Source organism: Elephas maximus, chromosome 3, assembly GCF_024166365.1.
Source record: "Elephas maximus indicus isolate mEleMax1 chromosome 3, mEleMax1 primary haplotype, whole genome shotgun sequence".
In the NCBI taxonomy this organism is placed as follows: domain Eukaryota; kingdom Metazoa; phylum Chordata; class Mammalia; order Proboscidea; family Elephantidae; genus Elephas; species Elephas maximus.
The window spans coordinates 28,103,737-28,234,924 of NC_064821.1; the positions used below are offsets into that span (position 1 = coordinate 28,103,737).

The 131,188-nt window shown below is 48.9% G+C and overlaps 3 protein-coding genes across 4 annotated transcripts; 2 read left to right on the forward strand and 1 right to left on the reverse strand.

Annotated features, from left to right (window-relative positions):
• Positions 1–11,514: 11,514 nt before the first annotated feature.
• COL5A3 (collagen type V alpha 3 chain) lies at positions 11,515–56,056 on the reverse strand. Of its 2 annotated transcripts, none has more exons than XM_049876813.1 (69): positions 55,949–56,056; positions 54,526–54,594; positions 54,088–54,345; positions 49,614–49,775; positions 49,341–49,530; positions 49,110–49,266; positions 47,993–48,097; positions 47,500–47,646; positions 45,460–45,576; positions 45,197–45,343; positions 43,290–43,337; positions 43,173–43,214; positions 42,804–42,866; positions 42,197–42,271; positions 42,029–42,112; positions 41,782–41,838; positions 41,636–41,689; positions 41,398–41,451; positions 40,711–40,764; positions 40,574–40,627; positions 40,330–40,383; positions 39,958–40,002; positions 39,804–39,857; positions 39,580–39,624; positions 39,345–39,398; positions 39,148–39,192; positions 38,147–38,200; positions 38,006–38,050; positions 37,807–37,860; positions 36,098–36,142; positions 35,927–35,980; positions 35,689–35,796; positions 35,211–35,264; positions 31,204–31,257; positions 30,096–30,140; positions 29,773–29,826; positions 29,607–29,651; positions 29,159–29,212; positions 29,005–29,058; positions 28,863–28,916; positions 28,631–28,738; positions 28,393–28,482; positions 28,059–28,112; positions 26,651–26,758; positions 26,425–26,532; positions 26,284–26,337; positions 25,649–25,702; positions 24,903–25,010; positions 24,774–24,827; positions 24,524–24,577; positions 24,359–24,412; positions 24,159–24,212; positions 23,387–23,494; positions 22,674–22,727; positions 22,440–22,493; positions 22,153–22,206; positions 21,759–21,812; positions 21,456–21,563; positions 21,235–21,288; positions 20,545–20,598; positions 20,255–20,362; positions 19,882–19,935; positions 19,765–19,800; positions 19,302–19,355; positions 18,442–18,661; positions 18,249–18,361; positions 17,508–17,576; positions 12,957–13,196; positions 11,515–12,862 (listed from the first exon to the last, which is right to left on the reverse strand). In XM_049876813.1, exons 3-69 carry the CDS (start codon positions 54,173–54,175, stop codon positions 12,716–12,718), a joined length of 5,250 nt encoding a protein of 1,749 aa, XP_049732770.1. In that variant the 5' UTR covers positions 54,176–54,345; positions 54,526–54,594; positions 55,949–56,056; the 3' UTR covers positions 11,515–12,715. The 2 variants fall into 2 exon arrangements, with proteins under 2 accessions (XP_049732770.1, XP_049732771.1); XM_049876814.1 differs by having other exon boundaries at positions 54,088–54,371.
• Positions 56,030–62,987, forward strand: RDH8 (retinol dehydrogenase 8). Its single transcript, XM_049876815.1, has 6 exons — positions 56,030–56,132; positions 59,479–59,640; positions 60,171–60,350; positions 61,332–61,425; positions 61,988–62,171; positions 62,260–62,987. Exons 1-6 carry the CDS (start codon positions 56,030–56,032, stop codon positions 62,473–62,475), a joined length of 939 nt encoding a protein of 312 aa, XP_049732772.1. The 3' UTR covers positions 62,476–62,987.
• Positions 62,988–73,221: 10,234 nt separating this feature from the next.
• Positions 73,222–102,028, forward strand: LOC126071203 (complement C3-like). Its single transcript, XM_049875448.1, has 39 exons — positions 73,222–73,292; positions 73,431–73,638; positions 74,391–74,565; positions 74,766–74,806; positions 74,968–75,056; positions 75,170–75,252; positions 75,463–75,550; positions 76,328–76,430; positions 76,530–76,650; positions 76,922–77,037; positions 77,652–77,804; positions 77,891–78,100; positions 78,328–78,537; positions 78,820–78,981; positions 79,248–79,377; positions 80,269–80,346; positions 81,754–81,951; positions 82,162–82,276; positions 82,576–82,661; positions 82,743–82,882; positions 83,527–83,736; positions 84,769–84,895; positions 85,075–85,278; positions 86,687–86,762; positions 87,066–87,234; positions 88,287–88,440; positions 89,581–89,753; positions 89,924–90,082; positions 92,820–92,879; positions 94,030–94,120; positions 95,810–95,881; positions 97,073–97,299; positions 97,624–97,710; positions 97,999–98,145; positions 98,620–98,794; positions 99,149–99,229; positions 99,317–99,406; positions 99,524–99,659; positions 100,280–102,028. Exons 1-39 carry the CDS (start codon positions 73,222–73,224, stop codon positions 100,410–100,412), a joined length of 5,148 nt encoding a protein of 1,715 aa, XP_049731405.1. The 3' UTR covers positions 100,413–102,028.
• Positions 102,029–131,188: the final 29,160 nt, after the last annotated feature.

The window sequence follows — 131,188 nt, forward strand, 5'->3', positions numbered from 1 at the left end:
TTAATTTTTATTGTGCTTTAAGTGAAAGTTTACAAATCAAGAGTCTCCCATACAAAAATTTACATACATCTTGCTATATACTCCTATTTGCTCTCCTCCTAATGAGATAGTGGTGGCGTAGTGGTTAAGTGCTACAGCTGCTAACCAAAGGGTCGGCAGTTTGAATCTGCCAGGTGCTCCTTGGAAACTCTATGGTGCGGTTCTACTCTGTGCTGTACGGTCTCTATGAGTAGGAATCGACTTGACGGCACTGGGTTTTAATGAGACAGCACACTCCTTCCCTCCACTCTCTCTTTTTGTGTCCATTCCACCAACTTGTGACCCTTTCTGCCCTCTCATCTCCCCTCCAGGTAGAAGATACCAACATAGTCTCCTGTGTCTACTTGATCCAAGAAGCTCATTCTTTACCAGTATCATTTTCTATCCCATTGTCCAGTCCAACCCCTGTCTGAAGAGTTGGCTTTGGGAATGGTTCCTGTCTTGGGCTAACAGAAGGTCTGGGGACCATGAACACCGGGGTCATTCTAGTCTCAGTCAGACTATTAAGTCTGGTCTTTTTACGAGAGTTTGGGACATTTGCCTTTTCTTGTCTTTTTATATAAGCCAGGTCATACAGTATTTGTCGTTTTGTGAGTGGCTTATTTCACTCAGCATAGTGCTTTCAAGCTCTATCCTTACTGTAGCATGTATCAAGACTTCATTTCTCCTCTGGCTGAGTAGTATTCTATGTATGTACCACATTTTGTTTAACCATTCATCTGTAGATGGGCATTTAGGTCGTTTCCACCTTTTGGCTATTGTGAATAGTGTTGCAGTGAACATTGGTGTACACATCTCTTTTGAGTATATACCTAGGAGTGGAATTGCCTGGTTATTTTTAGTTTTTTTAGGAACCGCCACACTGTTTTCCACAATGGCTGTACCATCATTTTGCATTCCCACTAGCAAGGGATAAGGGTTCCAATTTCCCCACATCCTCACCAACATTTGTTGTTTTTTGTTTGTTTGTTTAATCTTAGTCATCCTGACCCATCGCCCAAAGTGGGAGTGAAATGGTATCTGATTGTGCTTCAGCTCTTTTATTATGAGGGACCTCAGGATCTTTTCATTTGTTAATAGTCATTTGTATTTCCTTTTCCACAAAATGCCTGTTCATATCATTTGTCTGCTTTTGAGAAGATTTTTAAAAATGCCCTTTTATTGATTTGTAGTAGCTCTTTATATATTAGAGAAATTAGCCCTTTGTCTGTGATATGAATTGAAAATCACCCCCAAATTTGTTGCCTTTTTCCCCTTCTTAAACTGATTTCAGCCATGTAGAAATTTTTTTTAGTCAAATTTATCATTCTTCTAAAGCATCTAAGTTTTGTGTCACACATAAAAAGTAGAATGCCATCCTTTAACAGGTGATTCTAATAAGCAACCACCATTGAGAACCATTGGTCTAGATACAAAAATGACCAAGGGCGCATTTTTAGGGTGCAACCATTCTTAGCTTACAGCCAGAGAGGAGCAGAAGGCTTTGCTTTCCTTCTCAATCCAATCCAGTCCACCAGCTGATGTCCACTCTTGTCAGAGCAAGAAGTGACAGTAGGACCAGGCATTGAACATTTACCACATACAAGCAGATCACTGTGACCTTTGCTCACATCACCTCATTTAATCTCTCAACCTCCCTGGTAGGAGACACAACCTGCCATAGGCTGGGGTCCTCCAGAAGCACAGCTCAAGTGCAAGTGGCTTATTTGGAAGATGATTCCAGGAAACATCAGAAAGGGAGAAAAGTGAACCTGGGAAAAGAAGGAACCAGGACAGGGTCCAGAAGTAAGCAGGTGACTGTGTGGGCAACCAAGGCTCTGTCCTGCCAGGGAGCTGTCCCACCCGAGGATGAGGGAGGTGGGTGTTTATTTTCCAGTTTTTTTTATAAGTCATAGAGGAAGCCTTGTTGGCATAGTGGTTAAGTGCTACAGCTGCTAACCAAAGGGTCGGCAGTTCAAAGCTGCCAGGCGCTCCTTGGAAACTCTATGGGGCAGTTCTACTCTGTCCTATAGGGTTGCTATGAGTCGGAATCAGCTCGACGGCACTGGATTTGTTTTTTGTTTTTGCATATGTCATAGGAAACCCTGGTGGCGTAGTGGTTAAGTGCTACAGCTCTTACCCAAGAGGTCGGCAGTTCAAATCCGCCAGGCGCTCCTTGGAAACTCTATGGGGAAGTTCTACTCTGTCCTGTAGGGTCGACTATGAGTCGGAATCGACTGGACGGCAGTGGGTGGGTTATATGTCGTAAGTGAGGGCTGCTCCCAGGGGGCGTCTGCTCCTCAGCAGCTCTGGCTTGTCCTGCATGTGAGCTGAGATGCCCTCGGGCAGTTAAGAAGTGAGCACAGGAACAGGGGAGTGCTGAGAGAATGCAGGCAGCACACCAACAGCGTCTGCTTTGGCCTCATTTTTCTGACGGAGAAAGTGAGGCTCAAAAAGATTAAAACTCTTGACCAAGGCCACATACACAATGTGTAACAGAGCTAGGACTGTAACCTGATTTGTGTCTGACTCCAGAGCCTGGAGGGCAGAAGGGGAGCATGAGGCTGTATGTTGCGGTTCCATGGGAATGCCTGGACCAGGCTCTCTGGTATCCGTGTGTGTCATGAAAGCTTGGCCCCGCATAGGTGAGCATCAACTCCAGCTCTCCCTGGCCCCCATGGGGTGCAGGTCCCCTAATCCTACCCCTCCAAGTACTCACACAGAAAGAAGCACAGTCCATCTTCCAAGTCCTAGAAGAGACCTCCAGTGGAGGTCTGAGTTCAAACTTCAATCCTCAGGGTTCCCCATTCTGGTTCTACCATTCAGCCCCACCCTGTCAAGTTGCTCCACCACTGGGACTCCCTCCGTCCAGACATCACACACACACACACACTCACTCACACACACACACACTGAATGACCCAGCTATGGGTGTGGGAACTTGCTGCCTAGTCACCCAGGAATGCTCTCAAGTGAAGTGACACACAACACCAGCACACAGCCTCCCTGGGACCACACACCAAATACACAGACCCAGGCAGAACAATCACACAGAACCAGCACACATAATAACACACAATACACAGCCAAATATAGAGTCCAGGCACACCGGCCCACAGACACGTACCCCCACAGTCAGATGGTAGACAGCCAGAAACCAACTCACCACAGTTAACCGAGAACATTCATGGATATAGTTAACCAAACACACACAGATCTACAATCTAGGGCACTGTTTACACACATATGCATACACACAAACACAAACCCACAATTCAGGCACACAGTTCACACACAAAGATCACACCCATAAACCCATAATATAGTCACACACACACACACACCAAATAGAAGCACATAGCTCACACACACAGATTCATAATACAGACACATAGTTTATATATTAACACATCCCGAAACCCATAATACAGTCACGAAAAACAGGCAGATGGCTCACGCACAAACACACACTCACAGAAACACAAAATAGAGGCACACGGTTTGTGTAAACACATGCACAGATCCACAATTCAGACACAGAGTCACACGCACAGTACAGGGAGAGAGTTCACACACAAACACCCACAAAGACCCATGACACAGACACCTTCTGACAACCAACCCCAGGCCTGGACAGCGTGGGAATGAGGCTGTGAGAGGGTGGACAATGACTCAGGAGGCCTCTCTGGGGGAGGAAGAGGAGGGAAGGAGGGCGGGCGAGAGTCCAGTGCATGTGGTTCCCATTATGGGTCTGGGAATTGAGGGATGAGCTGGCGGGACAAGGAGACCCAACATTACTTCCTAGCCCTGCCAAGACAGGAAGGAGCAAGGCCTTTATTTGAGGTCACAGGGCTGGAACTTGACTCAGATCCACGGCAGTTCCTACCATAGAGTGATCTGCCCTGAGCCAGGTCTGGCCCAGGCTCATTTCAACCCCCACAACAGCCCTGTGAGGGTGTCACAGAGGAGGCAAGTGAGGCTCAGAGAAGTTAAGCCACTTGCCTGAGGTCACACAGCTAATAAGTGGAGGAGCTGGGATTTGAACTCAGGTCTTTGTGGTGCCCCTATCCCTGGTCCCAGGTAGATGCAAGGACTCCTCCAACACACAAGTGGAGATGGAGTGCTGGCACTGGATTCATGGTTACCAACAAGGCAGCCCTGGTCCTCAAATACCTCAGAGTTAGGGGTGTGGTGTAGGCATAGATGGGAAGTTGAGGGGGAGGGTGCTGATCTAGAGTGGGACATAGGGTTCGGGAGCGACAAGGCAAGGAACTCAGGGCACAGTAGACAGAGAGAAGAGGAGACACAACAACCTGGAGGCCACAAGGTTTGGGGGCTGTGTCACCTGGTGAGTTGGTGAGTGATGGTGAGAGGCCAGGGCCACCAGGACTCGAACTTTATCTTGGGGCCAACGAAGAGTTGTAAAGGAAAGAGACACAGTGAGATTTAATAAGCAACCAGCATGAAGATTATACCCAGGACAGCTGAAGACACGTCTTCGTATGATCCAGAATTTCCATTCTTAGGTGTATAGACACCCAGAGACACTTACCCGTGTGCCCAAGGAGACAGGTGCAGGATGTTTACACAGGAGCAAAGTGAGAAACTCCTAAGAGTTCATGAGTAAGAGAATGGATAACTACATGTAGGCAAGGTCACCGCTCCAATTAAAAATGCTGGATTAAGATACTTGTATCTACATGGTTGTTATATTGTTGTTGTTAGGTGCTTGTCGAGTTGGTTCCAACTCATAGTGACCTGCCTGGTCCTGTGCCATCCTCACAATTGTTGCTGTTTGAGCCCATTGTTGCAGCCACTCTGTCAACCCATCTCCTTGAGGGTCTTCCTCCTTTTCACCGACCCTCTACTTTACCAAGCATGGTGTCCTTCTCCAGGAACTGATCCCTCCTGATAACATGTCCAAAGTACGTGAGACCAAGTCTCACCATCCTCGCTTCTAAGGAGCATTTTACATGGAGAAGCGAGTGATCTACATGCAGAAGACACAAAAACCTCCAGTTAAGCTAAAAAAAAAAAAAAAGGACATGCTCCATATGGTACCAGCTAAAGACAACGTGAAAACCTGCCACACCATGTTGTGTGGGATCATCCCCAAATACAACTAAAGTGGAGAAACATTTGAGAACAATAACCCCCACATCTACCCCTGGTGGGGAAAGGAAGAGGACGTAATGGCAGGAATGTATCTGAGGGCATCAACTGTGTGTGTGCAAGGCTTTATTTCTTAGGCTTGGTGGTGGACACATGAGCATTCATTAAAGAGTTCTCTCTAATACGTAACTGTCAATTACAACTGTCAGTTCTAACTCATGGTGACCCCATGTGTGTCAGAGTAAAATTGGTCACTATAGGGTCACTATGAATTGGAATCAACTTGACGGCAATGGGTATAGGGTTTTCAGTGACTGATTTTTCTGAAGTAGATTGTCAGGCCTTTCTTCCAAGGTGCCTCTGGGTGGGTTCAAACCTTTCGGTTAGTAAGTGAGCGCTTAACCATCTGTGCCACCCAGGGACTCCATGGTTTTATCATAGCAATGCTTCTATGGTACTTATTACATGGCAGACATTTTTCTAAGTGCTTTATCCATCTTAACTAATTTAACCGTCACCCAACTTGATGCTATAGGTGCTATTATTCATCCTTCTTTATAGCCGTAGAAGTCAAGGCTCAGGGGGTGAGGGTCACACCTGTCTAATAGAGGAGCTGGCATTTGGACCAGGTGGTTTGGCTCTAACCACTACAACGTGCTGCCTCCATCCGCTTTCCATATTTCATTCATCAGTTTCGTAAGACTAAGAATGTATCTGAGAAGGGGCTGTGACTCGAAGAGGTCATGGGAGAGGCACAAGGAACTTTCTAGGGTGTTGGAAACAGTCTCTGCAATACGTGGGGTTGCCATGAATCAGAAAATACTCAACAGCAATAGGTTTGGTTTGGTTTTTAAAAACAGACCACATCTTGTTTGAGGTGGTAGGTATATGTGTGTAGACAAGGGTCAAAACTCATCCAGTGGAACATTTAAGATCAGTTCTTTTTATTATACATAATGTGTGCCTAGGAGCCTTGGTGGTAAAAAAAAAAAAAAAGGTTAAATGCTCGCCTGCTAACCAAAAGGTCGGCAGACCCCTGCTGAGAATTTGCATTTCTACCCCAGAAATACTGAATCAGAATCTACATTTTAACAAGGTCCCCAGATGATTCTTATGTATCATAAATTTTGAGAACCACTGCTGTACTAGTGGGTCTCAGAATTGGTTCCTAACCAGCAGCATTAGCATCACCTGGGAACTTGTCAAAACCAAAACCAAAAACCAAACCCAATGCCATGGAGTCAATTTAGCGGCAGAGTAGAGCTGCCCCATAGAGTTTCCAAGAAGTGCCTGGTGGATTTGAACTGCCGACTTTTTGGCTAGCAGCCACAGCTCTTAACGACTACACCAGCAGGGGTTCCAACAGGAACAAAGTCGTTCAAAGCCATAGTTCAAACCCACCAGCAACTCCTCAGGAGAAAGATGTGGCAGTCTGCTTCCATAAGGATTTACAGCCTTGGAAACCCTGTGTGGGCAGCTCTATTGTGTCCTATATGGTTGCTATGAGTCAGGATCAACCTGATGGCAATGGTTTTTTTTCGGGTATCCCCAGAGCCTAGAACAGTGCCTGGCACACAGTAGGTGCTCAATGAATATTAGTTGAATGAACGAGTGAATGAGTGGATGTGGGAGGAGAGGGGTCTCTCTCATACCTTCATGAAGGAGTTTAACTGGGCCTGTATCTGTAGCTCTATGTGTTGGTGGGGTCCTTCTCTGTGTGGGGCTGTGTGCCTGCAGCGTTGGCATGTGCCAGGCCCCAGGATGCCATAGTTCTGTGTGTGACAACGGGATCTGTCTCCAGGTGTGGTTTGTGAACACGATCGTGTGTTTGTGTATGTGTGTGTGTGCACAAGCGCGCGCACCTCTGTGTATGTGCCCTGCTGTTACGCTTGTCTGCGTGTCTGAATCTGGCTGAGGCTCTAAGGGTGTGTCTAAGGCGGGCCCAGACGTGACTTGGCAGCTGTGTGTGTGTGTGTGTGTGTGTGTGTGTGTTAGAGGGGGAGGGGTTGGCACGAAGAGGGTCTGATTCCGTGAGTCTGAATTCCGTGGTCTGTGAGTGTCTCCGTCGCTGTGGTATGTGTACAATTCCCCACTACACCCACCGCCTACAACCGTCTCTGGACCCGGCCTCCACACTCGCAGCCTCGCTCCGCCCCCCTGCCCGGAACAGTGGGGGTGGGTGATTGCTCTGCGAGCTCTGGCAGTGTGATTAATTATGGCCGCTGAATATGCAAATCAGCTGAGGGGTTTCCCAGCAGCCGCCAGGGCTCTGGCAGAGACTCCGGTACTCACAGGGAGCCTAGCAAGGGAGGCCCAGAATTCCCTCCTCACACCTTTGTCAATTACCCTTTAATTTAGCACTGCCCAGTTTCTAATTCTTCAACGAGCTTCTGCCTAATTAAAGAGTCCTTATTAAATAACTCATTAATTGTTCCTCACCCTCCCAACAAAAGCCAGCACCAGGGTGGGGTAGAAGTTGCAAAAACTACTGGCACAGGTAGGTGCGGGCCACCTTCCCTGTCTCAGCCTCAGTTTCCTGCCCTCTCTGTAAAATGGGGATGAGAGATGCTACCACGAAGTGGGCTGTGATAATGAAGAAAAAGAATATATGTAAAGTGCTTATATGTAAATTACCCAGGGAGGTAATGTAAAAAAAAGTCACTGAGCAACTCGTGTAGAAATTGTTGAATGGGAACCTAAACTGCTGTGTAAACCTTCACCAAAAACACAATAAAATATTAAAAAAAAAAAAAAAGTCAAAAATTCCCCTAAGGGAGAAGATAGCATTTCATTTAGCAAAATTTGTTCATGGGCTCCATCATTTCCAGCTCTAGGCTCTGGAAAAGTTATGCCACCTCTCTGTTCCTCAGTCCCCTTATCTGCAAAATGGGGACAATAGATAGAAATTTTCTCTATGATTGTTATGAAGATTAAATAAATTAATCCAGGTAAAACACCTGATGGACAGCGCCTGACATGTAGGTGCTCAATAAATGGTAACTATTATCATTATCCACCACATGTCTGTCAGTTTGTTGTACTGTGGTGGCGTCTGTCTTGCTATGATGCTGGGAGCTATGCCACTGGTATTTCAAATACCATCAGGGTCACCAATGGTGGTCAGGTTTCAGCAGAGCTTCCAGACTAAAACAGACTAGGAAGAAGGGCTTAGTGATCTACTTCTGAAAATTAGCCAATGAAAACCTTATAGATCACAACAGAACATCGTTCAACTCACTTGCTTTGGACACGTCATCAGGAAGAACCAATCGCTAGAGGACATCATGTTTGGTGAAGTAGAGGGCCAATAAGGGTGAGGGAGACCCTTGATGAGATGGATTTGCACAATAGCTTCAATGATGGACTCAAACATACCAATGATAAGGAAGACGGTGCAGGACTAGGCAACAGTTCAATCTGTTATACACAAGGTCACCATGAGTCAAGAGTTCTCTTGGTGGCAGCTATCCAGCTATCTATCTGTTATCATCATCATTATTAATTGTGTTAGTTGAACTAATCATGGATCATGTGGGCATAAAGATGATGCCCAGGAACTGGTCTCTAAGGAGAGAGCAAAATGAAAGGTTGAGTGACTGGTCCTTCATAAGAAAGTGAGATAAACTTGATTTTAGCATAGATAGCCTTAGAGGAAGCAGGTGAAGAGGGAGGGCAAGGAGATATTTCAGGGAGGGGGAGGAGAGAGGAGGTAGCAGATGATGGGAGATCAGGACTTAGGAAGAGCACACCTCCAGTGAGAAATTCACAGTGGGGGACTTTTGAGGAGAATATTCAATGTTAAATTTTAATTTGTGGATTTTCCTGCAATGAGACCTGGTTCACATGCCTACTTACTTGCCAACCTTTGGTAAAAGTTGGGTTCACTCACTGTATTAGAATAATTAATGATAGCTGCTGTAACAAGCAACCCTAAAAATCTGAGGCTTAAAAGAATCAAATTATTTCTTGGTCATAACATAATCTCATGGGGGTCTCCTTGGCAGCATTCCTTTAAACAGTGACTCAGGGAGCCAGGCCCTTTTCTTGTTCCATTTATGACATTCCCATCTTACATATGTGACCTCCAAGATCACCATGGAAAGGAAAGAAAGAGCATGGAGAATCATGGGAGGGTTTTATAATCGCCCACATCCGATTGGCCAAGACTCAGTCACATGGTCTAAACCTAATTGCAAAGGAAGCCGGGTAATGTGTTCTCAAGTATGTGCACCTAAGAAGGGGAAAATAATGCATTGCATTGTTGTTATCACATGCATTCTTGCGTTAAGGATCTTTGAGGAAGGAACCGAAAGGAAAGAAGGCTCAGGTCTACATTTGGGTTGACAGAAGAGAACACAGAGTGAAGAAATCAGCAGAAGCAACAAAGTAGGCAAAGAAGTGACCAAGAGAAAGCCTAATTCTCAGGAGCCCTCATTGGTATTTGAGAGTTTCTTCCCCGTACGTGAGATGTTTCCTCAAGATTCCACATAATTTTTTCATGTCCTCCAGGTCTCTGCTCAAATGTCACTTCCTCAGTGAAACCTTCCCTGACTACCGTATTTAAAATAGTCCCTTAGTCCATCACTCTGTACCACACAATCTGCTTGATTTTCTTTCACAATTGCTACTACCTGAAATCACAGTATAGAGGTAGTCTCTGACTGATGATGTATTCAAGTTACGATGAACCACGCTTACGATCGTCCATTCTCTTTTGTACATCTTATCATTAGTAATATGTACTACACACAATGTTGCAGCACGTGATTTGCTGATGTTATCATTCTCATGCCAACCCCCAAAGACAAATAAAAATCGGATTTATAAAGATATTGATAATAAAAGACTCATTAACAACCTGCAATAGGCAGGTGATACAACCTCGTTCAAGCACTTACTGATGAAGATCAAAGACTACAGCCTTCAGTATGGACTACACCTCAACACAGAGGAAATAAAAATCCTCACAACTGGACCAACGAACAACATTATGATAAACAGAGAAAATACTGTGTTGACAAGGATTTCATTTTAGATGCATCCACAACCAACACCCATGGAAGCAGCAGGCAAGAAATCAAACAATGTATTGCATTGGGCAAATCTGGTACAAAAGACCTTTTTAAAGTGTTAAAAAGCAAAGATGTCACCTTGAGGAATAAGGTGCACCCAACCCAAGCCATGGTGTTTTCAATCACCTCATACACATGTGAAAGCTGGACAATGAATAAGGAAGACTGTAGAAGAATTGATGCCTTTGAATTATGGTGTTGGCAAAGAATATTGAATATACCATGGATTGTCAGAAGAATGAACAAATCTGCCTTGGAAGAAGTACAGCCGGAATGCTCCTTAGAAGCAAGGATGGTAAGACCTTGTCTCACGTACTTTGGACATGTTATCAGGAGGGACCAGTCCCTGGAGAAGGACATCATGCTTTGTAAAGTAGAGGGTCAGCAAAAAAGAGGAAGGCCCTCAGCAAGATGGATTAGCACAGTAGCTACTACAATGGGCTTGAACGTGGCAAACAATTGTGAGGATGGTGCATTACCGGGCAGTGTTTTGTTCTGTTGTACGTAGGGTTGCTATGAGTGGGAACTAACTGACGGCATCTAACAACAACAACAACAACAACAACAACAACAACAACATGGCTGGGGTAAGGTCCCTGGGTGGTGCACACAGTTTGCACTCAACTACTAACCTAAATGCTGGCAGTTCGAAACCACTCAGATGCACCATGAAAGAAAGGCCTAGCAATCTGCTTCTGTAAAGATCACAGCCAAGAAAATCCTATGGAGCAACTCTACTCTGTAACACCTGGGGTTGCCATGAGCAGAACCAACTCAAAGGCAACGGGTTTATTGTTGTTGTTGTTGTGTTATGGCTAGAGTGGAGTGGGAGAGGGGGTAGTGGAATGGAAAGTGACTGCTAATGGGTATAGGGCTTATTTTTGGGATGATGAAAATGTTCTAAAATTTATTTACATTAGATAATGGTTACACAAGTCTGTGAATATACTAAAAAAGTTGACTTGTATACTATAAATGGGTGGGTTGTATGGTATATAAATTATATCTCAATAAAGCTGTCGAAAAAATCTCAACCCAACATTCAATCTCCAATTCAAGTCACTCCAAACTCAGTTCTCATCACAACTGATCCCATCTTGACTAACCAAGCTGCCAACACCCTACTTACCTCTATTCAGTTCATTCCACTTCTCAAATCAACCCGAAAGCAATTCAATCCAACATCTAAGTCCAAACCCTTAACCCACCCATCATCCAGCCTCCAATTCAACTCATCGTATGATTAATCCACAATCCCAAACTCAACTTCCCCAAACCCATTTCTAACCAACTCATCTACAACTTAACTCATCAACCTCCAGCTCACCCCAAAACTCAACTCCTAATTCAATTTACTCTGTTCTCAACTCACCCTCTGACTTGTCACCCAGACCCTTGACCCCCTAGTCATTCACCTAAAACCAAAACCATGTCCCATATCACCTCTTGATCCATCCCCTCAGCCTAGTCAGAGACCCTGGGACCAATCAAAGTCAGCATAAAAGGCTGGCTAGTTTCAAGGCCCACCACCTCCAATGAGTCCCATTATACTTGATCCCCCAAAGCCACCTCCACCAAAGGACACACCAAATCAATTGAGACAGGTGGTTGTAGGTAGCTCAGATGAGACAAGATTCAGACCCTAGGAGACATATGGCCACCACCAGATGAAAGACAGGAGTAGGCAGGGACAGGGACACAGTTCACTGGTTTATTCTCAGACTTGAGATGCCAATTATGCCCTATGGCCTGGGGTGAAGGGGTGCTGGAATTCTCTCATCATATCCCAGCCCTCCCTAAGGAGGAAGCAGATTAAATACACAACATAGGGGATTTTCCCTTTGTGTTAAACCCAGGTATAAATAGGGCAGCACCATTAGGATCCTGATTTATCTCCACCATCTTGGTCCCCAAACCACCTGGCATGGCAAGGTGAGCTTGGGCAGATAGAGGAGTATCCAGAGCTGGGCTAAGGCAGTAGAAGGAGACCTCAGCTCAGCCAGGGGAAGTCCCACTTCCCTCTATAGTCTGACTTTGGTCCCTTCACTGTGGACCCAACCTGGGAACAGGAATGAGCGAAGGGATCGCAGCCTTGGGGGATGGGATCAGGAGACATCCAGTGCTTAACTATGGGGAAGGGTAGCACCACCAGGCATCGAGGGCACTGACTGAGGAGAGGGGAGGCAGGCATGGGGGGCATTCATCAGCTCTGAGTTTGAAGTTCATTGCATGGAGTCACAGGTGTGGGGAGTCAAGGGCTATGTTGGGATAGAGGGGGAAAAGAGCCAGGTTACACTTATGCCACCTGTGAGGTGGGGAGGGTGGATCCTTGGGCCAGAAGAGTGCAGTCCCCATCCCCCTGGAAGGGAGAAGAAATACTTTTTGACCATACCGAGCAGACCTTCTCCTGGTTCCACAGTCACAGGAGACGATAAATATGGTGGCTTCAAAGCCTCAGCACCAAATGTGCCCCTTCTGGGGCTCCATCACTGTCTGTCCCACCCCCAAAACTCTCAGCTGCTAAAACAGACAGGGCCCAGCTCAAATCCAAACTTCTGGTTTGTCTGGCCAAAGTCAGTAGCCGCCACATCCCACAGGGGCAGAAATCCCACTCGAGAAGAGCTGAACTCCAAGAGGGTCTTCGCCTGTCCTTTCCGGAGCTGCCCATGGGAAGACATGGATGGTGAGTTGGGGAGGGGGAGGCAGCTGAGGCCTCCCCTCCCCACTCTGGCCAGCCCTGTCCCTCCCTCTTACCCGGCAGCCATCATGAGGGATGCTGATGATGGCCGCTGCCGTTTGGTTGAAGGACAGCTCCTCCCCATTGGCCCCGAGGAAGCGGAGGGAACGGCCATGGTCACCCGCAGCTTCATCTAGCCAGGCGGCTGAGTTTTGGCAGGAGTAGGTGAAGCTCTGGTGTGCAGTGGCGCTTAGCAATTTCAGGAAAGTCAGCTGTACCACACTCACCGGGGACCCATCAGCATCCACATAGGAGAACTGGGGGTGGGACAAAGCAGATGGTTGGGGTACTCCATTAGCCCCTACTCTTTCTGAGGAAACCACCTCCCAGAATCTCCATCCACCTGGCAGACCTGCCACTTCTCCTATGTCCCCATCTCGGGGGCAGCCCCACCACCCACCCAGTCACACAAGGCAGAATTCTAATAGTAACCTTTCACATCTCCTCTGCCCCCATCCTCATCAAGAAGACCCCTATGCCTAGCCCATTTGACCACCCAAATCTCGGTCTCTTGGTCCACCATCTCTAGATGGTTTTTAACTTCCACATCTATACACAGAACTCACAACTTCACCTCTAGCCCAAAATACTCTCTTGTAAGACCCAGACTTATAAAGCCAACCATCTTCTGAATACTCTATATCCACTGTGTCCTGAATTTAGAGATCATCTCAAAAATAGATTCGATGCACTGAACACTAATGACAAAGACCAGACAAGTTGTGGGATGACATCAAGGACATCATACATGAAGAAAGCAAAAGTCATTGAAAATCAGGAAAGAAAAAGAAGACCTAAATGGATGTCAGAAGAGACTCTGGAACATAGAGTAGCTAAAGCCAATGGAAGAAATGATGAAGTAAAACAGAAGATTTCAAGGGGCGGCTTGAGAAGGCAAAGTATTATAATGAAATGTGTTAAGACCTGGAGTTAGAAAACCAAAGGGAAGAACACACTCAGCATTTCTCAAGCTGAAAGAACTGAAGAAAAAATTCAAACCTCAAGTTGTAATATTGAAGGATTCATGGGTGAAATATTGAACAAAACAGGAAGCATCAAAAGAAGATGGAAAGAATACACAGAGTCACTATACCAAAAAGAACTGGTTGACGTTCAACCATTTCAGGAGGCAGCATATGATTAAGAACCGATGATACTGAAAGAGGAAGTTCAAGCTGCACTGAAGGCATTGGCAAAAAAAAACAAGGCTCCAGGAATTGATGAAATACCAACTGAGGTGTTTCAACAAACAGATGTAATGCTGGAAGCACTCACTTATCTACGCCAAGAAATTTGGAAGGCAGCTACCTGGCCATGCAACTGGAAGAGATCCCTATCGGCGCCCGTTCCAAAGAAAGGAGACCCAACAGAATTTGGAAACTATCTAACAATATCATTAATATCACATGCAAGTAAAATTTTGCTGAAGATCATTCGAAAGTGGTCGTAGCAGTAGATTGACAGGGAACTGCCAGAAATTCAAGCCAGATTCAGAAGAGAACGTGGAATGAGGGATATCATTGCTGATGTCAGACGGATCCTGGCTGGAAGCAGAGAATACCAGAAAGATGTTTACCTGTGTTTTATTGACTATGCAAAACCATTCAACTGTGTGGATCATAACAAATTATGGATAAAATTATGAAGAATGGGAATTCCCGAACACTTAATTGTGTTCATGAGAAATGTGTACATAGACCAAGAAGCAGTCATTCAGACAGAACGAGAGGATACTGAGTGGCTTAAAATCAGGAAAGGTGTGCGTCATCATTGTATCCTTTCACCATACTTATTCAATCTGTTTGCTGAGCAAATATTCCCAGAAGCTGGACTATATGAAGAAGAACATGGCACGAGGATTGGAGGAAGGCTCATTAACAACCTGCGATATGCAGATGACACAACCTTCCTTTCTGAAAGTGAAGAGGACTTTAAGCACTTACTGATGAAGATAAAAGATTACGCCCCAACATAAAGAAAACATGCCCAGCTACCACCAATGACCGCCCTGACATGGAACACAACAGACAGTCCCTGACAGAAAAAAGTGGGATACAGAACTCAAATTCACATAAAAAGATCAGACTTAATGGTCTGACTGGGACTAGAGGAACCCCAGAAGACACGGCCCCTAGACTCTCTGTTAACCCAGAACTAAAACGATGCCCAAAGCCAACTCTTCAGACAAAGATTAGACTGGACAATAAGACATAAGATGGTATTCGAGAAGCGTGTGCTTCTTATTTGAAGTAGATACACAAGACTAAATGGGCAGCTCCTGTCCAGAGGCGAGATGAAAAGGCACAAAGGGATAGGAGCTGGTTGAATGGACACGGGAAAGCCAGGATGGAAAGGGGGAGTGTGCTGTCACATTATAGGAATAGCAACTAGGATCACATAACAATGCGTGCATAAATTTTTGTATGAGAAACTAACGAGCTATAAACTTTCACCTAAAGCACAATAATAATAATAATAAATCCTCACAAGTGGTCCGATGAGCAACATCATGATAAACAGAGAAAATAGTGAAGTTGTCAAGGATTTCATTTTACTTGGATCCACAATCAACACTCATGGAAGCAGCGGTTGAGAAATCAAACAACATACTGATGAGACAAATCTGCTGCCAAAGACCTCTTTAAAGTGTTAAAAAGCAAAGAGGTCACTTAAGGTGCACTTGACCCAAGCCATGATATTTTCAATCGCCTCATGTGCATCTGAAAGCTGGACAATGAATAAGGAAGACCGAAGAAGAGTTGATGCCTTTGAATTATGGTGTTTGTGAACAATATTGAAAATACCACGGACTGCCAGAAGAACAAACAAACCTGTCTTGGAAGAAGTATAGCCAGAATGCTCTTTAGATGGGAGGATGGCGAGACTTCGTCTCATGTATTTTGGACTTGTTATCAGGAGGGATCAGTCCCTGGTGAAAAACATCAGGCTTGGTAAAGTAGAAGGCAGGGAAAAAGAGGGAGACCCTAAACAAGATAAACTCACACAGCAGCTGCAAGAATGGACTCCAGCACAGCAGCGGTTGTAAAGATGGCACAGGGCCAGGCATTGTTTCATCCTTTTGTACGCAGAGCTGCTATGAGTTGGAACCGACTGGAGAACACCTAACAACTGAGCCTCAAGCCAGTTATCAACTTGGAACAACTCGGATATGTGAATCTACTTTTCCATCTGTAGGTTTTATGAAATCTAAAAGTAGATCAAGTATTTCCAATGAAATTTAGCATCTGAGTTGAGATGCGCTGTAAACGTAAAATATGCACCAGATTTTGAAGACCTGGTATGAAAAAAAAGTAAAATATCTCAATAAGCCTTAATATTGATTACGTATCAAAAAAAAAAAAAAGACACCAATATTTTGGTTATATTGGGTTAATTAAACTATACCATTAAAATATAACAGACCTAAGATAATTGGCTTAATAACACATCTTTTTTGGCTTCCTTCTCTTCCATCATTTCCACATTCCCCAACTGAGATTTTCTGGAATCACCTCCCAGATAAACTACTTGCAATTGAATTCTTGTCTCAGGGCCTGCTTTGGAGGAACTCAAACCAAGACACCTCCTCACATAATAGTATGGCTTTAATTGTTTTCTGGGTTATTGTCGGTCTCTTCCACTAGAATATCAGCTTCATGAAGTCAGGAGCTGCGTTGTATTTGCTGCTACATCCCCATTGTTATACATGTTAAAATGTCCCCGTATAAATACATGCTAAATAAATGAATTTCCAAATGATCCCAATATTCCCAGGCTCTCAAATTTGCTCTTCCTCTCATTTTCACATCTCAGAGAGCATCTTCAGACACCAGTCACCCAAGCCAGAAACCTGAGCATCATCCCCAACTCCTCCCTTGCCCTTTATCTAAACAATTACCAAGTCCTGTTGACTTGTCCTCTTAGATGTTACTCCAAGCCTTGCCTTCTTCTCCATCCCAGCAGCACCAACCTCAGCCTAGACCCCCTCCTTGCTCTCCTGGACCAACACACCAGCCTGCCTCTGGGTCTCAAGGCCCCCAGTTCATTCCTCACATCAACCCAGAGGTATTTTTCTAACAAAGATATTTGACCTAGGTCCCCCGCCCCCATTGAAACATGTTCCACGACACACAAGTCTTTCATGGCTTGGCCCTCATTCACCTCGCCAGGCTCTTCTCCTGCCACAGCTCCCTCATATTCTCTTTGGCAGAACGAGGGGCTTCTTCAAATTCATCAAACCTCTCTTGACTCTAAGCCTTTGCATATGCTGTTCCCTCTACCTGGAACACTCTTCCTTGTCCTCCCTAACTTGCTAACCCAAATCTTCCAACAGGAGGCCTTCAGTACTTCCAAAGCTGCCTCTGGATTTCCACCACGCCCTGTGCTTCCTGCATTATGGCACCAGCACTCTGAATGGTAACTGTCTATTACTCATCTGATGCTCCCCCCTCGCCCCCAGCCTTCAGTCTTCATAAAGGCAGAGACCTGTCTGTCCTGTTCATGTCGACCCTCAGAATCCCTCCCCAAACTCCCCACTAGTTTTCATACTATCCCCCACCTTGACTCACCTTCTTCCCTCGACGAAATGTGCTATACCAGTTTCCTGGCTTTTCCTTGGACCAGGAGGCTAGTTTCACCTGGGGTAGAAGGCGAGGGTCACTAGAGCAGATGCTCTTGGTGCCCAGCCAGATTAAGGCTCCCTGATGGAGAACCCCAGGATTTCTGAGGGACTACGTGGTTTCACCTCCCAGCCTGCAGCCTGAGGACAGGTGGGACTCAAAAGATAGCAAGTCAGAGGCAGTGTATCCGCATGGTTAAGGGCTGGGACTCAGAGCCAGACTGCCATGGAGAATTTCTGTGCCTCAGTATTCCCATCTGGGGGATGATAATAAAGCCACCATCATCAGGTTGGGGCTTAATTAGTTAATGCAACAAAGTGCTTAGAACAGGCCTGCCTGGACATAAAAGCACTGTTGGAGTACTTTTGCCCAGCATTGTTGAATTCTTTACTAGTTTTTCTTGTCTGTCTCCCCCATAGAAGGTGAGTTTCATGAGATCAGAGATTTTGTCTTTTTGATTCTCTGCTTGTACCCAGCGCTTCAGACAGGTCCTGGCATACAGTAGGCACTAAATAAATGTTGGCTGAAGGAAGGATAAGATTCCAGACAAAGCCTGGTGTGGGCGGGGGTGGGTAGGGGAGAGCCCTTCTTGGGGAACGGGAGGAGGTGGTTCCAAGAGCCCTGTTCCCCCCCACACCCCCGCCCCTGGGGCCTCCAGGTCCTTGCTCCGCCCACCCCCGAGGCACTCACGGTCTCAAACTTCTTGTCCGGGTAGAGGCAGGTCTCTCCTCCCGCCGTGAAGTTGCAGAAAACCCTGAGTGCGTCCCTCGAGCAGCCCTGGTTGGGGTCAATCCAGTATTCCCCTGCCGCAGAGCCAGGAGGGGCAGGTGAGCTGGGTCGGGCCCGACGGCCCCGTGCCCACCCGGGAAGGGGCAGACCTCACCGTCCGGCAGGTGCGGGTGGTTGCGGTGCAGCTCGCCACACACGAGGCCCGGGCGCTCGACCGTGCCCGGCGGGCGCCGCAGCTGCTCCAGCTCGAAGCTCAGAGACGTGAGCGAGGCCAGCACCTCCTCCATGCCGCCCGCCAAGGCCTCCTCCGGTGTCCCCAGGACCGGGACGGAGCGCCGGCGCCGACGCAGCCCGTGCAGCTCCGCTGGGGAACCCTGGGGGTGGGGAGAGCAGGAGAGCAGAGGTGGGAAAGGCGTAACAGGGAGAGAGACAGGCAGAGACCGAGAGATGGAGACATGGGAAGCAGAAGACAGACAGAGAGAAACAAGAGGGATAAGAGAGACAGAAAAGAGGGACAGAGACAGGAAAAGGAAAGAGATAGAGAGGCAGAGATACCCAGGAAGGAAAGACAGAAAGACCCACAGATAGGAGAGGCCAAAGTAGTAAGACAATGAAAGAGAGATGGGGGCGGTGAGGGGAGGGGAAGGGAGGGGAGGGGAGAGAGATGGCAGAAAAGAGAAACAAAGATAGTGAGGAAAAAGTATTGAGACAGACAAATAAACAAGAAAAGGCCAGGAGTGATGGAGAGAGGGAGAGAGACAGAGAGAGGTGGGGTAGGGGAAACAACCAAGTAAGATAAGACCCAGGTCACTGTTCCTGTAGGAGGATTGTCCACCCACCTGCCCCACCCTTCTTAGAGCTCAGACCCACCCTGGGCTTTCAAGGAACCGCCCTCCCTGCCTACATCCTCTGAGCACTAGGGACTGCCCCACCCATGCTGGGCACTGAGGACCCAGTGGAGACACTCCAGACATAATCCCTGTCCTTCCCCCGCCCCAGTCCTGGGCAACTCACCGGGGGCCCAGGAGGCCCTGGGGGGCCAGTGTCTCCTCGGGGACCAAGGGATCCCTGTAGAGAGAGGTGACTTGAGGGGTGGCTCTGCGGAGACCTGGCCCCTACCCACCACCACCAACATACACACACAGAGCTTTGGGGGAAGGATACACAATGTTCAGCACCAAGATACACACCTTCTTTTCCTATTTAAACATCTCTGAAATCAGTATGCATCTTAATGTCTTTGGCAAATGATTGTTTACTTGACAGAATTGTTTTCTTGGCCATTTATAAAACAATGATGCATCTTACAGCTGATGGCATCTCAGATTTGATGAAATACAATAGTAAGTGTTTGCTAAATATGTGTTAAACACATGATTGAATGAATAAATTAATGAATGCAGAGGTATCAAGGGTCCCGTGAAGTGAAGGGGAAGGAGCTGGGATGTGGCAGCCCAAGGGAGCATCATGTACTCACCGGGGACCCCTTTGATCCCTTCTGTCCCAGAGGGCCCTGTGGGGTGGACACAAGGAGAGCTGGAGTCCTGGACTGGCCCTCTGGGGGGACACCACCCTACCAATTCCCCATACTCACTGCCACACCAGGGGCCCCAGGGTGACCCAAGGAGCCGATGGGGCCAGGGAGACCCTGGAGAAGGGACATTAGAATCAGCATTGATGAGGTTTATCCCTGCTGCCCAGACACCCCCAGACTAGCCTCCAATTCCCCGAGAGAAACTCCCAGCCACTAGACACAGCCTCCAACCCACAAGTCCTTAGATACAACCCCCCATTTTCACCAGATATAACCTCCATCATTCCAGACCCCTATCTCTCCACTCTGTCAGAACCCAGGGGGCTTCCCAAGCCCCCACATCCCCAGTTTCTACACAAGCCCATTCTCTGTCTCCCCACCTGCCCCCTCCTTTGAACAGACTCTTCCCATTCAGGACAGGACACACACTCACAGGATCTCCCATGGGGCCAGGGTGGCCCTGCACGCCTGGAAATCCACGATCCCCTTTCTCACCAGCTTCCCCAGGAGGACCAATGAGGCCAACTAATCCAATATGGCCCTAGAGGACAAAAGGGGCACGCGGAAGGGAGAAGTGGGGGTGCTAGGGGGTTTTTTCCTAGATCCCTGGGGTAATGAGTTTGGGAGCAGAGGAGACTCTGATCTCCCAACCTCTCCGCCAGGAAGGGAGGTAAATGTGGGAGTTGATCGGGGAGATGAAAAATGGGAATAAGGTACACTTACCTTTTCCCCCTTAAGGCCAGCATCTCCCTTCAGTCCTGGAAGGCCAGAGGGGCCCTGGAAGGCGAGTGAGGGTCAGTCAGTGATTTTCAAATGCAAAATCTTGAGGTCTATGTGGGTGATGGAATTACTAGGGATGTGGTCATGGGGATGGTCAGGAGAAAGGAGGGGTTGATGAGCCACTTGGCTAGAGGATGGTCAGTGGTCAAGATCAGTATGGATGATCAGTGTAGACCATCAAAATGGAAGGTCCCTGTGGGTGGTCAGTGTAGACCATCAAGATGGAAGGTCAGACTGGGTGGTCAATGTAGATCATCAAGACGGATGGTAGGTGTAGTCAGTGCAAACCATCAAGATGCAGGGTCAGTGTGGTCATCAGTGTAGACCACCAAAATGGAAGGTCAATGTGGGTGGCCAGTGTAGATCATCAAGACGGAGAGTCAGAGTGAGTGGTCAGTGAAGGTCATCAAGATGGAGGGTTAGTGTGGGTGGTTAGCATAGACCATTGAGACAGATGGTCAGTCTGGTGGTCAGTGTAGACCATCAGGATGGGTAATCAGAGTATAGATTGTCAGGGTGGACAGTCAGATAGATGGTCAATGAGGGATCAGCCTGCATCATCAGCACTGACAATCACTGGATGCCAAGTGTGGTCCTCAGCGCTGGGACCTCAGGGGCAAGGAAGTCTCTTACCAGGGGGCCAGGAGGGCCCATCTGTCCAGGAGGTCCTAGGAGGCCTGGTTCACCCTGAAGATGAAACAGAACATGGGGGAGGTTCCACCCTGCCAGAACCCAGTGTGGACACCCCACCCACCACCAAGGTCAGCTCCTCCCAATTATGATGAAAAATTAGGTAATGGTAGCACACATCTGCTGCACCGGCCTCTGTCCACCACTGTTCCCACTCCACTCACCACAGGGCCAGGGATTCCTCGTAGACCTTCAGGCCCGACACGCCCAGGAGGCCCTCGAGCCCCAGCTGGGCCTATCCCCCCTGGGGGGCCATCAGGGCCTGGCTCCCCCTGAAACAGACAGGGTCAAGGGAGGGGGGAAATAGAGTCAGGGGATATCTACCTCCTAACCCCAGGGAAGAACCATCAGGAATGGAGAGGGGATTGGACCACCTGTGGTGGTCACAGGCCCCCCTCCATCCTGATGGTACCACTGTTGGCCAAAAGATCAGCACAGGGACCCTTGCCAGGGATGGGGGTACTCACTTTGGCACCTTTCTCCCCTTCTCTGCCTTCTTGACCCATGCGGCCTGAAGGACCCTGAGGAGGGAAAGACAGTGTGAGCAGGGATCTGCATGGGTGAGTTGAGGGGGGGCCTGTGGAAGTGAGTGGGGGCCTGTGTGGGTGACTAGGGGCTGTGCTTGTGAGTGGGGGTCTGTACGGGTGAGTGTGGGGAGCTGTGTGGGTGAGTGGGGGCCTATGTGGGTGAGTGGGGGCCCATGCGAAGATGAGGGGGGACCTGTGTGAGTGAATGGGGCCCTTGTGTGGGTGAGTGGGGGCCTGTGGGGGTGAGTGTGGGCCTGTGCAGGTGAGTGGGGGCCTGTGTGGGTGAGTGGGAAAAGGTGGGACCCAAGGCAGCCAGGAAGTGGGTGTCACTCACCCTCTTGCCAGGGGGCCCAGGGGGGCCCGGTTCCCCAGAAGCACCAGGTGGGCCCTACAGAGATTATAACAGCAACAGTGTTCACCTTAGCTAACACTGATTGTGCATGACTATGTTTCAGGATGCCTTTAGTTAGCTTTCCCCAAACATCAACTCCAACACCAGCCATCTCCCACCTTCCCTGGTTGCTCACATTCAGGGTGAGGCTCCAGAAAGGCCCTCCAGCTCACCCACTCAACTTCCCCCAACCCTGCTCTCCCAGCACCAAGCCTCTATTCCCCACTCACCGGACCGCCAACATCACCAGGGTCTCCCTTCTCCCCTGGGGGGCCATCTATACCCTGGGTGGGGGGAGAATAGAGTTGGGACTGGTCATGAGGGTACATAAGAATTTGGAGGAGAATGAGGGTGATTCCCTCTACTAACACTGCCCCAGTCTGTGGGCTATGGAGATGGGGACAGAGTTAGGGAAGATGCTGGGCTTAGGGTGGGGCAGGGTAGGGGATCGGGGTCATACCCACCGAAGTGCCAGGGTCTCCTGGGGGTCCTAGGTCTCCTGGGAGTCCTGTGGGGCCCTGGACCACAGAGTAATTAACAATCACTTCTCTGAATTATTGAACATTCATTCATTCATTTAATTTATGTGCTGGGGACAAAACACAAAATCCCCGCCCTGGCAGAGCGCACGTTGCAGGGGTTAATGGGTGCAAGCACTGAGCTGAGATGGTGACACACATCTCCTCACTTCGTCCTTCCAGCAGTCCCCAGTTCAGGACTCACAGAGGGAGCCATCACTCAGAGAGGGGGACACAGAAAGTGAGGGGTGGGGGTGAGATTCAAATTGAGGTCCCACAGACTGTGAGGCTCCTCACTGCCTCCATCTGGAGGTTCAGTGCTCCCCGACCCCTATGGCGGAAGGGCCTCAAACCTCCACCCCATGCCAAATCTCCCCCTCAACCCCAACTCTGACCTAACATTGACCTCAACTTTCCAACACAGTAAGGATGATTCAAAGGGAAAGCAAATTATACTCCATACAATAAGGTATAGCCACTGTATTTTTATGTTGATTGATTGATTCATGCATTCATTTATTCAGCCACATTCTGGGTTGCTCATGGGGTCCATTAATTCAAACCTGAGACCCCTGGCTAAAGGCTTGGGAGCAGGTTGGAGTGTGCAGGCATGTCCACCCCCTCTCTGTCTCCACCTTCCCTTTGCCCCCAGAGCTCACCACACTCCCTTTGGCTCCATCCTCTCCAGGGGGTCCTTTCTTGCCTGGGGGTCCAGCAGCCCCAGATGGGCCTGAGTCCCCTTTTTCGCCAACTTCTCCCTTGGGACCCTTTGCAGAAACAGAGGTCAGAGGTCAGAGTGGCCTGGACCCTCCAGGGGTCAAGGGTTAGCAAACTTGGATTCAGGAATAAGGGTGGTCTAGGACTTCCCTGGGGTCATGGGTCACAGTAGCCTAGGTTGCCCAAGGATTAGAGGTCATAGAGACTTAGGATTTCTAGGGGCCAGGGATCAGATTGGTCCAGTTGCCCAGAGGTCATGGGCAAGGGTGGTATATGCCACATTTGAGTGAATTAGAAAAACGGCCCCCTCTGAGTGACTGGAAACACTGGAGACGTAGTGATTAAGAGCCACAGCTGCTAGCCAAAAGGTTGACAGTTCGAATGGAAACCCTATGGGGAAGTTCTACACTGTCTTGTGGTGTCACTGTGAGTCGGAATCAACTTGGCAGCAATGGGTTCTGAGTGACTCATCCCCAAGCCAGAGTTCATGGTTTGGATTTGAGCCCCACTTCCCCCCTTGGCCTTGAACCTTTGTGCAGTGTACAGCCTACAAAACTAGGTAGAAGGCCTATCTGAGACTTCTCAGGGGTCTTTCATCAAGAAAGCCAGGGATGATCATACGTCAGGGGTCAGTGAGTGACCTAGGACTGCACAGAGGTTAAGATGGCTCTGAGTGCCCGGGATGGGTGCAGGTGCCAGAGAACAGTCACTCACCGGGATGCCTGGTTTTCCTGGGGGTCCTGGGTCTCCAGGCTCCCCTGGCTCACCCTGCAGGAAACAGAATGGGAGCAGGGAAGAGTCCTACCCTGGCAGACAGGGAGAGGCTCCCCAGAAGAGCCACCACCAATCAGAACTTGTCTCCCACCACCACCCTGTACAGCCTCCAATCCATCCTCTCTCTCTCTCCCTCTCACCTTCTCGCCCACAGCGCCCGGCTGACCAACTCCTCCAGGCAGCCCTGGAGGGCCCTGGAGAGACAGCAAGTAGAGGTGAGACTGTGGAATCCAGACATCCTGTTCTTGGGAAATGGGTGTTCCCCATGTTTGAGGCATCCTACCCCCCCTCCCCAGAGTTCTCACCTCTGATCCACTGGGTCCATGGGGGCCCCGTGGGCCTGGAGGTCCATGGGGACCCTGTGAGAAGGTCAGAATAGCATCCAGTGATCCCATGGTCCCCTGAAAGCCTCCAGTGACCAAAGACGCTACCCTTGATGCTAGTGATTCACATGACACTTGAAATGGCCATGGTGCCCTGTAATCCCCCCAAATGAATCCTATCCCCATCCTGTAACCCTGACTCCCCTTCCCACCTTTCCCTGGAGGTCCATACCATGGGCCCTACGTCGCCAACCTCCCCCTTCTCTCCAGAAGGGCCTGGCATCCCCTGCGGGACAAAGAAGCAAGATTACAGCACAAGATAGGGGAACCAGAGGCACCACCCTGTAATTCAGATGCTCACCTGCAGGCCAGGGGGGCCAATAACCCCCACAAAGCCTCTGACTCCATCATCGCCTTTCTGTCCAAAGAGACCTGGGGGTCCCCGGCGTCCCTGAGCTCCGTCTGCTCCCTGGGAGAAGGACAGAGGCAGGGGCACAGCTAGGATTGAGATCAAGGGCTGGAGATGGGGTTAGGCTCAAGGGTCAGGATTGAGGTTAAGCACTGGAGTCAGGGTTTGGTGAGGGTCAGAACTGGGTTTGGAGTTGGGGTCTGGGTTAAGGATCAGGTTTTCGGAATGAGGTCAAGGGTTGAGTCAAAGTTTGAGATTGGCATTGGATGGTGAGTCAGGTTTAGAGTTGAGGTTAAGATCATGAACAGGGTTCTGATGAGGTTGATATGGATTTAGGGTTGGGTTTGAAGTTGGGGCCAGGATCAGATTCAAAGTTGGAGTCCAGGTTTGTAGTCAGCTTTGGAAGGTGGGTCAGGGCTAGGGGGTGAGGTTAGGACTGAGTCAGGGTTTGATTAATATGAGGTTTGGAGTTGGGACTGAAGTTAAGGTCATGAGCAGGGTTGAGGTTGGGGCTGAGATGGGGTTCAAGGTTGGGGTTCAGGTTGGGACTGGGTTAAGTTCAAGAGTTGAGTTTATACTGGGTGTTGGCACTGAGTGGTAGATCAGGGATGGGGTTGAAGTTGGACCTGAGTCAGGTCGACAACACTCTTACTTCCCGTCAGGGATCCAGAAAGGGTCACAAAGCTTGGAGCACTCACCGGGGAGCCTGGGTGTCCTGCAGGACCTCGTACCCCTATTGGTCCAGGTGGGCCCTGAAAAAATCCAAAACCCCTCAGGTTCAAGACTAAGGAGGGGCACTAGAAATGTCAGTCCCTGCCTCCTCGTAGACACCTTTTTATTAGAAAAACTATCCCCACCAAGAAGAGGTAGCTATATCCTCCCAACCGTATATCTTCCTAGAAACCAACGTGGGATCAGAAATGGACATCTGCTCCCAACTTGGCTCATCCAGGCCTTTCCCCAGAAATCCCACCAAGACCCAAAGACTGAGCTGGCTCACTGCTGCTGGGCACTGGACCTGAAGTTCCTGGAGGAGAGCTGGGGCAAGATGCCTCATAGCCAGAGACACATGCAGAGAGAAGTATGTGCCACCAAGGAAAGGGAGAGGAGAGAGTAACCTTCCAGTTCTCTTGGGTCCCCAGCTACTCTGTCTGCAGTTGGGTTCTGTGACCCCCTTTACTCAAGGTAGCTTGAGGGGCTTCTGTTCTTTGCAGGTGTCAAGATGGGGCTCAGGAAGGCAGGAAGCTCTGTGGCCACCCCCTCCCGTCTTTCGCATCCCAGACCCCCCCTCCCCTTCCCTGAGGAGCAAGCCCCAACCAGGGCCCCCACTTACCTCATCCCCCTTATCACCTTTGCTCCCTTTGTGACCAGGGGCGCCTACTTCACCCTGAAGAGGAAACGGGATGAGGGAAGACTCAGCCCTTCCATACCCTCCCCTCTTCCCCTGGACCCTCCCTCTCCATGAGCCCCTCACCTTGTCCCCTTCCTCGCCAGAAGGCCCAACAGCTCCAGTGGGTCCAGGAAGCCCCAGAGGCCCTGGGATCCCATCTTTGCCAGTGGGGCCTGGGGAACCACGTTGACCCTGATGGGGAGATGGAAGGAATGGAAAAGGGCATGTCAGGGGCCAGGGCTAGAACACCCTGTGGGTCCTGATATGTGGTACGGTGGGTCCTGAGGAATGGGGCAGACAGGTCACTTACTGGGGACCCCTTCTCGCCTGCAGGGCCAACAGGGCCTTGGGCTCCACTTTGGCCAGGAAGTCCAATGCCTCCTGCTGGGCCCACAGGACCTCGCTCACCAGGGGGGCCCTGAAAATGGATGAAGTCAGGAATAATAACCATAGTAGTAGCTCTCATTTATGGAGTGTTTTCTAGTGAACGCTGGTGGTTCAGTGGTTAAGAGCTACAGTGAGCAACTGCTGCTAACCAAAATGTTGGCAGTTCGAATCCACCAGCTGCTCCTTGGAAATCCTATGGGGCAGTTCTACTCTGTCCTATAGGGTCGCTATGAGTTGGAATCAACTCGATGGCAATGGTTTTTTTATAGGCACAGCAATTAAAAACAAAAATCCATTGCCATTGAGTTGATTCCGGCTCATAGCGACCCTATAGGACAGAGTAGAACTGCCCCATAGAGTTTCCAAAGAGCGCCTGGCAGATTCCAACTGCCAAGCTTTGTGGTTAGCAGCCTTAGCACTTAACCACTACACCACCGGGGTTTCTTAGGCACAGTGACATGATAAAAAAAAAAAAAAAACCAGTGCCGTCGAGTCGATTGCGACTCATGGAGACCCTATAGGACAGAGTATAACTGCCCCATTGAGCTTCCGAGGAGCGTCTGGCGGATTTGAACTGCCGACCTTCTGGTTAGCAGCCGTAGCACTTAACCACTACGCGCATCATATTCAACTGTTTTCCTCCCTCCAGCAGCCAGAGGGCGCTGCGAACACCTGAGTCAAATCAGTCCCTCCTCTGCCTACAGCCCTACACTGGATCTTACCACTCAGAAGAAAAGTCAGCCTCCTTCCTGTGGTCCACAAAGCCCTGCACATCTTGCCCCAATCACTGCCCTGCACTGTTTCTCTCCCACAGTACCCCTGTCTTGCTTGCTCTGCTTCAGCCCCACTGGGCTCCTCCACGTCCCTGAAACACACCAAGCGCACTCCTGCCTCAGGGCCTTTGCATCTGCTGTTCCCTCTGCCTGGAATGCTCTTCTCCCAGATACCCACTGGGCTCCTCCCTCACCCCCTTCAGGTCTCAGCTCAAATGTCACCTCCTCCAGAGGTCTTCCCTGCTTGGTCAGCCTATTTAAATTGCTGTCCCCCATGCCCCCCTCCTCTTCTTTGCTCTATGTTGTTTTGTGCCTGATCGATCAATCGACCGATCTATCATCAGTTGCTGGCTGACTCTAGTGTCTCCTCCATTAGAATGTAAGCTCTGGGAGGGAAGATGGATCATTTCACTGAGGTTTACGATCATCTTTTTTTTTTTTTATGAGTTGGAGCTTGTCATTGCTCCTGTTCTACAGATGAGGAAACTGAAGACAATGTTTCCCAGATACCCCAAGGCCCCTCCACCCCACCCCCACCTAGCAAATGGTTACACTTACGTTGGCCCCTGTGGGGCCCGGGGGGCCTTTGTCACCCTTCAAACCGGTTGGTCCCTAAGGGAGAAGAGGATGCAGTTAAGAGGTCCCAGGTTGCCCCCAGGTCTTTTCTGTTCTATGGGAGGCTCACAGTCCCCATCCCCTTCCTGGGATTGGGCACTGAGGTGGGGGAAGCGGGGTTGTCTGCCTTCTCCAGGCCTCTCCAGCTGCCATTCCTTTACTCTCACTGTTGCCCCCACCCAGCCTGCCATCACCATTGCCCCTCTGAGCCCCCTTTCCTTCTATGCCTCCCAGGCCAGCCAGGCGCCTGATAGGAGGGGTTCCAAGGGCTACTCACCGGGTCCCCAGGGGCTCCTTTGGGCCCAGGGAAGCCCCTGGGTCCAGGTGGCCCTTCCTTCCCGAGGGGTCCCAGTGGTCCCAGTTCCCCCTGCAGGAATGCAGAGGAGGGAAGTCAGGGTGTCTCCCCAGGTCTGTGAGTTTGGGCCCTTCCCCCATGAGGTTGATTCAAGCCCTGAGCTCGTATGGAGCCCATTGAGGGAGCCCTCAATCAAGATCTTCCTGAAGCAGGGTCTCACCTTGTGCCCCTCTCTGCCTTCCAGGCCCGGAAGACCTTGTTCACCAGGAGGTCCAGGTGGACCTGGGGGCCCCCTCTCACCCAGAGGCCCCGCTTCTCCCGTCTTTCCCTGGAGAGAAAGAAGGCTCCTCTTGAATTGGAGTGGCCTGTGGGGGTCTGTCTGAGATCCCAGGTGTTCCCCAAAATCTTCCCCAAGTGGGGCAAAACTGGGGAGGCCGGCAGGTGACTCTGACCTGAGGCCCCACAACACCAGCTGGTCCAGGCAGGCCTGTCTGACCTTGGAAGCCCTGGGGAGACAAAGTGGTGGTGTCACATGGAGGGAGGAAAGGGAGGACATCGTGGGGTCAGGAAATCAGAGGTCAGGGGGTCACTCACCAATTCACCTCTCTGTCCAGGGTGCCCAGGTCTCCCATCTTTTCCCTGGGGGCCCTGGAGGATGAGGTAGAGGAGAGTTAGGGCACAGATACGGGGTCGCTCCCCCTTCCATGTGTCCCTCTACCCAGCCCTCCATCATGGTGAGCTCACTCACAGGGGGGCCCTTTGGCCCAGGGAATCCGGGAGGTCCTTGCAGACCGGGGAGGCCCTGAAATGGAACCAGAAGTCGTAATCTAATCCCTCCTGCCTGGGCCCCTTAAGCCTCACCCAGTGACAACAAGCTTGCTCATCTTGAGCACTTACTGTATGCCAGGCATAGGGCCAAGCACTCTACACATAGTAAGTTGTTTCATTCACTGCTGCGGCCCTTTAGGGTTAGGACTGTGGTTATTCCCATTTTACAGAGGAGGAAACTGAGGCACAGAGAGGTTAAGTGATTTGCCCAGGTCACACAGCCGATGAGTGGCAGAGCTAGGACTTGAACTTATGGCTCTCTGGCTTCAGAGACTGTGCTCTTTCCACTGCATTAAAATGTTTCCCCATCCCCTGAGCTCATCTCCACCCAGAATCTCTCTCTCTCTCTCATCCACACACACACTAACCTTTTCTCCAGGGATTCCTGGGGCCCCATCCTGGCCCACATCTCCCTAGGACAGAATGAATGAGACTCAGGCCCAGAACAAACCCAGCTGGGAGGGGTTGGGAGGGACTAGGTGAGTCTGGGGCAGAGGGGTCACATGGGGCCCTGACCACCCACCAACCCCATACCTTGGGGCCTGGATGCCCTGTGGTACCTGGTTGCCCCCTCTCTCCACGGGAACCCTGAGCAGACCAAAAAAAAAAAAAGGCAAAGATTAGAAGTGAGAAGTGGAGGGAGCCTAGGAGATGAGCCCAAGTCCTCCGGGTTGGATGAATCATTTCCAGGAGGCCCCCTCCTGCCCCACCAGGGATGCTGACATAACCCAACCTCTCTTCATGACCTCCCCACCACTCCTTCTCTCCAGTCCCTCCTTTGCAGCCCTGCTACCCCCTCCAGGCCCAGCAGGCAGGGGGTGGGGAGGAATAGCTCTCTCCACAGGGCATTCTCTTACTGGTGGTCCTCGCTCTCCTTCCAGCCCTGACTGTCCCGCCTTCCCCTGAAAAGGAAATTGGGTGGGCGGGGGGAAGCAGAAGGGAGTTATGGTACAAGGGCATGATGCAAACACACAAATGCACACAGTCACAGACTCAAAAAGATGTTTGCACACATTTATTCACATGCGCAAACGCACCACTTACACACAAAACTACACAATGATCACAGACACCTAGTGACACATACAATCACACCTACAAGGTCCAAACATTCAAACTTAGATGTCCACAAAGACCCCAACTAATCACAGCCACACAGTGTACACACACATCATTGCATGCTGCCACAGCCTCGAGTTGACACATGGGTCTTGCCATGCCTTGTCCCTTGCACACATGTGTACACAGTGTGAACACATAGATGCTTGGGTTCATATGAGGGTATAGTCCTGATAAACACACCAACCAGCTGCCATCGAGTCGATTCTAACTCATGGTAACCCCATCTGTGCAGAGTAGAACTGCATTCTATAGTGTTTTCAATGGCTGAAAATTTTTGGAGGTAGATCTCCAGGACTTTCTTCCAAGGCACCTCGGGGTAGACTTCAATCTCCAATCTTTTGGTTAGCAGTTGAGTGCATTAACCATTTGCACTACCCAGGGATTCCAATATGCATATACCCATGAGCATATACCCAGTGTCCATTTACACACAGTCACAATATACACATAGCAACACACGCATGTATGTGTACACACCCACTCACTGTACACAGAAGTACATGTACATATGTGTATGTTCATATCCTTTCACACATGTGTACTTGCCCCTCACATGCCTATGTGACACACATACATGCAGGTCCGTGGCCTTGTTCGCACAGACACAGGCCTGCAGGCAGCAGCACCCAGGCCCCATCTGATCTGATAGACATTTGCTGTACACTTGCACACCTGGTCTCACAGACATATCCATGGCAATACCCTACATGTAGTGTGTGATACCCTACATGTATGCTACATTAACACATGAATATGCATGTGTGCAGGTGCTTCCAAGCATAGACACACACGCTGCCCTCAGGCAGGACCTTCCCTCTCCCCTGGCCCTGGATCACAACTTACCCGCTTTCCTTTCTCTCCTACGGGTCCCAGAGGCCCGGGAAACCCAATAGATCCCTGAGTAGAGAATATCAGAAGAGGAGAGATGAGGGTAAGGCAGTGGCAACAGGTAGAGCAGCCCCTCACCCAGTCCAGCCACATTATCCTTTGAGGCCTTTTCCAGGCCACTGACTCCAGAAGCTTCCTTGGTCCCTCCAGCCCCAGCCTCCTCCAAGGCAGCCTTCTGCCCTCATCTCTTCCCACTCTGCCCCCTCACTCACTCCACTACAGCCGCACTGGCCTCCTCACACCAGTACACTCCTGCCTCAGGGCCTTTGTACTGGCTGCTGCCTTTGCCTAAAATGCTCTTCTCCCAGGATTCTACAAGACCAGCCTCCTCACCATTTAGAGCTCACTCAGATGTCACCTCCTTAGAGAGGCCTTCTGCCACCATCCTAACCACATGTCCTCCAAGTCACCCTCTGTTGATCACATTGTCCTCTTTTGTTTTCCCCATGATACTTGTACTAAAATGACCTTGGTCACTTGCTTACTTAGTGAATGTTGGTCTTTCCCACTAGGACATAGTCCGCTGGTCCTATTTCCCACTGCCTATTGTTTGTTGTTAGCTGCCATCAAGTCAGCCCCCAACTCATGGCAACCCCATGCATGATGGAATGAAATGCTGCCCAGCTCTGAGTCAGCCCCATCATTCGTTGAAGATTGGACCATTGGGATCTGTAGGGTTTTTGCTGGCTGCTTTCAAAGTATATCACCAGGCCTTTCTTCCTAGTCCACCTGAGTCTGGAAGTTCCCCTGAAATATGTTCAGCATCTTAGCAACACACACGCTTCCACTGACGACAGGTGATGGCTGTGCATGAGGTGCATTGGCCAGGAATCGAACCCAGATCTCCCACATGCAAGGCAAGAATTCTACCACTGAGCCATCACTGCCTAGCTGATGCTTACTCAATATACATTACCTAAATAACTCCAGCCTATATTGTCCTGTCCACCTAGACGGGACCGTCCTCACACAAGGCAGAAGACATCAAAGGGATCTGATAGCCTATCACCCACCTCACCATACAGAATGAGTCCAGTTCAGGAGAGACACTGCCCAAGTTACCCAACAAGTCTGTGGTGGTGTCCAGCCTGAGTGCCCATTCCAGGTCCTCTCCCCTTCCTTCCCATCTGGGGGCCCCACGGCCCCTGTGCTCTTCAAGGGTCCTGCACACACTCACACACATACACACACACACACACACGGCCTTGCTAATACTAATATCTTATTATTGATGACTCAATTTTTACCAGCCATGCCTGGTAATATGACTACTTCTGCAATAGATCAAAATCTCCCTTCCCTGGACACCTACCTACTTTTGGTCAACACCATGCCAAGGACTTTGCCTGTATCATGGGAGTCTGAATTCCAGACCCACCGCCAGACTAGCTGTGTGGTTCTGTACAAGTAGCTTCACTTCTCTGAGCATCAGTTTCCTTATTCCTAACCTGAGGTTAGGAATATTTAACCCTCCCAAGGTTTTGGCGAGGGTTAAATAGAATGATACATAGAAAGCACTTTGCATGGTGTTTAACATGTGGTATGGGCTCAAGAGATGTTAGCTGCCATTGTTGTTATTTATTGTTTTAATTGCTGACCTCCACTTAATTGACACACTATGCCTCCTGTAAAACACATTGCTCGATGCCTAAGATTCTCCGATTGGTCTTGGCTAGGAGGTTTCTTTCTTAAACTCCCATAAACTTTTAGCTCCCATAGTTTGGGCTTATATACTTAGCTATGGTACCTTGAGTTTATTCCCAAACTTGTTTATGCCAGTTGCACTTGCTATTGGAGTCACATGATTTAATGAAATTTTGCAAAAACTGGTGCAATATAAAAAAGAAAAGAAAGATATCTATCATAGCTACATTAAATAGAAACCACAGCCTCATCCACCCTGAGACCAGAAGAACTAGATGGTGCCCAGCTACAACTATCAACCATTCTAATCAGGGCCACAATAGATGGGCCCTGATAGAATGGGAGAAAAATGTAGAACAGAACCCCAAATTCCAAAAAAAAAAAAAAAAAAAGACCTACTAGACTGGACTAGTTGAGAATGGAGGACTCCCCAAGACTACTGCTCTGAGATACTCTTCAAACCTTGAACTGAAACTAACCCCTGGGGTCACCTTGTAGCTAAATAACAAATTGGCTCAAAAAATGATGAATATCACCTGTAAATACTGTGATGCTTTAAAAAAAAAAAAAAATCACATATGTGGGACCAAACAGTCAACAATTACTTTAAAACAAAGATGAGAGTGTAAGGGGTCAAGGAAACTAGATTAATAGAAATGGAATAACTAGAACAAAAATAATGAGAATGTTCACGCATTGTGAAGAATGTAACCAATGTCACTGAACAACTTGTGTAGAAATTGTTGAATGGGAGCATAAACAGCTTTGTAAACCTTCACCAAAAACACAATAAAATATCTAAAAAAAAAAAAAAAAAATTCAGCTATATAGGAAAAAAAAAGTTGCCATTGAATTGACTCTGATTCATAGTGACTCCACATGTTTCAGAGTAGAACCGTGCTCTAGAGGGTTTTTGATGGCTGATTTTTTGGAAGTAGATTGTCAGGCCTTTGTTACGAGGTGCCTCTGGGTAGACTCAAAAACTGCCAACCTTTCGGTTAGCAGCCAAGTGTGTTAACCATTTGCACCACCCAGGGGCTCCCTTAAATAGAAAAGATCAGATATAAGAGGAAGTCACTTAAAAATTTGCTGTCACCAAATGGGCAAGTATTGATGCCTTTGAATTATGGTGTTGGTGAAGAATATTGAATATGCCATGGACTGCCGAAAGAAAGAAAAAAACTATCTTGGGAGAACTACACCCAAAATGCTCCTTAGGATGATGAGACGTCGTCTCACATACTTTGGGCATGTTATTAGGAGGGATCAGTCCCTGGAGGAGGACATCATGCTTGGTAAAGTAGAGGGTCAGCAAAAAAGACAAAGACCCTCAACGAGATGAATTGATAACAGTGGCTGCAACAATGGGCTCAAGCATAATGATCATAAGGATGGCACAGGACCGGGCAGTGTTCCATTCTGTTGTACACAGGGTTGCTATGTGTGGGAAATGACTCAACAGCACTTAACAACAACAACAACAATGGGCAACACCTGCCCAAAAGCAAAGACAAGAAAGCAGAAAGAGACAGGAAAACTGGACCAATGGACACGAGGAACCTGGGGTGTAAAGGGAAATGGGGAGAGTGCTGACACATTGCAGGGATTGATTGCAACCAATGTCATAAAACAATCTGTGTATAAATTTTTGAGTGAGAGAGTAATTTGCAAGTAAGCTTTCTCCTAAAGCACAAAAAAAAAAAAAAAAAAAAAAAAGCCATCAAATTAGGTGTGGGCAAGAGAACTGCACCGGATCAAAAGGGTTGAAGTATGGATCTCCGGGAGGATTCTGCACTCAGATTTCTTCCCAAGTGCCTTAGTTCTGTCCCACTTTTTACAAACAGAAACTATAAATCATCAATGATGTAATATGGGTGTGGTTAAGCAAGAAAGCTGAATCTAATCAGTAGCCCTATTCATCAAAATATTGGCAAACAGATGTACATTTTTATGTAAGTATACTTTGCATAAATAATTTATGTCAGAGATATACTTTTTTATGATTCTCCTCCTTAACTGATGAACCAACCTTAATCACACCAAATAAGAAGGATCGTATAGTTTCATTATCAGCATCATCGGCATTATTATAATAGGTGAGGTAGATACTACTGGTATCCCCATTTTGCAGCTGAGGACCTGGTATCAGAGACTTGCCAAGGTCACATGGCAAGTAAAGGGGAGGGTATTTGAGCCCAGGTCGGACTTATGCCTCAGCCCACACATTATACCATCTCTCAATGACCAGCCTGGGTCTCTGGATGCTAAGCAGCCTCTGAACCCTGCCTTTGTCCAGCCCAAATCCCTCCACCTCTTACCTTAGGGCCTGGGCGTCCTGGGTAACCTGGGAGACCCGGCAGCCCAAGTTTGCCCTGCAGAGAGATAATGGAGCAAAGGTCAGAAATTGTAGTCTGGACATCAGAGGGAAAAGGTCGGGGATGGCTGTGGCATGGGGGTGGGGGTCAGAGGGATGTGAGTTCAAGTCCTGACTCCTGCCTGCTGGGGACCTGTCCTTGGGCAGGTAATTCAACCACTTCAATTCTCAGTTTCCTTGTCTGTACAATGAGGGTAGAAACTCCTACTACATGTGGCTGTGGGGATAAAAATAAGATAATGTGCGTGGAATTGCTCTATAACCTGAGCCGAGGAGTTAAAGATGACAAGGGTGTTAGCAGCCTCCTGAGGTCAGACGCGAAAGGGCAGAGGTCAGAAGGCAAAGGGCTGGGAACATGATAGCTGCCAGATGGAAAGCTAACTGGAGGGTGGAGAGTGGAGAGGGTGACCAAGGTCCTCTACCTTCTCCCCAGCTGAGCCGGGGGGCCCCTCCTCGCCAGCCAGCCCCACCTGCCCTTTCAACCCTTCAGGGCCATCCTCTCCCCGAGGACCTGGGGGTCCGGGGTGCCCCTGGAATAAAAGGAGAGGCCCTGATGTCAGTCACATTGTCACTCCTGCTCCCTTAGCCCCAGTTCACCCCCTCCCTGCCTTCCCCAAGCCCCCTAGACACACAAGACCTCTCATCAGAAGCTCATCTTACCCTATCACCTTTAAGCCCCCCATCACCCTTGAAGCCTGGGAAGCCATCCTCTCCCTGGATGGAAGAGAACACAGAGGTTAGAGGCCAGGGCCTCAGGGAAGGGGTACAACCAGGGTCCCATTACTAAGGTTCCCCTCTGCTCCTCCCACATGGAAGCCCCTTCCTTCTCACCTTCTCTCCTTTCTCCCCCTGGAGGCCTCGGTTGCCAGAGGTGCCCTGAGAAATAAAAAAGCACTCAAGCTCCTTCCCTGCTTAAGAAAGGCCCCAAACTTAGCCTCCCTGCCCCAAATCAGCCAGAATAGTCCCAAGAGGACACTGGACTATGATGGGGTTGGGGCAGCCTCAGAGGAAATAACTTTTCCCCAAAGCCTGCTGGTGTGGTATGCAAGAGTCTGCCTCCCCCCTCCCTTCCAACAGGCAGCCTTCCAAGGTCATTTGTGTGGGGGTGTGCAGGGAAGGCCAAATTTCCAAGTAACTAATTCCCGTCTCCCAGGGACACTGTGTCCACAGCTCCTTCTGGCAGGAGAAAGAAGATGAACATTCCGGGCTCCAGTCTCATTCTAAAAGCAAAGGAATGTTTCCCATTGTGCTGGCTACAATGAGACTCTGTGCTTGGCAACCCCGCAACTCTATGCTTGGCTACAGTGTGACTGCTCAGCGCAAGTCTGGGCTCCACTCACACCAAACGTTGGACTTAGGCCACAGGGAAAACTGCACTTGGATACAACATAACTGAGCTCAGAGACTCCAATGAAATTGTACTTGGATACCATATAACTATGTGTTTGGACAATAGCACAACTGTGTCCAGACACAGTGCAATTCACTGAACCACAATGTAACTAAGCTTGTTATCTGACCTTGGCTGCTATATAACTGGATTCAACTATAACACAGGCTTAAGTGATATGTAACTATGCTTGGCTAGAATATAACTCTAAGTTTGGACAACAGCAGGCCCGTGGCCAGCTGCAATTTAGCCGCTTCCTTGATTAGAGTGAGCCCTGGTGGCGCAGTGGTTAAGAGTTCAGCTACTAACCAAAAGACTGGCGGTTTGAATGCACCAGCCGCTCCTTGGAAACCCTATGGGGCAGTTCTATTCTGTCCTCTAGGGTCTCTGTGAGTCAGAATCGACTTGAGGGCAACAGGGTTGGTTTTGTTATTGTTGTTTGATTAGAGTGTAATTAAGCTTGCCTACAAAGTGAAAATGTGAGGAGTCAGTTCCTGGCTACCACAAAACTGTTGTTAGACCACAGGTAACCTGTATCCGTAGTTGGCTACATGTTACTGGACTTAGCCCTAACGTCCCTGCCCTTGATCAACAGTGTAGATCTATTGAGCCACAGTGCAGCTCTTGATTTGTCTCAGCATCACTGTGCTTATAAAACAATGTGGCTCTGGGCTAGGGTGAGAGCACAGGCCTTCACTTGGCTACAATGCGCTGACCTGACTATGATGTGGCTTGTGTAAAACCAAAATCAAACCCACTGCTGTCAAGTTGATTCTGACTCATAGTGGCCCTATAGGACAGAGTAGAACTGCCCCAAAGGGTTTCCAAGGCTGTAAATCTTTATGGAAGCAGACTGCCACATCCTTCTCCCACGCGGCTTGTGTGCTTACGGTAAAATTGTGTTCAGCCTTTAAGGGGCCAAGCTGTTATCAAATACAAGGCAACTGATTGTAACTACACTGTAATGCTGTCCTTTGGCTGTTTAGCTCCAAAGTAACATACATTTCTGTATATTGTAGCTCAGACACAAGACACACTTCTTGTGTGGCAGGCTAATTCCTCTCTCCACATACTCAGAAATTCTGATGAAGCCGTTTTCCTAAAACCACTGATGAATCATCCCCACCTGTAGGCCCCAAGTACCACCTACCTTCACACCCCGAGGTCCAGGATAGCCCGAAGGGCCTGCTGACCCTGGTGGACCCTGAGATGGAGATAAGGTCAGTGCCATCCTGTCCTCCCCCCTCCAAGTTCTCAATGCTCTCCCCTCTCTCCCCTTATGACCTCCTGACTCCTGGCTCTGCCTACCGACCCTCATCCCCAATCCAACCTCTCCCTAGGTTACTCACCTGGGCCCCTTTTTCTCCCATGGGGCCCTCATGGCCTGGGTGACCCTAGAGAATAAACATTTTAAATTATTCAGGGACCTAGATTTATTATCCAGATTCACAAGCCAATCCTTTCTCTTTCTCCCAGCTCCCAGTTCTCACCGGAGGGCCATCAGCTCCTGGGAGACCTAGAATTCCTGGGTTCCCAGGGGGACCCTGAAAGAAGATGAACAATGAGGGGGGAGATGGAGGGTCTCAGAGCCCCACACTCCATTAGAAACAGCTCTACTTAGACATGCAGCTACTTCAAGGTTAGAGAGCAAGCAGATCCCAGCACTCAGGAAATCTATCCCCAGTTCTGCCCAGACCTGTTATGTGACCCTGGATAAGCCCCCCTTCCATTTCTGAGCTTCAGAAATCTCTGCCTCTAGGAGGGTTGAGAGAAGGGCTGTAACAGCAGTGTGACAGACATGTTGGGGTGTGGGATTCTCAGCCACACCCCTTTCTTTAGAAATGCCTCCTACCCACAGCTCCCACTGAAAAGGGATAGACCTAAACAGCATGAGGGGACCCCTGTGTCCTGCAAACAGTTGACAGGCCCAGAAGTGGGCAGTTTGGCCCAGCTAAGCCAATCAGATTCTTTCCTGAGATTTTGAGCTAAGAGACACAAAAACTATTATCATATGGATTTGAAACTACAAGGTCATGCAGAGCTGGGGCCTGAAATGGTGAAGAGGCAGTATAGACTCATATAGAAATAGAAGGTGCAGGTGAGGACAAACTAAAGTGTGTGCAGAAAGAAGCATATCTTCCTGGAGAGATGGAAACAGATGGGCAGCGGGACAAAGAGGACACCATAGGGCCCCAGACAAAGGGCTGTTCTGTCACCTGAGCCATGGTAATGCTTTCTATGACAGGCTCCTGTGGCTTTCCCTTTAATCTGACAGTATCTGTTTATGTGAGCTGGCCTTGGTGAGTTTCTGATTCTTGCAATCTATCCTTCCCCAACAATGACACTTTGTAATTCTGGGCTTGTTTAGGGAATGCTGCGATTTATTATTAGCCTCAGAGCTAATGGAAAGGTCCTGGAGGGGAGCTTTTCCTGGAGACAGAGCTAAAGGGAGCATTGACATGAGGGAGTCATAGGTAAAGCTGTCACTCACCTTCTCCCCAAGAATGCCAATGGGTCCCTGGGGTCCAGGAATTCCCTAGAGACATAAAAAAAGAGAGAGAGAGAGAGTAAGGGAAGGCACGAGAAAGGGGCAGTAACCTCCGAGGCTGGGAAGACTGTGGCTCACCTAAGGCCTTGGCTGACCACCTTCCCCCTCTCCCTCCCATTATTGGGAAAGATAGCTCAAACCTGGGACCCAGGGTTTCCCTGTTGTCCTGGAGGGCCTGGTTCTCCTGGAGGGCCCTAGGGAGAAAGTAATTGTTCAGTGGAAGGGTTCAAGGTATTGAGATGTTAGTGAAGTTGAAATGGGGGTCATGAGAGTGGACAAGGATATGGATATTCACAGGGGGAAAAAAAGGATCAGTAAAGTGTCATGGGGCCAGGGTGTCCAAAAGGGTCAGAGGTCGGAGGGTAGGACACATACCACATTTCCTTTGGCACCTGGAGCACCATCAATTCCAACTACACCCTGTGGGAAGACAAGGTGTGAGGCCAGGACTGGGAGAAAAACAGGACCCAAGTCTGAGACACAAAGAAGCGCAAGTGGAAAGGTGAGTGGGCAGAGAAACCAGGGAACAGAAATGGACATGCAGAGGAGAGAGAGGCAAGAAAAACACAGGCAAGTGTGCAGAGAGAGCGACATCTCACCGGGCGTCCTGGGGGGCCAGGGGAGCCCCTGGGGCCAATCAGTCCTCGAGGACCCTGCAAGGAAGTAGAAGCATTATCTCAGCATCACCACCAGTCCCTGTCCTGACTCTCTCCCCTAGACCAGACAAGCAGTACAGGGGTCCCTGATACTCACCGGCTCCCCAGCCTGGCCAGTGGGCCCTGGAGGTCCCTGTGCTCCCTGTGGAAAAGCGTCATCACTTGAAGAGGAGGGAGACACAACCCTCAGAAAACCACCTTCCCTCATCTGGACAGCCCCTCCCAGAGGATCTGAGTCAGAGCTTGAGGCAGGATCCAGCAGACGGAGCACATGTGATGCCATTCTGGTCCCTGACCCTAATCCCGCAGTCCCCAGTCTCACCTCCTACCTCCAAAAATATCCCTCAAGCCTCCTGACCCTCCATGTGGCCCCTCACCCTGCATCCAACCCCTTGACTGATCTACTCCTCTCTGACTCTTTCTGGCTTCCTAGCCTCCAATGTCTCCCCAAACTCTCCTCCAAACTTACTTTATCACCATCGTCTCCTGGGGGACCAGGCTGCCCAACATGGCCAAAGTCACCCTAGAGTGGGGAACAGAGGGGAATTCAGAGTAGAAAGGTGGGTGTGAATTCCAGCCACCCAAGAAAGTAGCTCAGGCATGAGGGGTGAGAACCTGGACACAGGGATCAAGGTTCTGACACTGGGGGTGGGAAGTAGGGCATGGAAGTTAAGAGGGGAACTTGGGTATGCAGGATGGACTCACACACTCACCCTTTGGCCCTTCTCACCAGGTAGCCCTGGCAAGCCATCAAACCCTCGGTCACCCTGTCCAAGGAGACAGCAGATGAACCTCAAACCTTTGATCCTGACAGTTTCCCCCAAGTCCCAATCCTGGCCCCATCACTTACTTTGGGTCCTGTGTCCCCTGGGAGGCCCCGAGGCCCATCTGCTCCAGAGCGGCCCTATGGAAGAGGTGTGCCCAAGGATCAAGGATCAACTTTACCTCTAATCCTACCCAAGATTAGGGACTCAATGACATTATCAATAACATCATCAAGATACCTAATACTATTCACTGAGCACCTTCTTCATGCAGAATCCTGGGTTGGGGGCTCCTTTGTCTACCAATTTAATCTCCCAAATATAACTCAAACTCATCCAATATTCTTTATCCCCAGTGTCCTTGCTCTAATCCAAACCACCACCATCACCAAAATTAAGAACCCCCAACTTCATTGTACTTATAACTATTGCACGTATAATTATTTGGAAGCATCTTGTTCATTATTTCCTCCAATGTGCCAGGTCCTTCCCTTGTAGATGTTGTGCCTTCTGCTTGGAATGTTCTTACCTCTCTTGTTCACCTGGTTATATTCAGATGTCAATCCAAGCATCACTCCCTCTGGCAAGTCCTTCCTGACTCTCTGACCCAGCCAAATTCCTTTGTCTTAAACTCAAAGAGCTGGAGCCATTCCCTTCCCTCAGTGCTCTTATCCCACCAATGACAGCAACAGACCCTGGGGCATAGTGCCAAGGCTCATGTTGGGAGTTAAGAGATGTATAAGGGGCGACCTGGAGACCTAGAAGTCACTCACCATCTTGCCTTCTCGGCCAGTGGGACCAGGGGGGCCCTGAAGGCCTCGAGGACCCTAGGAAAGAAAGGAAAGGAGAATAAGTAAGAGGAAAGACTTATTTTAAGTCATTCCCTAGGAAGGCAGTAATCATGAGGGTATCCTCAGTCCCTTTGGCACTTTCCCTACCAAGCACCTTATCATTTGGCCCTGGAGGAAGACCCTTTCCATCCAATCCTGTCCCTAGCCCCTCCAATCTCACCTGTAGTCCCATTTCTCCCATCTCTCCTTTCAGACCTGGATACCCAGGGAGACCCTTGGAAGAGGAAAGAGCAGGGAGTTCAGTTAGAAGGAGATGATCCCTCCCCACTGACACACCCCTCTCCTCCATGCAGCCTCCTTACTCACCATGGGGCCTGGGCGCCCAGTGAGCCCCACTGGACCAGGGGGACCTTTCATGGAGAGCTGTAGATACAAAAGGAAAAAGAGCCTCAGGTCTCCTACGAGACCCCCCAACACTCCCCACAAAGGCATGTTCAGGAGACAAATACACCCCTGTATTCTGACGGCCCTTTCTTAACCCCCATCCCTGCCATTCTCCTAGTTGTCCTCCCACGACCTCTCCCATCAGTCCGCTGAATATCTCCCCAATCACCTGAGCATGTTGCAGTACTGCCTGAGCCTGGGCCTGCTGGAAGGAGACTGAAGGTCCTTTGAAGGAGCTGCTTACAAACTGGAACTGGGGAGCAACTAATGGTGAGGGAATCCCTAAGGAGAAGCCTACTCCACCCCCTAGGTCTATGCCACCCTATCTCCTTCTTACCGGCATCATGATCACAGTGCCTGGTAGACCCCGGATCCCATCAACGCCAGGGGTCCCTGGGAGGCCAGCAGGGCCCTGAGAGACAGAGATAAGGAGGAAAGAATGGAGGTAGGAATAAACAGAGATGAGAGATAGATATGGAGGGGGAGAGGAAGACAGAAAAGGAGAGAGGCAGAGAAAGATGGAAGCAGAGAGATGGAGAGAGGGAGGCAGGAAGAGACAGAGAGAAAGATGGCAACAGAGAAACAGAGGGAGGGAGAAAGAGTCATAGACAGTGGCAGAGACCAAGGCAGACAAAGAGATGGAGGCAGAGGACAGATGACAGAGGTACCGAGACATAGGAGGAAGACAGAAATGAAAGATACTCAGAGACAGAGATGGACAGAGGGAGAAAAGCAGGGGATAAATGCTCAGAGACAAAAAAGGAACCAGAGAGATAATTCATGGATTGGGAGAGAGGTCAGCAGGAGGGGTCACTTGGAGCCCCAGGACAGTGTCCCCACTCCCAGCCCTCAGACCAATGTTCAGACCTCCTTGCTCCCAACCTCAGTTCTACAATCTAAAACCTCACCTCCTCAAACAGACACACCCAGGGAGAGTTTCTTACCGGTAGGCCAGGGTCCCCAGGAAATCCTGGAGGGCCAGGAGGGCCCAAGGGGCCATCCGCCCCCTGTTAGGGACAAAGAAGCAGAGGTCATAGGAAGTCCAAGGTTTGAGCCAGGTTGACATCTGACCCGCTACTGCCCCTGAACCTACACTGGCCCCTCAATTCCACCATTAGTCATCCCTGAGCCTTCAGTGCTATACTGACACACACTAAACCCCCAATTTTACACTCCAGTGCCTGTTTTGACTCATCCATTGAGCCTCAGATGTTAAACAATCAGGCAACATTACACTCCAACTCCCACCCCAAGGACACAGCACTTCAACTGGAAGGGAAAGACGAGACAAGGGAAACACCACCATGACTTACTTGGGGTCCTGGGGCTCCTGGAGGCCCCTCAAACTGCTGCCCCTGAATGGAGAGATGAGTGTGATCCCCATCCTAGTCCAGGCTTCTCAACCTCCTCCCAACCCCAAGCCTCTTCACCTGTTCGATCACTGCTGGCTCTCCTTTTGCTCCCTTCTCTCCAGCTACCTAGAGAAGGGGAGTGAAAAGAAGAGATGTGAACCTTGGAACTCCATCATGGAACCCATAGCAACGTAACCTCACACTCATCTTCTACACCTTCTCCCCACACATGAAGGGACCACCCTCAGAGCTGCTTCTGCCATCCTTTCTTCAACCAGCATCAACCTGGCAAAGCTACATTGAGGTGAAGAGTGTGAACTCTAGAGCCTGGCTCCCCAGTCCTAATCCTGGATCTGCCACTTACTAGCTGAGTGATGATATTGGGCAACTTACTCGATTCCACTGGCCTCATCTGTAAAGCTGGTGAATGAATAATGATTATATAAACCCCATATGAAGACGAATGAGTTAAAACAACATTTGGCATATAGAAAACACTGAGGGTAAGCTAGTCGTGATTTTTCACCTCCTCTGTCTAATACCGAAGCTGGGTCCCCTTCTTTATCTGCATTATTTATTTTTTATAATTTGTTTTATTTCTGTTGCTGTTGTTGAGAATATACACAGCAGAACATACACCAATTCAACAACTTCTACATGTACAATTCAGCAACATCGATTACATTCTTCAAGTTATGCAACCGTTCGCACTCTCCTTTTCCAAGTTGTTCCTCCTCCATTCACATAAACTCGCTTGCTTCTAAGTTCCAGTCTAATCTTTGGAGTTGCTGTTGTCAATCTGATCCCATATAGATAGAACTTAAAGGAGTACATGCTCAAGGCACACCTTCTTTACTAGTTAGACTAAATTAGTGTTCAGTTTTAAGAAGACTTCAAGGAGTATTTCTGGTTTAAGGTTTAAAGATTACCTCAGGGCAATATTTTCAGGGGTTCATCCAACCTCCATAGCTCCGTAAAGTTTGGATTCCATGAGAATTTGAAATTCTGTTCTCCATTTCCCCCTTTGTCTGTGTTATTTTCTTGGGCAATTTCATCCAGTCCTTAGGCTAAAGATGACATTTCTTGACTAATGAGTCCCAAGTCTTTATCTCCAGCCTGGAGCAGAATCCTGAACTCCAGAATCTTCTAACCAACTACTCACTTGACATCTCTATGAGGATGCTAAACAGGTGTCTCCAATTTAACATGTGCAAAAAGGGATCCCGGACACTATCCATCTCTCTCTCCTTCTGGGTTCCCCATCTTAATCAATATTCCCACCGGGCATCTACCCAGCCATCCTTGCATCTTGCTCTTCAACCAGCGGCAAGGCCAAAATGGAGCGTGTCATAAATCCACCGATTTCTTTCCATTCCCGTCACCACCACACTCTTCCAGGTCACCGCTGTCTCTCACCTAACTGATTGCTGTTGAGTTGATTTTAACTCATGGCCACTCCATGTGTGTCAGAGCAGAACTGTGCTCCACTGGAGTTTCAATAACTGATTTTTCAGAAGCAGATTGCCAGGCCTTTCTTCTGAGGCACGTGTGAGTGGACTCAAACCGCCAACCTTTAGGTTAGCAACCAAGCCTGTTAACTGTTCACACCACCCAGGCAGGGACTTTTCTCTCACCTTTTTTTAGTCTATAGGTTTCTCGGCTGCCGCTCTGGCTCCCCCTACAGTTCACTTGCCACTCAGCCGCCAGATGGAGCTTTTAAAAGTGCAAATCACATCAAATTCCATCATAAGTGGCTTCCTACCGTGCTTAGACTAAAAGCCAAACTCATCACCCTTCCCACAGAGCCAGCCATGAGCGCAGTGCTTATCACACTGTTGGTGCTCAATAAATATTTATCAAATGTACTGGGATGGTAGGAAGGCATTCTAGACAAGATAAACAGAAGCCAAGAGAAAGAATGTGATCCTGTGTGAATCCAGGTAGGAGTCCCTTCCCCTGCACATAACACAGCTACCCAGACTCACCGGAAAGATCTCGAACTGGGTCCTTGATGGCTGCTCCACTGCCCGGAAGATGGGACCCATGGTGAGGCTACCTGATTCCTCATCCTCCATGGGTGCCTCAGTCTTTAGGCTTTCTGGCTCTGTTCCGTTGTCAGGGTCCAGACCCCCCTGAAGGCATTGGGACATATAAAAATTTGACCTTAACCTCCTCATTTTCTGCTACTAACCCCTTGCCCCACTCCATCCCAAGCATTCCATTCCAGCCCTGTTCGCTTCCCACCAACCTCTAGAATGGTGACATTGTGGCCAGTAGACACAGTGGTGGTGATGACCAAAGGAGACATGGGGGTTAGAGGCAGAGTTTGGGACGGCATTGCTGTCGTGGGGATGTCAGCAGAGGTCTGGAGCAGGGAAAGAGGTTGTGTCAGGTCTGGGATGCAGGGGTCAGGTAATCAAGACAAAGGAGGGGACAGGCCCTGCCCCTGGGAGCTCCCAGTCTAGGAAGGGGGACAGAGGATTCCCAAGGAACATCAAAAGGGTGTAGGGGTAGGGGTCTGGCCAGTGGAGGCAAAGGCAAAGTTGTGCTGGCTGGACCAGAGAAACTAGCAGGGGCAGCCATTATGGGTGGAGGAGAGGCAAGGCTGGGTCTGGTCCCAGAGCCTGGGAGACAGAGGGGAACTGGCTCCAGAGTCCAGTGGTCAAGGTCAAGGTCCAGCACTCAGGGCCAGACTCCCGGAAGCCTATCCCACATGTCCTGTCCCAAGGCGAGCTCAGCGGTCAGCCAGCCAGGCCGAAGTCAGAGAGGGAGTGGCAGCTCCCTGGTCTGGACAGCTGCAGAGGAACTGGGTCAAGGCAGTAGGGGCCCAGGTGAGGGGCCGAGGCAGTGGAGGAGGATGGGGCGGAGCCAGTTGCTCCTGGCATCTGTGCCCTGGGCCTGAAGTCATAATCTCTTTGCCCCACAAGTGCTGAGAGCAGAGCTAGTGCAACCAGTGAAACCCCTCCAACCTAGGATCCCCTAAACAGTGACCTCTCCTGGTACGTCTACCCAGTTAACCCCAACTAATGACCCACATCAATGGCACCTAAACAATTATTTCTATAACTAGTGACCCCTCATTAATGATCCCCATCAGTGACTCACAACCAGTGACCCCCCCCAACAAATAATCCCCAGTGACTCCATTAAAGACCTCAAACCAGTGACCCATGCAAAGGACCCCTAATCATTGACTCCCAAATAATAACCCACTTGAATGGCCCCCACCAAATTATTTCTACAACCATTGACTCATCAGTGGTTCCCCAATTAATGACCTCTATCATTGGCCCCAACCAATTAGTCCTCAACCAATGAGCCCTACCAGTGATCCCCTGCAACAGCCTGTAACAAGTGACCCTCCAACTAATAAGCTTCATCAGTGACTCCTAATCAATTATTCCCCCAATCAGTGATCCCCTAACCAGTGAATACCCTAAGTCACCCAAATAGTGTCCCTAATCAATGACCCCCAATCAGTAATTCTTGCATCTAATTACCATCAATCACCTCCTAACTAATAACCCTCTACCAATGACCCTTAACTAAGAAGTCCCACAATTAATGATTCCCTTGAATGACCCCTAACCTAGTGACACTGGTAACACCAACAGCACCCCCCATCAATGACCTCCAACAGTGAACCCCAACTGGTAAAGCCCCAAAGATTGATCTCATCTTATATCCCCCAACAGTGACCCTCAGCTAGAAATTCCTAACAGTGAGGTGAAGTAGTGCCTCTAATTAGTGACTCTCCCAGTTAATAACTCTCATCAGTGACCCCCAAGCGGTGAACTCCAAACAATGACACTAATGAGCCCATTGTCCATCCCCCCAGTTAATGACATCTAAACAGTGATCCCCACCAAGAACTCCCTAATAACCAGGTGACTTATCTTAGTATGGAAACCCTGGTGGTGTAGTAGTTAAGTGCTATGACTTTTTACCAAAAGGTCAGCAGTACACATCCACCAGGTGTTCCTTGGAAGCTCTATGTGGCAGTTCTACTCTGTCCTATAGGGTCGCTATGAGTCAGAATTGGCTCAAGAGCAACGGGTTTGGGTTTGGTTTATCTTAGTATGTCCCCCAGAACTGGGAGTGGGGTGAGCAGAGTTGGGGGAGCTCCTGAGATAGGACCAATCTCCACATAGTCATCAATTGGCTAAGAGAAGGCAGAGATCAGGGACCGGAGACCAGAAGTGGGGATCATGTATGAAGAGCCAAAGGTGATCAAAGGCCAGACATCAGGCAGTCAAAGAGCAGAGATGAGAGGTCGCTGATTCCTTACCTGGTTCTCCAGGGAGGCAGAAGTTGGACTCGAAGTCATAGTTTCCTTGTTCTTCTTCTTCCTACCCTTCCCCTTGCGACCACGCCCTTTCTTCTTCCCCTTCCCTTTCCGTCTAGGGGGAGGGGTTTCTGGCTCACCCTGGGGGGCCTGGGAAGCAAGCCTCAATCAGGTCCAGAGCCCTCTTCAACTTCCCACTCTCTTAGTGGAAACCCCATCACTCAGGTCACCTGGGGTCATGCTGGCAGGGGGTTCACAGGAGTCCACAGTTCCTGCGTTTTGAGGCCAGGGCTCATTCAGCCCTGTGACCTGGGGTCAAGGTTAATCATACATTCCACCCAGAGTCAAGGGTCACTTAGGGAGGCCTCTGACTATTTGAGGTCAGAGGTCACTTAGCCCTGTGCTTGGGGTTCAGAAGTCACTCATTTCTGAGACCTGGAAGCCAACTGACTCAGCCTGTGGCCTCAGGTCAGCAGTAACGCAGCCTCTCACTCACTGCTGTGGCTGAGGGGTCCAGGTTGTCACAGCCAGGAAGGTATTGCTCACAGGCCTGGAAGGCGGCCTGAGGATCTGAGAATATCAGCAGCTCCTGAATATCTCCCTGGAGTAGGGGGTAGGAGAAGGGAGACACAGGCTGACTCTGACTCCCATTCCCTGGGATAACCTGCCCACCTCCCAGCACCAAGGCTTGATATTTCTCCACCCAGAGCACCCTAAGTATAGGGAGAGGTTGGCCCCATTACAGCAACACCTCTACCCCCTGAAACTGAGAGAAGGAAAAATTCTATCAGGGTCACACAACCACAAACCACACCCCACAACATCTGTCACATTAAGGCCACATTTGTTCCTTTACTCTAAGGCAAATAGTGAGCTCCTACTATGTGCCAAGTGCCCTTCTGGGTCCTAGGGATAAAGAAGGGAAGAAGATAAACGAGGTCCCCAGACTCCTGGAGGTGGTACATATCACAACCACACACAGCACAGTCACTGGCAACAGTCACCACCACACTAAAATCAGAGCTGTCCCACACCCACAGCTACACAACACCACACCTTGCTGGTACCCAATGTCACAACCACACTCCATACAATCACCAGGGGCAGATTAACCAGTAAGCACTAGTTTACGTTAAGCAAGGTACACGCGGACTTACCTGTGTTTACTTACTAAGCTGTAGTGCACAATTTCACATGAGTTTTGTGAACCACAGATTAATAAGCACAAGGAAGCCCGTACATACCTTGCTTATTGGGTAATTCACCTCTGTCAATCACACACCATCACAATAACCACAGCACCCATTACAGAGAGGCAAATCACAGCCATGCTTGCTGTGACAGGCAAAGGCGTCCACCTCACAGTCAGACATCACAACCTTATCCTCCCGAAACAGGCCAAGTGTGCACCATCACAACTTACAGTTCTGTGGCCCTACAACTTCACACCCTCACCGTGACAATGCATTCAAGCATGGTTCTCCCTTTCCTAGCTTCCTGGGACTACGCTGAACCTAGATCTCCCCATTCCCCAACCCCTTCTCCAGATTCAGGTTGTGGACAAAATTCCGTCCTGTCCTCTGCCTCAGTTTCCCCTGTTGCTGAACCTTTACCTCAAAAGCCTCCTCCCCCTGGTCCTGGGTCCCCAGCACAGTGAGTCCAGCTGTGCTGATGGATCGAGGTCCTTGGTGCAACATGGAGGGCTGAGGTTCACAGTCAACAACCAGGGTCACCATTCTGCCATCCACACTGACTGCCACACGGTGCCACCTACAGAGGGACAGCCTCAGTGGAAGTGCTTCTCACCTCACCCCTTCTTGGACCCCCACCCTTTCTACACTCACCTGCCATCTGTGAGGTTGACCTGCTGGGGAAGGGGACTAACAGGGTCACCTAGGAGGCCCAGCACCGGCCCCAGCACCAGTCCCAGCTGCCGGGCACCTGTCTCATCATAAATGGACAGAAGAATGGACTGGCTGGCTGGCTGGCCCCGCAGAGTGACCAACACGGAGAAGTTCTCAGGGAATTGTCCATCTGGTGGGCAGAGGGAAAGGGGCAGCTCAGGTGGCACAACCCATGCTCCCAGGATGGCCCCAGTCCCTCCCACCCTGACTCACCTGGAAAGAGCTCCCACGTGGGGACACTCAGTGTGCTGGCCTTACCCACCCTGAATGCCCGGTCTCCCTCTGGGGCCCTATGAGGGCAGAAGCCAGGCCCCTCGGAGACCCCAGCCTGGCCTCTGTGCACGCCCAGAGCCTTCAGTACATCCACCAGGTCTGCTGCAGAGAGAAGCCGGGATGGGGGTGGAGGACAGTTAGAGGAAGCCCAGACTCCATGTGAGTGGCTCAGGTTGCGGGGTGGGAAGTCAGTTCCTCTTCATGTTTGTGGCTCAGAAAAAAGGAACAGGCCTGGAACCAGCATCCCCCTCTCCCCACCCCGCAGCTGTTCCGGCCTCATCAGACTGTTGACTTCTGTTTCTTTTTTTTTTCCCCCTTAGTGTTTGGTAAGAAAAAAAGCTGACCTAGTTCTGGGATGAATCAAAGCTTCCTGGCCAGAGCCCCAGTGCCTGACTGTCCCCATCTCCCCACTCCTCCGCACGGGCTCTCTGGGGCTGCTTTCTGAGCCTGGTGCCCCCTTGGCAGGCAGGGGTGGACTATCCAATACGCAAGGTAAGCACAGTGTTTACCATGCTTACCAGATCATCTGCAGTGAACAATTTCACATTTTTCATCACATCAAAGATTCTGCTTCTAGCTATGGCTGACATCTGTCTCTCTGCCACCGCCACAGCACCCTCCTACAGAGTCAAAGCCTCTTTTCAAATTTACTATCCCTGACAGGAACAGATTACCCAGTAAGCAAGGTGAGCACAGGTTTACTTGTGCTTCTGTACAAATCTTACTTACTTATTAGTAAGTAAGCACATTTAAGTCATTGCTTACCTTGTTTACTGGGTAATCTGAACCTGTTGCCAGGGGAAACTGGCATGGAGAGGAAGGGCTCCTAAGTATGTTCTTCCTCCCTCAGGTCTCCTCCCTCTGACTATCAACCCCTCTGACCTCTTCCCTCTGAACTTCTACCTATGACTTCCTCCCTCTAGCTTCCTCCTTCGAGCACCTTCACCCATGACCTCTGATCACCACCTCCCCTGACTTTTTTCCTTTGACCACCTTCTTGGCCATTATCTTCTATGACTTCCTCTCTCTCACCACCACAACCTCCAATATCCTCCCTTTGACTACTACCACTTTGAATCACCTCTCTGACTTCCCCCTCTGACCACTCTTTCTCTGACCTTTCCTACTGACTTCTACAATCCTCCCCCTCTGATCATCTTCTATGACCTCCTTCCTCTACCTGACCCCAACCTCCTCCCTCTGACATTCCCCTTAGACCTCCTTTATCTGCCTTCTCTCTGATTTACTCTTCTGGCCTTCTCCCTCTGACTACCTGTTGACTTCCTCCCTTTGCTTATCTCAGTCTCCTCTGTCTGACTATCCTGTGACCTCCCCATCTAATCACACTTCTGACCTCCTCCTTCTGACCACCTCTCTCTGATAACCCTTTGACCTCCTTCCTCTGACCCTCTCCCTCTCTCATCCCAGCAAAGGAAGGAACTTGTCTGGCCCAACCAGATCCAAATCCAGGCCAGCCCACCAGCCCAGCCCAGGCAGACAAGCCAGCACTAAGTGGAACCACATGGCTTGGGCAGGGGTGGGTGGGGGCTTCCCCTGGGACCAAAGCCCCTGCCTTATTCCCTCCCCCACCCCCACCAGCCTCCTGTCCCACTGACCCCCTGACCCAGCCTGTTGGCAGGAGCCAGATTCTGCAAAATCTGCCATGACCTCACCCCTGGAGGTGGCTCTGCTGACCTCACCATTGGGAGCTGGGGTGGGGGGCCAGACTTGGGAGAGATAGGGGCTCAGATGACAGACCCCCTTGCCAGTCCTTCATTAACCACACTCTACAGAGCCTGACTCTAACCTCTACTCCCTCTTGCTCCAAACTCCACCCAGCTCTTTCTCTCTCATCTTCCCCCTCCTCACCCCCTCTCTGTCCCACTTTTTCTGTCAGTCTTTCCAGATCTCTCTCTGTGTCCAACTCAGAGCCTCTCAGTCTCACTCTCTCTCTCTTGCTCTCACTCTCACTGTCTCTCTCACTGACTCTGTCTCTTGGTATCTCTTTGGTTCTTCCATCTCTCTCTCTCTGCACCTTTCTATCTCTGGACCTCTCACTCTCTCTGGGGCTCTCTATCTCCATCTCTTTGTGTGGATTACTGCCCTCCCCAACTCTTTCTCCACTCCCCGCCCACCAGACCCAGTCTCTAATTGCTTGTTCTGTGGCTGGGCTATCATTAAGAGGTATTTGGGTTAGAGCCCCCTGGGGCTGAGATCTGGGCTCCCAGGCTCCGCTGACCACAAGGGTCACTCCCCCATGGAACCATTATCCCAGGAGAGAGCTGTGATCCCTGACCTGACCCAGAGTGGCTCTCTCAGGCTGTCTCTACCCAGACCCCATCCTCTATGCAGTGAGAAGGGGTCTCCCCTCTACCACCGCTCACTCATACATAAAAAGTCCTTTCCAGCATCTAACCCAAATGCCTCCTGCTTCAATCTTGTGTCCCTTCTGTAATGACCTTTCAGAAACTGACTGCCCTTTCTTTTCATGGCTGGCTTCGTGACAAGGAGACACACAAGAGGCATTGAGTCCTGCCTGCAGGGCCAGGGGGTGGGGGTCTATCAGGGACCAAGCTGCCCTTCCCTCACAGACTTTCTCCTGTCCTGGTCAGGGCCTCAGGGACACACAGGGTGGGGTCTGAGATGTGGACGGAGGCAGGCAGGGATTAGGCTACAACATGGCTGGGATCCCCCAGGTATGTGGGAGCACATGGGTGTGAGTGTGCATGCAGATGTGTGTGTGTGCTATTGTTTAAGTGTGTAAGGTCGTGCAAGGATGTGTGACTCTGAATGAAACAGGGAATGGCTGGGCATATAATTTGTTAATGTGTCAATGTATGGAAGTATTTATTTGATTTGTGATGGTGAGATTAGGGACCGTTGCTTCTAAGTGTAGCAGTGTGACTGGGAGCCAAGGTCTTGGCTGTGAGCTGGTGGTCGTATGGGGCAGTCTGGTGAATCTGTGCCTGTGATGGCCCGTGGCTTGTGATGGGGGCGTGTGGTTATGTGTTAGAGTGTGACCAAGGCAGGGAATAGGGTATTGGCTGTGAATCTTGACCATTTGCATGTGTGCCTGTGGGAACATGTGTGAGAGCCTGAAAGTGTAGGAAGATGACAAAAGCTGTGACCATGTGCTGGGTCACCGATGGGGTTGTGTGGGCGCAGACATCGGTGTTTAACATTCCTGGCATCCCAGGGGACTTATATTCTGAGTGGATGCCTGAGACTGCACACCATGTGCATGTGTGAGCGTGGGAATGGGCACAAGCTAATTTGGGATTACCCACATGGGCAGGCACCTCCCCGGACTCAAGAGAAATTGAGAAAAGATGGCGATGGTGGTGGAGGCGATGGTGGTGGGTGCTCCTGTTGGGTTTTCAGGCAGGACCTGGCCTGGGGTCTTACAGATCAGGGAAGTCCGCTCAACCACCTCCTGAAGAATCACAACCACCCCCACCCGGGGCACCCCCCACCTCAAACCTTGCAGGGCGGGGTGTGGCTTCTAGCCAGATGCTAACAGCTGGGCATGCGTCAGCGCTGACTCACCCGCCTGGAGGCCCCCGGGACCCCTAGGGGGCCCCTGAGAAATTCCTCAGGAAAAACACGCAAGGCTCGCGCAGCTGCGGGGAGCAACTTCCACTCCCGCCCCCGCCCCGCCCCGCCCCGCCTCGCCCCTCACTGCTGGCCTCCTGAGGCCCTGTCCATGGTGCTGATCCTGGCTCTGGGGAGCTCGGGGCGGGGGTGGGGGGGTTAGATGGAGGGAAGGATGGATGGGGGGTAAAGAGGGAGAATGGTGGTGAAGCCGCTAGGGAAGATGCAAAGGGAGCTCTGGACCCCCGAATAGCCCCTCTCACACTTTCTCCCACTCACTATCACCCTCAGAATCAGCCACTTACATCCTCACAGGCAACTAGTTCCAGCCCAGAATCACAACCGCACCCCTTATAGGGTCACCCCGAGCCACACAATCACACCCTTAACACACACACAGTTATTCTCAAAATCAACCACACACAGAGACACACTTGCACACCCAACATTGCACAACCACACACCCTCCTAGGGAATCGACAATCACCCACGTTCATACAACCAACAACTCCCACACCCTAGCACAGAAACACAGTTTCACCCCAAATGGCCACACACAGAACTCTGTACACATACGCACACCCCTATAAATTGCAACCATTCCCACATACCTGCTGCGTAAAACACCGCCGCGCTTATCCCTAACCCCCGCAACTGTCACACCCACAAGTGGCCCAGAGTTAGACACTCGGTTCCCACATCACACCGCAGCCACACACACTCGCCCTTAGCGAAGCGCACGCCGCCATTCCCGATTCCACCCCGTCTTTGGGGCCTCGCTGGATCCCGCACTTGGGGCCCTGTCGCCTCCCTCCCGACTCACCAGCCTGCGTCCGGAACAGAAGCTGCAGCGCAGCCAAGAGCAGGCAGAGGCCGGCCCGCGGCTGGCCCAGGCCCCAGCCGCTCCCCATCCGCGCGGGGCCCACACGCAAGGCAAGCGACCGGAACGGGCCGCAGCGGAGCGCGGCGACTCCACCGGCTCAGCGCGCTCCGTCGGCCGGCTGCACTCGGGAACTGGAGGAGACTGCTCGAGACCCCGCCACAGCCTCGCCCTGCTCTCCAGCGCCGGCGGGAGGAACAGCTGGCAGGGTGGGGGGGAATTGACAGCTGGTGAGGGAGTTGGGAAAGTTTGTGCTGAGCTCTGATTGGCCAGCTGGAGCGGCGCCCCGGGCCGGGAGCTGGGCGGTTCTTGCCCCACCCCACAGTGAAGGAGGAGGAGGATCTCTTCCACCCACCCCTAGATTTTGGGTCCCAGACTTACCCCGAGCCCTTTCAGGCCCCCTCAAAGGAGGTTTTAGCCTCAGTCAGACCTTCAGCCTCCATCCAGGCTCTGGAAATAGAGGGTACATCTTTATACGAAATCATTTTTGTCTCACCCAGGTCCCCAAATGAGGTCCCAGCCTTGCCCCCAACTTTTACCCAACTGTCTTACCTCAGTCCCCTAACACCACAATAGAAGTTAGCAGTCTCACTCCAAGCCCTTCCCCCAGGCTTCCAAGTAAGGGGTCCCCATCTCACTTCAAACCTCACCCCAGATCTCACAATGGGGTTTCCAGCCTTATCCCAAACCCTCATCTCTCCACCCAAATTCCAGAATTGGGTCTCCTGACCGCATCCCCAAACCTTCGCCACAGATTCCAAAACACAGCTCCCACTGTCACCCCAAACTCTCAATCCTCAAAACACCCCTAACCCTCATTTCCCCCATTCAGGCCTCAGATGGACAGCCCAGCCCTGATTCCAAATCCTAACATGTCCCCCCCAACAAATGGGGGACTCCGGCCTTTTCCCAAAGCAGGTCACTGCCCCCACAGAGGGGCAGGGTGGATTCCTGACATCTTTGAGGTGAGGCAGAGCCCCCTACTCTCCTGGGACACCCCTCCCCCCAGTGCGAAGAGGCCCCAGGGTGTCAGGTAGCGCTGTCTGTGCGATTGAACAGGCGCAGACATGCATATGAGGGAGCTTTCCCAGAGGGTAAGGAACCAAAGGGGCGTATCCTGGGCCCTTAACTGCACCCGCCCCATGGGGAAGAGGGGAGAAGCGGGCAGTACCTCCCTCCCAGCTTCTGGCTCCTCAGACAAAGAGTCTCTGTATCCCTGGAGAGGAGGGGAGGAGCCCTATCTGGCCTGAGGGGGGCGATGGGAGCCCCCAGCGGAGAAAAGAGGGAACCCCCCCCAACAACCCCTTCTCCCTCCCGGAGAACTTCAGAGGTTGAGGCCTCTACTAAAAGGCTCTCACAAAGTCCCTGCCCTGCCCTGCCCTGCCCTGCCCTGCCCTGCCCTGCCCTGCCCTGCCCTGCCCTGCCCTGTTGGGAAGTTCTTCCAACAGTCTAATCTGGTCTTCTGACAGTGCTATTCTCATTCCCTCTTTGAAAGGACCCTTCTGGGACCACATTCTCCCTCATCTCATCTCCTCCCCTCCCTCCAGTCAGATACTCCTCGCCCAGACTAGACACAGCAGGGGAATACCCCCTTCCCCCACCCCTCCCTGAAACTAGCCCTAGCCCTGAATAACTTATAATAAAAAGCTCCCAGACAGTATTGCAGGTGGGGAGAAGAAGTTGACAGATAAAGGAAATGGGCTACAGAAAGATTAAGGGACTCCCCTAGCTGCTTGCCCAGAGTCAGCCCAGAATCAGGGTCTCTGGGGCCCCTTCCCCCTGCAGGCGATCAGTGGGAACGCACTTAGGATGACCGACTGAACCGACGACGGAAGGGGGAGTCAGGCGCTGCCCAGCAGGTCACGCGTCCAGGGAGGCGATCAACATGGCCGGCGCGCCCCGGACTGTGCTGATCTCCGGCTGCTCCTCCGGAATTGGCCTGGAGCTCGCAGTGCGGCTGGCCCTTGACCCCCGGCAGCGTTACCAGGGTAAGGGGCCCTGGGCGGGGCCTGGAGGGACAGGGGTGGGCGTGGCTCCGGAGCACCCTCCGCCCCTAGCTGTGCTTCCTCTAGCCCATCCTCTCCAGCTTCAAGTGTGGGGCTGGAAAGATCTGCGGACACATGGAGGTCCCCCTCCACTTCCCCCCATGAATCATCCTTTCATCCAACACATATTTCTTGAGCACCTACTGGGTGCCAGGCACTGTTCTAGGTGCTGGAAACAGAGCTGTGAACAAAACAGACAAAAATCCCTGCCCTCGGTAGTGGTGGAGTGCGGGGGAGGGACAGATAATAAACAGATAAACAAAAAGAAATAGTAATGCGTCTGGCAGTAATAAGTGCTGGAAGCAAAATAAAGCCTGATGGGGGAGTGGGGGGTGATATTTTTAGAAGGGCTGGCCTGCTGGAAAGGCTTCCCTGAGAAGGTTTCCTTTGCGTATTCCCCAGGATGCAAGAACTACTTCCCTGACTCTAGCTCCCCCAGCCGGCCCCAGATTACTGGCCACCATAAGCCTCTTATGTGCCCCTGACCTTGGGGGCTTAGTGAGGGCCTCTAGGCCTAGGAACTTGCCCTCCCGCTGCTCTGGAGCAAACTGCCCTGACCTGCACCCCAAACCATGAACACCCCTGACCCAGAGCAGCCTGGAGTCTGAAGTGGGCAAAGGGCTGTTGCTTAAGAGAAGGCTGCTGGGAGTGAGCCATCACCCCAGTTGGCAGAACCGTTTCTCCCAGCCCTCTGTCTTAGAGACATACACAGCTTGGAGTGAGAGTTTGAGTGCCAAGTCCTTGTGTTGGGTGTGTCCCTGGGGGAGAGCAGATAAGTGTAGAAAACTGCTAAAGGGTAACGTTTGTTGAGTGCTTCCGATGTGCCAGGTTCCCCTCTAAGTGTTTTGCATCTAGCAAGTCATTCAATCCTCACATCACCCAGTTGAGGTGGGCACTATCATTTGCCCCATTTTAGAAATGAGGAAACTGAGGCACAGAGTTCCAAAGGTACTTGCCCAAGATTACCCGGCTGAAAATGGCAGAGCTGGGGTTTGAAGCCAGGCAGCCCAGCTGCTGGGCCCATGCTCTTCACCACCAAGCTACACTGCATGTGGATGGATGTGTGTGGCCCACTGATCCACAAAGGGTCCCCGAGTCAGACAGACCTGCTCACAATATGCACGTACTGCTGTGGGTGCATGCACGGGGTGTGCGTAAATGTGTACGCAGGTGTGTGCAAACACAGTACACGTGGTGAGGCTGTGCTTGAGAGCATGGGCTCAGCACTCTGACAAACCCATGTTCAAATCTCAGTTATAACACTTGCTAGGGGTGAGCAGGCAAGGAACTTCACCTTGCCAAGCCTCAGTTGGTTCATCTGTATAATCGGGATAATAACTTTACCTAGCTGTCTTAGTTACTATTGCTGGATAACAAAATTCATGGCTTAAAACAACTACAATGAATGGTCTTTGCAGCATTATTCACAACAGTCAAAAGGTGGAAACAGCCCAAGTATCCATCAAGAGATGAATGGATAAACAAAATGTGGTATGTCCATACAATGGGAAGTTATTCAGCCACAAAGAGAAATAAAGCTCTGATGTTTGCTATGACATGGATGAACCTTGAAAACATTATGCTGAGTGAAATAAGTCAGAGACAAAAGGACTTTTTTTTTTTTTTTTTTTTGATCCCACTTATGGGAACTATCTAGAACAGGCAAATGCAGAGAGACAAATTTATTAATGCTTCCCAAGGGCTAGGGGGAGAAAGAAATGGGCAATTATTGCTGAAGGAGTACCAAGTTTTTGTTTGGGGTTATGAAAAACGTTTGGAAATGGATAATGGTGATGGTTGTACAATATGGTGTCATTAATGTCACTGAATTGTACACTTAAAAATGGTTAAAATGGCAAATATTTTGCTATATATATTTTGCTGTTAGTTGCCGTCAAGTCGATTACAACTCATGGCAACCCAGTGTGTGACAGAGTAGAACTGCTCCACAGGACTTTGTCGGCTGTAATCTTAACAGAAGCAGATCACCAGGCCTTTTCTTCTGCGGTACCATTGGGTGGGTTCAAGCCACCAACCTTTCAGCTAAGCAGTCAAGCGCAAACCATTTGCACCACCTGGGATCTTACGTATATCTTACCACAATAATTTTTTTAAACTATAGTGGTTTGTGTATCTCTCAGTTTCTATGAGTTCAGGAAGGGCTCAGCTGTGCGCTTCTGGCTCAGGGTCAATAGCTGCAGCTAGAACAAAGGGCCTTTAGACAGGGATCTCTCTCCCTTCCTGCAATCTCAGGGCTTCTCCATGTGGTCTTTCTGCCTGGGCCAGCTTGGGCTTCCTTACAACGTGGTGGCCTCTGAACAGTCAAGCTGCCGCATGATGGCTGAAGGTTTCAAGAATGAGTGTTCTACTGAGCAAGGCAGAAACTGCAGCACCTTTTCTGGCTTAATCTCAGAAGCCACACAGTGTCAATTCCACCATGTCCTATTGGTTCCCAGCTAGTCCCAAGATTCAGGGAGAAGGAGAGGACAATTAGATTTCATGTCTTAACGGGAATGTGGAAACATTCTAGGAGAGCATGTGGGAAGGGAGATATGATGTGGCCATCTTTGGAAAATAAATCAGTGACCTGTCTCATAGGGTTTTTGTGAGGACTAAATGCTGTATTGCTGAGAAAAACTGCTTAGCACAGTGCCTGGCACATAATAGATGTTCAGTAAATGGGAACTGATTATGCTCATGAAATAAATGTGGCTATTGATACCTTTGTGTGCATATATGTTGGCTCCGGGTGTGTATGCATATTTTTTCTCATGACAATATGATCTATATTTATTTATTTTATTGTCTTACTAGGAAACCCTGGTGGCATAGCGGTTAAGAGCCACAGCTGCTAACTAAAAGGTGGACAGTTCAAACCCACCAGGTGCTGCTTGGAAACCCAATGGGGCAGTTCTGCTCTGTCCTATAGGGTTGCTATGAGTCGGAATTGACTCGATAGCAATGGTTTTTTTGGTTTTACTTACTAGGCTATGAATTCCATGAGGGTGGGAACTTTGTCTATTTTATTTCATGCAATAGTCTCAGCACCTAGAACATGGCGTGGTGTGTAGTAGACGCTCAATAGATGTTTGTTGAATGGATGGATATGAGGGCTTTTGAATGTGTGTATGTAAGTGTGCATTTGTGCGTATGTGATGAATGTGGGTGTGTAAACTTGTGGGCCTCCTCTCCATCCCTCTGTGACTGCACAGATAAAATCAGAGAAATGCTCAAGCCCACACCTGGGGGGGGAGCCCAATCCCTGCCCACCTCTGCTCTCTGCCCCCAGTGGTGGCCACCATGAGGGACCTGGGAAAGAAGGGGGCACTGGAGGCAGCTGCCGGGGAGGCCCTGGGGAAGACCCTCACCGTGGCCCAGCTGGACGTGTGCAGTGATGAGTCAGTGGTCCAGTGTCTCAGCTGCATCCAGGGAGAGGAAGTGGATGTGTTGGGTGAGACCGATCAGCCCCCACGGTCACCCGCCCTTTCTCCCCTCCCAATGGAAGCACAGCTCATCACAGCAAAGTCCCTCCTGTGTCTAAGACCAGTTGGCCAAGAGCCCAGGAAACCAATTATCTTGGGACATTAGAAATAAACTGAGACCTGGGAGTGGGATGGATTTTACCGAATAGAATTTCTCTTATATGGAGAGAGCCACGTATGGTTGGGAAAATTACTTTAATGAGTCACTTGGGGAATAAAGCATGATGAAGAAACAACTCCCGGTCCCTAAAGTGTCTTCTGAGGAGGGTGGGTGTGGCTGTGTTGATGCCATTTGGGATCAGAGCTGAATTGCTCATGCATCAAAGGGGACACTGTTCCCAGTGGCCCCTTCTCCCCCCAAGGCTCAGGGTGCCCTCTGACAAATGCTAAACTATGATTAAGATCATCAAGGTTTCACATTTGCCCACCCCAGAATGGTCCTGGGCTTGGAGTGGGGCTGGGATGACTTCAACGTGACCCTCAGCTCCCCTCACTATAGTGAATAACGCTGGAGTGGGCCTGGTGGGGCCTCTGGAAGGGCTCAGCATAGCCACCATGCAGAACGTGTTTGACACCAACTTTTTTGGGGCTGTCCGTCTGGTCAAAGCCGTGCTTCCCAGCATGAAGAGGAGGCGACAGGGACACATCGTGGTGGTCAGCAGTGTCATGGGACTGCAGGGTGAGCCCTAGGACCCAGCCCTGGAAATCCCCGCCCCCCCCCCCCCCCCATATTTCACCCTCCGTAGTGTGGAAGGATGGCAAATAAGTTTTAGTTAATTCATATTCCAAAAGAGCCTGGAGAGCTGTTTCAAGGATTCTGAAACTCATAAGGAAGAAGTTCTGGGGCAGATTAACTATGTCTGTCATGATGCAGATATAGGCAGTGGTGGTATGAATGCCCAGAATCTCTCCTAATCATTCCCAAAAATCCAAAGGAATTACCAGAACTCCTTCTCTTGAGACTCCTTCCTGCCGAATGGCACCCACCAGATCCCAGAGATGGCTAGAATTAGAAGGCCTTTGAGAGCAGCAGAGAGCAGTAATTGATTAATGATGTCTGCCATGGCTTACTACGGAAACCCCCTACTTGCCATCCATGCTTCTGGGTCTTTCCTCCTTGAACCCCTCTAGATTCTTAGTCCTCCCCCTGGAAATTCCCTGGGATCTGTTCCCTCTTCAGCAGTTCCCTAAGGAACCCCCCCCCCAGTTGTCACCCTGCCATGTAGATGCTGCATCTACTCAGCCCCATCTCTGGCCCCTCTTCCTGCTGCACTTCATGATCTTAGGGCCACATTCACTGCTTAACAAGGACTGACAAGGGCCCTGCTGAGTGAGGTCTGCCCTCAGGGGCCCTGGGAGCCCCATACCCAGGTGGCCCCAGGGATTTAGAAGAAGGAAGGAAATGGGGGAGTTTCCTGAGCTGAGGGTAGGTGGGGCACTGCTGGGAAGAGGTGGCACCTGGCACCTCAAGACAACCTCATCCTGACCCCATGTGCTCCCATCCCACCATGCGATATACCCCATCATGTTGGCCCCAAACATCCCTCCATTCTGATCTTCAAAACCACTTTGCACTGTCTCCCAAAGACCCTATCACTCTGGGCCCACAAAACCTATCACCCAGACCCCCAAAACACCTTCCTGCCACCAATCCTCTCAGGTGTCATGTTCAACGAAGTCTATGCCGCCTCCAAGTTTGCCCTGGAGGGATTCTTCGAGAGTCTCGCTATCCAGCTGCTGCAGTTCAACATTTTGTGAGGCGGGGACCTGGGCAGTGACTAGTGGGAGGCAGTGAGGGGAGAGCGAAGGCGGTGAGGGGGAATTGGAAATAACAAGAGGAAGAGAGGAGATAAGGACAATGATGGGGTAAATTGAGTGAAGGAAAATGGAAGAAGTAGGGGGAGGTGAGGGCAATGATGGCGGAAATGGAAGCAGTGATGGGAAAATGGAGTCAATAATGAGGGAACTGGAGACAGTAGAGGAGGATGGAGCAGTGATGGGGAAGTGGAGGCAGTTATGGAGAAAATGGAGGCAGTGGAAGGGTGGGGAAACCCTGGGGGAATAGAGGCAGCGGAGGGGTGGGGCAGTGTTGGAGAATACAGGCAGTGGAGAGGTGAGGAAATGTTGGGGAACAGAGGCAGTGGAGAGGTGGGGCAACGCTGGGGGATAGAGGCAGTGGGAGGGGTGGGGCAGAAAGAAGGAATAGAATAATGATGGGAGAAATGAGGTGTGAGTAGGAAAGTGGGACAGTGATGGGCACAGTGGGGCAGTGAGTGGGGTGGATTGGAACTCCAGACCTCTTATCCCTGTCCCCAGCATCACCCTGGTTGAGCCAGGCCCGGTGGCCACCGACTTTGAGGGGAAGCTCCTGGAGCAGGTTTCCAGGGCCGAGTTCCCAGGCACTGATGCTGACACCTTGTGCTACTTCCGGGACATCTACCTCCCAGCCTCCAGGGAGATCTTTAGATCAGTAGGACAGAGACCTCAGGATGTGGCTCAGGTGAGTGGGAGGTGGCTCGGAAGTGTGGGACCCCGCCCCGCAGAGCCCCCCGTTTCTGGGTCCCATGGCTCAGGGCTCCGCCTCACAGGCCATCGTCAAGGTCATCGGCTCCACCCGACCACCCTTGCGCCGACAGACCAACGCCCGCTACACCCTGCTGACCGCGCTCAAAGCCGCTGACCCCTCGGGTCGTCTGTATGTGCGAATCGCTCATGGCCTTCTCTTCCGCTGGCCACGCCTCCTCGACCTCTGCCTTAGATTCCTGGCTTGCGGCTGCCCAGGAACCCGGGTGTGGCCCCGGTGAGCAGCCGCAAGGCTGACCCTCCGGGCTCCTGAACAGTCAGGCCTCTTCAGTACACACCCGTCTCTGAGGTCCTGCAGACTCTTCATTCGTTTCATTCGTTCATTCATTCATTTAGGAAACCCTGCCTGACCCGCTCTCTACCTGGGCAATGTTGAGATCCCCCAGAGCGGCCTCAGCCCCCAGCCGATTCCTCCCCAGGACACTGGTCTTCCCCAGGCGGTGGTCAGAGAGACCCCCCAGGACCTGTGGACTGAGGACTCTGGAGCAGGGAGCCAGAGCTGTGTCTGGGAAGGCGAGAGAGGCTTCCTGGAGGAGGGGGCATTGTCGTTGGTCCTTGAAGGGGGAGACAGACTGCTTCAACCTCCTAACCTCATTACACTGGGCCTGGGAATACAGGGAGGATGCAGACACCCCACCCCTCAACACACACCCAGAGCTGGTCTGACCAAGGGGTCTCCAAACTCCTCAGCACACATCTCCATCTGCAAAATATGCTTGCACACACACCAGCAATGTACATTTTTTTCATAAAATATATATCTGTAACTACTAGCAATCATTCTCAATCTCTTATATTAAAAAAATAAATAAATAAAAACCAATGGTGTTCCACCTGGGCCCCCATGGATGGTATCCCTGTGTTTCTTGGCTCTCTTCGGAAGACTCTGGAAGCAAATGGACTCTGGGTTCCAATGCTGGCTCTGCTTCTGCTCATAGGGTGACCCTGGAAATGACAGTGTGGCAACCGCAGGAAAAGACCTCATTCACTATTCCATTTCACTTGAGGATTTTGTAGTAGTTGGTGCTCAGCTACCACTTGAATGCCAAGCTCCAGGAGAAGGATTTCTATTTGTGTTATTTCTTCCTTATGAGATGGAGGCAAGCACAACCTCCCCAGTTCATAGATGAAGAAACCAGACGAAGAGTGAGGCTGTGGAGAGTGGAGTGGGAGGGCCAGGAATTGAGCCCAGGTCTGTCCAACTGCCAAGCCCACATCACACATGGTCTATGCAGGTCTGTAACGGTCTCGTGGGTGGTGCAAACAGTTAACGCTCTAGGCTGCTAACCTAAAGGCTGCAGGTTCAAGTCCCCCAAAGACACCACAGAAGAAAGACTTAGCGATCTACCTCCCGAAAAATTAGCCATTGAAAACCATATGGAGCACAGTTCTACTCTAACACACATGGGGTAACCAATGAGTCGGAGTTGACTAAATACCAACTGGGTGGATTAGTGGCCTCCTCTAGGAAAAGGGAAACTGAGTCTGGAACCCTAGAAAGCAACATCTTTGAGTCTATGCAGAGATAATGGGTGCAATTATTTGCTTGATATTTTTTGTCTAATCAACTCCTCCCCCTGCAACCCAACTGGATTTTTTTTTTTTTTTTTTTTTTTTTTTTGGCCAGTAGGAAATTTGAAGCAATCTTGGAATACCTGCAAAACAATATATGAAGTTAGATAGTGGGGGTGGTTGCACAACCTTAGGAATATATTAAACACTTTTAAATGGTGAATTTTATGATACATGAAGTGTATCTACATTTTTTAAATTGATTTTTTTAAAAAGAATATATGAAGCACAATTGTGTGGGAGGTCTTTGGGTTTGGCTTACCCCATGGATTACACCAACTGGCTTCTGGTTGTGTTGGGTTCTGCCAATGGGAGACACCAGCAGGAGATCAGAGGGTGGAAAGAGTAAGACCAGGTTATTTATCTCCTAAGCTCCCCTCATGCAGAGCCACTGTAGGTTAGCAGAATCTCTCTATCTAAGGCCCCAGCTCCAGTTTCTAGGAACCTCTCCTTCATCAGTTGCCATAAGTAGAAGCCATACAATATTTATTTGTAGGCGGAACGTTCAGCATTCGAAACTCCCTGTTCATGGACTCTTGGTGGGAAAAAACACCGGCACTTCTCCCCACCTCCCTTGCAGCTAGAGGGTGAGCATGTGACCCAGGCTCCACACATCAGGATTTAGAATTGCAAGCTTGCCACCCAAGTTAGGAAGGAGTGAAGAAGCAGGTGGCGGCAGCAGGGATCAGGGACAGCTGGTTTAGGCTGTGGTCTTAACTGCTGCCCTGAATGCCCACCTTGCTCCTGTGCAGTTTCCAAAGCTGATGATTCCATGAGCTCCCAGTATCCATCTGACAAATTCCTTTGTGGCTTAAATCATCCTGAGTCAGTTTCTGTTGCAAGGAAGAACCATCACCAATCCAGATGGCAACTGTAAAAACAAGCACAGTGGGGGAAAAAAAGCTGTTATTAAATTCTAGCTGGAAGCTATCACTGACCAACGCTGGCCAACATTCAAAAGGTGTTAAAGACACGCTATCCCTTAACTCAGATACCCTTCCTCTAGTCTTCCCCGTCTCAGCAAAGACAAATCCGTCTTTCTAGTTGCCCAGGCCAACAATCTCATAATCATCTCTAATCCCTTTCTCTTATATCTCACAGATAACCTGTCAGGAGATCCTATTCACTTGACCTGCAAGTTCTATTCAGAACCAACCATTTCTCAACACTTTCCCAGTCCTCCCTTTGGTCCAGCCACCTCATTTCTCACATGTGTTATTGTACCAACCTCCTCCCCATTTCCCACCTTCTGCCTCTGCCCCACTGCAATCCTTTCTCCGCACATCAGCCAAGAGGACCCTTCAAAAACTTCTTTTGAGTAGGTAATACATTCATCATGTTTAAAAAGCCAAAAATATTAAAAGATATTTTTAAAACCATTCTCTCACCTACCCCTGTCCTTCAACTGCCTAATTCCTATGCCCTCGCCCACTGCCTGTTATAAATTGATTGAGCTGTCTTTCTAGGTGTTCTTTCTGATTATACAAGGAAAAAAAAAACTGTGTGTATATAAACATAAAAATTCATCTCCTTTGGCACTGACCAATCTCCACATGTGAGCATGTTTTCTTCACTGCAGACTCACCAATAGCATGTTATCAGTGTTCTGGCTTTTGCCAATCCTGAGTGGCAAAAGTGCTTTGTGATTGGCTACTAACCTAAAGGTTGACAGCTCAAACCCACCCAGTGGCTCTGGAAAAGAAAAGCCTGATGCTTCCATAAAGATTATAGCCAAGAAAACTCTATGGAGCAGTTCTACTCTCTATATGCGTTGTTTTTAGTTGTCGCTGAATCGGCTCCAATTCATGGCTGCCTTGTGTATAATGGAACAAAATGTTGCCTGGTCCTGCGTCATCTTCATGATTGTTGGTATGTTTAAGTCCATTGTTGCCAACACAAGGAGCTCATCTTGCAGCACTACATCAGATAATATTCTGTTGTGATTGATAAGGTTTTCATTGGCTAAATCTTGGAAGCAGATTGCCAAGTCTTTCTTCCTCGTCTGTCTTAGTCCGGAAGTTCCTATGAAATCTGTGCACCACGGGTGATCCTGCTGGTATCTGAAATACCGGTGGCATAGCAACATGCAAGCCACCACAGTATGACAAACTGACAGAGGAGTGGAGGATATACATTTTTTTTCCTTTTCCACAAAAAAGCAGCATATTATACACATAAGTGTGAACTTTGGTTCTTTCTCTGAATAATGTATACTCAAGCCCGTTGCCAACGAGTCAGTTCCGACTCATAGCTACCCTAGAGGGCGGAGTAGAACTGCCCCACATGGTTTCCAAGGAGCAGCTGGTGGATTCGAACTGCTGACCTTTTAGTTAGCAGCCGTAGCTCTCAACCACCGTGCCGCCAGGTCTCCGAATAATATATATTGGAGGTTTTTCCTTATCAGCCCAAGCAAACGTTCTCACTGTTTTGGAGAACTGCAGTGTAGTCCTTCCGGTAGATGGATGATAATTTATGCAATCAGTCCCCCTACTGATGGGTACTTGAGCTCTTCCCAATCTTTTGCTATTTTTTAAACGTCTGCAATGAATAGCCTTATGTTCATATGTCATTTCACACGTGTGCAAGTATGTCTGTAGGGGGATTGCTTGGCCAAAGAATCTATGCATTTGTAATTTTTATGAAAATGAAAATTCATCTCCTTTGGGGTTGACCAATGTCCATATGTGAGCACACTGGCTTCTCTGCCACCCCACCGACAGTGTGTTAACAGTGTTTTGAGTTTTTTTTGCCAATCTAATGGGTAAAAATTGGTATCTCAGTGTGGTTTAAACTTGCATGTCTCTTATTATGAGTGAGGCCAAATTTTTTTTGTATGTGAAAGAACATTTTGTGTCACATTTTTTGTGGACTTTCTGCTCACATCTTTGGCTCACTTTTTCCAGTTGGATTGTTGATATTTTTCTTATCAATTCCTAGAAGCTCTTTATATATATATATATATATATATATATATATATATATATATTTTGGAGTCTGCTATGAAGTTCAAACACTTTTTCCCAATTTGCTTATTTTTATATTGTGGAATTATTAATATTTTTTAACCATTTGGATGTAAAGTCATAGTAAGAAAGGACATACCCAGATTGATCCTACTAAAACAGAAGTCAGATAATGTCGCTGCTCTGCTCATAACCCCCCACTGGCTTCCCATCTTACTTAGATTCAAATCCATAACTATGAGGCCACCTAGATGATCTAACCCATGAATATTTGTCTCAAATTATCTCTCCTCATCGCCCACTTCATTCCAGCAACACTGACCTCCTCACTATTTCTTAAACACTTCATGTATGTTCTCACCTCAGGGCCTTTGCAATTGCTATTCCCTCTACCTAGAATGCCCTTCCCCAGATGTCCACGTGACTTGCTCCCTCACCCCCTTCAGGTCTCTGCTCAAATGTCACCTCCTCAGAGAGGCCCTCTGTGATCACCACAAAATAGCACCCTGCCACTCTTTCCCCTTCACCTGCTTTATTTCTAATCACCCAATATTTGCTACACTTATTTGTCTCTTACCTGTCTCCACCCACCAGAATGTCAGCTCTATGGGGAAGGGATTGTTGTTACAGTTGTATACCCAGCACCTACAACAGTTTGTGGCAAAATAAGTTTCTGTTAAATGAATGAATGAGTGGGTGAATGAGTGCACCAAATACTATCTCCTTGACCTAATCAGGATTAAGAGATTTTGAAAGCAGCAGCACAAAGAGACACATACACACCAATGTTCATTGCAGCCCTATTCACAATAGCCAAAGAGTAGAAATAACCTAAGAGTCCATCAACGAATAGACAGATAAACTAAATATGATGCACATGTACAATGGAATACTACACAGCCAGTAAGAGAAACGAAATCCTACAACATGGATGAACCTCCAAAACCTGACACTCGATGAAATAAGTCAATAACAAAAGAACAAATACTGTTAACCTCACGTACATGAAAAGATAAGAATAGGCAAATGCAGAGACTAAAGCTTATTAGTGGTAACCAGGGGTGGGAGGGAGAAAGAAAGAGGGAGCCATTGTTTAGGAAGCAGTGAGTGTTTATGGTGATGGGAAATATGGCAATGATTATGAGTGGCGGTTGCACAACGTGATTAATGTAATTGATATCACTAAATTGTTCACCTGAAAAAAGTTCGATTGACAAATGCTGTGTTATATATATTTTTACAACAATTAAAATTTTATTTCTTTCAGTTTCCCAAAGTACCATGCTCCATATCCCTTCCAGGTCTTTCCACAGGCTGTTCCCTCCACCTGAAACAGAATCATCTTTGCTCTCCCACCCAACTCTTCGCCTGATTGACATTATCTTTCAGGTCTCAGCTTAAATGCCACTTCCTCTTGGAAGTCTTCCCTGACTCCTCGAGCTGAGTGGGCTGTGGGCTCTCTGAGGGTGGACATCACTCTCAATTCATGGTGCTTTCAGACTCATGGTATTAACACCGTGTACTCAACTCCAAGGAGTCTCCCTGGGTGGCGCAAACAGTTAATGCACTCAACTGCTAACCAAAAGGTTGGAGGTTCAAGTCCACCCAGAGGCACCTCAGAAGAAAGACCTGCTGATCTGCTTCTGAAAAATCAGCCATTGAAGACCTTGTGGGTTGCAACTAATGTCACAAAACAATTTGCGTATAAAAATTTTTTAATGAAAAAGAAATTTATACTGTAAAACTTCACCTAAAACACAATAAAGTTTAAAAAAAGAAAACCCTATGGAGCACAGTTCTAATCTGCCACACGTGGGGTCACCGTAGGTCCAAATCGTTTCCTCTAAAGGATGCTGATAAATTATTCTGATCCTTCCTTCCCTTTAGCAACAGGCTTCTCCTTAAAATTCTCACCAGCAGAGGCCTCCTTGGTCCAGGAGGGGAGGCGCGTGATATCCTCAGAGGTCAGGGAGAAGGCCAGCTCCTGAGCCTTGGAGAAAGCGGTTGAGGTGATCACAGAAGACCTCAGGGACTGGGAAGAGACTGGAGGAGCTTGGGCTGGGACTGGGAGTGGCCAAGCTTGCACGTCCTGGAGGCCCAGTCCAAGCTGAGAAGCTTCCGACACCTCCTACCGGGGCAAGAAATGTCACCTCTCGGAGCCTCAGTTTTCTCGTCTGTAAAACGGAATTGTTGCTGGGGAGAAAGTCCAAAGTGTCTGCGCTTTGGAGGTGCTTAGTAAATAACGGCCTTTAATTGTTAGTTTGATACTGGTATTTTCCCTTGGCCGCCTGGGTCCTGTCCGGCCTTTCCCTGAAGTTTTGGGCTCAAAGCCCTTGGAAAGGGGGCGAAACCAGGGGCCACACATCCCGGCAAGTTCGTCCCTTCCACCCCAGCCTCCTCGGCGCACACGAGGGTGGGGCCAGCCGGGTCCCAGGAAAGGGAAGGCAGGCGGAATCTGAGCAGCGCAGCAGCTGCTCTGGTCTTGCTGCCAAGGTCCCCTCCCTCCACCATCGGCATTCCTGAGGTGGGAGGCTGAGCGCCTCTCCCTGGCTGGAGGAAGGCTCGCTGGCGCCCTCTCGTGGCCAAGTGCGAGAGGCTGGCCTTGTCCACTAATCCCCGGTCCGGCCAGGCCACAGTCCCAGGGAACCTGGGTGGATGGGGTCCGACAGCTACTCCCAATCCCTACCCTCGTTGGGCTCCCACTCAAACCCCAGTTTGTGAGCCCAGCTCCATCACTTAACTTTCTGTGTGACTCTGGGCAAGTCACTTATCCTCCTTGTGCCTCAGTTTCCTAGCTGCACGATTTTCATCTGCAGAGTGGGGTCGGTGGCAGCCCCTAATTCACTGAGTTGCTGAGAGTATTAAAAGAGACTTTTTTTTTTTTTTTTATCCAGGCGAGCCCAAATAGGGTAAGAGCTCAACAAATATCTGCTCCGTCCAGCAGGGACCCCTGTGCTGCTCACTGCTGTGTTCCCAGCGCCTACAGCCAGGCCAGGTACACAGTAGCTGCTCAGTAAATCAAAGATGTGCTGAAACCGTGCGGAACTGTGCACTACAGATTAATAAGCAAACACAAGTAAGCCCATACCTACCTTGCTTACTGTAAATCCATGTGCACTTTGCTAACTGGTTAACCTGCCCCTGCTGGGTGACACAAGCAGCTTGTGATCAGCTGCTAACCTAAAGCTTAGCAGTTCAAACCCATCCAGCAGTGCCACAGAAGAAAGTCTCTGCAAACTGCCTCTGTAAAGATTACAGCCAAGAAAACCCCATGGAGCACAGTTCTACTCTGTAACACGTGGGGTCACCATGAGTAGGAATCGACTCTAGGGCAAGGGGTTTGGTTTGGTTTGGTGTAGGGCTGGGGTGGGGGAGGAGATAGATGTGTGAGATGTGAGCTCCTGATATCACTCATTCATTCTGCACCCACTCACACCTTCACCTACTCACTCATCGAGTGGCAAGCCTGTCCTCGTTTGTCCTCAGTGTGTTTCCTGCCTCCTCTGCTGCTCTTGGGCACCCAAGGGCAGTTTTCCCCTTCCTGAGCAGAGGCCAAAGTCACAACAAAACCTCGAAGGTGCCACAGGCCTCATCATCCTTCAGAAAGGCTTAGATGTGCTTGCTTACCTGGCAAGGATCCCTGCTCCCTGAGACAGAGATGCTGAGACTGGGAGGAGGAGGTGAGAGTGGAAGGGATTGAGGGGAGAGCCCTTGATACTCCTTTGGACAGACACTTTGGATAACCTCCAGTCCTAGAGGGGGATGGGGACACCTGGTGGGGAGGTACAGACATGAAGGGAAAAGCTCACCCCCAGCCAAGGGAGAGTGGAACAAAATCATTGGTGGGGATGGCAGTAGATGTGCGGCCACAAATGGACACCAATGTTCTCAAACAAAAAACCAAACCCGTTGCCATTGAGTCGAGTCAATTCCAACTCATAGTGACCCTATAGGACAGAGTAGAACTACCCATGGGGTTTGCAAGGAGAGGCTGGTGGATTCAAACTGCTGACCTCTTGGTTAGCAGCCAAGCTCTTAACGACTTCTCCATCAGTGCTCCACCAGTGTTCTAGAACCTTCCAAACTGAGTCTCCCCTGCTTCCCTGAGCCAGGCCTTAATTTGATTCTGTGGATTCTTTGCTTCATAAGAGATTGTTTATCGTCAGAACCTCTCAGCCTGGATTCAAATTTTCCGCTCCCTGGCTGCCTGACATGGGAATGTTTCCCATCCTCTTGGGGCCTTAGTTTTCTCACCTGTACTATGGGGTGGCAATTCTTACTCCAGAGTTGCTGAGAGGCTTACACAAGTGCACATAAAGCATGTAGAACAGAGTCTGGCACGTAGTAGGTGCTCAACAAATGCCTGAGGAATGAATGACTAGATTCCTTCCACCCTCTTGGTTTCCAAGTCATAGTCCATTCTAACAAGCTTGGTTTTCCAGTCCTCCACCAAGATGCAGTCTGGAAAGTAAGTGGGGGCTCACTCACTTATGGAAAGCTGTGGCATTTGAGGAGAAAGTACGCTTAGGCCCTTTACAAGTTCTCAGCCAATGTCCATCACATGGGCAGTGGTTTTGTCTGGTTGCTCTGTGCTCTGCCCTTAGCGCTTTATAGGACTACAGGCTCCTAATAGATGCTTAGTAAACTTTACCGGATAAATGCATACTGCACTAGATCCCTAGGGCTGCCGTAACAAACCACAAAATAAGTGGCTTTAAGGAACAGAAATATGTTGTCTCACAGTTCTAGAGGATGTTGCTTTTGTGCGCCATTGAGTCAATTCTGACTCTGTCCTATAGGACAGAGTAGAATTGCCTCATAGCATTTCCAAGGCTGTATGTAAATCTCTACGGAAGAAGGCTATCGCATCTTTCTCCTGTGGAGCAGCTGAGTGCTTAACCTCTGTGCCACCAGGGCTCCTATTTCTAGAGAATCCATCACCACCACCCATTGCAGTTGAGTCGATTCTGACTCATAGTGACCCTATAGGACAGAGTAGAACTGCCCCATGGGGTTTCCAAGGAGCGGCTGGTGGATTCGAACTGCCAACCTTTTGATTAGTAGCTGAGCTCTTAACAACTACTGCACCAAGGCTCCATTTTTACAGAATAGGAGTCTAAATTTAGGGTCATGCTCTAGAGGAAGAATCTTCTTTGTCTCTTCCAGCTTCTGGTAGCCCCAGGCATTTCTTGGCATTCCTTGGCTTAGCATCTTCTCCTGGCATCTTCTTCTGTGTGTGTCTGTCTATTCTCTTCTTTTATGAGGATGGCACTCAGATTGGATTAGGACCCACCTTACTCCAGTATGACCTCATGTTAACTGGTAACACCTTCAAGGGCCCCATTTCCAAACAAAGTCACACTCACAGGTCCTGGGGGGTTAGGACTTCAACATATCTTTTGTGGGGACATCACTCAATTGATAACATATATTATTGTTTTGGGGGCTCTGGAGCCCTCCAATAGGCAAAATTCCCCAAGCTAGTGTGATAGACTTCACAGTATAGAGCAGACCCAGACAGGCTTCTCTGCAATCCTGACGGAGTTCTTGTGGCCACGATCACAGGGGGATGGCTTCCCAGAGGGCAGACGTTACAGAGCCAGTACAACACTCTCTTGAATGGGCACGTTAAACAGCCAGCGAGAATCACGTGGAGACAGAGAAAGCCTTCTTCCAGGAATGCTTCAAGCATGATGTGTTTTCTTCCCTTGTTTAATATGTATAATTCGTCTTCTGGAAAAGGAGCCCAGAGAGCTTGGCGTGACTTACTTAGGGGCAATGGACAATGGTCACAATTCACCAAGTGTAATTGTCTCCTGCGAGAAGGGAGAGAACCATGTGTTACATGCTGGGTGCAGAAAGCCTTGAGGCCCAGCAAGGGGACTTTCTCAGAGGTTTCTTTATGGTGGGTGCTGGGGCCAGACAGCTAAATGTCACATGGCTACTGTCACCAGGGAATCTGTTTGGGAAATTGAAACACCATTTGAGCAGCCACCTCAGAAACTCTTCGGTTTCAAAAGGACAGAGGTAGGGACAAGCTCTTGGGGGTAGGAGAGGCGGAAGTGTCTTCCTGTCCCTCCCGGCCAATCCCAACTGAGCTCGAAGTTCAGTGTCCTGGGTCCACATGGCCTAGGAGCCTTGCTGGGGGAGTGGAGGGTTTCAGGATCAGGCCCCTGTGGATCATGGGAGGAGTAATCCTTCTGCCATTCCGGTCCCTGATGGCAGGAGCTGGGGCACTTGTCAATGCAACCGTCCTCCAGGCCCCCTTGGAAGTTTGGCAGCAGAGGGAGGAGCAGCCCCTTCCACTCCCCTGGGATTTACAGGAAATCTTTCCCCACACCCGTTTAGATATTAACTTATCCAGGACAGGCCAAAGCAAATACGCTAGGGCTGGTGAGGCAAGAGGACAGACACATTGCTCTCCCACCAGCCATGGACATACCCTGGCCCCTGGGGCTGATTCTACTCCTCTTGGGGACCCCCCTCACCCATGCGGAGCCCCTGTGAGTCTGGGGAGCTGAGGGAGCTCACCTGGCTTCCTGAACCTCTGGCACCCGTGTGATCCCCTGCCTGTGACGCCGGGTGTCACTGCTGCTTCCCCACGTGAGTCCCTGCATGCATCTGTGTTTGTCTACCGGCAGGTATATCCTGGTGACCCCCCGAGTCTTGCGGGTCGGCAGCCCCGAGAACATCCATGTCCAGGCCCACAGTGACTCCAAGCAGCCTCTCACTGGGCCCCTGAAGGTGAACATCACCATATGGGACTTCCCCAGGAGGAGTACTATTGTGGCTCATCACCAGCTGACTCTCTCGACCGGAAACCACTTTATGGACCAGGCCCCCATATCGGTGGGTGACAGACCAGGGTGGGTGGTCATAAAGGGAGGCTCTGAGTCAGCAATGAGGGTAGAAGGGGCAGACTCTAGGGAACCTTCCATGGAGGGACACTGGAGAGTAGATGCAAGGCCTGGATGCACTTACTGCTCCTTTCATGTCCTCTCCATTTAGAAATCAAAAGTTCCCTAAGACTGGGCCCTAAGAAGGGCTGCCATTTGCCCATATGAGGGTCTCTGTATGAGTTATAAGGAGTCCCTGGGTGGTACAAATGGTTAACATGCTCATCTGCTAACTGAAAGACTGGAGATTCCAGTTCACCCGGAGCCTCCTTGGAAGAAAGGTCTGGCGATCTACTTCTAAACAGTCAGCCATTGAAAACCCTGTGGAGCATAGTTCTGCTCTTACACACTTGTGATCGCCATGAGTCGGAATCGCCATGAGTGGATTCTGACTCAGTAGCTACTGGTATTGGTGCAAGTTGTGAAAAGTGCCCCCTACTGGTGGGCGCATGGCAAGCAGATGGTGCTTTGGTGAGAAGGAAAAGCGCCCCTTCCTCTGGGTGGCTTGGGGAGCTGAGTGTGAGCTGGATCTCAGCACTCCTTTGTGCAGTGAGCTACCTGTACAGCTGTAAATGGCAACCCTCCTCCCAAAGGATGAGCGAGAGCTCCCTCACTTGATTGCTTCCCCCAAGATCTGGCCCACAGCCCTGCCTCCAGGGAGGGAGACCCCTTCATGGCCTGAGGAGTGTGGGGATCTCTCTCCAGATTCCTGAGAGCCTGGTATACCCCCCCAAACTGGGACAGCAGTATGTCATCATCCGGGCAAACTGGGTGCCCACTTCGGTCTCCTCGTTCATGGAGAAGATTGTGCTGGTGGTTCCCCAAGCTGGCTACATCTTCATCCAGACAGACAAGACCATCTACACCCCTGAACACTTGGGTACAGCGCCCAGCACTCGGCCTGGGGCAAGCCCTGACTCCTCCCCCCAACTCCCTCCAATGCCCCTAAAGTCTTCTCCACCTCTCAAGGCCTCCTTCTGCCCAGGATTCCCCCACAGCCCAATGTCCTTGGGTCTCCCACCCCTCTCCAAACTCTCCCTCCCTCCCTCTGCCCCATGCTCAGAGTCTTCACTTCTCCAGTTCAGTACAGAGTGTTCACTGTGGACCACAAGATGGATCCTGTGAGCAGAACATTCACTCTGGACATCAAGGTGGTCTCTCCTGATGGGTGGTGGATCCCAGACACTGGGATTATGTCCCAAGATTTGCTGAATTGCTAGGAGTGTGAGCCACAAGGGCCCTCCCAGAGGGCAGTAGACAGTCCCACCCCCTGTCCCCACAGAACCCAGAGGGGATCACGGTGATCAGCCAGAGTCTGATGGCCAAGGATGGCTTCTACGCAAGCACCTTCCACCTCCCAGAGCTTGTCAGGTGCCCTGTCCCTGCCTTTCCAGCCCCACTGGAGCACCTGGGAGCTGAGCTGGGAGCCCTAGCCATGGGGTATGGGCTGCCTTCTCAGACATTTCTTGTAACGTGTGCCTCAGTTTTGGGACCTGGAGCATTGAAGCCAGTTACCAGAGTGCGGCCCAGCAGACGTTCAAGACAGCTTTTGACGTGAAGGAGTATGGTGAGAATGGTGTGACCAGGAGGCAAAGATGGGGCAAGCAAGGAACAGAGCTAGGAACAGGAAGGAGGGCTCAAGAGGAGACAGCCTGAGCTGGACCACATTTTCCAGCCCCTGGGGTTCATCAGAGTCACTGAGGAAGGAGCAGAGCAAGGAGGGGATGAGGGGTGGAGTAGAAATGCTGATGGTTCCCACTGCCTTTATCCCACCCAGTCCTCCCATTTTTCGAGGTCCAGCTGACCCCAAACAAGACTTTCTTCTACCTCAGTGATGAGGCTTTGGGTGTCAACATCCAGGCCTGGTGAGTTGCCCTTTTACCCCCAGCCCTGCCAGAGGACCAGACACATCAAGAAACTGAACGGGCAAGAGAGGAGGGCCACCTCTGTAGCACTTAGTCTGGTACAGTCACTCCTTGCCACCCTGAGACACTCTAAACCACCTATGTTTCCCCTTGAGGTTATACAGACCATCTCTTCAGGCCTATGAGGTGGTAGAGGTCTCCTTGTCTACCCAATAGGGCTGTACAGGTCACATCTGCCACCTCACGAGGTTGTTCAGATTATTTCTGAAGGTCCACCTTTGCCATTGTATGAGGTTGCCCGGACCATCTCTGCAGCCCTGTGCAATTGGAAATGTCACATATTCTGCCTTACGAAATTTACAGACCATCTCCATGGGTCTAAGAGGTTGTGCAGGCCATGTCTGCCACTCTTTGAAGTTGTACAGACAACTCCTGCAGCTCTAAGATGCTGTACAGGCCACTTAGTCTGCCTGATGAAGTTGCAGAGGCCACCTCTGCCATGGGTTATCAGACTGTGTGTGGCTCCATATGGTTACACAGCCCATCTCTGCCATCTTGTGAAGTTGCACAGGCCACATCTATAACCAATGAGACTGAATGGAACATATTGGCCACCTCCCAGGATTTTGTCGGTCAGCAATGAAACCTAAGTTTTCAGGGATCATCTCTGACTCTTGCAAAGTTGCACGGTCCCGTGATGTCATATAGGCTATCTCTGCAGCCCCGTGAAGTTGTGTGGGTGCTTCAGAGCCAGTGAGATGGCCCTCTCTCCCCCAGGTATATATTCAACAAACCGGTGGATGGACGTGCTCTGGCCATCTTCGGGGTGAAGCTGGATTCCCGCCGGATCCCCATCCAAAGCTCCCTGCAGAGGGTGGAGGTGACTGAATCCCACTCCCTCCCCCACTTTCCGCCAGGAGACCCTCTTCCTTTCCCCCAAGAAACCATCTTCTCTTCCACTTTTCTGCGCTAAGAATAGGTCCTCGAAGGCCTGGGCCACGCCTCACTACAGAAAGACACTCTGATGGCCGCTTTCCAGGGCCTGGAAGAAGACTTCATTGGGGCCTCAATCTATGTCAACGTCACAGTGTTCTCCACAGGTGACGCCCTCACCCAGGTCCCTGGCTGAGGTCCCAGGACATCTGCATTCCTTCCCAGCCCAGGCATCTGCCCACATGACCTTAGCCTATCTCATAGCCTTAGTTTTCTCATCAGAGAAATGGGAAGTTACTAGAAAAGCTGGTAGGAGCTGAAATTGTGTTATTGTCTTTTCCTACCTTCACCAAAATGGAACCCCATACCACATCTCTGCCACTTCCCCAGGAAATTAAGCTTCTTCTATAGGCCTCCATGATCCTCCTGTCTCCACAGGGGGAGAGATGGTCCAGACAGAGACCTCGGGAGTGAAGATTGTCCAGAGCCCATACAACATCAAGTTCGTCAAGACGCCCCAGTATTTCAAGCCAGGGATGCCGTTTCACTTTAAGGTCAGGGTCTGGGCTCACTCCACCCAGGGACTCAGGGCCCTCGCCCTAAAACAGACACCCAGAAAACAAAAACCCACACTGGAATCGTCTGTCCCCAAAACTAATCTGCCTGAAATTTGAGTCTGTCATTCTTCCCAGGCCAATTCCAAGGTCCCCTCAAGTCTTAATCTGGGTCCCCCTGGGTTGGCTGATGGCTCCAGAGTTTCTCTATAGAGGGCTCAGGGGCCACAATCAGGCTGGAGGGTGTTGTTTGAAAGTTTATCTTGCACAGCAAGTTTGCTGTTTTTACACGTACATTAATTTGGGGGTGGCTTTGAGAGGTCTGAGGGACATTAGGAAGGCTAGAGCCATCCCTGGGTGACAATCCTATTCCATTTTTCTTCAGTCCTCCATGTCTCCTCCTACCCCACCACCCTCAGTTCTCTCCCCAGGGCACACCAAGATCCAGGGCCCCATATATACTTGTGCACTGAAAAACTTCAGGGGGTGCCATTCATAGAGACTCTCATAGGAATGGTACTCCTGGTGTACAAGGCAGTCCTATTCAGGTTGCATTCCTAGTTCTCACCTCTCATGCCAGGCCACCACCAGGCCTGTCCTTCATCTCACCCCAGATTTCATCCCAGGTCTTTGTCTCAAGCCCTGATGGGTCCCCAGCCTCCAGAGTCCTCATCCACTGCCAAGACCAGAAAGTGCGCACCTCAGCCAATGGGGTGGCTGCTCTGACCATCAACACAGAGGCAGCTCTGGACAAACTCCACATCCAGGTACCAACCTTATAGGGCAGGGATGGTGGGACTGGAGCTGTGTGAGCTGGAAAGGTGGGGGTTTACTTGTCCATCACTCTTCCTAGGTAAAAACTGATGAGCCTCTCCGGCCAGAGGAGCAGGCATCAGCCAGCATGACGGCTCAGCCTTATTCAACTCAGGATGGGTCAGGGAACTTCCTGCATATCGAGGTAAAGACATTGGGCACAGAAATTGGCAGCAGCATTCAGCTGAGTCTCAACACAAGGCATCGGAACCCTGAAACCAAGGACGAGATCACCCACTTCACCCTGCTGGTGAGGGACTAGGACCAGGGCCTGAGCCAAGAAATTTGTTCTCTGGAACAACTCTAACTAGCTAGGTTGGAGGAATTATGAGCCAAGGTCTGAAGGTGGGAATACTCTGGGGTGGGTTCAGACAAAGGAGCTGAAGCAAAGGGACTGTGGACCCTCCTGGTGGGCTGAGACAGCCTCAGGGAAGGAATGGCCCTACTATTCTCATCTTGGCCTCCCTTGTCTCCAAGGTCCTGAGTAAGGGTCAGATTGTGCACACCAAACATCAGCTAAAAATCCCGGGAGGAGTTTACACGTCAACTATTATTGATGTGACTCCAGAGATGCTGCCCTCCTTCCGCATCCTGGCCTTTTATTTACTGCCCAGGGGAGCAAGCCAGGATCCTGAGCTGGTGGCTGATTCCATATGGATTGATGTGAATGACAAATGCATGGGAACGGTGAGACAAGTGCCTCGAAGTTGTACTTCACCATCATAAAGCTCCAGATATGTTCGGTACAAGTTCAGGGGTTCCCAGTCTGTGGGACAGAGGAGAGGAAGAAAGGGGGATGTGGCCTTAAGAGCTCATCCTAGGGGGTGACTAAGATGCAAATAAATGTGTGGACTTGCAATTTGCCTGATGGAGCTCCCAGTAGGGGGGATGACCTGAAAGTGGAGTTGGGGCAGCCCCTAGGAAACCTATGGGCCCCTCTCCCTGACACCTCTCTTTCTCCTGGCTCAGCTGAAGGTTGGCTTGAAGAATGAAGGAATCTTCCATCATTTTGAGCCCAATAATCAGGTGGAACTGAAGGTGACAGGTGATGCAGAGGCCACAGTGGGGCTAGTGGCTGTGGACAAGGCTGTGTATGTTTTGAACAGCAAACACAAGCTCACTCAGAAGAAGGTGAGAGGATATGGGTTTTGCGCCAAGAGGCTGCCTGGGGATTCTAGATGTAGCCTTGGCTTCTTCAGCTTTAAAATGGGCAACATCAATGGTTGTAAGGATTCAAGGAGATGGTGCACAGCATAGCAACTGCCAGGTGGTAAGAGCTCAGTAAATGGGAGATGCTGTGAGAATTATTATTTGAGCAAGCAATTACTATGCACTGTTGCTCCTTCCCTAGAGGGGTAAAACAGGTTCCAAATCCATATTCCCCTCTTGACCCCCAGGTCTGGGATGTGGTGGAGAAGCATGACATTGGCTGTACAGCAGGCAGTGGGAAAAACAGACTTGCTGTGTTCAAGGATGCTGGATTGGACCTAAAGATCAGCACAGGAATGGGCACCTTGACAGACTCAGGTACACACTGGGAGGGAGGGACAGGAGGAGGGCAGGGATGGGGAAGTGCTGCTAAGTGGTTAGGAAAATGGTCTTTGGAGTCAGATAGACATGTGTTAAAATCCAGACCCTTCACCTTACCACAGACCAGCCACATTCCCTTTCTGGGTTTCATTGTCTTTATCCGTAAAATGAGGATAATAGAAATAACTTACTGTGTGTTCATTAAGATACAGGTTTGGTCATGTGAATCAGAGATACAAATTTACAGTGGTTTAAACAAGGTGGAAGTCTATTTCTCAGTTAGTAACAGTCCAGGGACTCAGGCTCCTTCTAGCTTGTTGTTCTGCCATATTCCAAGATGGTACACCATGACCTAACGCCAGGCAGCAGGATGGATGGAAGGAAAAAAGGGAAGGTACTCTCTCACTTCTCATCGGCTAGAACTCAGTCACACAGCCCTCCCTAGGAAGGCTGAGAAATGTAGTCCTTATTCTGGGTAATATATAAAAGATGATGGTTTAATTGCCACAGAAGAGTGAGTAGAATGGATATTGGGGACAACTAGGAGTGTCTTCTTTTAGCTCTAAATAACGACACTAATAACAATTCTATTTACTACATTTTTGACCCTGTGCTAAGTACTTTTATATGCACAACTTTATTAATAAAGCTATAAAACCATTTTACACAGCTAGGGAAACTACGGCCCAGAAAGGTTAAGTGGCTTACTCAAGGGCACACAGCTTTTACGTGGTGAATCCTGAATGTGAAGAGAATGTGGGATGAAGTGAGGTGATGGCATATAAAGCACTGAGCATATAGTAAGAATTCAATTTAATATCATCAAGGATGTTGAAAATGATCTTAACAATTGCCCTCTCAGTTCTTGTTCTCCCCCCTGACCCCCAGACTGGCACTGCCCCCAAAACCTCCCTCCTAGCCGCCGCCACCGCTCTCTGAAGAGACTGGAGAGGAAGAGGAATGCAGGTCAGAGATGAAGCTGGACATGTCCCTCCTGGCTTCCCAACGTACTGTATCTATCAGGGCTTAGAACAGGAAACTGAAACCTCTCTTGGTACTTCAAGCAGGAAGAGACTTAATAAAGGGACTTTAATGCTTATAAAATCATTAGAAGAGCTATAGGAGTGGAAATTGGGAGGCTGTTTGCTGGGCCTCAAGATCAACCAGCTGCAGTTTTTACTATCCAGGAAATCTCAAGAAACTGCAGCCAATGTCTCTCAGGAGGTTAGTGGGTAAACAGTGGAACATGGAATTATGCCCATACAAAAGCACATATGGACTAAGGCCCACCCATCAGCTACCACCACCGCAGGGAAAGTGGTCTTGCTTCTCTTCCACCTTCCAAGTATTACACAAAAGTATCTCAGTGGCACAGTCTAAATCTTAGCCAGAAGCCTAACAGCAAGGGCCTCTAGAAAGTGTAGTTTTTAGATGCTTAGCCTCTATGATGAGGGCAATGGTGGTTCAGTGGTAGAATTCTCACCTTCCATGCAAGAGATCCAGGTTCGATTTCTGGCCAATGCACCTCAACCACAGCTACCACCTGCCTGTCAGGGGAGGTTTGCATGTTGCTGTGCTGCTAAACAGGTTTCAGCAGAGCTTCCAGACTAAGACAGACTAGGAAGAAAGGCTTAGTCATCTACTTCAAAAAAATCAGCCTGTGAAAACTTTGGATCACAACAGTCCGCTCCTGTTGTGCATGGGTTCACTATGAGTCAAGAGCTTACTCGATAGCAGCTAGCACAACAACAGCCTCGGCGACACAGGAGGGACGGTAGACAAGAGGAGAAATGAGTGCTGCATGCCAACTGACAACATCTAGCACACCCACCATCCCCAACGCCAGAGTATGGACAAAAGGAAGTATCTGGGGTCAGGAAGATGGGAGGCAGCCCTGGGTGCTGGGTGGATTCTAATCCCAGCTCTGCCACTTGCAATCTGTGTGGCCCTGCGCAAGTGAGTTCACCTCTTTGTAGGTCAGTATCCTCATCAGAATTCACCACCTGGGTTCAGTGTGAGGATTCACGGAGAAGATCCATGCAAGGCACTAGGCACAGTGCCTACAATCAGTTGTCAGTTGCTATCGAGTTGATTCTAACTCATGGCAACACCACATGTGTCAGGGTAGAACTGTGGTACATAGGGTTTTCAGTGGCTGATTTTTCTGAAGTAGATCACCAGGCCTTTCTTCTAGGTCCCTCTGAGCTAACTTAAACTTCCAAGCTTTTGTTAGCAGCCAAGCCTGTTAACCGTTTGTACCACCCAAGGACAGTCATGACTGAATAGAGGGAAGGTATGGATTAAAGGTGGCTGGGTCCCAGCTTCCTAGAGTCCTGCCCAGCCCCTCCTCTCTTGCTCTAACTCTGCTCACAGTGAATGAGTTCAAGACAGAGCTGGAGAGAAGGTGCTGTGAGGCCGGGCTCCGGGAGAGCCCAGTGGGGCTGTCCTGCCAGGAGAGGACCCGGCACGTCCGCCACGGCTCAGCCTGTGTGGCTGCATTCCTGATCTGCTGCCATCTGTCAGAGACCCTGACTCAGGAGGCCCGGGAGGAGCAGCTGCTTCTAGGGACAAGTGAGGCGACCACAGCAAGAGACACAGGGTGATGGACTCTACGTAGAAGCTATGGAGCACCATGGGACCAGCTCAGGGGTGATATGAACCATAGAGAGGGGATGGGGTGGAAGGCTCCCACTGAGGAGTCTGAAGGACCATGGGAGAGACATGACGGAGAACACACAGGGCGCCATGGGGGGCCCACATCTCCATTCATTCCCCCTGCAGTGGATGAAGAAGAGGACTTTGACGACATATTCCTAGAGGATAACATGCCCATCCGGACCTTGTTCCCAGAGAGCTGGCTCTGGAGGAAGTTTTCTCTGCCAAAAAGTGACTCAGGGTAGGACCATGGCCCCATGCCAGGTGCCAGCACCTGGTCCCTGGACCTTATGCATCAGTGAACCCTGATAATGGACAATGACCCCAGGGGTGACATTGAACCTCCCAGGGTAATACCAAGAGAGGAAGCCCCCCTGGATGGGAATAAAGATTCCAGTGGGCCCCCCAAAATGATGATCCTTTAGTGATGATGTCTCTAGTGGCGTCAATGGGGGGACAATGAGCCCCAGTAGCGATTCGCAAGCCAGTGGCTCTGTCCAGGCAGCACAAACTCAGTGATGCTCTCCCCCTTTCCTGCAGCCTTTCCCACTACACCATCCTTACGAACCTGCCGGATACCATCACCACGTGGCAGTTTGTGGCCGTCAGCCTCAAGGCTGGACGAGGTGATCCCACAAGCCCAGTGGTCCTGCCCAGCCCGGGGCCAGGTGGCCTCTGGTTAACCCCAAGTATTCTCCTGGCTTTAGGAATCTGTGTCTCAGACCCCTTTGAGCTGACAGTTATGAAATCGTTCTTTGTGGACCTTAAGTTGCCCCTCTCCGTGGTCAGGAACGAGCAGGTCCAGATCCAAGCTGTGCTGTACAATTTCAAGGACAGCCAGGTCAGGGTGAGCCTAAGCCCTTCTCTCCTGGCATGTTTTATCAATCAGAGCGCCAGTGTGTTTTATAAAGGGGAGGACTCTATCAATTATTCCAACAGGTTAGTGATGCAGTGGTCCTTCTGAAAAGCTTCTAAGGTCTTTTCTCATTTAAACCTCGCAATAGTACCACCAGTCGGTACTAGTATTGTCCTTGGCTTCCCAAACCAAACCCATTGCCGTTGAGTTGATTCCGACTCATAGCAACCCTGTCAGACAGAGTAGAACTGCCCCACAGGGTTTCCAAGGCTGTAAATCTTTAAGGAAGCAGACTGCCACATGTTCCTCCTGCGGAGTGGCTGGTGGGTTGGAGCTGCTGACCCTTCAGTTAGCTGCTGAGTGCTTAACTGCTGTACCACCAGGGCTCCTTGTCCTTGGTTTAGAGATGAGAAAACTGAGGCACAGAGAGGTTAAGGGGCTTGCCCGAGGCCACACAGCATGTAAGTGGCAGAGGAGTTGAACCCAGGTGGTCTGACACCGGGGTCTGTGCTCTCAACCCTATGCTATATATATATATACTGTCACCTACTCAGGCTCCTTGGGGCAGGGGCTGTGACCCATGGCCCCGGGCCACCCCATGCAGCAGGACCCACTAACTGCCCACTCTGCCCCAGGCCCGCGTGGAGCTCCCCTACAAAGAGCCCCTATGCAGCGCGTCGAAGCCAGGAGCCCCATCTCGCCAAGTGGTGGTCGTGCCCCCTGCCTCCACCAAGATGGTGCACTTTGTGCTTCTCCCTCTTGAGATGGGCAAAGTGGATGTGGAGGTCAAGGTTGTGGGCACCGGCGGGATTCAGGACCACGTGAAGAGGACACTCTCGGTCCAGGTAATGGGTAACCCAGACCCCTTGGTCCTCTGGGCCTTGGACTGTGCGGGTGTGGGAGGGGCAGGATCAATAAACAGGCTCCTAGATGGGAGTGAGGCTTTAGAGAGAGTGGATTTGAAAGTTCAGTGGGTAGACTGGCTTAAGGGGTCACAGAGTCCCCACCTCGGGGCTTTGAAGTCAGATCTGGGTTCAAATCTTATCCCTGCCGTGTGACCTGGGACAGCTTACTTAACTTCTCTGAGCCCCCACTTCCTCATTTGAAGGATGTGGATAATAATCATACTCACAAATAATCAGAGAGCTCTGACAATTACACACAACCAGTGTCTGACCCATCAGTAATAAGTTTACTTAACAGACACACGGGTTTAGCACTTAACGATATGTCAGGCACAGTTCTAAGCACTTTAAGAATATTAACTCCTTGAATTTTCAAACCAAACCCTATAAGGTAGGGACAATTATTATCCCCCATTTAACAGATGAGGAAGCAGAAGCACAGAAACCCAAACCCATTGCCTACAAGTTGATTCTGACTCATAGAGACCCTGTAGGACAGAGTAGAACTTTTCCCATAGGGTTTCCAAGGCTATAATATTTATGGAAGCAGACTGCCACATCTTTCTCCCATGGAGCAGCTGATGGATTCTAATCACTTACGTTTTGGATAGCAGTCAAGTACTTAACCACCAAAGCACCTTCAGAGGCACAGAGAGGTTAAGTAATTTGACCAAGGTCACACAGCTAGGAAGCAGAAAGGTTGGGATTTGAACTCAGTCAGGCTCTAGATTCTGTGTTCTTAATAGCTGAGATGCCTTTTCCTGTATCATTATCATTGTGGTTGCCTTCTCATCTCATCCCACAGGCAGGTGGTCAGATACAGCAAATGTTCCATAGCATCCTCCTGAACCCCCAAGGTTTGTGGGGTCTGCATGGAGCATGTGGTTTCCTGGGGCCATTCTTGGGAGGAGAGGGTCTGGCCAGGTGGGCAGCCCAGGCTCCTCCATGCCCCATGCACCCTCACATCCCCAGCCCCAGAGCCTCCTTGTCACAGAAGGTTGTGCCTACTCAGGTCAGACGCAGACAGAGTTGGTGTCAAGACAGGACATTTTGAACAAGGTGCCGGACACAGAGGTGGAAGTGTTTGTCAGCGTCCAAGGTGCCCAGGACAGACCTGGTCTTGGGGGAATGGGGCGGCAGAATGGGCGATGTGGAGCTGGCTACTCTAGGATCTGCCTGGCACAGGGCAGAAGGGGCTGGAGGTGGGTCTGTGGAGTGATTGGGGAGCCAAGGTAGTTTAGGCCATTCCCTAGGTGACCCCATCTGCCTGCCTAACAGGTGACATTCTTGGCGAGACAATCATGGGTAGCCTGAAGCCCACAGAGATGTGGCAGCTGCTGAGGGTCCCGACTGGCTGCCCCGAGCAGACGCTCAGCTCTCTGGCACCTCTGATCATCCTGACCCACTACTTGGACACCACAGGCCAGTGGGGGAAAGTCGGGGTGGAGCTCAGGGACCAGGTGATGAAGAACATTGTCAGTGGTGAGAGCGAGAGTGTTGGGGCGTGGCCTTCAGTCCTCTCCTGGGGTCTCTAGAAGGGTGCTTGGGGCTCTCTGGGGACTCAGGGTGGGTGGCAGAGTACACGCAGGGTTGAGGGAGGCCCTCATGGGACCCCAAGACAATAAAACCCCTGGGTTACACCAAACTCTGACTCCTCTCCCAGATTACAAACATGATGCCAACCCCAGGTGACCCCCAACAGTGATACATCCCCAGGTTACACCCAGGCAATGACCCCCAGGGTACTCCTGAACCCCACTCCTCTCCCAGACTGCAACATGATACCAGCCCCCAGGTGACCCCAACAGTGACCCCAGGTTACTTTTGAACCCTGACCCCTCTCCCAGACCACTGACAACAGACTCCCTGGATTACCCCAAACAGCAACCACCCAGATTGTGTTACATCCAGACACTGTCCCAGTCAGTGACACCCCTAGGGGTACACCCAGATAGTATTACCCCCAAGTGATCCCAGAGAACATGCAAGCAGAGATCCTTAGAATAATCCCAGGTGGTCGCCTGAATAATCCCTGTTACACCTGAACACTGACATTTCCCCAAATTACAACCAAACCCCCCAGGTAACAACCAGAAACACACACCCCTGATTGTCCCCCAAATAGAGACTCCCAATATCATTTGGACACTGACCTTTCTTCTAAATTTCACTCCATCCAGGTTCTTCCAATCAGTAACCTCCCAGGTGACACCCAGACACTGTAAGCCCCAATGTTATACACAAACAATAAATCCCTAAGGTAATCTTCAGGTAATATTCAACCAATAATCCTCAGGATATGCTCAACAGGTATCCCCCAGATTACACCCAGCAGTAACCTCCTATAGTCTACACACAGCACCACCAGGGCCTCAAGCAAGCCCCTTAACCTCTCTGTGCCTCCATTTTCTCATCTCTAAACCAAGTTTACATCCAAAAACAACCCCCAGGTTGTGACCCCTCAGCTAACACTATCTCCCAAGCTACACCTGGGCAACACCTTCCAGGATTACTCCAGCCAGCAACTGCCCAGGTCACACCCAAAGAGTGGTCCTCCCCAAAGCACCCCAGCTTGGCGGTTTGCCAGGTTACACCCAGACAGCAACACTTGGAGAATTGCACTCCTCCCCAAAGATACACCTGCATGTTATCGCCCCCATGGATCACACCTAAACCATAACCCCTCATTTACACCTCGGTTCAGAAGCCCCCTTCTTAATATACCTGGACAATGAATCTCTTCTCCCATGTTATATCTAAATGTGATACACCCCCAAATCTCACCTAGATCGTGCCTTCAGAGTATTCCTGATAACTGGACCCCCCCCCAACACAGGCCACACCTGAACACCAACTGTTCTTGCAAGTCTTCCTCCACCTCTTTCCCCAGGTTACACCCAGATGCTGACTCACCAGAATGCAGATGGCACCTACCACATCCACAAGGGAAACCCAGGAAGCACCTGGTGAGATGGCCACTACTACTGCTTCCACCACCTCCCTAGATGCCAAGGGGCTAGCCTGGGGCTTGATTCCCCCAGGATGGACCACACTGCAGGGTCTTGGGACTAGCAGCCCAAGGATCAGCCCACCAGGGCCAGTGGTATTCCACACTGGCCAACTTTGGACGTGGCAGGGCAGGGGGAAGCTTGGTCAGGAGCAGTACGGTCCATGGTGTAGAGTTCCCTGTGGGTTGGAGATGGTGTAAACACCCCTGTCCCCGGACCCCCTTGGCTGCCATTCCCAGTCATCACCCTTCTTCCCACCAGGCTCACAAGCTACGTGTTCCGGATCTTTGCCCTGGCCTACCCCACGGTGACGACCAGCATGCTCCAGCTGGACTCTCTCTGTGCCATTGCCCACTGGATCATCACCCAGAGGCAGGCGGAGGATGGGCACTTCCTGGAAAAGGGCCCTGTGATCATGAAATCCATGCAGGTGCTTACTGCCCCCTTGCCTGGGCCAGTCAAGGGAAACCCTGGGGGAATCCCAGACCATTGACGGCTCAGGTAGAATGAGAACAAGAATGCCCAGGATGGCATTCCCTGCTCCGGACCACCCTGTGCTCTGTTACCTTGTGAGGAGGGGCAGGAACACCTAGAACCCATCTCTCCCTCACCCCTACGTCAAGCATTCACCAGTCCTGGCCCTCCTACCTCTGGGACTGAGTCCTCCCAACCAACACATCCATCCTCACCAAGCACTCCTCAACGCCAGCCTCCAGACAGGGAGAGAATGGGGACATAGTGTGTAGGGCCTTGTGGGCTTTAGTTTTTCCTTTGAGCGACATGGAAACCCTGAAAGGGCTGTAGCGGAGGAGGGACATGACTCAGGTGTGCACAGGTTCCATTGGCCATTGTGGGAGGAAGAAACTGCAAAGGGTGAGGGTGGAAACTGGGAGACCAAAGAGGAGTTTGAACCCTGCAGGGGTCATTTACTAACAATAAGGAGACTTCACCTCTCTGATCTTCAATTTTCTCATCAGTAAAGTTGGGCTGTCATGAGGATGCTCTGAGATAATGTAGGGAGCTTATCACAGCATCCTCCAGGCTGTTAGCTTTTGTCAGTAGGGCAGAACTGGCACAGGCAAACTCCAAGATGGCACCTCTTCTCTCTCTCTCCCATCCACCTTCAGCATCAACCAGCTCCAAGCTGGGCACCCGAGGGCTTTTCAAGGTCAGGCAGGAGAGGTTGGAGAAGACGTCCCCAAGATGCTGAGGGGGAAATGGGTGTCGTTCTGTATCCACAGGGTGGCTACCAAGGCTCTGAGGCAGACATATCCCTCACGGCGCTTGTCCTGATCTCCCTGAATCAGGGGAAGAATTTGTGCAGCCAGGAAGTACTGTGCAACCAGAGAGGGGGGCAGAATCTTCAGGGTGCCGACCCCCTGGGAGAGGGAGCTCCCCCACCTAACTCCCTTCCTCTGAGTAGACTTCTCTCCTCTAGCTCCCAGACCCCTTTCCTCTAATCACTTCCCTCTGACTCCCTAGAGCTTGACTGGCAGCATCAAGAGAGCCCGTGGCTTCCTGGAGAAACAGCTTCCTGACATTCAGACAACTTTTGCCATAGCCATAGTCTCCTATGCACTGGCCCTCACCAACAGCCCCCGAGCCAATGACCGCCTGGACACCTTTGCCAGCCTTGGTGGGTAGAGAACACTTCTTAACCAACTGTGTGTTAATCACAGTCAGGGGGGTGGGGTGGGCTTGTGTGAGCTCAAATTGAGCAATGTGCAACTCATCACTTAGTGTTAATTGAGCATCTACTCTGTGCCAGAGGGTAGTGGTGATTCAGTGTTAGAATTCTTGCCTTCCATGTGGGTGACCAGGTTCAATTTCCAACCAATGCGCTTCAAGCAGAGCTACCACCCATCTGTCCATGGAGGTTTGCACGTTGCTACAATGCTGAACAGGTTTCAGTGGAGCTTCCAGACTAAGACAGGCTAGGAAGAAAGGCCTGGTGATCTACTTCTGAAAAAATCAGCCAGTGAAAACTCTATGGATGACAGCAGTTTGATTTCATTGCCCATGGGGTTGCAATGAGTCAGAGGCTAACTGGATGGCAGCTAACAACACTGCATGCAAACCCTTGAGCTCAGACCCAGAGACACTAAGTTGAACAAGACAAATATGGTCCCTGCCCTCAGGGGTCCACAGTCCCTGGAGGAAGCAGGCAGAAAACAAACAGATCAGTTTATAATTACAAATTGAGATAAGCGCTCACAGGATGGCAAACAAGGTCCGTGGTAGAAGGGAGGGGGATAAGGATTGGGAGGACTGGGAAGGCCTCATGAAAAGGTGACCCATCAGCTGGAATGAACGATGGGAAGACCTAACTATCCCAAACAAAGAGAACAGCATGTACAAACGCCCTGAAGTGAGGATGTGATTGGCATAGTCAAGGATGGACAGAGGCGGGTAACTGAGAGGGCTCTGCCTCCCATGGCCTGCCCTTTCTCAACCCACAAGGGGCCTTATCTGGTCCTCTCCATTCCCCAAGTCAAGAGGAGTGGGATAAGGAAATCTGGCTTACGGTGGGACTGGAGGGACCTGGAGGAGCATCTCTGAACCTCAGTTTCCACATCTCTAAGTAGTTCAAGACACTGTTTCCTAGAGTTGTTCTGAAAATGCAATGCCAATATGCCTCCTTGGCACAGGGCTTCACGTAAAGTAGGTGCTCAATAAAATGACAGATAAGAACAATTGGGCCAGATGGCACAAGTAGCCGGCAGATTGAAGTGATTGGGCCCAGCTCTGAGTGACAAGATGGGCATCCCTTTTCTAGACAAAACCCACTGGCCAGTAGAACAGAAGGACCGGTACTCTCTGTATACCATTGAGGCTACAGCCTATGCGCTGCTGCAGAAGCTGGAGCTGGGTCGGATCAATGAGACACACGGCATCGCCAAGTGGCTACTGGAGAAGCGGGAGCTGGGAGGGGGCTTCAAGTCCACCCAGGTGACGCGGGCCTCGGGAGGTGGGGGAGCCTTGTCCCAGGGGAGGCGCTAGCCGGGGTGCTGAGCGGACGGCCAACCGGGGATGAACTCTCCGTGGTGCTGACGCTACTGCCCGCGGGCGCCCGCGGCGCTGTCTGTGGTGCTGACCCGCGGCCCTTCTCTCAAACCCAGACCACGGTAGTGGCTCTCGAGGCCCTGACCCGCTTCCGCGAAGCTGTTCACTTTGATGGTGCCCAGGATCTCCGCGTCCAGATCAGCTCCCCAAAGAGAGCCAGGAACGTGGAGTGGCTTATCGACCAGAACAACGCCTACCTGCAGCGATCAGCAAAGGTACCCCGCTGAGGGGCAGAGGGAACTCCACACAGGTGTCACTGGGGGTGAGGCCAAGCTTCATGTTTCTGCCATCTCCCTCCGCAAGATTCTCTCAAAACTATTGGAAATTTGGCTATACTTCAATGCATTGATTCCCCATATTTCCTGAGTACCTACTGTGTGCCAAGCACTCCCCTAGGCAGTGGTGACACATTGTGAGAGATCTGTGGCCCCTGCCCTCATGGAGCTTAAAGTCTAGAAAGAAAGAAAGAGATTAAAAATAATACCATTTTAAGCATTCTGAACAAAGGGAAAGAGAAATGGGTGTGTACAGAAGAAAATGGAGTCTCTGTGTGGTGCAAAGAGTTAACGTGCTCAACTGCTCACCAGAGGTCCCTGGGGAGAAAGGCCTGGCAATCTATTTCCAAAAACTCAGCCACTGAAAACTCTACGGAGCAGAGTTCTACTCTGACACAGATTGGGTCACCATGAGTTGTAGTCAACTCAATGACAACCAGTTTGCTTGTTTTTTTTAAAGGGGAAAATAATCTGAGTGGGTGGGTAAGGAAATATCCATGGAGGGTGTGGCATCTAAGCTTCAACCATTCAACACATGTTTAGTGAGCACTTATTGTACTCCAGGCACTATTCTAGGTTCTGAGAATACAGCCCTGGAACAAGACAAAAAAATTCCCTCCCCTATAGAATTTTATATTTTAGTGCAGGAGACAGACAATAAAGAAATGAATAAGTAGAATATAAAAAAAAAGAAAAAATAGAATGTGTAAAATGGCAGTAAATTCTATGGGGAAAAAAATTAAGCAGGAAGGGGGTGGGGCATCAAGGGGCTGCAATTTCAGATACAGTGGGCAGGGAAGGTCTCACCAAGAAGATAATATTTGAACAAAGACATTAGGAAGAGGAGGGAGCAAACCTTGTATATATGTAGGCAGCATAAACAGCAAGTGCAAAGGTCCTGAGGCAGGAATGTTCCAAGAAAAGCAAGGACGGTGGTGTGGCTCGAGGGAAAGGAGTGAGGGGGGAGTGAATAGAGGTGAGAGCGGGAAGGTGATGCCCCAAGTAATGCAGGGCTTTGTGGGCCTTAGGGAAGACTTTGGTTTTCACTCAGAGGGGTGAGAGCCATAGAGGGTCCTGAGCAGAAGCAAGATACTGTTTCAGTTACACCATATTAATATCCATAATCACAATAAAATTATGATGCATACAACATGGAAGCAACTGATGTTTGTTAGCTTGGCACCAGTCACTGTTTTCGCGTGCCCTCTATTCCTTACAACAATGCTATAAAGTTGGTACTATTATAGACCTCATTTTACAGATGAGGAAATGGAGGAATTGATGAGTAAAATAGCTTGTCCAAGGTCACATACACTTTCGGTGGAGGTGCCTGGATAAATAGGAAGTTTTTGAGATGAAGGGCGCAGGGACAGGGGAAGAGCATTCCTGGCACAGGGAACAGCATAGAGACCAAGGCAGGCACAGGAATGGCTGGGGGAAGGATGCACAGAGGACAGTGGCCTGACAGGAGGCTGGGGAAGTCAGCAGGGCTCAGAGCAAGAGGGCTGGGGGCCATGGCAAGGATTCAGGAGTTTATCCTATAGGAAATGGGCTTAAGCAGGGGTGTGACTGGATGTGAATTTTTCTTAATTTTTATTGTGATTTAAGTGAAAGTTTACAAATCAAGTCAGTCTCTCATACAAAAAGTTATATACACCTTGCTATATATAAAAAAAAAAAGTGTTTTTTTTTATATACTCCTAGTTGCTCTCGCCCTAATGACACAGCACACTCCCTCTCTCCACTCTCTATTTTCATGTCCATTCAGCCAGCTTCTGACCACCTCTGCCCTCTCACCTCCCCTCCAGACAGGGGCTGCCCACATAGTTTCATGTGTCTACTTGAGCCAAGAAGCTCACTCCTCACCAGCATCATTTTCTATCCTATAAGATCCAGTCCAATTCCTGTCTGAACAGTTGGCTTTGGGGATGGCTCCTGTCTTGGGCTAACGGAAGGTCTGGGGACCATAACCTCTGGGGTCCTTCTAGTCTCAGTCAGACCATTAAGTCTGGTCTTTTTAGGAGAATTTGAGGTCTGCATCTGGGTGGATGTGAATTTGAAAGATTCATTCTAGCTGATGTGAGAATAATGAAACAAGGGAAATAAGAGTAGATACTGGTGAGAAAAGTCTCTCGAGGGGTCCACACATGAGGCATTTTGGAGATGCTGCAAAGCAGACACACTCAAGCGATAACCATTAGGACATGGAGTCCCTAGGTGGTGCAAATGGTTAACATGCTCAGCTGCTAACCGAAAGGCTGGTGGTTCAGATCCACCCAGTGGTGGCTCGGAAGAAAGGCCTGGCGATATACTTCTGGAAAGTCAGTCATTGAAAATCTTATGGAGTATAGTTCTACTCTGACACACGTGAGGTCGCCATGAGTCAGAGTCAACTCGACAGCAATTGGTTACTGGTTACATTAGGACACAGCTGAATCCACAGTTCTAGTTGATCTGTGACAATGTAGGCACCATACATGCTCTATCAAGAAGGAAAAGAGAAACCATTCGCATGGGGAGAGGTGGGCAGTCACCAGAGTACAAAGTCAGGGAAATCACTGAGGCCCCGGCACCGGTGCCTGCTTGCCTCCCACCCCAGTGCACCTGAACCGTGCTGAGCCACACTTTGCTTCTTCCTCTGCCCTCAAGCCTCCCTCCCCTTGCCCGTCTCCCACAGTTCTCAGCCCAGGATGACCTAGTGATCAAAGCCAGTGGAACCGGAAGAGGCACCATCTCGGTAGGTCTAGATTCCACCCTTGGGGTCCTTAACTGGAGGGCAGGGCCCCCTAGTTAGTAGGAGTAGGGGCAAGTCTCAGACTCTAAGACAATATCAAAATCAGCAGTAATTGTAGCTACGATTTAGGGCACTACTGTTTGCTAGGAACTAAGCTAAGGAGACCTCAAAACCACCCTGGAAATTGCTTTGGGTATAGGCTCCATTCAACAGGTGGGGAAATGGAGATTCAGAAAGGTCTTCACTTGTTCTAAGTCACAGTCAGGGCAGGTAGAGGCCAGATACCTTGGGATTTGTCTGCCCCTCCTATGGAGCCCTGGGTGGTGCAAACAGTGCCCTCAGCTGCTAACCAAAAGGTTGGCAGTTTGAGTCCACTCAAAGGTGCCTCGGAAGAAAGGCCTGGTGATCTACTTTTGAAAAATCATCCATCGAGAACCCTATGTATCACAGTTCTACCATGACACACATAGGGTGGCCATAAGTCAGAGTCAACTTGCTAGGAACTGGTTTGGTTCTTTGGCTTGCCCCTCCTATGCTGAGTCCCTGAGGGGGTGTCTCCTTTGCCTCCCCAGGAGAAGACTCTCCCTGCAAGATGCCTCCCAAGGTCCAGATGATAGCTCTTCCCTTCCCCCAAAATTTGAGCCAGTAGCCCCGCTACATCTTCCAGCCCCAGACCCTCTAGCCCAGGAGGATAGCCCATTTGTTAACCAAACTGAGGGCAGCCTTTTGGCAATGTTCAGGATATGGAGTCATGGCTGAAACTCTGACTTTATTATGCGACCTTGGGCAAGTCACACCCTCCCTTGTGCCTCAGTGAAATTTAAATTTAAATTAGTTAAAATGAAATAAAACAAAACATCCAGTTCCTCAGTCACACTAGCCACATTTCGAGTGCTCAGTAACCACACATGGCTCGTGGCTACCATACTAGACAGCACGTATAGAGACCATGTCCATCATCACGGAAAGTTCCACTAGACAGAGCTGGTCTAGACTTTAGAGAATATTCTGGCCACTGCACGCCGGGATTGAGGGGCAGACTGCGCTGAGAATTCCTCACATGGGCAGAGACCTGGGTACACAAGGACTGGAGCGAGGAGGAAGGGGAGAAGGTGGGGATGGGCTCTGACACCCCCCTTCCCTGCCCGGGAAGATCCTGACCATGTACCACAGGATCCTGGAGTCTGAGGATCGTACCTGCAACCAATACAACCTGAATGTGACCCTCCACAGTGCCCCAGAAGGTAAGCCTAGACCTTGTTGCTGTCGAGTCAATTCCAACTTATAACGACCCTATAAAACAGAGTAGAACTGCCCCATAGGTTTTAATCCTTACAGAAGCAGACTACCGCATCTTTCTCCCATGGAGCAGCTGCCAAACATTCAGGTAGCAGCCAAGCTCTTAACCACTGTGCCACTAGAGCTGGAACACCCAATTCCTTTTTATAGCTTTCATTTAGCTATCGATCACTAGTTTAGCTATGCATTATGCACACTTATTGCTTTATTCGGAGTCTCTGGCTGGTGTAAATGGCACACACGTTCGGTTGCTAACAGCAAGATTGAAAGTTTGAGTCCATCCACAGGTGCCTCAGAAGAAGGGCCTGGCGATCTACTTCCCCAATTTCAGCCATTGAAACTCCTACGGAGCACAGCTCTACACTGACACACGTGGAATTGCCATGAGTCAGAGTCGATTCAATAAAACAACTATGTTTTTTATTATTATTATTGCTTTATTCAGCCATTCAACAAATATTTATTGAGCATTTATCAGGCACTGTTTCTTGGCACTGGGAACACAGGCACGAACAAGAAAAATACCCTCCTTCTCCTGGAGCTCACATTCTAGAGGGAGAGACAGTAATATACACAGCTAACAATATATTATATTCATGCTTTTATTTATTTATAACATAAATATATCTTTATTATAAACAAATAAATATATAGTGTAATACAGGTGATGATAGGTAGCATACAAAATAAAATAGGGGGAAAAAATTGCCATCGATTCTGAAACTTGAGGAGAGGCAGGGAAAGGTAGCGGAAGCTCTCCGAAGAGCTGCCATTTCAGCTGAGACATGAAGAAGGTGAGGGAGTGAGCCATGAAGGGTTTGAGAGAAGAGCATTCCAGGCAGGTGGAACAGCAGGTGCAAAAGCCCTGTGGCAGGGATGAGCTCATAAGGACCAGCAAGGCCAGCGTGGCTACAGAAGAGCAAGGAGAGTTGTAGGAGAAACAGTTAGAGGGGAGACATGTGGGCTTCAGTGAGGACTTGGGCTTTTGCTCTGAGTGAGGTGCGAGCCAGGGAGTATTCTGAGCAGATGAGAAATGTGACATAGCTCAGATATTCACAGGCGCCCTCTCGCTGCTGTGGAGGAGACAAACTATGAGGGGGTGAGGGTGGAGCTGGGAAACCAGGGAGGAGTTGATTGCACAGGATCAGGCGGGAAATGATGAGGGCTTGACCAGGCCGGGGCTGTGGAGATGGTCAGAGATGGTGGCATTCTAGAGTTCCCAGTCTGGGGTACCAAGAAGGAGAAAGAACCCTGCCATTGGAAGCTCCCTGTGGGGGTCAAGATAGGCCTTATCAGGAATTTTAAAGACTAAAAGTGACCAAGGCTTTGGCTTAGGACGCAGTCCTTCATAATAGTAATAACAACAACAACTAACACTTATATAGCACTGACCAAGCACTGTGCTAAGTGCTTTACTTATATTAACTCATTTAATCCTTGCAACAACCCTGTTGGGTTGGTACTGCTGTAATCTCCATTTTACAGATGAAGAAACCAAAAGAACAGAGAGGTTAAAGCCTCTTGCCCATAATCACACAGCAGAGGTAGGATTTCAACCCAGGAAGCTGCCTCCAGGGGCTGTGCACTTAACCACTGTGCTATCCAGCCTCTAAACTCTTGCTTTCTCTCTGCAGAGAATAAAAAAGGGGAGGAGACCTTCCGGCTCCGGATGCAAACTAGGTGGGGACACTGGGATCTTGAACTGGGTGAGAGGAGGGCCCAATGCTGTTATCCATACTCCATAGCAGCCCGCCCTGTGTGCTGAATGGAGGTTACTGACCAGCCAATCCTGGGGTGTGGGGCTCCCCAGGCCGCCACCCTGTCCCACCCCCTCTCCCCATCTCGTGCCCAATTCTGCCCTCCCATGTTTGTCTTCCATCCTGCCCCCATCTTGCCTCCCCAGAGTACCCCCCCGCCCCCCATCCTGCCTCCCATCCTGCCTTCCCAGAGTATCCCCCATCCTGCCCTCTATCCAGTCCCCCGTGCTGCCATGCACATGTGTCCCAGAATGGCAGCCTCCAATGCACCAACATGCTCCGTGACCCAAAGGCCCAGAGCTGGCTCCAAGGCCCAAAGCTCTCCCCAGACCTGATCTTCTGCAGACACTCCCTCCGTAGTCCAGCTCTGTCCCTCAAGCATCCCTGCCCAGGTCTGCCCCAGATACAAACATATATAGAGCACCTGGAGTCCCGGGGCGGGGGGGTGGGGTGGGGTGGGGTACGAACGGTTAATGTGCTCTGCTGCTAACTGAAAGGTTGGAAATTTGAGTTCATCCAGCAGTGCCTCAGAAGAAAGGCCTGGTGACCCACTTCCCAAAAATCAGTCATCGGAAACCTTATGGCGCACAGTTCTACTCTGACACACGAGGTTGCTGTGAATCACAGTTGACTCAAGGGCAACTGGAAAGAAAGATGATGAATAGATTGAGCATCTATTGTGTGCCAGGCTCTGCTCTAGAAGCTGGGACGTAGCTGTGAGCATGGCAGCCCCTCCCTTCTCTGGCTGGGCTCACAGCCTAGCAGAGGAGTCAGACAATAACCAAGTAATCATCTGACTGTGGTTAAATGTGGCAAAGAGAGGGCATGGAAGGGCAAATCAGAGGAACTGGCCTGGTGGACAGGTGGTGAAGGCTTCCCAGAGGGAGTGATGTGACAGCTGGGATGGCAAAGATAAAGAGGTGTTTCAGGGCAAAGAAGGAGTGAAAAGGGTTCCAAGCTGATGGAGAGCATGTGCAAAGGGCCTGTGGCAGAACAGAGAGAGACACTTAAGAGAAATCAAATAGAGGCTGGGGTGAGAGGCGGTGAGGTGGAGTGGAATACAGCCTGAGACAAGGAGTTTGGTAAAGGAGGTGACACACCAGATCTGTGATTGCTAAAGCTCCCTGCTGTTGGGGGTAGAGTGGAGACAGGGACACCTGGAAGGAGGCTACTACACTAGCTCAGGTGAAGGACGGTGGCAGCTGGGAGCAGAGTGGGGGCACTGGGGAGAGAGGCAGAAGGACAGTCGGAAGAGAGACTGGGACTGTGAAATCCCTAGGTTCCTGGGTGATCGAGCAGCCACAATGACCATGATGGAGGTCTCCCTGCTTACTGGCTTCTACCCCAACAAAGATGACCTCAAGCAGGTAACACTCGCTCCACATGCCCAGTGGTGATCCAGGGCGGGGGTGCCCTGACATCATCCCTCTCTCCTGTGCGGGTGCAGGGCAGTGTCTACCCCATGTCAGGGCCTCCGGGTTCATGCCTCGTGGTCCATGGGCACTTCTGCTGACTCCCTGCATGATCTTAGCCAAGCCCTTGCCCTGATTGGGCCTCAATTTCCCCAACACTGGAGCTCATTGGATGAGAGCTGGTGTCTGTCCTGGGAGTTGCTTCATGCTGATTGGAGCTCCTAGGGCTGCGGACCTCAGAGGGTCTCTCCCCACCCCCAACCACCTCCTCTGCCCCAGCTCACCAGCGATGTGGAGATGTACGCCTTCCAGTATGAGACCAAGACAAGCTCCAGCGACAGCACCGTGGTCCTCTACCTGGACAAGGTGAGGAGGGCCTTGTGCCCTCTGCAGAGGCCTAGGGGCAGCCCAGGGGGCGGGGAATCGGAGGGCAGTCCCTTGGGTAGTGTCATCTGGGGTCAATCCCACAAGAGGCACATCCTCTGAGATCAGCTGTTCTCCATAACTAAAGTCATTGCCCCATGGTAAGAGGCCTTGTTAACATCCCAATGCCTGTAGTCAAGTGGTCGTGGCCAATACCCATGGTCATGCCCTGCGGTCAGTGCCACGAGTCAGCGTCCCATGGTCAACTCAGGCAGGACTCCCCTCCCCCAGCTCTCCCACGAAGAAGACACGGTGCTGGGCTTCCGGGTTCACAGGATGCTGCAGGCTGAGCTCCTTCAGGCCGCCCTGGTCACTGTCTATGATTACTATGAGCCTTGTGAGCAGGGGCCTGGGGCTGGAGAGGCATCTCTCGAGGGAGTGAGACCTGCCAGGGACAGGGCTGGACTTGGGGGGAGGGAGCGAGGGAAAGGACTAAGAAGAGGGGTCAAGGCGTTGCTGAGGGCTGCCAGAACTGGGGAAGAAGGGCACCGGGGCGGGACCGTGGGGGCGGGGCCTGAAGGGGTGGGGCATTTCGGAGGGGAGAGGGTCAAGGTGTGCAGGGCTAAGAAGGAAGAGTTTGGGGCGGGGCTGAGAGGCGTGGCCTGCTGGGGATGAGGCGGGGTAGGGGCGGGGCCTTGGAAGGGGCAGTGCCCATCGAGGAGAGGTCTCGGCAAGGCCAGGCATGACGTGGACTGCAGAAGCCGGGACCAGACGGTGGGAAAGGTCTGGAAGGGCCTGGAGGGGCCAGGCCAGGGACGGGGCGGGGCTAAGAGGGAGCTTGGACCTAGGTCTTGGGCGGGAGGGGGGAGGGGGATAAGTGGGCGGGGCCAGGAGGGGCGGAGTCAGCGGTAGGGGAGACTGCCGGGGCGGGGCCAGGCAGGCCCCCAGTCCCCAGGAACGCGGGCTCTCAAGCCCACCCAGCGCACCCCCACCGCAGCCCTGAGGTGCAGCGCCTTCTACAACCTCCCCGCGGAGGACTCGTCTCTGCGAAAGATCTGCCACAAAGACGTCTGCAGATGTGCCGAGGGTGAGGCTGGCGGGGACACGGGCGCCAGGGCCACTTCCTGTCTGCCCTCAGGGCTCAGCTGACAGAGAGGAAGACAGAGACGAAGAGGGACAGAGAAAAGGAGACACCGAGAGACAGAGACCAACACACGCACTTAGTGAGGGCCAAGATCAAGTAGACGGAGACTCGGAGAGAGACACAAAGAGCCTAGGATGGGAGAAACTGCCATGAAAAAGACCTAAGGGAAGGGGGGTGGATTAGAGTCCCCCAGACCAGATAGACCAGTCCCCGAGACCGGCGAGTCGCGGACCTGGGGCCGGGTGGGGAAAACCCCCGCCCCCAGTGCAGCCAGGCAGCGGCCTCCTGATCCCCCAGAACAGTGCATGTCACCAAGGAAGGGCCAGCTGAGGCAGAAGGAGCTCCAAGTAGCGGCCTGTGAGCCGGGCGTGGACTTCGGTGAGTGTGGGGAGCGCCGGGAGGTAAGCAGGCCCAGGCTCGGCCGCAGACGGGACGCCAACCACGCCCCTCCTGCCCCTCCCCCAGTATACAAGGCCAGGCTGGAGTCTGTGGAGGTTTCCGACTCCAACCCCTATGTCTACTACAACATGCAGCTCCAAGCCATCATCAAGAGTGGTATGTCCCCGTGGCAGCGTGGGGGGTGGTGGTGGGGGTTGGGGGGGCGTTGCCCTCTGGGGTCCCAATGTAGGAGTGGCCAGGCCTCTGCAGGCTCAGACGCTGGGTCTCCTCCAGGCACAGACCTTGTCCAGCCCCTTACCATGAAGAAATTTGTCTCCCACGCCACCTGCCAAGAGTCCCTGGGGCTGCAAGAACAGGAGGCGTACCTCATCATGGGCCAGGCGTCAGACCTGTGGCGAGTCAGATCTGAGTGCGTGGGGGCTCCTGCTGCCCTGGGACCACAGGCCTGGGCCTCTTTCCACACCTGGGCCTGGCTCTTGGCTCCTCAGTTCCTGCTGGGTCCCTGGTTGTCAGGGCCACCCTGAATGGAGATGCAGGGTGTGCACTGTTCAACTCCAAGGATCACCATTCACATGGAGATGTTTTAGATGTGGGTATTCACTGTCTAAGGTCTCTCCCTGGGTGGCACAAAAAGTTTGCGCTCAGCTGCTAACCTAAAGGTTGGCAGCTCCAACCCACCTAGAGGCATTGTGTAAGAAAGGCCTGGCGATCTGCTTCTGTAGATTACAGCCAAGAAAACCCTATGGAGCTCAGTTCGACTGTAACACATGGAGTCCTCATGAGTCGGAATTGACTCCAGGCGATGGGTTTTTTGGTTTTTCTTTTTTTTATTCACTGTCTCAGTTTTCCAAGAGGGCAGTAAAGAGTAGGAGGAAGGGGTGCCATTTCTAATGCCCAAGTAGGAGCTGTATGGCTAGGCTGAGGCTCTGGGAGGCTGCCAAGCAGGGCAGAGGGGCGAGGCAGGGTGGGTGCCCAAGCCCCCCAGGGCACCAGGTTCTTTTCACCCTCTTTGCTGTCTCCCTCCCACAGTTACACCCATGTCCTGGGCAAGAAGACGTTCCTTATGCATTGGCCAGCCGACCAGGATGTGGGCAAGAAGGAATTTCTGGCTCAGCTAGAGGGATTTTCGGAATATATGAGCACCCATGGCTGTCAGACCTGAGACCCTGAGGCCTCTGCTGCTTTCAGGGTAGTGTCTCCAAGCTGGCCTGGGCCACTGAGTTTGACCCCAAATAAAGAGCATGGAATATCATACCCAAACTCTGACATGGTTTCTGCTCCAGCATTCAGCAGGGCCCCTGCATGACCTGCCCCGATGCTGCTGGGGCCTGACTCCTCCCTCTCTCCCCTTCGCTCACTCCATTCCAGCCACACAGGCCTTTTTTGTATCCTTCCAACACCCAAGTCTGTTCCCACCTTAGGGCCTTTGCACTCACTGTCCCCTCTACTGGGTACACGCTTCCCTCAGATATCTCCCTGGCTTTTATACCAGTACCGTCAAGTCAATTTTGATTCATGGTGACCCCACGTGTGTCAGAGTAGAATTGCACTCCACATGGTTTTCAGCGGCTGATTTTTTGGAAGTAGACTGCCAGGTCTTTCTTCTGAGGTACCTCTGGGTGGACTCAAAGCTCCAACCTTTCAGTTAGCAGCTGAGCACGCAAACTTTTCCCTTATTTGGGCTCTGTTTAAATGTCACCTCCTCAAAGAGACCTTTAATAACATACCTGTCTTAGGCTGAGTTCTCTAGAGGAGCAAAACCAGTGAAGCATCTATGTATATATATAGAGAGAGAGAGAGAGAGATTTATATCAAGGAAATGGCTCACATGGTTGTAGAGGCTGGAAAGTCCCAAGTCCATGGGTCAAGCTGGAGGCTTCTGACTCATGTAGCTGCAGAGGCTGTCGAATCCAAGATCGGAAGGTCAGGTTCACAGGCTGTGGAAGCTGATGAATCACAGCCGACGAATGGCAAGATCAGCAGGTAAACTGCTAGCTCAAGTCCCAAGAACCAGTGGTCAGATGAACAAGGGCCAGCTGCAGCATCCAGAGTGAGCAAAAGCCCGTAAGCTTTGCCAGAAAGTCCATCTATATTGGATGCAGCACACTCCCAAGGAAACCCGCCCTCAGCTGATTGGCTTCTCACAACAAATCCCATCATGGCCATCATGGAGGTGATCATATTATATCAAATCTCATCGTGGAGGTGACTACGTCACTACAGGATTACCAAACTGTATCATAGCTGCTGAGCCACTAAGAATCATGGCCCAGCCAAGCTGACAAGCAACCTTAACAGTACCTAAAATAGATCCCCCTCCCATCACTCTTTCCCCTTGCCCTGCTTTATCCTCTCCATAGTATGTATAAGTACATCGTACACCATACTTAATGATTGATTGTTAAATGTGTGTTTCCAGAAAGTCAGCTCCTTATAGACAGGAGTCATGTCTGTCTCGTTCAGGACTGTATTCCCAGTTCCTACAGCAGGAGCTGGGGCACAGAAGGTGCTCAGGAATGACTGTCCAACGTCCAAATGAATGAATGCATCTGGCGCCCTACTCGCACCTCGCCCTGAAGGCTCACACTTGTTCCCTGCCTTCAAGGAGCTTGCAGTGATGGGAGCTTTGATGGGGGAAGCCCAGGTGGCAGGAGGGCCAAGAGGGCCAGGGGAGGATGAATGAGTTTTACCCACATGGGCTGTGGGATGGGGACCTGCCAAGCCAAGGTGGCAGCCCGTGTGGGGATCTGGAGCCACCAAGGAGACTGCAGTGATTGTAAGGGGTCCAAGAGGCTTCAACTGAGGGTGTGAGGGAGGGAAAGGAAGAGGGAGATGGGGCTGGGGAGGCTATGAGGTAGGCTGACTTCATAAAGAACTTTGTATTGCAGACGAAAAGGCCTGACCGTTATCAAGGGCAGCAGGGAGCCACAGAAGGTGTTTAAGCAGGAAACAGACTGACCAGCCCTGAGGGAGAAAGGTCCCACTGGCTCAAGGATAGAAACTGAATTGATGGCAGGAAGCCTGGGGAGGAGGCTGAGGCTGTGGGGCCACAGGATAGCACAGTGGTGGCTGCCTGGGTTCAAAGTCTGCCTCCATCTCTTTCTGGTTGTGTTACCTTAGCCTGGTTACTCACCTCTCTGTGCTTCAGTGTTCTCATCTCAAACATTACTTCCCTCGGAGCTGTTGTGAGTGCCCAGTCCATGGGAAGTGTTCAATAAATGTTCATTAGCCTTCCTATTCATCTTCTTTTGATGCTTCCTGCATCAAATAAGAAAGACTGAAGAATTGATGCCTTTGAATTATGGTGTTGGCAAAGAATGTTGACTCCCACAAGAATGACCAAATCTGTCTTGGAAGAAATACAGCCAGAATGCTCCTTAGAAACAAGAATAGCCAGACCATCTCACGTACTTTGGACATGTTATCAGGAGGCACCAGTCCCTGGTGAAGGACATTATGCTTAGTAGAGGGTCAGCAAAAAAGAGCAAGACCCTCAACGAGATGGACTGACACAGTGGCTGCAACAACGGGCTCAACATAGCAATGATTGTGAGGATGGCACCAGGTGGGGCAGTGTTTCTTTCTGTTGTACATAGGATTGCTATGAATCGGAAGTGACTCGGCAGCACCTAACAACAACAAAGCCTTACTATCTAGCAGGAATGGTTCAGTGGTAGAATTCTCACCTTCTATGTGGGAGACCCAGGTTCAATTCCTGGCCAATACGCCCCATGTGCAGCCACCACCCATCTGTCAGTGGAGGCTTGTGTGAGGCTGAAGGGACTTCGGCAGAGCTTCCAGACTAAGACAGACTAGGAAGGAAGGCCTGGCAATCTATTCCCAATTAATCAGCCAATGAAAACCCTGTGGGTTATGACAGCCCACTCCCATTGTACACGGGGTCACCATGAGTAAGGTGCTGACTCAACAACAGCTAACAACAACAACAGGCTTACTATCAGTGATCCAGGCAAGATGGCCATGGGGAGGGAGTGGAGCTGCTAGAATCCAGCAGCCAGAGAAGAAAATCAGGTCATCAACCCCCTACTCAAAACACTCCCTGGCTCCCATCACTCTGACGCTGTGACCATCAAGATCCTGCACTGTCTGCCTGTCATCTCCCTGATCCCATGCCCCGCCCTCAACTCACTCCAATCCAGCTACACTCTATGGTATTCATACACTGCAAGCTCTTTGCTGCCCCTGGGCCTTTGCATAAGCTGTTCCCTCTGCCCAGAACATTCTTTCCTGCTTCCTCCTCATCCTTCAAGTCTCCACTTAGAGAGGCCTTCCCTGACCACCCTGACTAAAGGAGATCAGCCCCTTCCCCAGGTTCTGTGTCCCAGCAACCTGCCTGTTGCCTTCAGAACAAATGTCACAGTACAGAAGTATATACTAGATTGTTTGCTTACATCTTGGCTGCCTGTCTCCCCCACTGGGCTAGGGGCCTCTGGCAAGCAGGGAGGCTGTCTGAGTCATGGACATAATTGCAGCAGTTCACTCAGGGTCTGGCACATAATAGATGCTCAATTTGCTAAATGAATGAAAGAGAATGAGAGCAATGGGAAGAAGGAGGGAGAAAGGAAGGAAAGAAGGAAGAAGGGAGGCAGGAGGGAGGAAGAGAGGAAGGGAGGGAGAAAGGAAGGAAAGAACCCGAACTTCAGTTTCTGATGCCTCGACATTCCTTTTGTTCCAGCCTCTGCTTAAATATTACTTATTTCAAAATAGGAGGTCTGCTCGCCTTCCTAATCAACTCAAACCGACATGCAAAATCCCAGATAACATCCTGAGACAGTGTCTGCCCTCACTGGCTCTGCCTTTCCCCACCCAAACTGTCACATCGGGGAATCCAGAAAAGGAGCCCTTGCCCTCTCTGACAAATTCGCATCCCCAGACCCCCAGTTTCCCACCGCTTGCTTTAAATTAGGGAATAGTTCCTAAGCCTGAGAAAGAAAGTATACTGTCCCCTCGGACCCTATTAAAGGCTGAGCCCACGTCCATCTGTTTGCTCTCTGATTCTCCCCTCACCAGCCCCCATGTGAACTCCGCATGCCGCCCTTGAGAGTGCTCCCTTCCAGGACCTGAAAGTGATAAACTGTCATTTCCTCCTTTTGGTTGTTGAATGTTGAAGTGGGCTTTGTATCCAAAGAAAGCCCCACTTAATATCCAGGTGGTCTCACCATCTGACCCCCTCTGGGAGACTGTGTTTCCTCCTGCAGTGGGCTGTCATGTGTCTCTTTATATGTGTCTAATATTAACACAAAGAAGGAAAGCAGGGAGGGAGGGAGGAAGGAAAGCAGGCTGACTCATGGCCTGTTTTTGTACAGACCTGGAGCTAAGAATGTTTTTCACATTTTTAAAGGGCTGGGAAAAAAAATATGCAATGGACACTGTATGTGGCCTGCAAAGCCTAACAATATTTATTATCTAGTTCTTTACAGAAAAATATTTGCCTACGCGAGAGTTAGTACGTTAGTTATCTACTGCTGTGAAACAAATTACCCTCAAAATTTAGAGACTTAAGACGATAATCAGTTATTATCTTTCAAAGTTTCGGTAGGTGAGGAATCTGGGAGAAGCTTAGCTGGGTGGATCCGGCTCTGAAAGGTGGGGAGAGAGAATTATGATTATACTTATGGGGCTATGGGTTTTGGGAGGCTGAGGCCAGAGTTAAAGTGACATGAGGTTACAGTCAGCTGGGGTTGCTTGCAGTCATCTGAAGACTCGGAAGGGGCTGGAGGATCTACCTCCAAGGTGGCTCATTCACGTGGCTGGCAAGTTGGTGGTGGTCGTTGGTGGGAGACCTCAGTCCCTCCCCTTGGTGGCTCCATAGGGCTACTTGAGCATCCTCACAATATGGCAGTTGGTGCTCCCCAGAGTGAATAATCTGAGAGAAAGGGCACGGAAAGAGCCCCAGCACCTTTTATAACCTCACCTCAGAAATCACACACCGTCATTTCCACATATCCTATCGGGCACCTGAGCCAGCTGTATCCGGTGTGTGCGCAGGGACTACACGGCATGACGACCAGGAGTCAGGAATCTTGGAGGCTGCCCACCACCGTTAGTAAGTGACAGAGCTGGGATCTGACACGCAGTCTGGCTCCAGATTCCATGCACTCATCCACCATACACAGATGTCCCATGGGGCAAAAGCTGGGTTTGTTTTTTTTAATGGATTTTTTTTCAATTAATAGACTAATTTTTAGAGTGGTTTTAGGTTTACATAAAAACTTAGCAGAAAGTACAGAGTGTTCCCATGCACCTCCTCTCCCCTCCACTCCACACCTTTTTACAGTTTCCCCTGTTATTAACATCCTGCATTGGTGTGATACATTTGTTACAACTGATGAACCAATATTGATGCATTAGTATCGACATTATTTTAGTTACTACCTTAGAAGAAAGTCTCTAAGACTTAGTTTACATTAGGGTTCACTCTGTATTGTATAGTTCTACCGGTTTTGACAAATGCATAATGTTGTGTGCCCGCCATTACAATATCCTACAGCCTGGTTTCACTGCCCTAAAAATCCCATGCTTCATGTATTCATCCCTCCCCCGTCAGCCTCACACCTAACGCCTGGCAACCACTGATCTTTTTACTACTTTTTGGCCTTCTTGCCTTTTCCAGAATGGTATATAGTTGAAATCACACAGTATGTAACATTTTCAGACTGGCTCCTTTCACTTAGCCACATGCATTTAAGGTTCCTCCATGTCTTTTTGTGGCTTGGTAGCTCATTTCTTTTTATCTGAATAATATTCCCTTGTATGATGTCCCAGTTTGTATATCCATTCACCTATTGACAGATACCTTGGTTGCTTTCTAGACTTTATTTTTTAGAGTAGTTTTAGATTTATGGAAAAATAGAGAAGATAGTACAGAGAGTTCTCATACACCCCTGCAGAGTTTCCACTATTATTAGCATCTTATATTAGTACGGTACATTTGTTACAATTAATGAGCCAATTCTGCTACGTCATTAGTAATTGAAGTTGATAGTTTATTTGGATTTCCTTGGTTTTTTACCTAATGTGCTTTTAACGTTCCAATGTCCCGTCCAGGATAACACATTACGTTTAGTTGACAGGTCTCTTCAGGCTCCTCTCTGTTTTGACAATTTCTCAGACTTTTCCTTGTTTTTGATGCCCTTGACAGTTTTGAGGAGTACTGGTCAGGTGTGTTGTAGGATGCCCCTTTATTGGAATTTATCTGATGTTTGATGTTTTTCTCATGATTATACTTATGGAGCTAGGGGTTTTGGGGGGAGGATCCCAGAGATAAAGTGACATTTTCATCACACTGTATCAAGGGTACTAAATGAATAATTTCTTTGATAAGGATCAGCACAAAGCTGGTTCCTTTGAGGTGGAGGTTAAAGATGCCCCAAATGCCCAACCTTTCCAAGCTGCTGTGCCATCCACCATCTCTAACATCACTATTCCCTCTCCCCTCAGTACTTTCCCTCCCATCTTTGGGTTCCCTAATTCGCTGCAACATCTCACACAACACACAAACCGTATAAAGGAAATGGCTCATGAGGTTGTGATGGCTGGCAAGTCCCAAATCCAAGAGTCAGGCTAGGCTTCTCCTGGCCCATGTGGCTGCAGGGGCTGATGAACTCAAACCGGCAGCTCAGACCACAGGCTGCAGGCTCACAAGGCTGCAGAAGCTGGCTAATCAGATCAGATGATGGAAGCTGGTGAATCCCAGAATCAGCAGGTCAGACAGCAGGCCTCTGGCTCAAGTCCCAAGAATCAGAGGTCAATTGATCACGAACCAGGCACAGGATCCAGACACGGAGAAAGAGAGAGTCTTGCCGGAACACACACAAGTATCTTAGATGCAGGCCACATCCCAGGGAAGGGCATAACTTGAGTAAGGGTGGGATTGAATCCGGCCATCCTGCAAGGCTGTGACCCAAGACACACCCTACACCAATCTTGCCCCATCGACATGTAGAGGTCAGGATCCACAACACATAAAATGGAGGACAACCACACAATATTGGGAGTCATGGCCTAGCCAAGTTGACACATAACCTCAACCACTGCAGGTTCCGTATACTTTATTTGCATGGTCCCACTCAATCATTGTGTGAGTCACAAAGACCACGGCTAGAAGGGCCATATTTGGTACCGCAGGCCACCCTCTGGATCTTCTAACCATTGACCCTTTCATACTTGAAGGATTAACTTCCTGCTCCCAATCATTTCATCATTCCAAAACAGTATTAAGGATTAGTCCTTCAGTAGGACAAGAGTCCAAAGGGTGAGGTTACTCAGATACCAGCCATTCAGGTCTGCCACAGGCATCCATCTGATTTGGTCAGGTTCTCCAACAGTTCGTCTTGTCTTCACCCTTTCTGGCCTCTGATAAAATTTAACTGAGAGAAGATTATTCTCTTGCTCTGAGTCTCTCTCAAAGTAGGTGCATAATGCTAGATTTCCCACACTGAGTAGCCCATTTATTTATTCCTTTAACTTCAGCTATTATTTCTCCTTCCTTCCATTTGTCATTTATTGTTATCCAGAGTTTTCCACCTTGGGAAGGGACATCAGATTCAGCTGCTGTGCTAGTCCAGATTGCTGTCCAGTCTAGCAAGTGCTTCCCCCTCAGTCAACTCCCATTCATGTTGGGTAGGGTTACATAGCTACAGCCCGAGTTGGGCTATCTCACCCACTAGGCAATATGGCAGTGTTCACTGTCAACCCCAATTGTGCCAGATGCAGGAAAAGTACAATCCATCCCATCAGGCCCTTGGGAATTCTGGCATATATGTTCAGGAGTATAGTTACAATCTCTTGCTTAGGGATCACCCCTGCTTCTACATCCGAAGTTGTATCCCTGGTCCTGGAACCACAGCATCCAATAGGAAAAAAAGCAATTTTAGGTGATGTGAGGAAGAACTGTACAGTGGCACCAGCATCCTCCCCTACCCCTCTTCCCCAGATACCCCAGAGGAGCGTAGGAATCTATCCAGTGGTGATCCTGCCATCACCAGTGAAGAACAACCAGGGGTCAGCACATCCTTTGGACCAGGATCCCTGCGTTGAGAATCTCCTGGAACCAGGAGACCAAGAGAAAGAGAGCGAGCTGTAACCCTGAAGATGGCAAGAAGCAGTGGCAGGAGAGACCGGCAGAAAAGACTGCACAGCGAGCTTCCCCGCCCATGGAGCGAGAAAGCTGAGTGCCTTTGGGCAGAGTCCGAGGGCTGGGAAGAGGCTGTCCTGATGGAAGAACTGTATCCTGAATGTTCCCGAGCCTGAATTGTAACTATTACTTCTCTAGTAAACACCATAATCATGAGTAGTTTTTGTAAGTTCTGTGTGTCCATTGCAATGAACTATCAAACTCAGCAGAGAAGTAGAGCGTGGTGGGAGGGACGGTTGTTGTAGGCATTGGTAAAGACGGCGGAGAGAGGAGGAGTGTCTGACCTCCCCATTGTAGGAATCAGCCTTGGGCTGTTGATCTTGGTTCTCCTTCCGCCTTGTGAAGTTAGAGGAGGTCAGACTCTACCCCCACACTGTTTTTTACAGGCACATACTAGCAACATGATTTATGATTGCTGGTGTTGACTTTGATCATCTGGTTCAACCTGCATTTGTTAAAGTGTAGTATAGTCCTACTTAAACAGTTACTCTTACCCCACCCCTTTCCACACCATCCTCTTTGAAAGAAGTCTTTTTTTTTTTTTAATTGAACTTTAGATGAAGGTTTACAGAACAAACTAGTTTCTAATCAAACAGTTCATACACACATCATTGTGTGATATTGGTTAACAACCCCACGACATGTCAACATTCTCCCTTCTCAACCCTCGGTTCCTATTACCAGCTTTCCTGTTCCCTCCTGCCTTCCAGTCTCTGTGCCAGGGCTAGTACGCCCATTTAGTCTTATTTTGTTCCGTGGGCCTCTTCAATCTTGACTGAAGGGTAAACCTCAGGAGTAGCCTCGTTACTGAGCTGGAAGGGTGTCTGGGGGCCATACTCTTCAGGGTTTCTCCAGTCTCTGTCAGGCCAGCAAGTCTGGTCTTTCTTTTGGGGTTAGAATTTTGTTCTACATTTTTCTCCAGCTCTGTCCGGGGACTCTCTACTGTGATCCCTGTAAGAGCTGTCAGTGGCGGTAGCTGGGCACCATCTAGTTGTACTGGATTCAGTTGGAAGGAAGTCTTTATACACAGCCATGCTTAAGGGATGGGGAGTTATATTCTTGAGGGCATAGTATCTACAGACATTATTTGGAATTCTTGTCTTCTCCCCATTTATTTATCTATTCAATCATTTGCTTCCATCAGTATGGACTTGTGGATATGTATTCTATGTTTCTATGTTTCAGGTTATAATCCAATAGTACTCTATCTTCCTGCTCAAATTGTTCCATCTTTGGCCATTGGAGGAACCCTGGTGGCACAGTGTTTCAGAGCTTGGCTGCTAACCAAAAGGTTGGCAGTTTGAATCCACCAGCCACTCTTTGGAAACCCCATGAGGCAGTTTTACTCTCTCCTATAGGGTTGCTATGAGTCAGAATCAATTTGACAGCAAAGAGTTTAATTTTGAGGTTTTTTGGGCCATTGAGTTGGCTCTGAGTAGGCAGATTTTAAATTTTCATGTATATTACCAAATGGTATGGATTGAATTGTGTACCCCCAAAATGTGTGTCAACTTGGCTAGGCCATGATTTCCAATGTTGTGTGGTTGCCCTCCATTTTGTGATCTGATGCAGTTTCCTAAATGCTGTGAATCCTAACCTCTATGATGTTAATGAGGCAGGATTAGAGGCAGTTATGTTAATGAGGCAGGACTCAATCTACAGGATTAGGTTGTATCTTGAGTCAATCTCTTTTGAGATATGAAAGAGAGAATGAGCAGAGAGGAGAAGGATCTCATATCACCAAGAAAGAAGTGCTGGGAGCAGACTGCATCCTTTGGATCTGGGGTCCCTGTGCTGAGAAAGTCCTAGATCGGGGAAGATTGATAAAAAGGACCTTCCCCCAGAGCTGACACAGACAGAAAGCTTCCCCTGGAGCTGGGACCCTGAATTTGGGCTTCTAGCCTCCTAGACTGTAAGAGAACAAACTGTTAAGGCCATCCACTCGTGGTATTTCTGTTATAGCAGCACTAGATAACGAAGACACCAAATTACATCCCCAAAAAGGTATTGGCAGTTTACATTTCTATTCCACCATATTTTATGGGTTTTTTTTCAGGCTCAGAAAAGATTATGTAGCACAATTCAGTATTTTTTCGAATAAATATATTGCCTTAGTTTGGGCTCCCCCAAAGCAGAGCCTCAGACAAGGACTTGGGTGCAAGTGGCTTAAGTGATCCCAGGAAGCAAGAGCGAAGGAACAGGGAGAGTGGGACAGGGAAGGAGGGACAGCCCAGATCAGTCACTGACACAGCCAACATGGTGTCAGTTCCACTGGAGCCTACCAGAAGCAAACAGAACATCTTCCAGCATCGTCCACCTGAAGGATGGGAGGCTGGGCATTTATCTGACAGCCCCTGTTTGCCATTAGCTGAGGGTTTTTCCCCAGGGGCATTAACAGCAACACTTCCTAGGGTCTGAGGAGACCCTGAGGAAGAGAGTAAAAAATGTATGCATTCTTGAGGTGGAGCCTTTGACCTGGAGGTAAGTTTGAGCTTGCATGGAACTGTCCATCACAGCTGCAGCCAACATTGGGGTGGGCCAAGGGATGGGATGCAGGGTACCAAAAGGTGCCTGCCACACATACCTACCTGTATAAAATTTATAGGTCCTCTCTCTGGGGCAGAAACCCTGGTGGTGTAGTGGTTGAGAGCTACATCTGCTAACCAAAAGGTCCGCAGTTCGAATCTACCAGGCAGTCCTTGGAAACTCTATGGGGCAGCTCTACTCTGTCCTGTAGGGTCACTATGAATCGGAATCTACTTGACTGCGATGGGTTTTTGGTTTTTTGGTTCTCTCTGGGGCTGCATGATGTCCCACTCCTATTCTCTCTGTACATCTGTTTCATTATTAAATCATGTCAATCATACAAGAACAGTATAGAATTTTTTTTTTAATTAGTAAAGGTTCTTAGCTTAGTCACAGAAACCAACTTTGCCTGACTGAAGCAGAAAAAAAAAATATTTAAGAATACTTGGTACTGTAGTGGTGGAACTTGACACTATGTATTCAAACCCCATAGGACTGTACAACATAAAGAGTGAGCCCTAATGTAAACTATGGACTTGAGTTAACCATAATGCATCGATTGTAACAAATGTATTACTAACAGGAGAATCTGTGTGCATGGGTGGGGGGTATACGGAAACTCTCTGTACTTCATGCACATTTTTTTTCTGTAAACCTAAAACTGCTCTAAAAAAATAAAGTGTATTTAAAAAAAAAAAAGAATACTTGAGAGTAATAGACAAAATGTGATATATCTATACAATGGAATATTTTTCAGGAGTAAAATGGAATGAACTACTGATGTATGCTAAGACATGATGAACCTCAAAAACACTGTGTTAAAGTGAAAGAAGACATACTCAGAGATCACATATCGTACGATTCCATTTGTATGAGACATCCAGAAAAGGCAAACCTCTACAGACAGAGAGTATATTAACGGTTGACTGAGGCTGGGGGTGAGAATGGGGGAACTGGCTGCCAATGGGCATAAGTGTTCTTACTGGGGGGATGAAAATGTTCTAAAATTGAGTTGTGGTGATGGTTATACCACTCAGTAAAGTTACTAAAAGTCACTGACATATACACTTGGAATGGATAATTTTTGTGATGTGTAAAACATAACTCGATAAAGCGTACTTGAAAAAATTTTAAAATATTTGGGACCTCACAGAGGTGCTGGGAGGATGGAGCATGAAGCTGCAGGTCTCAAAGACACAGAACCAGTTCTGGAGAAGACACAACTGCCACAGCCACTGGGTTGAACCACCACTGACAGGGACACTAATCTGTGGATGGACCCACTGCCCCAGCAGCATGGAGAAACTGAATATAGCTGCTGTTATCCACCACCAGGTGGCCGACATGTGGTCCTCCTTCCTCCCATTCAAAGATAGGAGCTGGTCCAGGGGCCCGGGAGGGAGTCTGTTCATCTAACCCATTCCTTGATTCCTGACATTTCCCAGCCTCCCCTGCAGGTGGGTGCAGCCATGGGGTGGGTCCTGGCCAATGGAATATGAGCAGATAGACATGTGGGTCTCCTCCTGGCTGAGGTACTTAAGAGTAGGTGTGCCGATTCCTGAAAAAGTTAAATATAGAATTACCATATGACCTCACAATTCCACTCCTACATATATACCCCAAAGAACTGAAAATTGGCACTTAAACAAACACATGTACATGCATGTTCAGAGCAGCACCATTCACAATAGCCAAAAGGTAGAAACAGCCCAAATGTCCATCAGTGTACAAATAGATAAACTGTGGTATACACACACAATGGAATATTATTCAGCCATAAAAGGAAGGAAGTACTGACACATGATGTGAGAGTTTCCTAGAGATGCCGTAACAAATCACAACAAACTGGGTGGCCTGGAACAACAGAAATTTGACAAAAATGTTGGAGTAGGATGTTCTAGGGGTCCATCCCTCCACCAAAACAACTGCACTGGAAAGGGCAATAGAAACCAATTATTTCGGAACTCTGGAACCTGATCAGACACTCGAATAAGCCAGGGGAGTGCTCGATGAAGGGACAAGCTACTGATCTTTCCTAGGTGAACCATGTGCGCAACCTGCTAGCATCTCTCATTCCTCAGCCCCACCATGGTGATGTGGACAGTGGCTATTGTTCTTAGAACAGCTGGCTGGCACCAGGATGGGTAGTGGGGACCTTGTCCTCCAAGGTTTTTTGGTTGCAGTTTGCACGACCGGTCTGGTCTGGCAGTACCCTGAGAGACTGGCTACAGATCACTGCAGCAGTTTCAGCCCTCTTGCATAAGCAGCTTCTGGCCAGAAGATTTAAAAGGCCAGCATGCTCTTTGTTTTTCAATTATTTTACTTCATTTGCTTGTGTGAGATGTGTCAGGACACTGACTGATTACAGAAATAACAAAATTGAGTATATGCTTTGCAAAAACAAACAGCTGACTGCAGCCTTCAGAAAATAACAATAGCAATCCCTGAGGAGTGGGAGAATCAGGTGTTTTTTGGTTTTTGCGTTTTGGTTTTTTTCCTGAAGTGCTAGAAAACTTCCTTCAAAACACTAGTTGGGCATGAGCTGCATAAGAGTCCTCAGTACCCACACACATTTTGGAGGGCAGTCTTAGTAGAAATAATTAGGGCAGGCTGCTGAGCAAACATACTAGTATAGCCTTCAATTATTTTTTTTAAAAGAGCAACTCCTGGGGAAGGGGAAGAATCCAACTTCCAGAATTACTACATTGTAGTATTCAAATGTTCCAGTTTCAACAACAACAAAAAAATTTACAAGGCATACAAAGAAACAGGAAAGGATGAGCCAATCAAAAGAACAAAGCAGAGACAGAAATTATCCTTATGGAAGCACAGATAAAGGACAGATTGTTGTTGTTAGGTGCCATGGAGTCGGTGCTGGCTCATAGTGACCCTATGTACAACAGAACGAAACACTGCCTGGTTCTGTACCATCCTCATAAGCATTACTATGCTTGAGGCCTATTGTTGCAGCCACTGTGTCAATCCATCTCCTTAAGGGTCTTCCTCTTTTTCGCTGACCCTCTACTTCACCAAGCATGATGTCCTTCTCCAGGGACTGGTCCTTCCTGACAACATGTCCAAAGTATGGGAGATGAAGTCTCACCATCTTCACTTCCAAAGAGCACTCTGGCTATATTTTTTCCAAGACAGACTCGTTTGTTCTTCTGGCAGTCCAGGGTATACTTGATATTCCTCACCAACACCATAATTCAAAAGCATCAATTCTTCCATCTTCCTTATTCACTGTCCAGCTTTCAAATGCATAGGAAACAATTGAAAATACAGCAGCTTGGGTCAGGCACACCTTAGTCCTCAAAGTGACATCTTTGCTTTTGAACACGCTAAAGAGGTCTTTTTTGAAGCAGATTTGCCCAATGCAAATGCTTCATTTGATTTCTTAACTGCTGCTTCCATGGGCGTTGATTGTGCATCCAAGAAAAATGGAATCCTGGCAATGTCAATCTTTTCTCGATTTATCATATTGCTTATTTGGTCCATAAGATTTTTGTTTTCTTATGTTGAGGTGCAATTGATACTGAAGGCTGTATTCTTTGATCTTCATCAGTAAGTACTTCAAGTCCTCTTCACCTTCAGCAAGCAACCATGACACACGCCTTTCTTGATTTTAAGCCATGCAATATCTCCTTGTTCTCTTCAAATGACTGCCTCTTGATCTATGTACAGTTCCTCATGAGCACAATTAAGTATTCTGGAATTCCCAGTCTTCACAACGTTATCCATAATTTGTTATGATCCACACAGTCGAATGTCTTTGCATAGTCAATAAGACACAGGTAAACATCTTTCTGGTATTCTCTGCTTTCAGCCAAGATCCTTTGACATCAGCAATGATATCCCTCATTCCATGTCCTCTTCTGAATCCAGCTTGAATTTCTGGCAGTTCCGTCATGTACTGTTGCAACCACTTTTGAATGATCTTCAGCAAAATTTTACTTGTGTGTGTTATTAATGATATTGCTCAATAATATCTGCATTTTGTTGGATCATCTTTCTTTGGAATGTGCACTAATATGGATCTCTTCCAGTCGGTTGGCCAGGTAAGTGTCTTCCAAATTTCTTGGCATAGATGAGTGAGCACTTCCAGTGCTGCATCCAATTGTTGAAACATCTCATTTGCTATTCTGTCAATTCCTGGAGCCTTGTTTTTTTGCCCATGCCTTCAGTGCAGCTTAGACTTCTTCAGTTCCATCAGTTCTTGATCATATGCTACCTTCTGAAATGGTTGAATATCAAACAATTCTTTATGGTCCAGTGACTCTGTATATCCTTTTCCATCTGCTTTTGATGCTTCCTGTGTCATTCAATATTTTGCCCATAAAATCCTTCAAAACGGCAACTCGAGGCTTGAACTTTTTCTTCAGTTCTTTCAGCTTGAGAAATGCCAAGCGTGTTCTTCCCTTTTGGTTTTCTAACTCTGGGTCTTTGTGAACATTTCATTATAATATTTTACTTTGTTCTTCTCAACCTGCCCTTTGAAATCTTCTGTTCAGCTCTTTTACTTCATTTCTTCCATTCACTTTAGCTACTGTACATTCAAGAGCAAGTTTCAGAATCTCTTCTGACACCCATTTTGGTCTTTTCTTTCTTTCCTATCTTATTAACAACCTCTTGCTTTCTTCATATATGATGTCCTTGATGTCTCCCACAACTCATATGGTCTCCAGTCATTAGTGTTCGATATGTCAAATCTATTTTTGAAATGATCTCTAAACTCAGCTCGGATATAATCAAGGCCATATTTTGGCTATTGTGGACTTGTTTTAATTTTATTCAGCTTCAACTTGAACTTGCATATGAGCAGTTGATGGTCTGTTCCACAGTCGGCTCCTGGCCTTGTTCTGACTGATAATATTGAGCTTTTCCATTGTCTCTTTCCACATATGCAGTCAATTTGACTCCTGTGTTTTCCACATAGTTGCCATTTATGTTGTTGAAAAAAGGTACTTGCAATGATGAAGTCATCGGTCTTGCAAAATTCTATCATGCGATCTCTGGCGTCGTTTCTATCACCAAGGCCATATTTTCTGACTACCAATCCTCCTTCTTTGTTTCCAGCTTTTGCATTCCAATCACCAGTAATTATCAATGCATCCTGATTACATGTTTGATCAATTTCAGACTGCAGAAGTTGGTTAAAATCTTCAATCTCCTCATCTTTGGCCTTAGTGGTTGAAGTGTAAATTTGAATAACAGTTGTATTAACTGGTCTTCCTCGTAGGCGTATGGGTATTATCCTATCACTGACAGCATTGTACTTCAGGATTGACCTTGAAATGTTCTTTTTGATGATGAACGTGATGCCATTCCTCTTCATTTTGTCATTCCCAGCATAGTAAACCATATAATTGTCTGATTCAAAATGGTCAATATCAGTCCATTTCATCTCACTAATGCCTAGGATATCAATGTTTATGTGTTCCATTTCATTTTTGAAGACTTTCAATTTTTCTAGATTCATACTTTGTACATTCCACGTTTCGATTATTAATGGATGTTTGCAGCTGTTTCTTCTCATTTTGAGTCGTGCCACATCAGCAAATGAAGGTTCCAAAAACTTGACTTCATCTATCTACATCATTGAGATCAACTCTACTTTGAGGAGGCAGCTCTCCCCAGTTGTATCTGGAGCACATCCCAACCTGAGGGGCTCATCTTCTGGCACTATATCAGAAAATGCTCCACTGCTATGCATAAGGTTTTCACTGGCCATTTTTTTATAAGTAGACTGCCTGGTCCTTCTTCCTAGTCTGCTTTAGTCTGGAAGCTCTGCTGAAACCTGTCCTCCAAGGGTGACCCTGCTGGTATTTGAAATACCAGTGGCAAACCTTCCAGTATCACCACAACACACAAGCCCCCACGGTACAACAAGCCGACAGACAGGTTGTTGATGGACAGATTAAACCAAAAAAACCAAACCCAGTGCCGTCAAGTCGATTCCAACTCATAGCGACCCTATAGGACAGAGTAGAACTGCCCCATAGAGTTTCCAAGGAGTGCCTGGCAGATTTGAACTGCCAACCCTTTGGTTCGCAGCCGTAGCACTTAACCACTACACCACCAGGGTTTCCAGGATGGACAGATTAGAAGACTTTAAAACAACAATATTAAATATGTTCACAGAACTAAAAGAAAACACTGACAACTTGAAAATCAGAAAAATGTTACAGGAACAAATGAGAATTTCAATAAAGAGACAGAAACTATAGAAAAGAACCAAACAGAACTATTGGAACTGAAAAACACAATACCTAACCGAAATTTTAAAAAGTCATTGGAGAGACACAACAGCAGATTTGACCTGGCCAACTAGAGGGTTAAGGCAATCAAAATTCTTGAGTCTGAAGAGTAGCAGAACATAAAACTGAACAAAGCCAATGCAATGTGGGACTTCACCAAACTAATAAACATACATATCATGGGAATTCCAGAAGGAGAAGAGAGAGAGAAAGAGACAGAAAGGATATTTGAAGAAAAAATAACAAAAAACATTCCAGATTCACGGAAAGACAGGTCTACAAATCCAAGAAGCCCAATGAACTCCACATAGGTTAAAATGAAAGAGATCCATTCTGAGACACCTTATAATCAAACTGTTGAAAACCAAAGCTAAACAGAGAATCCTAGAAGCATCAGGAAAGAAGTAAATAGTTACATACCAGGAACCTTTTCTAAGATTAAATGCCAATTCCTCTTCAGAAACCTTAGTGACCAGAATAAAGTGGAATGACATGCTTAGAGTGCTGAAAGAAAGGACTGTCAAACGAGAATTTTATATCCACCCAAACTGTCCTTCAAAAGCGAGGATTAAATAAACACATTCCCAGATAAACAAAAGCTGAAAGAGTCTGTTATGACCAGACCTTCTCTGTAAGCAACACTAAAGTTAATCCTTCAGATCAAAAGGAAGGACACTAACCAGCAGCTTGAAGTCGTGCAAAGAGAAAAAATATGGTAAAGGTAATTTTATGGGCAAACACAAAGGCCAGTTTTATGGTTTGCAATTCTAGTTGTTGTGCTCTACATGATTTAAACTGACAAATGCGTAAAGGACTATACACCATGATATATCCCAGGAATGAAAGGATGGCTCAACACAAGAAAATAAATCAAATTAATATACTACATTAATAGAATAAAGGAAAAGAACCACATGATCATCTCAATCAACAAAGAGAAGGCATTTAACAAAATCCAACACCATCTCATGATAAAAACACTCAGCAAGCTAGGACTAGAAGGGAAATTCCTCAATATGAAAAAATTATTTATGAAAAACCCATAAGTAACATCTTACTCAATGGAGAAAGACTGAGAGTTTTCCCTTTAAGATCAGGAGCAAGACAAGGGTGCCTGCTCTCACCACTGCTATTCAATACAGTATTAGAAGTTCTAGCCAGAGCAATTAGGCAAGAAAAAGAAATAAAAGGTATTTTATTTCTGGTTTTGCTGCTCTAGAAAAAAGAAATAAAAGATATGAAAAGAAGTAAAACTATCCCTCTTCACTGATGGTATGATTCTATACATAAAAGATCCCAAAGAAGCCACAGAAAGCCACTAACCCAATGCCCTCGAGCCACTAGAGCTAATAAATTCAGCAAAGTGACAGGATGCAAGGTCAAGACACAAAAATCAGATAGGTTTTTACATATTGGCAATGAGCAATCTGAAAAGAAAATTAAAACAATTCCATTTACAATAGCATCTCAAAGAATAAAATACCTAGGAATAAGTTTAACCAGGGAGGTGAAAGATTTGGACACTGAAAACTATAAAACATTACTAAATCCAGTAGCCTTCTTTGGAAAATATAGCCTGCCACCACCTGGGTCTTGTCCAGCCCCTCTGTGTTTAAGATCAGTCCCACAATGAGCCCAACTTACTCTTCACTGTCATAGGAGACTCAGTTTCTCTGTTCCACTCAAATATGGCAAACTTCTATCAGTCACCCAAAGGTCTATAATGATGTGATGGTAATATTATGTGTTCTCATGGATTGAATTGTGTCCTCCAAAAATATCCGCAACTTGGCTAGGTCATGATTCCCAGTATTGTATGATTGTCTACAGTTTTGTCATCTGACGTGATTTTCCTATGTGTTGTAAATCCTGCCACTATGATGTAATGAGATGGATTAGTAGCAGTTATATTGATGAGATCTACAATATTAGATAGTGTCTTAAGCCAATCTCTTTTGAGATATAAAAGAGAGAAGCAAGCAGAGAGACAAGGGCACCTCATACCACCAAGAAAGCAGTGCCGGAAGCAGGGTGCCTCTTTGGACCTGAGGTTCCTGTGCTGAGATGCTCCCAGACCAAGGAAAGACTGATGATAAGGGCCTTCCTCCAGGGCTGACAGAGATAGAAAAACTTACCCTGGAACTGACATCCTGATATTGGATTTGTAGCCTACTAAGCTGTGAGTATAAGCTGTGAGAGAATAAATTTCTCTTTGTTAAAGCCATCCACTTGTGGTATTTCTGTTATAGCAGCACTAGATGACTAAGACAGAATTTGGTACTGGGAGTGGGGTGCTGCTCTAACAGATACCTAAAATGTGGAAGTGGTTTTGAAACTGTGAATGGATAGAGGACCGGCAGCAGCAGAGAACTGGCAACAGCAGAACCAGGAGACCAGCACCAGACAGCACTGGAGCCGGCCCACAGAGCGAGAGAGCTGAGTGCCTGTGTGCAGGAGGCCTCCTGGTGGAGTGGGGTGCCTCTGGGCACTTATCAGCGGAACTAGGCTTGCTGATCCACAGAGCCAGAAAGCTGAGTGAGTTCCTGCTGAAGTTTACTGGCAGAGTGGGGTGCTTCTGAGCACCTATCGGTAGAGCTACAGAGCTTTGGAACACTTGCCCCAGCAGAACAGATGCGGGCATGAGGCCCGAGGGGCCGAGAGGCCAAGGAACCAGGAAGCACAAGCTGAAGAGACAAGCAACACAGGAAGCCGAGCTGCCTCAGTCTCAAAAGGTATTGCCAGGACCTCTGGGGTTTCAAAGGGTGGAGCCATGGCCTCTGGTGTTTCTAAGGGTGGAGTTGCCACTCAGATAGACTAGGAGAATGGTGCACCTAAAGCCGAGGGAGCAGAGTTGCTGCCCTGGTGGGTCTGGAAGGTAGAGCTGAAGCCCAGGGCTGAGGGGCCTCCACTCAGAATCCGGAGAGCGTGGCCAATTCCTAGAGTCTGGAGGGCAGGGCCATGGTGTAAATTGTCTCAGAGAACAGACAGTTATTTTCAAAACCTTGAGAGCTAATGTAATATGTTCTGCTGACTTGCTTGGTGCCTGTTATCCCTTCTTTCTCTCCAGTTTCTCCCATTTGTAATGGAAATGTCTACCTTGTGCCTGTTCTGTCATTGTATTTCGGAAGCAGATAACTTGTATTCTAGATTTCACAGATGAGGAAGAGTTTTTTGATTTTGGACTTGGAGCTGATTTAAGACTTTTGCTGTATGATGGGGTGAATGTATTTTACATGTGGCAAGAACGTGAAATTTGGGGGACCAAAGGGTGGAATGTCATGGATTGAATTGTGTCCCCCAAAATATCTGCAGCTTGGCTAGGTCATGATTCCCAGTACTGTATGATTGTCTACAGTTTTGTCATCTGATGTGATTTCCCTATGTGTGGTAAATCCTATCACAATGATATAATGAGATGGATTAGTGGCAGTTATATTGATATGATCTACAATATTAGTGTCTTAAACCAATCTCTTTTGAGATATAAAAGAGAGAAGCAAGCAGAGAGACAAGGGGACCTCATACCATCAAGAAAGCAGTGCCGGGAGCAGAGCGTCTCCTTTGGACCTAAGGTTCCTGTGTTTAGATGCTCCCAGACCAAGGGAAGACTGATGACAGGACCTCCTCCAGAGCCGACAAAGAAAGCCTTCCCCGGAGGTGACATCCTGAATTTGGACTTGTAGCTTACTAGACTGTGAGAAAATTAATTTCTCTTTGTTAAAAAGTTGCGGTCTTCCTGTTATAGTAGCACTAGATGACTAAGATTATATATATATAATTGATATGCTGTTGTTGCTGTTAGTTGCGGAGGAGTTGATTTTGACTCATGGGGACCCCATGTGTGCAGAGTAGAACTGCTCCATAAGGTTTTCAAGGTTATGACCTTTCAGAAGCAGACCACCAGGCCTGTCTTCCAAGGCACCTCTGGGTGGGTTCAAATGTGTGTGTGTTTGTGTGTGTGTGTGTGTAGAGAGAGACTGAGAGAGAAGGAGCCCTGGTGGCACAATGGTTAAGGCGCTGGGCTGGGCAGTTCAAACTCTTCAGTTGCTCCATGAAAGAAAGACGTGGCAGTCTGCTTCCATAAAGATTGCAGCCTTGGAAACCCTATGGGGCAGTTCTACTCAGTCCAATAGCAAAGATGTCACCCTGAAGACTAAGGTGCTCCTGACTCAAGCCATGGTATTTTCAATCACATCATATGCATGTGAAAGCTGGACAATGAATAAGGAAGACTGAAGAAGAATTGACGCCTTTGAATTGTGGTGTTGGCAAAGAATATTGAATATACCATGGACTGCCAAAAGAATAAACAAATCTGTTTTGGAAGAAGTACAACCAAAATGCTCCTTAGAAGCAAGGATGGCAAGACTGTCTTACATACTTTGGACACATAGTCAGGAGGGATCAGTCCCTGAAGAAGGACATCATGGTTGATAAAGTGCAGGGTCAGCGGAAAAGAGGCAGATCCTCAACAAAATGGATTAACACAGTGGCTGCAACGATGGGTTCAAGCATAACAACGATGGTAAGGATGACACAGGACCAGGCAGTGTTTCGTTCTGTGGTACATACGGTCGCTCTAAGTCAGAGCCAACTTGACGGCACCTAACAACAACGACAACAACACTCAGTCCTATAGGGTCACTATGAGTCAGAATCAACTTGACGGCAGTGGGCTTATATATGTATAGAGAGAGAGAGATTGATTTACATTGAGGGACTGGCTCACGTAATTGTGGGGGCTGACAAGTCCAAAATCCATAGGTCAGGTGATAAAAACAAAAAAAAAAAATTTTTTTTTTTTTTTTTTTTTTTGATAGAGTGCAGAATAAAGAGAAAGTGAGTTCTGCAAAAATATCTATAGTCTGGAGGCAGAACACAGTCTAAAGAAACACCCCTTTCAACTGACTGATTGATTAGATGATCAGGTTACATTACATCATGGATCTGCAACTAGACTAGTGTTTAGCCAAACCACTGGGAACCACAGCTTAGGCAAGTTGACACATGAAATTAACCACCACAGTGGGTGTATCCTGTGTGTGTAATTCACTCATTTAATCCTATAAGATGCACGAATGTTGCAATCCCATTTTAGACATCAAACTTGACAGGGGTTATCCTGGGGCAAGGGCAATGAAGAGGTCCCACCACCTTCTTTTTTTTTGAAGAATATTTTATTGTGTTTAAGACAAAAGTTTACACAGCAAATTAGGTTCCCATTTAACAATTTGTACACAAGGTATTCAGTGATACTGGTTACATTTTTCACAATGTGCCTTCATTCTCATTCATTCCATTCTGGTGTACCATTTCTAGTACTCTAGTTTCCCTGCCTCTTAACTTTCTCATCTTTGCTTTACAGTCATTTTTGACCATTTGGTGTCATCCACCACCTTCTTTTTATTCTTGTTATTATTTTCTAATGATATATGAAGACATTTTTATAGAAAGATCCAAGTAAGGCAGACACAGAGAAAAGAAAATGTGACACTTCCCAGTGCAAGCCTCTACCCTGTCCCCTCCCCTCCCCAGAAACCAGAACTGTCCACAGTTTGCTTGCGCCCCTGCGTCCCCTTTCCTCCATGTTTGCAGACAATGCCCACATACTAAAATTTAACATTTTATCTGCCTCTTTCTAAATCAAACATTGCTTAATATTTAACTTCTTTTTTTTTTTTTTTAGAACAAGCACGTTTTACTTTTGCAATTAGAAAAAGAAAGGACACAGTGACCTGTTTAGAGGGGGAAAGTTATTCACGAAATGGAAATATCAAATATAAAAAGGGCAAGTCCTCCAGCCACCCCAGCTCCCAGAGCTAAGGGTCTTGTGTCAGCACCTCTGGCAGTTTCCTGACACTTTCCCTGAGTCTTTGGGCCTTGGTGTTCCTGATGGAATGCAGGATTAATGATTAACTGTGCGTGTTTTGGAAACCCTGTTGGCGTAGTAGTTAAGAGCTACAACTGCTAACCAAAAGGTCGGCAGTTTGAATGCACCAGGCACTCCTTGGAAACTCTATGAGGCAGTTCTACTCTGTCCTATAGGGTCACTAGGAGTCGGAATCGATGGCAACTTTTTTTTTTTTTTTTTTTTGTAGGTGTTTCAGCTGCCAGGAGTACAGCCGAACCAGTCTAGCAGGGGTTGAGGCAAAGGATAGTTTCACAGTTTCCCCACAGGCTACACCTTAGGAAAAGCAACATAAACCAAAGTAGTGTGGTGACAAAACATATTCACTGAAGGGTTACTATTTGCCTTGTATGTCCTCAATCAGAGGGAGCCCTGGCAGTGCAGTGGTTAAAGCGATCAGCTGGTAACCAAAAGGTCGGTGGTTCAAACCCACCAACTGCTCCTCAGGAGAAAGATGTTGCAGTCTGCTTCCGTAAAGATTACAGACTTGGAAACTCTACAGGGCAGTTGTGCTCTGTCCTACAGGGTCGCCATTAACTCAGTGGTAATGAGTTTTGGGTCTTAAGTCAGAGCAGATATGTAATGGGAGCCACATATGTCATTTAATTTCTAGCAGTCATGCTGGGGAGCCGTAGGTGTCCAGTGGTAGCATTCTCACCTTCCAAGCCAGAGAGGTGGCTTCGATTCTCGGCCAATGCTCCTCATACACAGATACCACCTGCCTGCCAGTGGAAGGCTTGCATGTTGCTATGATGCTAAGCAGGTGTCAGCGAAGCTTCTAGACTAAGCCTGACTAGGAAGAAAGGCCTGGTGATTGACTTCTGAAAAATCAAACAATCAAAATCCTATGGCTCACACTGGTCCAATCTGCAACCAATCCTGGGGATGGTGCAAGACCGCGCAGGGTTCCGTTCGTTCCCCTTGGCCTTTATATCTCTCGACCTCAATTCCAGCTTGAAGGAGTGTTGCAGGCAGCTGGCCTTGTGTTCAAGTCCTGGCTCTGCCACTTATAAATTGAGTGCCCCACATGATTTGCTTAATCTGAGACTCAGCTTCCTCATCCATAAAGGTAGACAATGGCCCCTAAACCAGAGGCTGGAGAATGATTCGATAGGCTAAGGCCCAGGGCACATCTCCCAGGAAGCCTGGCAGCCGGCAAGCCCCAGATGCACTCAGGGTATTTTGGGTTTTTGTTGTTGTTGTTAGTTCCTATTATGGATTGAATTGTGTCCCCAGGAAATATACGTTGTAAATCCTAACCCCTATACCTGTGGTTGGAAACCCTGGTGGTGTAGTGGTTAAGCGCTACAACTGCTAACCAAAAGGTCGGCAGTTCAAATCCGCCAGGTGCTCCTTGGAAGCTCTATGGGGCAGTACTACTCTGTCCTATAGGGTTGTTATGATCGACCCTGGGTTTGGTTTTGTTTTATACCTGTGGTTATAATCCCATTTGGGAATGGGCTTTCTGTGTTATGTTAATGACGCAGTATTAGCATAGGGTGTGTCTTAAATCAATCTCTTTTGAGATATAATAAAGGAGATTAAGCTCAAGCAAGCAAGCAGAGATGGGGGAAGATAGATGCCAAGCCACATGAAGATCACCAAGGAACCAAGGAACAGAAGCTGAAAAGAGACAAGGACTTTCCCCCAGAGCCGACAGAGAAAGAAAGCCTTCCCCTAGAGCCCACACCCTGAGTTCGGACTTCTGGCTTCCTAAAAAAAAAAAAAAATTTCTGTTTGTTAAAGCTACCCACCTGTGGTATTTGTGTTTATATATATATATATATTTTATATACAAATATACATGGCAGCACTGGATAACTAGACAGCTGCTGTCAAGTTGGCTCCAACTCACAGTGGCCTCACATATAACAGAATAAAATACTGCCCAGTCTTGCACCATTTTCATGATCATCAGTATGTTTGAGTCCATTGTTGTGGCTCCTGTATCAGTCCATCTCAGTGAGGGTTTCCCTCATTTCGTTGACCCTCTACTTTACCAAACATGATGCCCTTGTCTAGCGATCGCTCTTCCCTGATGCTGTGTCCAAAGTAAGCAAGTCGAAGTCTCACGAGCCTTGCTTCGAAAGAACATTCTGGTTGTATTTTTTCTAAGATTGATTTGTTTGTTCTTTTGGCAGTCCGTGGTATATTCAATAGTCTTCACCACTGGTATTTTAGCCACTACGATTTCTCCACTCACCCATTGTTTTTTTGAGCAGAGCCCCAAACAGGTTACCCAACTTTTGCACATAACGCTTTCCTGGAAAACTCAGACGATAGATCTCCATGCTATAAAGATGTTTCATCCACTGAGGACTAAACAAATCATAAAATCCCAAATTGCTTCTTAACTCTTAGGCATCATTGTCAGAGACATATTGCCACGGTTCCATACGTGTCATTTAAAAAAAAATAATTAGAGTCACCATATCGGGGCTTTTCTCTGATTAAAAAAGTGATGGATGCTTGTTGTGAAAAAAAAAATCAAGTGCTAGAGAAATATGCAATCTGGAAAGTCAAGGTGCTATGGAGATCCACACGCACAAGTGTCTGAGTCATATATCTTCTGACCTTTTCCTGTGCACAAATCAACATACATTTCATGATACGAATGTAGGTAGAGGTATAGATCCACCACTCATCTGTCAGTTTGTCATACTCTGCTGGCTTTCATGTGACTATGATGCTGGAAGCTATACCAGTGGTATTTCAAATTCCAGCAGGGTCACCAAGGTGAGCAAGTTTCAGTGGGTCTGACAGACTAGGACGGAAAAGGCTGATGATCCACTTCCCAAAAATTAGCCGATGAATATTGTCAATGTAGTGCTGGACGATGAGGCCCCTAGGTTGGAAGGTACTCAGAATACACAATGGCCACGATATGGACTCAAGCGGACCAATGACCATGAAGATAGTGCAGGACCGGGCAATGTTTGGTTCTGTTGTACATGGGGTTGTCATGAGTCGGAGCCAACACAACAGCAACTAACAACAACAACATATAGATATAACCTCTCCTCATCAACACAGTTAGGCTCCAAAGACCAGGGCATTGTGCAAAAATGGAGGATGACTACATCATTACATAACTGCCAAAGTTACATCATTACGTAACTGCCAAGTCACATCATTACATAACTGCTAAACCACTGAGAATCATGGCCCAGCCAAGTTGACATATAACATTAACCATCAAAGCCAGCATTACTCTCACCTTGCACCTCGGTGTTTGTTAATTTCAAAAGGACATTGTTAGAGAGCACAAAATAGTCAAATGGTAGATTTTTTAAACTATTGTTGTAAATGTGAAACATCGGATAATGAGATAGTAAGTGAAGAAAAGGTATAAATAGTTTAAAAAAAAAACAGATCAAACTAATTGTTTGGCAACTGGCTTTTTTTTTGTTTATCTAGATATCATGACCAGCTCCCTATGTTGGTACAAAGAGATCTACCTTATTCTTTCGAATAACTGCTTTGTATAAGACGCCCTTAATGTATTTGAGCAGCCCCCTTTGGATGGACACTTGCCAGTTTCAACAAGGGCACAGTGCACACATGCAGCTTTGCGTCCATGGGTGAGTAGCTCTGGAGGTGGAACTGATGGGTCATGGGGTAGGCACATTTAAGATCTTAGTAGATTTTGCCACATTGTCCTCCCCAAAGGTTCTATCAAAGGACCCTCCCTCCAACATGTGAAAATTTCCCATTTCCCCACACCTTCTTCCCAGCTCTAGGCATTCCCAATCTTTCTCATTTGGTTAAACTATGAGGAAAATGGGCTAGTTTCTGAAAATCACACATGCTCCAACTGTGTGCTTTTCTTCCACAATTAAACACGTGGTGACCCAGGTTAAGCCTGAAAGGGTCCAGCTGAAGGGCAAGTTTTGCTGCTTTTGGCTGGTCAACTCACAACACGAGCTTTCCCACCCTCCATTCTCCTCTTTGTTTGCTAGCCCTAGCCACACTGGTCTTTCGCATCCTACAACGGACCAAGACCCTTCTCACCTCAGGGCCGTTGCACATGCTGGTCTCTCCCTGAAACTTTCTTTACCCTAGTAACTCCTATTTATTCTTCAGAGGGACTTTGTGCAGGTTCTTTAAACCCGTTTTCCCATTTGTAAAATGGAGGTAATCATATTACCCGCCTCAAAGAGTTGCTGTGAGGATTAAATAAGATCCACAGTTTAAAGCACTTGACACGGTATTTACAAAGAGTTATGGTCTCAGCTCAAAGGGCAACTATGCCAGGAAGCCCTTCCTGACCACCGTGCCCAGGTCAGGTTTCCATCCTTCCTATCCCCTCTAGTGGCATCCTCAATTAGTCTATTTTGGTATTGTTGTTATTTTTGTTAGGTGCTGCCCAGTTGGTGCCAAATCATAGCAACCCCATGCACAACAGAATGAAACACTGCCTGGTCCTGCACCATCCTCACAATCATTACTATGTTTGAGCTCATTGTTGCAGCCACTGTGTCAATCCACCTTGTTGAGGGTCTTCCTCTTTTTCACCGACCCTCTACTTTACCAAACATGATGTTCTTCTCCAAGGAGTGGTCCCTCCTGACAACATGTCCAAAGTACATGAGACAAGGTCTTGCCATCCTCGCTTCCAAGGCACAGTCTGGCTGTATTTTCTTCCAAGACAGATTTGCTCTTTCTTTCTTCTGGCAGTCCATGGTATATTCAATATTCTTTGCCAACACCATAATTCAAAAGCATCGATTCCTTCTTCAGTCTTTCTTTTTCATTGTCCAGCTTTCGCATGCATACAAGACAATTGAAAATATCATGGCTTGGGTCAGGCACACCTTAGTCCTCAAAGTGACACTTTTGTTTTTTAACACTTTAAAGAGGTCCTTTGCAGCAGATATGCCCAATGCAATAGGTCATTTGATTTCCTGACTGCTGCGCTCATGGGCATTGATTGTGGATCCAAGGAAAATGAAATCCTCGGTAACTTCAATCTTTTCCCTGTTTATCATGATATTGCTTATTGGTCCAGTTGTGAGGATTTTTGTTTTCTTTATATTGAGGTGTAATCCGTACTGAAGCTGTAGACTTTGATCTTCATCAGTAAGTGCTTCAAGTCCTCTTCACTTTCAGCAAGGTTGTGTCATCCAAATAACGCAGGTTGTTAATGAGTTTTCCACCAAACCTGATGCCCCATTCTTCTTCATACAGTGCAGCTTCTTGGACTATCTGCTCAGCATACAGATGGAATAGGTATGGTGAAAGGATACAACTCTGACGCACAACCTTCTTGATTATAAACCATGCAGTATCCCCTTGTTCTCTTTGAATGTCTGCCTCTTGGTCTATGTACAGGTTCCTCATGTGCACAATTAAGTGTTCCTCAATTCCCAATCTTATCCATAATTTGTTATGATCCACACAGTCGAATGCTTTGCATAGTCAATAAAATACAGGTAAACATTTTTCTGGTATTTTCTGCTTTCAGCCAAGATCCATCTGACATCAGCAATGATATCCCTCATTCTACGTCCTCTTCTGAAAGCAGCTTGAACTTCTGGCAGCTCCCTGTTGATACACTGCTGCAACCGCTTTTGAATGATCTTCAGAAAAATTTTACTTGTGTGTGATATTAATGATATTGTTTGATAACTTCCGCATTTAATTGGATCACCTTTCTTTGGAATGGACACAAACATCCATCTCTTCCAGTTGGTTGGCCAAGCAGCTGTCTTCCAAATTTCTTGGCACAGATGAGTGAGCACCTCCAGCACTGTGTTCGTTTGTTGAAACGTCTCAATTGGTATTCATTCCGTCAATTCCTAGAGCCCTGTTTTTCGCCAATGCCTTCAGTGCAGCTTGGACTTCTTCCTTCAGTACCATTGGTTCTTGATCATGTATTACCTCCTAAAATGCTTACAAGTCTACCACTTGGTATATATCACAAATATAATCAAACATTTACTTACAATATCTTCTGCTTCGTGTTTCTCTTTCCCGCGAAGACCATGAACTCCAGGAGGGCAGAAACAGTGTCTCATTCTTGGACGTACCCAATACCATGCCTCCACTTGATATGAGTGAGGAAAACTGAAAGGAGAAATCTAATGAATTCTACCTTTGACTCAATTATACTAAAGTGTTGGAGGCTACACTTCTTATCACTGGTCTCAGCGCTTCCATTTTCTCCTTCCCACACCCTTTTATAAAAACAAAAGATAAAATGCAGTAATGCTCACTACAGAAGCCAGGCACATCTGCCCAGACCAAGACCGTCACAAAGCTCAGACAGAACTGTGGGTGGGTAGGCAGCGCCCCCGTGTGATGGGTGGAAATGCTTGTTGTTTTTTTTTGTTGTTGTTGTTGATCTACAAATGCCAACATTCAATAATGTGGTCACATCTTCTGCTTGTCTTTCCAGATCTACTCTCACCCACCTTCCCTTGTCCCTACCCCTCCCACCCCAGGAAAATCCTAATCCCTGTTATAGGGGAAACTGGAATCTGGAGAGATCCCTTCCTAACCTAGACAAGAGGGGACTTGTTGTGAATAAGGCAAGAGTGAGGGGGGCCCACTCCTCAGCTCTGTGTCCTAAGAGGCTGACTGCACCAATGGGTACTCTTGCCCTCTGGCTTCCAGTTGAGTCCAGCCAATAAGAGAATCTAGCAGAAGATGGGAGGGTGGGAGGAGAGAGAGGCTGGAGTATTTATTTCCCTCTCCCTGAACTATTTTTATTTATTGAATGTGTGCTGGATCTAGTTACTCGCTTTTAAGGTGTAGAATGTAGTGGGATAATGTGACGTGACTTCCAAGACTAGGTCACAAAAACTTCCACCTGGCTTTCCGTCTCTTGGATGCTTGTTCTGGGCCCTCCCACCAACAACCAGCACCAGCCTGCCAGCCATGTGAGTGAGTCACCCTGGAAGCAGATCCTCCAATCCCAGTCAAACCTTCGATGACTGCAGCCCTGGTCAACATCTTGGCTGCAATCTTATGAGAGACTCTGATCCAGAACAGCCCAGCTAAGCCACTCCTATACTCCTGACCCCAAAAACTATATAAGATCATGTGTTTATTGTTTTAAGCCACTAAGTTTTGGGTTGATTTGTTGTGCAGCAATAAACAACAAATAGAACTGGTGATAACAGTTCTATGCTCCCACCCCAGGGCCTTTGCACGTGCTGTTTCTACTGACTGGAACTATCTTCTCCCAGATAGCTCCCACCCTCCCTTCTTTCAGGTTTCCCCTCGAGCATCTTTTCATGTGTTTGTTGGCCATTTGCGTATCGTCTTTGGTAAACGTCCGTTCAATTCCTTTGCCCATTTTTTAATTGGGTCGTTTGTCTTTTTGTTGTTAAATTGTGCAAGTTCTTTGCATATTTTGGATATTAAGCGCTCATCAGACATATGGTTTCCAAAATTTTTCTCCCTATCTGTAGGTTGTCTCTTCGCTTTGTTGATAATTTCAGGTCTGTCCTCAAATATCATTTCCCCTCCAGCAGTTCAAATCCACCAGGCGCTCCTTGGAAACTCTACAGGGCAGTTCTACTCTGTCCTATAGGGTTGCTATGAGTCGGAATCGACTCGACGGCAGTGGTGGTGGTGGTGTTGGTCTTCCCTGATCCTATTCAGCTACTAAGAACCATGAATTGCTTGCAATTGTTAACAGGGTAGCTTTCAGAGTGGGAAGCACACACTCTACAAACCAACTTTTGGTGTTCAAGTAGAAGACATTAGAACACGTATACTCTTAAATCTCCATTTTTTTCTAATATACAGAATTTATTAGTACAACCACAATGCTCCTTAGAAGCAAGGATGGCGAGAGCACCTCTCACATGCTTTGGACATGTTGTCAGGAGGGACCAGTCCCTGAGGAAGAAAAGCATGCTGGGTAAAGTAGGGGGTTATCAAAAAAGAGACAGATCCTCAATCAGATGGACTGACACAGTGGCTGGAACAATGGGCTTAAGCATAACAACGACTGTGAGAATGGTGCAGGACCGAGCAGTGTTTTGTTCTGTTGTATACAGGGTCGCTATGAGTCGCAACTGACTCAATGGCACCTAACGACAACATTAGTACATATTTATAAATTAAGTATCCATATGGGA

Excerpts from the sequence above, each read along its gene's own strand:
- COL5A3 (XM_049876813.1), bottom strand. The coding sequence starts at position 54,175 with ATGGGGAGCGGCTGGGGCCTGGGCCAGCCGCGGGCCGGCCTCTGCCTG. Across the intron at positions 39,625-39,803 it reads CTGGCCCCCCAGGACGCCCG|GGTGTAGTTGGAATTGATGG; the intron begins GTGAGATGTCGC and ends GTCTTCCCACAG. Across the intron at positions 28,483-28,630 it reads AAGGCAGAGAGGGGCACAAG|GGGGAACTGGGACCACTGGG; the intron begins GTGAGACCCTGC and ends GCATTCCTGCAG.
- RDH8 (XM_049876815.1), top strand. The coding sequence starts at position 56,030 with ATGGCCGGCGCGCCCCGGACTGTGCTGATCTCCGGCTGCTCCTCCGGA. Across the intron at positions 59,641-60,170 it reads AGAGGAAGTGGATGTGTTGG|TGAATAACGCTGGAGTGGGC; the intron begins GTGAGACCGATC and ends CCCTCACTATAG. Across the intron at positions 62,172-62,259 it reads GACCTCAGGATGTGGCTCAG|GCCATCGTCAAGGTCATCGG; the intron begins GTGAGTGGGAGG and ends TCCGCCTCACAG.
- LOC126071203 (XM_049875448.1), top strand. The coding sequence starts at position 73,222 with ATGGACATACCCTGGCCCCTGGGGCTGATTCTACTCCTCTTGGGGACC. Across the intron at positions 85,279-86,686 it reads GATGAAGAACATTGTCAGTG|GTTACACCCAGATGCTGACT; the intron begins GTGAGAGCGAGA and ends CTCTTTCCCCAG. Across the intron at positions 94,121-95,809 it reads CCTCCACAGTGCCCCAGAAG|AGAATAAAAAAGGGGAGGAG; the intron begins GTAAGCCTAGAC and ends TTCTCTCTGCAG.